The sequence below is a fragment of the Saccostrea cucullata genome, unplaced genomic scaffold (genome assembly GCF_032062105.1).
Source record: "Saccostrea cucullata isolate Sc308-1 unplaced genomic scaffold, CSIRO_AGI_Scuc_v1 ctg297, whole genome shotgun sequence".
Lineage (NCBI taxonomy): Eukaryota > Metazoa > Mollusca > Bivalvia > Ostreida > Ostreidae > Saccostrea > Saccostrea cuccullata.
Window position 1 is genome coordinate 463,186 of NW_026929962.1, and position 129,247 is coordinate 592,432.

Genomic DNA, 129,247 nt, shown 5'->3' on the forward strand with positions numbered 1-129,247 from the left:
TTACATGTATTTTCATTTAATATAGTTTCAATAATTTACCAATCATTGCAATATATATATTAGTACTAGAAGCCCGTTATACATAAATTATCCCATGTTTCGCACTATCGTTGATGTCCTGGCACACTATACTAACTAGATAGTGATTCCTTATATTAATATTTTCCATTTCATTGTGAAATAAAACTGTATATTTAGACTTTAAAAATGTAGACATAGTCCTCGCCCACTGACGTCAAACACAAAGGCAGACGCACGAGATTTACATGCATATTTTGCCCCCTTAGCGTCAGCCACAGAGACAGATGCGCACGAGATTTGCATGCATATTAGGCCTCCTTAGCTCCTAACATATCGACTTGCCTTATTTACATACAGGTAGAATTATCAAGAAATCAACTCCGCTAACTTTCAAAGAGTTATCACAGAGAAAAAAAGTTAGAAATGGAAATATAATCGCATAAGAATTTCATTAAATAGCGGAGTCATCTTGGATCCCCAGCTATATAAGTTTAATGAAATTCTTATACGATTATAACGAATTACAGATATAGCGAAGTAATTTCTTAGGTCTCTGTGACTTCGTTATAACTGAGTTTTGCTGTATATAGTTTCTTAATTGCATTTTTTGACTAAACAACAATAAAAATGCCACTATTCAAAGCAATCAAAGAGAAACAATGTAGAAATATATTCTCCGAAGGACACCAGATTTAACATTAGAATATTACATGATCATTGGCTCCAGAAGTAAAAGAGAATGTGAGGAAGACTAAAGGACACCTGAAAGCACATGGTAAGAGAGAGAGAGAAAGGGAGAGAGGGGGGAGCATTAGGAGAAGAAAGCAGATTGTTAAAGCAATATGAGCTGCATGTTTGACACTGGAAAAAATGTTGCAAATTTGTAATTAACTATTTCAGTGACGGAAAATTAGAACATTTATAGACTTCTGTTCTTCATATTTGCTATGAAAGAACTTTTTATACGCTTTGATTAAAGCAAAATTGAATTATCGTCGTCCTGTACAATAATGATTTCTTATATAATACTGTATATTCGGTTGTACAGAAATATTTCTTCTAAAACATTTTTAAACTTTATTATTTTTTTATTGATCATAAAGGCTCAGATTACATACAGATTAATCATAATAACATATTTTACCAGCAAAGTAAAATTCTCAAAAATGCAGCTCATATTGCTTTATATTTCAGTGACTGTCGCATTTGGCGTCTTTTGTTGAACGACTTCAAGCGACCTCCGGGACAATTAGGGATGAGTTGTAGTTGTAAGTATATATATTTTCAAACGAAATTGGCGATTATTGTTCATATTGAAATCATGATTTCTTGCAGCTGTAACCGACTTCTGTAACCGAGTAATAAGAGACGTTTTAATAAAGTGGCTAACCAGCATTTGACACTTATGCTCACTATAATGCCGTCGTGTACTCTCTTTTTTTTTTTAATTTTCGACATATCACGTAAGCAATTAAGCTGCATCTATATATAGATTAAAGCACAAAAAGTTACACTAGGAGCCCGTTCAATGAACGAAGAAAGGAAGACCTCATAAAATTAATATTAATATGGCAACATTTTTAGAGCTATGTCCAAGACACGTTATAGCTGCGATATTGACAGTCGACAGATTACTTTTTCATGGTTTTCTTCAATATTTTAAATTATTTATTTTTGTGCATATATTACAATACTTTCTGTATACAAAGATTTTTTAAATTTTTTTTTCAAGAGGACGGGACCAAGGTGTTGTATTACAGTCACAAGTAAAAGAAAATTATTATACATGTAGTTTTTTTTTTTAAAAAGGAGAGGAATCGAACCTGAGAATCGACCCCACCCTCTCCCTCACTTTTAGTTATCAATGAAGAGAATTTTCGATGAAGTGCAATTTAGAGGATTCAGATTTATTTATTCGAAAAATAATTCAGTTTTCTCCTCTTCACACCCCTTTATTTTATATGCGTTGCAATTTTAACCTGCGTTTCTAGCTCGTAGGTTCCTACTCTGTTGGATACCAATGCAGTTGATCTGCTTTATGCGTGGGATTGTACATGCCTTTTTCATACTTATATATGGGAGTAAATAGTGCCTCAAAGAGCGTTTCGTATATAAATACAACATTCAAAACTTAAAATTATTCTTAAAATTAATCATTATTTTTTTTTTTTTTTTTTTTTTTATGAAACTTGAAACTTTTACATATTACAAACATTCAAACTTTTTGGAAATATGTACAATCAAAATAAAAAGGACTAATTATGGTTGGAACATACAAAATTAGTGTAAAAGTTTAGAAAGAGAGAGAGAGATATAGAGAGAGAGGGGGGAGAGGCAGATTTAACATTACATATTATGCCCTAAAACATAATCAGTTTTCTTTAAGCTTACCATATGAAATAAAAAAAAAAAAGAAAAAAAGAAGAGAGAAAAAGAGAGAGAGAGAGAAAGAAAGAGAGTGCAGTGCAGTTTTGAGGGATTTTTCTAATAATTAATATTTAAAAAATTGAAAAAAGAACTGATGATAATAAATACAGAGAAGGTAAATTAATTAAAGTATAACAACCCATTTCTGCCAGAAAGTATTAAAATCTGTCAGTTTTTTATTCTCTATTATGGTGTGTTTTAAAGTTTTAAAATATGAATTAAATAAATTTAAAAGACCTTGGATAGATGGACAATTCTGACAATGAACTTTATAAATATAATGCTTCATTAATATCAACATAGTGTTGAAGTATTCTGAATTTTCATTTTTGTCATTTTCACCAAAAATAAATGATTTTGCATTGAGATTCAATTCAATGTCTTTGGCTTGACATAAAGTATGAATTTTTTTAAGAATTGCTGAACAACATTACATTCCCAGATTAAATGATAAATTGTTTCCTATTTCATCTTCACAAAAAGTACAATACTTAGTATCAGATTTACCTATTTTATACATGAGACTATTTGTAGTTAGAATATGATGATTAAGTCTGTATTGAAACCATTGTAATTTACAATTCCGTGTCACGAGGAATGGAAGATTATAAATTGTTTTCCATTGTATATCAGTTATTTCAAAATATCTAGCCCACTTATTTTTACCAGAAGGTTTGATAACTGGCTTATTTAAAATATCATACATAGGTTTTGATCTCTTTCCTGGTATTGATAAATATTTTGATATTAAAAGGAATCATTGGTCTTTGCATTATATATTTCTATAAAAATTGTATTTCTTTAAGTCTGCTAGTATTGTCTGTCTAATACCATTATATGTCACATAATTTATTTTAATTTTAAATTTATTTTGTAGATCCTCTAATGATAGAAAACTGTTATGTTCATCTAGGAGATCTAACACATGAGTAATACCATTTTCATTCCACAATTTATAAAAGACAGATTGTTTTCCAATTTTGAAATTTTTATTCAACCATAAAGGTTTTTAACATTTTCATTCCAGTCTGTAATTTCAGAATTATCTTGGATTTCACAAGTAAAAGCATTGAATGTAGTTTTTTTTCCAAAACTGATTGTGTAAACACTTATTAAAGTTTGATAAACATACTGATCTTGTATTTATTAGTTTGTTAGTATCAATTATATTTTCAAGCAAAATTTTCCATTTGGAGTTTTTCTCATTAATAATTCTCCTTATCCATGTTGATTTCAAAGCTTTTATATAACAGCCAATATCAATCATTTTTAAACCACCATGTTTATATTGCTGTGTAACAACATTTCTTTTAATTTTATCAACATTTGATTTCCATAGAAAATTGAAAAGTAACTTATATATGCTCAAGTTTTTCAGAAAATTAATTTGTGGGGTTGGTAAGGTATATAAATAAATGGTTAAGTTAAAATTACAAAAGTTAATCATTATTGGTATATTTTTTTTTCATCCATATCAGGCCTATCAGCAATAAGAGAAAGTTTTTTGGAGAAAAAATCTTTTGACCTGTTGAGCGTAATAACGTCAAAACGCAATATTTTTACGTGTGTCATTTATGTTGATATCTATTGTTAGGATTTTGTCACCATTCAATTGAAATTATTTTGGAATATACCAATAACTTTTTGAAGAGATGCACATTTCATAAAAAATCCTTTTATTTTCACTGTGTCTATTTTTAATACGGTATATATAAGCTATATATATGGTGCATCTGAGCTAAAAAAAAAATAATAATAATTTTAATACGAGATTAAGGTACTCCGATCCTGTCGCTATGAAGCATAACTCTTTCATTTATGATTCAATTCAAAAAGTATCAAAACAAAGCTTAGAAATTAAATCTTTTCATGCAACAATTTTCATTTTTACCTCTTAATGTCCTTTTACGTTCTTTGAAGTTCTCAGAAAGATCTTGTGAAAAGTGGAAATTTTTACCCTATAAACATATTTTAACATAACATATTTCCAGAATTTAAGTTGAGGGTTTTTTTTCCCCTTTTCTTTTCTTTTTTTTTTTTAAATCTAAATATAGATACCAATGTTTATTAACATGATATGAAATTAGACTTGATTTATGGTGTTTTGCAATGATAGAAAAATCTTTATACACTATGCATTGTAAAATGATGGAAGTAAATTGAAGAAACTAAAATGCCTTATATATATGGCACGCCAAATTCACAAAAATGAGCTAAGCATACTTTCACAGTCGACAAACTAGGTTTATCGGTTGTAAACTATACTTTACGGACTGTACTTGATGTTTGAACCTTTCTTTTTATTTATCAAAAAATATTACCATAATTTAGGTAGGCCTATATGGTTGTCAATGGAGAGAAAGGTTTAAATACTGTATACCCATCGAAGTGAAAGAATCAATTTCTGTACGATATAACAAACATTGACAAATGGAATTCATAACTTCCGCTTTCGCTTTCACATTTAAATTTCAAGTGTAAACATGCAATGTTAACTGTTGATCATGAAGTCAAATAATACAAAAGACTTTATCGCACATTGATCTAAAGACATGCTTTTAGATTTTTGGAGGTAAATATATTTAAACTATTTAGGCCTAGAGTAAATTGTTATAAATTGTTACTATATGCTTCCATTAGGAAACATTTGAATTCGCATAGACACAATATTTATGAGGAGCGCCAAAACATGTTACAACTAAATACTTACTTATTATGATTAGTGTAAAGGTGTCTGGTTAATGCATATATATAAATGTAAACATAAGTGATTAATTAGTTTTATTGAAGTTGACGAATCAGACACCACTGCCCTCTTTTTTTTTTTTTTGTTCAATGGTTTTGTCAAATTTTCTATACTTTCACATTAAATGATGTAAAGAATTTAAAATTGAAATGCTTGTAATACGTTGAAGGTGTGACCATTAGGGCGAACGCAGATACTTGTATTGTTTTAATTCAGATAATGTTTGTCAAATCGCATGTGACATTTGGTGCGTCTAGACTCTGACATCAAATGAAGTATGTAAGTTAAATTACCTTAAAGAAGCCTAAACAGTGCTGAAAGAAAATGAAGAATGTGTTTTTTACTATTTAGCTTCAATATACATGTATATCCATTAAATCATGGCAAGTTAACTTTTTGTTGAAGTTTTCCAGTTAATCTCGCAAGAACTTAGCTTTAACAAGCGATGCATTGTGGATCAAGTGTAACTGCTGAAAAAAATACTTAAGATCAAAGTGCACAGTCTGAATTGTCTTGCTTTAAGAGCTCACAGTGACTAGAGGTCCTTTGCACCGCTCGCTGCAATTCATGCCAATAGTCTAATCGGAAATCCACAGATATTGTTGTACCAGTAATCAGAGAACATTGATTGTCAACAACATATATAAAATGTTACCCATTCTGAAGATCAATTATTTTTTTTCATAAACGATGATCATTAACATAATTCTTATAAAATGCATTTCAGAGTTATCCGTTCCCAGTTTAAAATTTATTTCTTCATAATGAAAGAGCATGAAGAATCTACAAAGCCAATAGCACAAAGCAGAGATCATTGAGAACAAAAAAGTGTAAAAGAAGTAAAAAAAAACAAAGAAAACAACATATCATTTATCTAATTTATCAAAGTTAATGACATAATAAGAAATATTTGTTAATCTAATTGTCTGCTTTTATCATCCAATTATAATTGGTAAAATCTCATTGAAAGCAGTCACTGATTCCAACTGATGATCGAATATGAAAAATTAAACAATGTCCCATCACTACTATAGATACATGTACATCTTCAGAGAAGTTCGTATTCTTTGCTATTGAAGGCTTAATTCATTTATATGCATAGTGTAATGTGTGTATGGTGGCAAAATAGTATATACATAATATACAGTCAAATGTTGTTATCTCAAAATGGGACAAGGGCACCACAATGTGCAGTATCCCCTAGCAAAAAGCATAATACTGGTATCTATAATCACGACAGCATTTATATCAATCATAAATGCAAATGCAAACTTCCATTACACACAGGACATAACCCACAAACAAACATACAAACATGATTGCATTACTATATTGGAGTATATTCCCTCCAATTCCATTTATAATAAGTGGTTGGGACTTCTAAATTACTTTGAAACATCCATGGTATTCAAGATATTAGTGTTTGAAATCCTGAAGTACAACTGTATTTTTTCTTGAAAACTAATTCTATTTTAATGCATTTATTTTGCATCTTTTTTATTGTTGTGTTTCAGATCTTATGGTTATGGATTGTAGTTAAAGTTTACAGACAAACTATTTTTATCTGTGAGTCACAATGGTATCGAAAACATCTCTGTATAGACAGGAGTATCGTCCTGCTTCTCTTGTTAAAAATATACCGACATATTACGAGTCCCTCACATATCGTCACCACCGCCGTGAGCTGGAGTATGCGCACACTCCGATTTCTTGGGATGCAGATTTAGAGGATAAACCTGATTCACCACAGGAAGATGACTTACCCATAACAGAGCTGAAAATAGATGAGGAAAAAGAGGATAAAAATATTGATGAAAAACAGGAACTAAAAAACAAAGAGACAAATGATGAAGAAAAGAAATGTGAAGAAGAGGTGGACAAAAAGGAGAAGATTAATGTGAATACTTGTGAAGAAGAAGAAAAGGTAATGGTGAATAACAGTGAACAGAAAAAGCCTGTGAGTGCAGTAAAGAAATCAGATGTTTTGGTTGAAAAGCAAACCTCAGAGACCAGGGAACTGACAAAGCTAGCCAAAGAGAAATTAAAGAAATATAGCAGCACAGAGAATAAAAACACATGCAAAGTAAAGCCTTCACAAAGTAAAAGCAAAGTTACAGGTATGTAAAAAAAAAAAAAATAATTTAGAGTATATTATAATAGAAGAAAGCTGAATGCTGAGATATTTTCTCTCCTTGTTATTTTTAGTCCCTTTATACAAATGCAAACAATTTTGCCCCTTTCAAATCCATCCAGTCCTAATACTATTGAAAAAATTATAGCATGTTCTTTGAATTCACCCTGTTTTAAACTTACCAAATAGAGAGTTGGACAAAGTGGCAAAAATAATATAGGGGCAAAAATTTCCGTGTGTGAAATTTCTTTAGTTATAGAATCTGTAAACTAGCATTGTACAGTATTAATACAAAGAATCATTTTTACCTTTGGAATATCACATCCCATATCAGCATACATGAAACAAATAACAACCTTAATTTGGCTTTCGGACATCTGGTGAATATTGGTATCAGTATCTTTTCCTAATATGAGATGTGAGGTAGAGAGTATGTTTTAATATTACATTTTCCCAAACACTGTAAAATCATATATTTCTGTGGGGTCAAATTTTTGAGGATTAAGGGAAAAATACGAGCTTGAAGGAATTTGAATTTTAGGATCAAGACATATGTTGCTTAGTTATATAGGTACTGTGTAAGGAATTTTACATTTTGTGCTGGACGTAAATTTTTTGGTCTCATTATACTTCAAAAACAATGAAAAATATACCCCATGAAAATAAGTTTATTTCACAGTACTTTTTAGGAATAAATAAATGCTCTAAAAAACATTCAGACAAAGCATTTTTTAACACTTCTTATTACAAGTTAAACAGAAAGAAGAAAAAATATTACTATTGTGGAAATATATTATTGTTTAATTTTGATATTAAATGTTCTTCTTATTCAGAAGACATTCTGAGACCAAAGCATGTTGATGAGAAAATTTTTGAAAAGAGGCCAAAGCGACCTGACAGATGTGGACAAATACCTGCCCGTCCTAAAACAGCGTGCTCCTCGGCCCTGCCCCGGGAATCCGTGCCCCGCCTGTCCCTAGGGTCTCCCAGACCCACCTCTGCTGCCTCGGGGGACAAGCCTCCCTTTGTTCTCTATGGCAGTGGTGACACTGAACTAGAAACAGGACACAAAAGAACTTACAATGTCCACTGCTCTACTGATGTAAGTTAAAAAAAACAAACATTTTTATAGGGATCAAATATTATTCAAGGATTATTAAACTGATGTTGGATATGATATTTTTGTCATATTGTGATACTTTTATGTTGAAGATATTCAACATGTTCAATCAAAAGTTAAAAAATAAAAGATTCTAAAGAGGATGAGGCCACCAACACTTTTGGTTGGTATGGATTGGATGTTATGTTATATCCAAATGATTAAAGAGAGCAGACTGCATGTATAACAGAACTTGATCCAAATCTCAATAAATGAATGTTTCAGTTTTGAAGCAGACATTTGCCTCACCAAATTACATGCATACAAGGAAAAAAATTAAAAGAATGAATTTTTTTGTTCATGTCTAACTTAATTCAAGAGAGTTGTGGCAGAATATTTCTTCAGTATGTTTGGTATTTTCTATACATTCATCAAATTAACTGTCAGAAATTATAGATTGATTAATTGTGATAGCAATTTGATGTTTCCAGATCTACCCCACTGCAGTTAAAGCCAGACAGCAACATTATCTTAGAGCCAAAAAATTAGAGGACCTACGGAAAAAAATACTTCTTCAGAAAAAGAAACACAAGAACACATTCGCAAACAAAATCTCCAAGGAAACCACAGGTTGGTGTAGTGAATACCAGAACCAGTACCCTACTTACGATAACGAAGAGTACGCCAGGCGACTACGGGCGCTGGAATTCGCAAGAGCTCGCAAAGTCAAGTGTGATCTGTAGAACTTGAAACAAAGATCTCAAGTGATGCATTAGTTGTTGTTGTTTTTTTTTTTTGCATGATACAAAAGCATTGTATAAGTATATGATTATGACAAATAGTTTTATGTATACACATAAGATGAATTTTTGAATTCCTACTTAAATTTTAGCTCCAGATAGATAAGTTAATATAGTGATTTGATCATGTTACTTCTATTTCTCTAATCTACCTTTTTTTTTTTTTTTTTTATTCCATACAATACAATATCTATCTGATTTTCTTTTCGGTTGCACATATGGATGGAGAAAATAAATTTTGAAAAATACAGGATGAAACAAAACATTTTCTTTCATTTTCAACACTGAAATAATGTACTTTATTCATTGCATAAAATTGTTTTTGTTTTTTTTTCTCAAATAAAGAAATTTATATCTACAGTATCTTGAGAAATAACAATGTCAGCAATTGAATGGATTGACAATGTACATTTGTTTCTTTTGAAGAGCCAGAGATACAAAAAAAAAAACATTTTTAATATTGTTGAATTATTCAACAGAACACTTTGATATTAGCTGAAAATTGTTTTACCTGCAGGGATTGGGTCCTATATTTTTTAAATTTTAGTATTATATATATATAAAGTATTATAATGTTGTTATATTTTTAAATAAAGGGACATGCACTTTTAGTGAAGGACCAAGTTCTTATATCTTATGTTCATACCCGGTAAGTTCTACTGTTCTAGTGATATTGAGTACTTGTGCAAAATATGCAATCTTTATACACATGCACATGTATATAGGGTATCAAAATGTTTCTCCTTCGCTGTTTCCACAAAAAATTGCTTAACATAATATAGAATACTTGGTACAGTTTGTACTTTGTTTTTATTTACTTATTATAGTCCATGTTGTTGTTTTGGAAACCGACGGAGATCTAAAATGTAAGTTTATTTCAGACTCCTTATTTTTTTTTTAGAATTAAAAGTTAGATACTATTTTTGAAGTTACATAACAAGAGTTATATTTTGTTAGTCAATGTTAGTTATTGAATTATTGTTGTGTGATTTTTTAAGAAATAAAAACTGCTAGACTGTCCTTTTTATGCTCATCTCTAAGCACATCCTTTGCGTTATAACTGTTTATTGGTTTGAGAACTAGCTTTTTTGAACATGATACTATTCTATTAATACAAAAGCATTAATACATAAATAAAATGAATTCAAATACAAGTGAAAAGCAGAAACTTATGTGGAAGCATCATGGGGTACATGTAGTTTAAATTATAAATTGTTTAAATCATGACCCCCTGAGAATAGGATCAAACCACAATGGGGGATCCAAGTTTTAATTGAAATATGTACAAAAAATCTTCCCAAGAACCACTAGGCCAGAAAAATGTAAACTTTAGTGAAAGCATCCTAAGGTAGTGTGAATTCTAAATTTTTCAAAGCATGACTCCTGGGGGTAGGATGGGCCACAATAGGGAATCACCAATTTTTACATAGAAAATACTGTATACAGGGAAAATTTCGCTCTCGTTTTATTTTCACCCCTTTCGCCCTAATCACATGAGGGCGAATTTAAAACGGGGCGATTTCAAATAACACACTAATAAATCTTAAACAGAACAGTAACTGTGCGAATTTAAAACGGTGCAAAATTGTTTGGAAGTGCAAAAGGGTGAAAATAATACGGGGCGAAAATAACCCTGTATACAGTACCGGTATATAGGAACTTTAAAAATATTATTATACATGTATTGTATAATTCAGATTTTTTCATTCTATTATTTCATAATTGAATTGGAATATATACACGCAGCTATGAAGTTGAGATTTTCTCTACATTTTTTTCAATTGCTGATCAGTGGCATACTTTAAACAGTAACTTTTGTTGTAGTTTTCTCAATTTATACGCTGCAAAGCAACACATGCCTGTAAATTCCTTGCTGGTCCTTCAAAGAACAAACACAGATATGAGTTGTATGGTTTAATGACTGCAGTAACAACTTATTTCAATAAACAACTAACAAGGATAGTACATAGTGGCCCATTTATGCAATAATTATGAAAACAAACCTTATGTGTATATTATTAAGGTTACAAGGTGTATATTTCTTGAAAGCACTATATAAATACAGAAAAAGCATTCTGAAGATCATTGTCAATATCTCCAGTTCATCTGACATTAAAATGAACAGACACTATAGTCTGCACATTTTCCAATCCACATCAATATACATGTATTAATAAAGACAGCTTGATCAGTTTGGTTATCCACACTACACTAAGGTTTTTTACATGAGAGAACTGAAAATATAAATTCTATTGCATACAAAGTGTACCAAATTGAGGTTTGATAAAAACAAAATGTTTGTAAAACACTTATGCCCCCCTCCCCCAAATAATTTAAATTTTTCTAAGTCCAGTGGGCACAACTCTATCTAAAACGGCTCAATCGTACCCAAACAGAACTTGACCTAGATATTTTTAGGTTAAATCTATATACTGAATTTCATTTAATTATGTGCAAGCTCTGCAAAGAAAATGAACAGAAACTGCAAATAATTGGAAGTCCAAGGGGCATAACTCTGTCCAAAATACACATGTAGGCCGATTGTACCCAAAACAAAACTTGACCTAAATGTTCTTATGATAATTAAATCTGTATACCAAATTTCATTTCAATATGTGCAACTTCTGCAAAGAAAATGAACGGAAACAGACAGACCGACTGACAGACAGCAAGCAATATGCCCTCCCTTCTTTCAAGAGGGGCATAAAAATAGCAATTTAACAGTATTCTGTGAATTCCAGTGAGATAATTTTATATCTAAACAATTGACATTTGATCTGTATGATTTGGGGATTACTGAATCAAAAAAATGATCCATGTTAAAACACCTTTTTAAAGCAAAGCAACCATGAAGCCTCAGTTTAACACATTGTGGGTAAGCTGGTCCCAATCCCGGCAAATCTTAACATTCTTACTAATAATAGATTTGTTAAGTTTAATTACTGAAAGGTTGTCTATTTAATGTTTGAGGGAATGTATAGATAATCAACACATTTTACAAGGGACACCACCATTACTTGTGTTCAAATATTGATGGAATAAATTTCAATGAAACAAGTCTTGTTTAACTAACAAAGCATTTCTTTCTTGAAAAATGTACATGTATGTACATCATATGAAAAGAAATCAAACTAAGCTGTTATAGTATGTTTATGAAAAATAAATAAAATAAACCAATAAAACATCACAGGAATAAACCTGAAAAAATCTACAAAGAAAATAAAACGAATCAATACATACACAATATAACATAATGATCATACAATCTCAAAAGCATAAGAAGTTTTGCAGTAGTATAAAATAATATTTCATACATGCTGTCTTATGATGGTCATGGGTTATTTTTAAGTGGAAGAGATAGTACATCAACATCTGACACTAGAGGCTCATGGGTCACAACAGTCACCTGAGTGCCTTACTGTCTGGCAATGAATACATGCATGTAATAAGACCCCTCGAAGCCTTTGAGGGATACAAATATTCCTATAATTACATGCATGTATAAATACACAAATAAAAGTCTGGTTGTTCTGGATGGATATATAGTTTAACACTTCAATTCAGATGAATTGAATTGTAAACCACTGCTAGAAATTACAGTGCTTTTCAGTCATAATAATAATGATATTATATATGTTTATTTTCTATTTAATTTTTAAATTATTCTTTGAAAACTTTCTTTAATACATGATTCAAATAGACCAATCCATGTTAAGAAACAGTCAACTCAGAATTAGGATGAACTCTTATTGATTCACTTGTATTTGATGGCTTCATGAACTACAAGTCAGTAAGTGCATCTTATGAAATTTACATGTACATGTATTAAAATAAATATTTAACAAAATTGATAAAATGTTTTCCTGCTTTATTTTTGCACACTGTTTTCAGTTCATCTAACATTTAATAGTCAACAACCTTTTCAATGACTTTCTGATAGTTTAACACACTAACAACTGAAAATCTTACTATGAATTGCATAAACCACACACTATCTTTCAATGAAAAAATCTAGCTCAAGAGATTCCTATTAAATAAAGAACAAAAATGCATCTCGATCTTACATTTAATTCATCAACAGAAAATATTCTTAATGCTAATGCTTATCTTTGTGCTGAACCTAACTTTATATTTAAACATTATTATTGCCCCCCTATCCTGTAGGGTTCATGATAGGAATAAAACTGCAGTTTCAAAATGGGACACTGAACTTTAATTAAAGCCTTTCTCTTTATGATGGGAATGTTTTAACACATTGATAATGCTTTCGAAAAATAAATGACTTTTTTGGGGTCATTGTTATTGGCCAATCCTTCCCTTAGAACAAAATATGCATTACATGTGGACTAATGATTCCATATTTTTACTGTCAAAAAATAAAACCCCAAAACCTTTTCAATTTGTTAGGACAGTTAACTGTTTAATAGCTACCAAAGTGACCCATTTAAGATTGGAGGGATCTCTTGTCTTACCTAAAAGTTTAAAACTTCTTTGGAAATTTTCATTTTTCATTTAAACTCCACATTGGATGATATCTGGCCATTCTTTGAATCTCCTTGACCCCTTGATGCTTTGTGAAAAATTTGAATAAAATTGATCTATAGCAGTTAAGAGTATCCAAAGTTTATAACTATATCAAAGGGCAGGTATATTGACTGTTAGAATTTAAACCTTGATCAGAAAAACTCACTTGAGCATCTGGCTCAGCTCAGCATTTGACTTGGTTGCATATAAAATAGCATTCCTTACATCTAAGCATGATGCAGAAAGATGAATTCAAGATCAAACATATTACATGTATATTAATTCCTATTTAAGATTAAAGTGACATTACATCACACATTATAATAAATACACTGTTTTGCTTATAATGAAGCAGAGTTTATGCTACACTACACAAAATTCTACATACTAGTATTGTAATTGAAAGTAAATGTAACTCACTTCAGATTGAAATTAAATTTGTTACATTTTACAACACTGCCTGGCATCTTTTTGTTTTGGTGTTTGGTTTCTTTAGAAGCTTGATTTATACCTTAAACAAATCATTGACAAAAAATATGCATAATAAACATTGTGCGTTCATGAATTTCAGACATTATCTTTCAAAACTAAAGCTCCTAAACTTCTTTTTTCACAGATCACATCTTTTAAATATTTCTTTTCTCATATAAATCACATCTTTTAAATAACACAACTCATGAAAATGTCATGCCACACCAGTACAAGCCTGTACATTTAGACAAATATAGACTATAATCAGCGAATTGCGACAAAGGCAATGATATGACACTTGGATGGATACACAGCTATGAAGTCAGATCTCGTTAGATAAAGAAGGTGTACTCTCAGCACGCACAGTCTGGTCGCTTCCCGCTAGGTCCAAATGTCTCCTTTGGAATTCTCCTCAGAGAGGTGTCTCCGTATTGAATTCCAGACCCCATCCGCTCTGGATCAAGTTCTCCTTAAAACCAAAATAAAGGGAACTACATTGTGTTTATACATATGAATACATTTTTTTTAAATGAAAATGTTTCAAAATATAATTTATATCATTTTGGTCTTTTATATATGCAACTTTCAAAAAAAATCCCCCAAATTAAGCATGTTTAATGAATCATCTGCTATTGAAGAGTGTGAACAATGTGTTTACTATAACAGCCAGGGCTACAATTACATGTAATACATACAACATCATTATATTAGTTTTACCTGATTCTATTTTTGTTAAAATAGATCTGGCACATTTGAGGAAGGTTTCTTCTACATTTTCTCCAGTCAAAGCACTTGTTTCCAAAAACATCAGTTCTAAAATTTAGTTAAAATCATGGTTAAAATGAACTAAGGAAATGATATATCAAATCATGAAAAAACTGTTGAATAACTTAAAAAATTTGATGTTGAATGCATCTGAATGTTTCAGAATATAGCAGATTAAGCTTAAATTAATGGGCAAGAAGCAAGACAGTCAGCAAAACAAGTCCCATATAAAGCTACTCTAGAACACTGAATCCACAACTTCTTATTTACCACTGAATGAAATTTATTGAGACTTTCACAGAATCTTTGTTGTACAGCACCATTGTGCACCTCCTATTTTACTTTTTGATTGGACACATATTTTTGGGATTCCAAGAGCAAAATATGGACATAGCAATTTTTTCTATAATCTCTTATCCATAACTCCTCCTATACCACTGAATAAAATTCAATGATGCTTTCACAGATTCTTTATTACATAATGCCATTCTGCCCCCCTTATTTTACTTTTTGATCTTACACTTATTGCAGGTCTCCCAGTGCAAAACATGGACTTTGCAATTATAATCATATGGGAGGCAGGGAGTATAATCTAGTGAGCTCATTGCTCACAGTACCTCTAGTTAATTATTATAGTCTGAAAACTTTATTTTTCCAAGCTTTGACACAAACCATTTTCCTGTGCGAATCTGCTGGCCTCAAGAAAGGTGACTTCCCTCTCCTGTTCCAAGTCCTTCTTGTTTCCCACTAACACGATGACAATGTTTGGACTGGCCAGAGTCCTAGCATCGGTCAGCCAGTTTGTCAGGGCATTGTAAGTCTCTCGACTAAAAAAGACACAAAACCTTGAAAATGAGTCATCATAACAGCATTTTCCTTAGAACATTACTAAAATAGCTGAATACATGTATTCACATTGTTAAAAACAGGTCTGTCGTGCCAAATTTTCACTGGGCCTCTAGAAAATTAAATGAAATCAATCAATTTAAATAATTTGGGAGAAATTTTATCTGGATTTCCTTTTTCTTCCATCATCACATTAAATTTATACTAAATTATATGAAAAATTAACCCAATGAAAATATGGATTGAAGAACAGAAAGGAAACAAGAGCGGAGGCAGAAAGTAAACATCTGTTTAGCCATTACCTTGTGATGTCATACACTAACAGGGCACCAGCAGCTCCTCTGTAGTAACTTCTGGTCACAGAGCTACAGTAAAAGTGTATCAAGTGTCACTTCTTAAAAGCATTACATTTTTATTGAGGACAAGTCAATCTTTTCATAAGCATCAAATTATTTCAATCATGTACAATTTAATACTAGGTAAATTAAAAAAGAAACAAACTCATCCTTTAAATCAACAAACAAAATTGATTATACAAATGAATATAAATGTGTCATTTTAATCCCCAATCCCCATCCAACCCAAAAACATAAAAAATAATAATTAAGATAAAACAATGTGACATCATGTCATATTTTTTTTAAAAATTCATAAATTATACAAAGGAAAGGGAATTATGATCTGTGAGACTTCTTTTACTGAAATATATTGAAGAACTCATTCTGAGCAAACAAAAGAAGGTACATGTATATAAGAATTGAAAACAAAATAAATTTGAATATAATATATGTTACATGTACTATTGTACCCTTATAAATATCAATATATTTATAAGAAATAAAAGTTCAACAAGGTAAACAATTTTGGCATAGGTCTGACAATTTTATTGTTAACTGGCAGAGTCTGTGCTATGTTACACTTAGTTATTACTCATTGTTCAATACAGCAACATGGAAATAGGCAAAGTTTCAAGAGCAATATTATGCTATATAAAAGAGATGGCATCATAGAAGGATTATGTTCTGTGATGTAATAAATTTTGGATGATTTTTTCAGTGCTTGTTTTTATATCATTTTTATTGATAAAACCAAAATGTTGCAGAGAAAGTTATTTATATATTGATCAAATCTGTTCAAATATTTTCACTTTAATATTCTGACTTAAAGTGAAGGGTACATATATAACAAAATAGTTTTAATCTGGGATCTGGGCAACATCTTCAACATTTTCACCTCAGGTTCAAAAATCAAATGTTGACCTCAAACCCAATCAATATATTAACCCACTAAACTTCACAGATTTTTATAAATTTACTCATAATAGTAATATTATCCTGCATGCTACTAGGTGCAAGCAAATGAAACAAACTAATACTGTAATACATCGGTTATTTTCATTTAATTTTTCTTCATTACTGCATTAAAAAAATATATTGCAAGTCCTGCAAACTGATTGTTGAAAAAAAAAACATTATACAAAATCAAATTCGATATATCCAATTTTATATCATTTTGACATTAACGTTAACGTTAGTCTCACACTAATACATTTTCTTTCGGACTAAAAAAATTTGTGGCTAATTAGAGAAGAGAGACTAATGAATTTTTCTGGGGAAGATTTGATAACACACACACATTTACCAAGAGATATCTCAACAACTTTCACTGGAAAAGCCCTTGTTTATTTTTAGCTTTTACATAATTCTGAGTCAATTTGGAGCTTAATTTTAGGACTCGAAGATATGAAATTAAACATTTTAGCGATCATGATTTAGGATGACACATAAATTAAACATTTTAGCGATCATGATTTAGGATGACACATAAAGAAAGATGTCGAATGTTTGTATGATATAATAATGCATACAGAAGAACAAATGCGATCGGGAATATTATATGATCATAGTTCGAATCTTGATGGCGAGATTTTCAATGAATCTTGGTATAAAACATTTCATATAAATGTTTTGTTTATTTCAAAAAAGTATAAAAAGTACATTGCAATGTTAATTCTACTTAATTATTTATATAATTGACAGACTCATAAAATTTCCTGCGGACTAGTAAAAGTAAAGAAACACTAGTCCGGCCGGACCAAAGCCTAAAAAAGTTAGTGTCGAACCCTGTATATCCGTATAACGAATTCGTATAACCATTATAGCGAATTCGCAATATGCATGTTTTCTTTCAAGTATTACTTCCACCTATGTTTGTGAAGCAAATATATCAAAACAAATCTTCGACAACTAAGGTTTTCTTATGAATTGAGTTTTATATACAAATACTAAAAGGAAATAAATAAGTTCAATTTATCAATTTTTTTATTATCTTTGAAAGTTCGTTATAAAAGATGTAAATTTCATTATATTTAACCTCAACGGGACTCAAAATCAGTTCGCTATATCCGTAAATTCGTTATATCAGAGTTCGTTATAACCGTAAAATTTTACAAAAATTTGTTAAGAATTTTGCCGGGGTTCCAAAAAAATTCGCTATATCCGTGTTCGTACTAAACGAGTTTTACTGTATTTGAAAATAGTAATAAATATTTCACTTGACTACAGGAGGACAAATCACATGTATTCAATATATGCTACAAGTACAATAATCCAAATAAAAAAAAATGATTGGTTTAATTACATACTAGGTATGTACAACTTGAAAAAAAAAATCAGAAGTAAATTAATGACTTTACTTTGTGTTCAACACCTTTTAAAACAAAATTTCTTAAGTTGCATTTTTTTCTTAGTCCTCCAAAGTCAAGGGGTTAACTAAATAGAACAATATATTTGTACTACATTTCACTTACTCTGACCTGAAAGGAATAACAACAGAATAGAAAGTGCATAGCCACTTAAATTTACTTAAGAATATTCAATTTTATTTTTTAAATTATTCAAAAGTCTGAAATGTTATTTAAATATACTCTGATTTTCATAAAAAGCTAACCCCTTAACTATGTGGTGGATTAACAATGCTTCAAGGTTTGCATATCCATTTAAAACTAAACACAATATTTTTCGGCATAAAACTGATGTAAACAAATGTTTTTTTGGTTGTTCCCATCTTTAACTGTGATGATATTATACTGAGAATACATGTTTATGATGGTGAATGATATTTTGACTATTATATGAAGCCTTGCTGACATTAGTAAAAATCTTGTTGAAGTCTTTAAAAGGATACATTCTGTACACATCACTTAGTTGTGACATAATACAGAGCCATCCTGGTGAATAAATCTGTATTGGAATATGGTATTGCTTTGCCAAACAAGGATTTATTATGTCAAAAACTGTGTAATCAATCATAACTCATATTATAGGATCCTGTCATTGCTGTGACCATGTAACATGTATAACTTGATGCCATGATCTTTTATCCTTTCTTCATGATATTAAAAATCCATTACCTAAACGATTAGATTCAAAGACCTAGTATGAGTAATTGTATTACCAGATTCTATTATGTTACCTGTAGCTGTACTAAAGGCTGCTATGGCTGTATTCTCTACTTATCTATACTTTATGACCCTCAGGCCTGTAACCTATATTACCAGATGAGTTGACCCTGTAACCTGTATTACAAGATGAGTTGACCTTGTAGCCTGCATTACAAAATGAGTTGACCCTGTAATCTGTAATACAAGGTGAGTTGACCCTGTAACCTGTATTATCAGATGAGATGACCCTGTAACCTTCATACAAGATGAGCCCCTGTAACCTGCATATAATATGAGATGACCATGTAACCTGTATTGTTAGATTAGTTGACCCTGTAACCTGTATTACAAGATGAGTTGACCCTGTAACCTGTATTACAAGATGAGATGACCCTGTAACCTGTATTACAAGATGAGTTGACCATGTAACCTGCATTACATGATGAGCTGACCCTGTAGCCTGCACTACAAGAAAGTTGACCTTGTAACCTGTTTTGCTAGATGAGCTGACCCTGTAACCTGTATTGTTAGATGAGTTGATCCTGTAACCTGTATTACAAGATGAGATGACCCTGTAACCTGTATTGCTAGATGAGCTGACCCTGTAGCCTGCATTACAAGATAAGTTGACCCTGTAACCTGTATTACAAGATGAGTTGACCCTGTAGCTTGCATTACAAGATGAGTTGACCCTGTAATCTGTAATACAAGGTGAGTTGAACCTGTAACCTGTATTACAAGGTGAGTTGACTGTGTAACCTGTATTACAAGATGTGTTGACTGTGTAACCTGTATTGATAGATGAAATTACCCTGTAACCTGTATTACAAGATGAGTTGACTGTGTAACCTGTATTACAAGATGAGTTGACCCTGTAACCTGTATTGCTAGATGAGTTGATGCTGTAGCCTGCATTACAAGACAGGCTGACTGTGTAACCTGTATTGCCAGATGAGTTGACCCTGTAACCTGTATTACAAGGTGAGTTGACCCTGTAACCTGTATTGCTAGGTGAGTTGACTTTGTAACCTGTATTAAAAAATGAGTTGACTGTGTAACCTGTATTGATAGATGAGTTGACCCTGTAACCTGCATTACAAGACAAGTTGACTGTGTAACATGTATTGCCAGATGAGTTGACCTTGTAGTCTGCATTACAAGATGAGCTGACCTTGTAACCTGTTTTGCTAGATGAGCTGACCCTGTAACCTGTATTGCTAGATGACTTGACCCTGTAACCTGTATTTCAAAATGAGCTGACCCTGTAACCTGCATTTCAAAATGAGCTGACCCTGTAACCTGCATTACAAGATGAGCTGCCCCTGTAACCTGTAATACAAAATGAGCTGCCCCTGTAACCTGTCTTATAAGATGAGTTGACCCTGTTTGTGTAACCTGTATTGCTAGATAAGGTGACCCTGTAACCTGTATCACATGTTCTAGATGAATTGATCCTGTAACCTGTATTACAAGATGAATTTCCCTTGTAACATGTATTGCCAGATGAGTTGACCCTGTAACCTGTATTACAAAATGAAATGACTCTGTAACCTGTATTACAAAATAAGTTGACCCTGTAACCTGTATTACCGGAATCGTTCCTGTCCGGCTGTGTCCCAGATTTGAAGTTTTACAGATTTCCCTCCAACATTCACAACCTTGCTTCCAAACTCTACCCCAATTGTATGGTTTGAATCCTTTTTAACTGAAAAAAAAAACAAATTATAAATATTTTACTTTCTTAGTTGTGCATGTTAACCATTTTCAATGTATTCAAATTATAATAAATATAATATTAATAAATGAATAAATATTTACTAATTTTATAGATCTTCAGCAGAATAAATTAAACACAATTTACACCAGAACTTACATTTATTTTCAATGAACTGATGAAGTATGCAGGATTTTCCTGTTCCAGCACTACCAATGACTAAAAATGTGTGAAAAAAAACATTAAAGAAATTGTAAGAATGCTTTTAAATCTACATGGACATATATATATTGTTTAAAAATGTATTAATTCTCACTGCAAAGTGTACTTAATGATGAAATAAATGCCATAGACAGTATACAGTAATGGGAACTTTAAAAATTTAGACATACTATTACAATATCTCAAATTTTCAGGTCTTGAGTGTAAAAACTTGTGTGAAAATCTGTAAAAGAAATTGTATTAATGCTTTTAATGCTATCCTACATGGACTTAAATAAGTCATTGTTTAAAAATGTAAATTTAATAAAGTGAAGTAAAAAAACCATAGACTGTATACATTAATGGGAACTTTAAAAATTTAGACATACTATTACATACATGTCAATCAACAAATTTGATGTCACTGTTGTGATCCATTAGTGTGACAACTCTGCTCAGACCTGGTTAATTTGTTATTTCTCCCTTAACAGTCTATAATATTTATTTTATCCCCAAAAAATCTAAATTTAATAAATGAAGTAGTCAAACCTCTTCTGTTTTCATTACTGCTGCTTCATTTCATACTTTCAAAATACATGTCAATCAACAAATTTAATGTCACTGTTAGAATTAATTATTTATCAATCCTGTTTAAACCTGTAGATTATTTATATATACCCCACAGAAAATATGTAAAGTTATTTGGCTTCCATTTCATTTATTATTTGCATCTATAGAGAGACAACACACAGATTTTCTTTTAATTTATCTTCGCTTTGAAGATTCTTCATTTTGATCATTCATTACTTCATTATTGCTGAATTGTAGTATTACCTTATAGCGAGCGCAGCGAGCGTCGCTTTGCAAAGCGATCTCAATAGACTAACGTGTATGAACAGAGGAAATTTGGATTGAAATCTGTACATACGTTAGGCAAATTTCTCTGTGAAACATTCCCAGAATTCCTGCACTACCCAATGTCCTTTGCGCGAAAAATAAATAAATAATAACGTAAAGCATAAAAGGCTTTCAGTTTGCCGAAAACTTTCAAAGAAACAAAAAATAACTCTGCAATTTTTTTTTCGGCCAATATTGCACTAGGTCTAAAGTTTCTGTCTCCGTAAGCTCGACAAGCTCCATGACGTCGTGTGACGTCACAACTAGTCCAGATGTCTCGTGCGGCTTGACGTCTGAACAGGCTGATTAATATTTTTCAAGTGTTTTTAATGGTACAACTGCGTTCGCCCCAACGGTCACACCATAAAACATATTATGAGTAAATAATATACATCTACCTAAGTCTTCAAGTTCAACTTCATGAACAGCTGATCACTGCTGTATGTTTACACTATTCATTAGTCATAATACATTAGCTAATTTATTTTCAAATAAAAAGTCACATTTCTAAACATACGCTTTTTAATATACACTAGGGGATAACATGCAATTTGCATTCTTTAAGAAAAACTATACAATATATTGATCAGCTGTTTGGCTTGCAACTGAGGGAAGGGGACTAGTTTAGACTTCCGTGTACATTCAACATTTTTCTGTGTGCCTCATAAAATGAAATAACCTTTCAATGATACATCTATAAAAACCAACTTGTAATGTAAATGACTGTTAGCATACCGTAAGTCTCTGACATTCTGTCACATTAGCACTGTGTCTGTTGTACAAGTCACAAAGCAGAATCATGAAAATTTTAATGCGTTTCTCGCGAGACTTCTTGCTTCTTGTTCAAATTATAAAAGTTGAAACCAACACCGCGTCTTACAGGATTCCGAATTTTTATTCTTATTATGTCTGCCACTGGGCCAGGGTCAGTCAGAGAAAAAAAAAATCAACTAACCCGAAAAAATTGACCCCCCCAACTCCAGGAAATTTGTTTGTCCAAACTCGAAAATCCTATTTGGAGGTGGGGAGGGGTGATTGGTAAATTGTTTGGTTCAAACTTCTTTCAGTACCAATTTTTTATTTTACTCAAACATACTTTATATGTTTTTTATCCTTATTTGACTATACTTCAACAAAAATGGGGGGGGGGGCTTTCAATAAACATTTTCTTTAGTAAAAAGTTATGTCGGAAAAAAGGGGGCTGGGGCTCCTTATATCAAAACCTACGGAAGCCCGTTGTTGCCACAAAGGAAAAAATATTTTATCTGGGGCCGAATTAAAAATATCTTTGTTTCCCCCAACCCGACCCTAAATTCTCAAGTTGGGTCGGTAGGTAGGTAAACAATTTTATTTTCTGACAGCAGCTTTAAAAATACATTCTAAAATTTAATGGAAAATTACATTTATAAATAAGAAAAGTACAAAAGAAAGTGATTTGAGAACAAAATGCTAAGTATCATACATATGCCGTTTAAAGCAAAATTCATGATTAATTAATTCACAACTGTAATTTAGATGAACTTGTGAAATATCTCACGCCAGAGTACATTTAAACAAATCGAATAAAAAATGACAAGATTCTCAAATACGCAAAGACTGGACATCCGAGTATATTTTTTCAAACCTTCAATCACCCTCCAGTGCTCATAGAAAGTCAATGTACCTTTTAGAGGGCCATGAGATTTGCAGTGGTTCTAGAGCATTTTGCATTTTGCTAATTTTGGAGTTTACCAAAGACTTGAAAATGGCTTATTTTCAAAAAAGATCCCCACTGCTTAAGGTCAATATCTAGTAAATGAAAGGTGCCTACAGATTTATCAAATTTGAGAAATAAATTCCATTATTGATGCTTTACAACTTTAGCTTGGTCAAATAAGGTGTTTCGGGGCCTAATTTGTAGGTAAACAAGATTCAAAACTGTACTTTAAACTGTCAATTTCAATGAAAAATTAAGAAAACCAGTTATGAATATGGGAGTTATTTTCATATTCGGCAGAAAAAAATGTATCCAGATTGCCTACAGTCTCTCAGAAAACGGTAATTAGTTTGTTTGTGGACTCTTCTTTAAATCAATATCAAATTTGATATAGGTATCCGGTTTACTTTTCATATGATTTCAAAGATGTCATAAAAATACCCTTTTTTCTACATAATTCTGCTAAAGCCGTAAAGTCGGGAAAAAGAAAGTTGAAATTGATTATGACCCTCCCACTGCTTAATGGCAAAAAAATGCTTAGTACGTCTAAATTTGAAGCAATGGGGAAATGTTCAAAATGTCGTCCCAACAAATCTCGATGGGATTAACAGCAAAGAAACAACCAATCTTCAAGGGCCTAATTAAAGAAAAATACACTGGACGTCTCAGGAAGCCGAATTTTGATTTCAAAACTATTTGGAAAGTTTATTTAAACAATATTTAAATGAACCAAACCGAATCTACAAAAGATAAAAATGCTATATAAAACAATGTCATAGTCATGAAGTTTAACCCGTAAATAAAGGCATGAAAAAGTACAACTGAATTATATTTATCAGGATGAATATGCAGACATATTTACAACTCCTATGATTCAATAATGGCATATAGTAAACATAGGGTTTATTAGATCAAAACTCAAATTAAATAAAATGCAATGAAATTGAATGATGTGTTCACTAAGTGGGCATCTCATCTGCTCATGAGGCTGGCCTTTCCATGTATTACATATGCATGAAATTCAACAGACAGATTTGTTTGTTCGTTGTTTACCGTCCCTTTCGAAAATTTATTCACTCACATGGAGACGCCAAGACATCTCCGAAACACTCTTAATTAGTCATGGTAAATTTTATTATCAAATTGTTTCAAGAGTGAAGAATTCTTGTTAGCTAAAGGCATAAGATTGAAACATCGCCGTTGTTTTATGAAGAACTACTTCTCTGTATTCACATCTGGACGCTATTTTGTTTCCAATAAATGCTTGAAAATCACAGTAAAACAATGTCGGCCGTTCTGATAAAAACTGATTTTGATGAAATTGTATTTTATAAAACTTGGTTGACAATAAAAAAAAATTTTTGAATCATCTTATTTAAAAAATCTTTTCAGTAGGCGCGATTTAATTAGGTCGGTCGCTTTAGGGGGAAACAAAGATATTTTTTATTTTGGCCTGGCGGCTGCCATTTATATATCTGGCGGCCACCACTTAATATCTGGCTGCCGCCACATAAATTATTTTGCAAAAGGTGAGTGCTATTGTATCTTTATTGGGTTAAGAAGATGGATGTTTACACAGCCGCTGCTTTGTATTTTAATATGGGGTTTACTTACAAAGAAATTTTGTGTTCTCTGGCAGTAAATCATCGAATTGTTATTAGTTTAAGAACTCTAAAACGAGTGTTATGTCGACAAAATCTTTTTCGTCGCAAAAATTACACTGACATCATTGATGTCGCCATTTTTATTTACACACAACTTCGTGGGTCTGGTTGTATGCAATGAAATTACACCCCGGTGATAAGTGAAGACGAGATCACCCGTGGGTTTCCGACGATGGGGCTTCCCAAGATATCGCACATCTGAAACACAATCTGAAACACAATCGAATGTGTTCATTTCTTCTGTTCCCAACAACCATACAGTCCTGCTGAACACGTACTTTATGGCAATGTAACTATATCTAATGACGGGACCTCAGATCTCTTATTTCAAAAGGTTCAATATTTATTGAAATCCTGTCTTTTGAATGGCATCATGATTTTACAGGCATTACGAATTCTGTGGAAGATTACGCAGGGCGATGAGAAAACGTGAAAAAAAAGACCGTTATCCTATGTCAGAATGGAGTGTATTACATTAAAAGTTTTAATTTGATGTTTAAAATTTTTAACTTTATATTTATTCCATGAAACTAAAGTATAAGATTGATGTTGAAATCTCAGATTAAGCAATGGAGAGACAATATAAAATCACCTATCCCTCTAATCTTCAATAATACAGAAGTGAAAAAAGAATAAGACAGATTAAACGACCAGTACTGGTCCCCGCTGACAAAGTAGGTAACAACACCACTTTGTTTAAAAGACTCATTATTTCAATTGTAATTTTGATGAACTGGGATTTCAATATGCAAAATTGTTGAAAACCTTATATGATCAACTTCTTGGGCAATAGCCTGTATTGTTTAGAAAATACATTAAGCATGCGCTCGTGTACGTATCTGATCAATACGGATAATCATATTGCTTCATAAATAAGACGATATAAAAGAACCCATGTTTATCATAAAGTTTATTTGTTAATTTTCAATCAATGTTTTTCTGTAATAGGATATTCAAATATGAAAGAGATGCGTCTTATCAAAGTTCGGTGGAATGAAAGAGAATTGACAAATCGTCATTATATCTTTATGTCAATTTAAAGGTCACAGCAAGAAATTTCTTTTCATATAGTTGTTTAAAATTAATTGAATGCTTTATTCGAACAAGTTCAACACTAAACGGGTCAACTTACAATCGTGCAGATCAGGGCCGTAACTAGGGGTAAAAGATAGAGGAGGCGGGGGTTTGGGGCCGCCGATTGAGGCCCCCAAAGATCGGGGGTGCGGGGGGCGAAGCCCCCCGCAAAAAAATTGCTTCAAACGGCTCAATTTTGGACCATTTCCTTGATTTTGAGAATGCTTACCACTTTATTATATTACCTATTTATGTACTATTTTAACTTTGTCAAGTTTGTAGCTCGACGATATCTGCGAAACAGATGCCGATTGCTCAGACTGAACGTTAGTTGCCGTAGCCGAAGAATCAACGGGAGGACTTTGAGATTCTTTGTCTTTGTTGCGGTCATTTCTACTGAAAAACGTCGTCAGTGATGACTGTTTGAACGACATGTTTACTGCTAAGATATACACTTAACTGTTAAATGGAAAGAAGCAATTCCGTTATCCGTGATAATGGTTGTTTTTGTGACAATTGATTTTTAAGATTTTTTCAGCGACAATTACACGACTGCAAAATATGAATGATAAAGAGGAATCAATCAATAACCAACCAACTAACGTTAACTCACAATACTCATCTGATGCTTCAATTGAATTTTAACTTCTGAATGTAAATATAAACAATGATAAATACGAAACTGACTTTTCCCAAGAAAAAGATAAAATTATTTAAGTCAATAGGGGTATCTGGGAATATCGTACCCGTCGATTCATTCTGAATAGTTTTCACTGTACTAAATGCAGTTCTAAAATGATCGATCGCCGTAGTTCGAATTTCGCTATGGGACATGGGGACTGGTCCTTCGGATGAGACCGCATAAAGTTAAGTTAAAGTTAAGCCCCGTGTCACAGCTGTGGCACGATAAAGATCCCTCTTTGCTCAATGGCCCTGAACGCCGAGCATAGGTAATGGTGACACTCACTGGATAGCTGAAAAATTGCTCAGGTGGCTATAATCAAACAAATAAATGATCAATTTTGATCCAGCTGCTTGTGTTGTGTTTCTTATTTCCAAAAAAAAATCTAGAGGAGGCAATTGCCTCCGTTGCCTCAATGGTAGTTACGGCCCTGCAGATTAACGTCCATGCGAAACAGATCAAATTGCAGATTGTGGAGTTCAATCATAATATTCTTTTCGAATTTCGAAACATGCATTCGATTATTGGATTTTTGAACAGCTTTACTACTAGATGAATCCACATTGTATTCTTTCAGACTCCAAAAAAGACACACATGCTATTTCTGTATAAATAACAATAAATAATCATAAAAATACGCTAAACTCATCTGAGCTAAAACATTGTCAGAATATGCACAATACTTTTATTTACACGTTTAAATGGCACTTGTGTATGAAAACTATGATCACATTAGTCTATGGCTTTGGGGGCATCGTTAAATCCTTGCGAGAGTTCTCGTATGATAAACTTTACAGTTTTTCGATAGATATTGTCCATATTTGCTGAATAACGATCTCCTAGAGTCTCCTTCACCGCAATCAAAAACGGTTCCTCTATTCTCTGAAAAAAAAATGCAAAAAGTAAGCAATATTAAGTAGGTTTTACGTCTCCATTTTAAGTGTTCATTAATGAGACAGGTCTTTTTTTCAAGTTTTCAAGTGAATGACAATCTCTAAATTCAGATTAGATATACCTGTATATGAAAACCTAGACAATACATTTTTCAAAGAGATCAGGATTCAAATAGAAACAATTGTCACCGCCCATACATATTCTTTTTGAAAACAATTATATTGTTCTCATGAAAAGAATTAATCTTACAATTTTCACTAAATTCAGCTCTTAAGTCTACAAATAATCAAATAATTCAAGCCGTTTGATACTACAACACGTATTCAATCAAACGTACACTGAATATCATAAAGTTAAACTCTGGTAGCCGCCTATGAGATTTCCCCACTCCTCGCAACATCTCCATTACGTAGTCGGTGTCGCCCATTGAACAAATGGCCTCGTCAAAAGTATGCATCACTAAAGTCACGTGGTTCAGGAAAATTTTGTTCTGTAGTAGGTCGGAAGATTCTTTGTAGTCGCCAAACTTAAAGAATTTACGTAAGTCGTCATTCTCTTGAAACATTCTGAAATGGAATTGATATTCTAAAAGCATCAAAATTTAAAAAAATAACCCCGAATACGCGTACGATATTTTATAACGATCCCTGATGTAATTAAGACGGTGACAATTATTGTAACTGATAAATCATTTTATCTTAATTGCAACATTGGCTAATAAAGACAATACGAATGCTGCACTTTGAGCATGAATATTTGTAAAAGCCATATTTGACAACTGTGACTCCTATGACACCATCTTTCACCGAGCTGAAAAGGATAGTACAATAGCTATATTTTCAGACATCAACGACTCCAAATATTGTCATATTTTAAACGTAATTCAAACTAACCATGTAGCTAAACAGTACATTCTTCAGAATAGGTTATTAAATATCGTTCTTAAAATTAAATGCAGATTTGTAGCTCGCTGCTGTGAAAAAAAAATAGGATGGACGACCAGAGAGCTAATGTGCCATCAACTGAAAAAAAATGTATATTTGTTATGAACAAAAAGTGCTTTGTTTCTCAAAATATTACTAACCGTGTTTTTCTAACATATTCTTTATCTTCCTTCACAACAAATTAACTGCAAAATAACATTTTTTGGAAATGTTTTGTTATGGAAGCAGTAAAAGAATATGCTAGGGGCAATTTTGAGAAGGCAGCAAAAATAAACGGAGAAATAAATCGAGAAAAGCATCCTTTTTTATGCGCAATAAATATACCCTTTTAATGGGTAGCACTGTAGCTCTCCACCAATCTAGGTTGTCCATCCTATTTTTTTTTTGTCAGATTAGTAATCGTTTTATGTCATATTTAAGCGATTTTTTTTAAAAATAAGTTTAAGCTAAATGCACAATAAACTAACAAAATCATAGTATATTATTTGGAAGGGTTGGAAATTTAAGCAATCTGATTTTGAAAATGTTTTATTTCCTAGCATCATAAATGTGGACAGGAAGACAAATACCTAAATCCTTATCAGGTCTCTTTGTAAAGTGGGCATCATTCATTAAATTCTAACGAACGCCCAATGAAGTTCTAAACCTAAATAAACCGAGAAATGATTTATTTGTTACCGAAGAAACATGGTAACCCCTGTGGAGTGTAGATCTCTGGCAATGGCCTTCCAGGACTTGATGATCTGGTATTTGTCACGTGTTGTAAGGGAACACCTAGTATCCATGACAGAAACGCTCCTTATCCACTTCCGCTGCGGAGATCGCCGGACGCAGGGGTTTGTGGAGTTGGAAATCTTGTTCCGGATTTCTAGTGGCACTTTTTTCTCTATAGGTGTTGATGGTTGGCGTATCAAATAGACGTCAGGGTCAAACGGTGACGGACATTTGTCAGTTTTAATAGACAGTGTGCACCCCATGTCTGTCCTGTCTGAAAGAGAAATCCAAAAGCCAAAAGATTTTTTGAAATTCTCAAGTTCTTTTTAGAAGTCTTTAAAAAGTTATATATTCCAATATTATTAAATGTTTTAAAGATTTTCTTAGAAAGCAAGTCAATTGAAGGTATCGGGTAGCCAATATGTTTGAATTTCCTTGTTTTGTAAAACGAGCACGAGCTTATTGTTGGCTTCATTACATTTTCCTGACAGTCACAATAGAAAATTATTATACAAAAAGATTCATATATTGTATAATAAAATCAATTTTCTAGCTTAACAATGCAGGTGCAATACACCTACAAGCTTGTTACAATTTTATGTGGTTTCTATCACAGGGAAATATCATGGCATGCAAATATTTTTAAACAAAGTAACAGTGATTCTGCTTGCAGGGTTTTCAATATTTCATATTATTTCATCCCCCATGATATCACATAGTAAAAATTAGATAAATTAAAAAAAAAACATTTAAAAATAATTTTAAAAAATGCAGAGCAACGATCCTCATTCCAAAATTTTTTAATTCTTGCTGGATAAACATGCATTAAAAATCAGAATAACACGAAGCTCTTTTTCTATTAATGAAGTATGTAAAGTGATTTAAAAAATCTATTTAGTGACACTAGTAACATAAAACACATAAAAACACAAACAGGTACCACATACATGTATATTAAAAAAAGTCTTACTTTTTAGTTCTCCCTTCAGCCTTTTCTGTGGGTTCTTTCATGACTTTCTAACGTTGTTACCATAGAGACGAAGCAGCCCGTTTAATGTTATTTTCATAACTACGTGAGTAACAAGGTGAAAATTGTCATTCTACACTAATTTGTTGAATAAATGTCCTTTATAACCGAATACAAACATTCCTGTTAAGTCGAGATAATATATATATCTCATAATTTTTGTGGGAGGAAAAACATGCTGAAGCTTTATTTGATATTAGTCGTACATGTTTCTAAACCCCTTTGTTTGAGGAATATTCCTGTATAAAGGTTCATACAAATGATGAAAAATATTAAATAGAATTGAAATTAAAACGTCAGAAACTTGAGTGAATTTGTCATATGCTTACAAGAAATCGTAATTTCATGAAAAATATTACCATTGATTCTGTTAATAAAATACTGAATACAATAAATACTAGTATACTAGCAGATACTAGTATAAGCGTATTTTATATGAATTTTTGTTTATATATAATCATAAAAATACTAGTAGGTTAGGTTTAAGGGTAATCAAAGTACTCAGAAGTACAGAGAGCCGGGCTCATTTACAGAGTAGAATGGATTTCTTACATGAATCACGTTTATATTCTGATGAAAAAATTATTTTAAAACTATCAATATAAATGATAAGACACTGACAGTGAGTTTTTCAATCCTAATACCACGGTCCGATTTTGTCAGAATCAGAATTAATCTGGTACCGCAGCTGAACGTGAACAAACAGGCCAGTCTGGTTCCCTCTCCTGCTTTACCTCGTACGTGTAGAGAACTACGGTAACACTGATTATCAAAAATCCTTACGCTAATGAACTACGTTCTTTGACTTATGAAGTTTTCAAAGTCATTACTACTTATGTTTGTTTTATATAGATAAAATTTCGTTTTATTTTTGTTGCTTTATTTATTGTTTGTATTATCTCAAAAGCGGTTGAGAGTACGTAAGAACTATATTTTTGTACGTAACTTTAAAATGGCGACTATGGGGTCAACATCCTGCCTTGAACAGGATCACAGAAGCCGGCAGTTGCTCTTTGAGCAATAAGCCCGGCTAAAATTGTCTTGAAATTGTAAAAATGCAAATAAAAAGAGATTTGAAAATTTATAATATATGGTATTGGCTTCTTTGGCAAATCCAGTGAATTATCATGGGTTTTTCTCAAAGAGAAAGTATGGCACGCCAATTCACAAAAATGAGATAATCATAGTTTCACAATCGATAAACTAGGTTTATCGGTTGTAAACTATAGTTTACAAACCGTAAACTATAGTTAACAACGTTAATCTATATTTCACATCTGTAAAACATAGTTAACGCGATAATCTATGTTTCACAACCGTAAACTATATTTAACACCGAAAACAATCATTTGCGATTGCAAAACATAGATTATCTGATAAATACAGTTTCACGATTTGTAAACTATAGTTTATAAACCGTTAACTATAGTTAACGATCTGATAAATATAGTTTCACGATTTGTGATATATGATTAACAATTCTTAACTATAGTTTACGATTGTAAACTATAGTTTACAAACGTGAATCTATGTTTATCAACAAAATCTATTGTTAACGCTTATTACAGACAGATAAACTTAGATTAATTGTAAACTATAGTTAACAACCGTTAAATATAGTTTTACAGATGAAAACTATACTTAACGAATCGAATCGTTAACTATAGTTTACGGTTTGTAAACTATAGTTTACAGTCGATAAACCTAGTTTATCAAATGTGAAACTAGGTTTATCTCATTTTTGTGAATTTGTCGTGCCATAAGAAAGCATTCTGTGTCGTCGAGTGACACTCATCGTAAGCCCAGTGATTTTCAGTTACATGGAATATTCCGTCTTGAAAATTACAAAAACAAAGACCTAATGTAAGGTATAAAACATGTCGGCCCAGATACGACTCAGTAGTTTGCTTTCAAGGTTATTATAACGAGCATACAATTTACAAAATACTGACTTGTGTGACAACGATGTTGAAATGTCTGCAAGTTCAATTTGTCAGTAGAGCTACCTCGGTCAAAAAAATATATAATCGTGCGTAGAGCATACTCTTGAGAAGAGAGTGTATTTGGAGACATAAAAATGATATTCTGGACAGTGAAAGCGAAATATTATCAAATAAAATAGAAAAGTTGACGGTAGGAAAACTGGTCACCTCATTTGTCATACAATCTAGTTACTAGTTGTACTTTATCGTACATCATCATTAAAACACCCAAATATGAAAGAGACATAGCAGTCTTTTGTTTGTTTTTTTATTTCAAGTTACCTGGGATATATCGATTTGACATTTGAATGTAAATAGCTATCAACTGTAATTGTTAATTGGTATTTCGTGCATGTATTGCATTACACTATTGTATTTGTAAAATGCCATGGTAACCGATGACGGACCTTTCAATCTAACTTTTTCAAAATACTTTATAATGCCGATATACATGTACTACAGCATATTTTTCGAGAATGTAGAGGTATGCCCAAGTTTATAAAATGAGCACCAACAAAAGCGTTATACCCCACATGATCTTTTTCAAAGTACTCAAAAGAGTTTTATCTCATAAACTTTGAATTTTGAGACTCAGGAGTTCGACAACTTTCATGTATATTAACGAGCTTATGGTACTGTACTTTGAAAATGTATGATATGCATTTACCACATAAAGTGAACTATTGATACTTTGAAATATATTGGAATCGGTAGAATTAAAATGGATTTTAATTTTATAAGTATATTGACTGGCAATGACAATAAAGATAGTTCGATAGATACTAAGGTACTGTGGTATACCATCTAATTTGACGATAAAAGATTTACTTGTAGAATTGAAATGTTTTATCGATACCTCTTCAAACACGAGCTTTCTTTTGAAATCAGGAGGGAGACAAGGATATGTGGTGTCTGCCCTACTTTTCATACTAACAAAATTGAAAAGCCAGAGGATCCTTCATCAAGCTGAGAAGATAAAGAAATCAGAAGTATCCATAGACCCACTTAGACCAAATTGTACATGTATCTATGTATCATCTGTTCTGATGCGTGGTGATGAATGTTAGAGGATGAAAAAGGACATCAACAAATACTAATCTTCCATAATGGTTGTCTCAGAGGATAATCTGACCCTACCTGTAACCAACGTTTTTTTTAATGAAATTAACCACCAGAGGTACGTCGACTGGGTGATCAAATCCCAGCCCGCAACCACTCATCTCTCCGCCTTCACTACAACACCTTACATTCATAAGCAAATACACAGAGTCAGTGTTCCACTTTCCAATGTTCTCTCTTCTTCTATATCCAAATGGATGCCATATCTGCCTCTCTCTCCAGACGTCCAATGAATTGCATTCTCTCAGTGCCTGTAACACCGACAATCCGCAAAGCCCTCCATATAGATTGCCCTACAAAACCACGGCATCCAACTTCCACTGGAAGACAGCATAATATTGATCCAGAGCCGTTGTTGATAGTCTGCAACCAGATCCTGCTATTCATTCATTTTCCGCTCATGGGCTTATTCAATTAGACCAAATAACAATATCTGGTCTCTGATTAGTACATGTAGCTGCTATTTCCTATGCAAACTGCATACGACTGTTCAGATCTGCTTGCATTTCCCAGTCACTGGCGGTCCCCAACAGTCTACCTCCTTCCACTCCCCCAACACGACTCATCTGTTCACCAGCCTTCACAAAGTTTACAAACTTTAAGCCTTCCATGATCTTCCAAGGCTTCTTCCTTGCTTTTCACAGCACATCTGCAATAACAGATAGAACTCTGTCATGTCTCCATGTATATCTTCCATCTGTTCAGGTTACTGAACATGAAGACAGGATATGTTCCAGGTTGGCTGGTCTACCACAAAGATTGCAGTTTGGGTCGTCCCTCATGACCCATGTTGTCAGATTGGTCGGGGTTGTTTGCACGTCGTAAACCGACTTAAGCTGAAACTGTAGTCTCTGAGGCTCTGTTATCCACATCTCGTTCCAAAATAACTTCTTCTATTGAGCTCCTTCCCAGTTTAACCAGCTTCCTGCTTCTTCATACCAACTTCCTTCACCATTCTTGTGTGCTCTTCCATTTTGTGCATTTCCTTCTGCACAAGTTGCTCTTCTCCACTTCTGATGATGTACCCCATCTTGTCGATGGTATTATTCCTATTCCCTGCCTGCCTACTGCCACACTTCCCACAGCTTGTCTCAGACTCTGCCTTTTGTACTATCTTCTTTGCTGTCCACTTTCTGCCCGTCTTGATCTTGACTCTTAAATTGCCCCCGTACCTTGGAATCATTACTGTCACGTAACCTCAGAAACTGCCTGACATTGGTGACAATGAATTCCTCAACAATTGACGTCAGTGGTAATTGCAGCTTTGTTCCTGTGCTGTATAAACCAATGCTGCTAAAGCTTCTGGGAACCGTGAGCCATCTTCTAATATACCCGCTGATCCGTCGCTCCATCTATTCAACTGCTGTCATTGGCACATCATACACAAGTAGAGGCCAAAGAATTCGTGGAAGTATGCCATGATGGTATATCTGTCTTGTATTTTCCTGGTAAGGCGTTTTTGTCTATGGTGTTCATCCAGTTCTCCATTTGATTACTAGTGTCACTAATATTCTGTTTATCACCCAGTGAATCATCAAAGAACTTTCCCAGGCACCTGACTGGTTTTCTCTGAGACTGATGGAATAATCTCCAACCCTGAACTTTTCTCCTGTGACTTCCCCTTTTTCAATATGAGACTCCACGACTTTGATGGCTTGGTCTTCATACGGACCAAACTGATGATTTCCTTTATCTCCTTCAAGGTCCATTTTGCCTCTATGATGGTATTTGTGCTTGCTATCATACCGTCCATGAAAGCTTGGACAGGAGGCTGTCTCACGCCTGCCTGAAGCCAATCATTCTGAATGTCATTGTAACTCTGAGCAGCATTCGTATCCTGTCATTTTACAACTGAAACCCATCTTGAAAAGACAAAGATTGGAAAATTCCATGGCATTGCAGAGAGCATCTCTCTCTATTATCTCTCTCTCTCTCTCTCTCTCTCGTAAAGAATTGAATAAACTGAATACCTACTTGATCCTTGTTGCACCCGGAGACACATAAGGCAAGGACTAGGGATTTCAGTTCCTCTGTTCTTGTTTATCCTTTCCACTTCTCCCCAAGAGTAAGATTCATGTCTTTGAGTTCCTTTTCAAATGTTCGCTTCTGTCTTGTTTTTGGTCGGCCTTTTCTTCTTTTCCCATCTGGGGTCCATCTGAGTTCCATCGTTTGTTGGCTTTCTGAAGACATGGCTAATACATCTCTATCTGTATTTTCTTAGATATATCTTCATATCTGTTGATTCTGTGATCTAATACAGATTTTTGGGGGGTTATTTTGTTAACCAGAATATCCTCAAGGTCTTTTCGAGGTACCCATTATGAAAACTTGATAGTTTAATTTTATCTTAAAATATTGCTTCATCCTAAAAGAAAATGGAACACATTACAAACAAAATTAATTTTATATAACAAGAGAGGTGTAAATAGATTAGCTCTTAATTTGTTTTGCATATCATTTTTTCCTAAAGGTATTTCAAAATACATACAATGAAGCGCATTGAAGGAGATCCGCCGTAATGTTTTGGAACTACACTTCCCGCGACAAGCAACATGAGTTACATTGAAATTAAGAGTTTTAAAAGAGCTATGTATAGAGTTCCCGCTTATGTAAAACACGCATTGCCGAATTTGTCCATAATTATGATTTTATCATGTTTATTGTGTCGAACACGTGCTTAGTGTTTATGTAAACCGTCAATTTCATAAGAAATACCTGTTCTACAAGGTAGGAGTTTTCCTTTGTAAAGGTGTCTAAAATATCCAAACATCTTCAATGCGATCTCTCTCTCTCTCTCTCTCTCTCTCTCTCTGAATGTAAAAGAAGCAAGAGACATGGTGTTAATCATAGCGTTTTTTTGTCAGATACTTTGAGGTACAAAATTTTAAATGTGTATAATTTGCTCATGTGAGAGAAATCCTCATTTTTTGCGGGTCACAAAAAATATTTTGATTTTATCCGAAATACATTCAGGATACTGGTCGTTTTCAATATATATACGTACATGTAACAAATTGCCTGTGGATATCATTTTAAATCTTTTATAGTTAAATCCTGGTGAATTTCATACCTTTTCCCTTTTTTACAGAGTTGAAATGTACGCTTCCATAAATTCTGAACAGCTCTTTTTAAATGTAGACATTATCTGTTGATGTTTAATCGACCTAGAGACACCTGATTTCTTGCATAAGTGGCTACTAGTAATTAGCCTGTATGACTTATAAACTGCTGTCATAACGATTATCACTTCATTTATTCACACACAAAAAGGGACGATTTCTTTGAAATAAAGAAATAGAATACAGTCTTATTAACCTTTTAAATGGAATACGTTATTTTGAAAAAAAAACCCAGATGTTTTTACCTACATCATTAAGTGTATCTTGTTTATCCTTTCAATTAATTACTTCTCCCCAAGAGTAGAAAATAAAAAATTCTAGGTGAAAAAATGTCTTTGTAATAATCAATGTTGTGAGTACTGCTATTTTAGAAAATTCCTTTTCAAATGATGGCACATGAAAGGAAGAAAAACCCGTTAAATCTAGGTATCTAATTTTATTAGAAGTAGGGCAAACTATATATTTTCGGAAAGGTCTATGCAAGCCCTAATTTTCTGTTTTCATGTCAGCTAAAAAATCTTCAAAATTTCAATAGTAAAAATCCGATACAGGGTCAAAATCAGGTGATAAGAATAAATAATGAAATTTTATGTTCCATCGTTTGTTGGCTTTCTGAAGACATGGCTTTATTTTTAAATTTAAATACATCTTTAAAATACTGATATATTTTCTGTATATATGCTTCCTGGATATATCTTCATATCTGTTGATCATGATATGAATGATCTAATACAGATATACTTTTGGGGGGTTATTTTGTTAACCAGAATATCCTCAAGGTTTTAAAATTGCTTATTTAGTAAAATAGGTACTATATAAACCATTATGAAAACTTGATAACAGTTTAATTTTATTTCGTCTTTCTTAAAATATTGCAAAACACTGATCAGTTTTCCAAAATATAAAAGAAAATGGAACACATTACAAACAAAATTAATTTTATATAACAATTTTGATTTGACTATTTATTTTAGCTTGGTAAATAGATGACTGCTCTTAATTTGTTTTGCATATCATTTTTTCCTAAAGGTATTTCAAAATACATACCGTTGATTTGGAAGTTATTTTCAAGTGGTTAAATGTAAAAGAAGCAAGAGACACGGTGTTAATCATAACGTTTTTTGTCAGATACTTTGAGGTACAAAATTTTAAATGTGTATAATTTGCTCAGAAGATGTGATTTTTTGTTTTGTATTGTTTTTGTTTGGGTTTTTTTTTTTTTTTTGGTTAAATTTGGTGATTGAAATACATACTCACATTCATTTTTTGCGGGTCTAAAACAAAAATGCCCCCCCCCCACACACACCCCGTCCCGGCTTTTTTTGATTTTATATATATGAAATACATTTTCTTATTAATATAAAATTAAATTTTAGGATACTGTTCGTTTTCAATATATATACGTACATGTAACAAATTGCCTGTGGATATCATTATAAAACTTATATAGTAATAAAGAAATCCTGTTGTGAATTTCATACCTTTTCATGATTTTTTTTACGTAAAAGACATTAGTATTTTAAATAAATTGAAATGAATCCATGGTATAACGTTTCCAGAAATAAATTCTGAACAGCTCTTTTTAAATGTAGAAAATAACATTATCTGTTGATGTACAAAAATAAATCAAGTAATTTTTTGGCCATATTACAACAAAAGAGCCAAATTTAACATTACAATTATAGATTTCTTGCATGAAAAATTGTGGCTAATATAGCCTGTATGACTAATATAGAAAAAAAACTGCTGTTTTATAACGTAATGAAAATTTATCAATTCAAAAAGTTACTTGCTAAACTCAATTTTGGACCACATATTTTTTTTTCTAAAGAAATATAAATTGGAGTCTTATTCATTACTAAAATTTAAGAGTCTATGGTACAAAATAGTATGAAATAGACACATCCATATCTGGTACATATAAAACAAAATAAAAACGTAGTAATTTTTTTTTATGTTGACCTTTTTTTAAATGGCAATTACCAAAAATACGCACTAAAATTTTTTTTATTTTGAAAAAAAAACCTATATGCAAAAAATAATAAAAATCCATGACATGCGATGTGCCACCCATTGCCTGATTTTCAGTGGACTACCTCTTAAACCACAAAGTATCATGTTCACAAACAAAATTATAAATATTTATAGTTATAAGTAAAACAATAAATATATATTTTCTTTTATCACATTTGAAATTCGGGTTATTCATTTATTATACAGACAGTATTTCAAATCTCAGAGGAAATCCAGGCTGCAGAATCAAATTTGTACATTTATATCAGGGATCGTTAACTAGCATATATATAGATCCCTGTATATGTTATGTAGTAGGAAATAACCACCGTTTTCATAGATTTTTTTTTCCCAATAAGTCTAACATTATACGGTACAAAAGTGTGCATGAATTTAAAGGTACTTAGAAACTGTTCAAAACGTCGGGTTGATGCAATGCATGTGAATTTCTGATAGGAAAACTTTCTAATATAGTGTATGTTGCATAAAAATCAGTAAAATTGACCTCTTTCCTTTGAAACGAAAATACATAAACTTCTGCACATTTGGAACAATAACAATGTTATTCAAAATGTAAGCTTTCCTGTGATATCAAAGCTTAAAAATCGCCTCCCGGAAATTAAAAACGCTAACCTACAGTGCCCAAACATCAGGGTAAATTTTTAATACAAACTTTTCAGAATGACATAACACACACATTAGAAAGTTGCCATGACATTATATTTAATTTCTAGATAAATTATGAATAATAATGCAAAAAAATATTCAATAAATTGCGTTTTGCACAATTACATAGCTAACGGTCTATGAAATATACACCTGCTTTGTGGATGCATTGCATTTGAATTTCGCGAACTATTGAGGTATATCGAACAGTAATCAGGGTCAAATGTCAATTGATACAGTACATATTTTAGGATCAAAGGCCAAACATCAGGGACAAAGGTGCCATGATGAAGAAAAACACACTTTGTGGTCAATGTCTACTTTGCTCCATAATTTGGCAAACGGGATAAACCGTAAACACAATTCAGTGTGTATAATGGTCTACATACATGTAGTTTGTATGAAAAAGATACCCATCAATATTCAACGATAAATATATCATGTTGACATTTTTGTTCTGGTATATTGGTAAAACATAGCAAGGCGTGGAGTTGACTTTATTTCAATGATTAATATGCAGGTGATGTTGGTTAGTTGTATCGTAATCTCTTTCTCATTCAGTTTTGTCATTAGATTTTCGATAACAGTGTTGTAATCCATAAACGAATTCATTTTACAAAATAAAACCAGCTAAATACCATTAACTGCTAAAGCACAGTAGTTGGTAAAGTATCAATTTTGGCATCTTTTCCAGTAAATAAAACACATGTTATTGAATAGCCATAGCATACACGGAGATAGACTTTAGAGTATCCTACATGTATGTCGTTCTGGTATTTCATCCAATCTGATCCACCTGCTCAAGAGCCTCAACAAAAACAAAATGTTCAGTAGGACATAATATCACCTACTCCTATGTAAAAACCGGAGTGAGACATTATGTAACGTCTGCAGTATTATTAGTCCCCTACCGGTGAAATCGGAGGGGACTATAGGTTTCCTCTGAGATTGTCCGTCCGTCCGTCCGTCTGTCTGTCTAGCTGTCTGCCTGTCCGTCCGTTCGTCCGTCTGTCTGTCTGTCCCAGTTCTGTATGAACATCTGAAGCATAATCCTCATATGCAACGCATTTGTGTTCATCTTCACTCTGCAACTACAGTCTTGTAGGACACGTCACAACCGGTGGAGTAAATATAGTTAATAAAGAGGACCATAAGTCATTATTTTAAAAGGGTCAAAAATAATAAAAAAAAAAAATTCAACTGGTGTCATATATTTATAAAAAGTATCTGATGGATGTTAAAATTTAGAATTAAACCATTGAGGGGCAATATTAACACAATGTATCGTTTCTGTGTTCAATAATTCAAAAGGGAAAAAATAATTAGATAGATCAGTAGGTACAGATCCCAACAGACAGAGCGGGTAACAGCATCGTCTTTCTTAAAGGCTTATTATTTTAATTGTATTTTTGAAGACCAAAGTTTAATTTTGCATGTGCTTACCCAGCTTAATATCATATTTGACCACAGCTCCCTTTATAGGGAAGAAATTCTTCATAATCATATGTCATTTTTGAATATTTTTAATATTCCCAAGAATTAAACACAATCATTAATACCTATCAACTGCCTATTAGCATACCAATGTTTATTTCATAAACTTATTAAAAAGCCAAACATATGTCTTTTTTTTTTAGTGGACTCAAGTTAATCTTTTACCAGGCCCCTTTCTTTACTCCTCGCCAAAATATTGACAGCAGTAAAGGAGAACATTCAGGAGTACTGTACAATAACATGTTCGAGAAGGGGTGTAAAAAAAAAAAACCTCCAAAAAGCTGAAAGGAACTTAAAAAAATTTTAACACTCTCTTCGAAAAATTAAGGTCCAATCTTTTTTAATTACTATAGACTGTTGCTTTTTGATAAAAATAGAACTTGTTACTTACATTTACATTATTCATTTTAAAAATGTTTTGCTAAAAATCATTTTGATTATAGACACAAGGACCCCAAGGCTGATATCAAAAAGGATGCTTGAGTTTTTGATTGACAATATCTTTGTAGTTTTTGGAGACCCGGTATTCCAACAATCTGTCAGAATCACGTGGGTACCAATTGCTTGCTGTTCAAATTTTGTCCAAAATCTCATACGTGAAAAGAAAGAAAACTTGCTGCGGCCGTCAAATCTACATTTAGATATATCGACGATGTATTGTCAATTAACAATGGTTAACATTTACATTTTTATGTATTGACGTATTGTCAATGAACAATGGTTATTTATACATTTTATGTCGATACGATATATTCCAGTGAGCTTGATATAAAAGATACCACAGAATCTGACCTCTGTTTCAAAAATGAATATTTTACTAGAAAAAAATGTTATGGTAATCTAAAAACTAAGCCTTATGATAAGCATGATGACTTTATTTTTTCAATTTTCAACTTCCCTCACTTATGCAGCAATATGCTTTTATCACTTGTACATGTATCTGGGGTTAATATATATCAGTGTTTATGGAATACGCAAAATTTTGCTCAAGGCATGTACAATTTTTAGAACTAGGTAAACTATTGACAAACAAGTTGATGAAACAAGAATATCGTTTAATGTCATCACTTCTTAAGTGCTATGGCCGTTAAAATGGGCTTGTCATTAAATACAATTTTAACATAAAGTCAAATGCTAGCTGACATATATCATATTTATTATTAGACCATTATTACACATCGAATTATCGACAAATTTTTCCTTTATTTCCTAATCATGACAGGGGCATGTTGATTAATGGACTTTTAAGCTTGAATACTGTTCTTTTTCTCCATATATTCAAATCATGTACTAATAAATTTATACAAAACATTTGGTTCGGTCTTCAGCCCGACATTTCGATATATCGACGACTTAATATCAATTAACATTAGTTACTTCTATTTACTGTCGACTTGCTTTTTTCAGTAAGTTTGAAATAAACGATGATAAAGAGTCTGATACATCAGTTTCATACTTGGATGTGTTACTATAAAATATACTATTAAGTCAAAAGCTGACCGACGTTTTTATACTTATTGTCAGTCCACTATTAACATTGTGATTTATCTACGGATTTTTCGTTTATCCCCATTATGACTAGGAACACACGGCAGGTGTGACCGTCACTCCTCCATGAAACCTGATCCCACTTCTGCTGTGTTTGCTTTGCTCCTGCTTTTTATTGTTTAAAATGATTTTTTTTAGCCTAAATGATGTTCCATACCCTGTTATTTTTTTGGTTTAGGGAAATCCACATCTGATTACATTATCGAGCCACAAAATATTTGAAGTTTTTCATTTATATTATATCAGTTAGCGTTTCTTAAAGATTGTTACAGCATTTGCTGGACTTGGCAATCTTCGCGATCGCTTGTAAAAAATTCAATTTTTTATTGATTGTTTAAAAGTCAACTTGCAAAATTTATAATTTCTGATAATAACATTTATTCTTTAATATTGCGCTAAAATATCATTTTGAAGACACGTTTTCGAAACACAGTTCATGTATCAATTATTTACACACTGAATCGTCCAGGGATTTTTCCTTTTGTCCGATCATTACAATGAGCAGATTGCAGGTGTGACAGGACGACAGGGAATGCTTTCCCCTGCATGGCACCTGATCCACCTCTGATATTTTTTGAGGTCCGTGTTTGCTCTGCTCCCATTTTGTATATCTTTCAAACTTGATTTTCGGTTTAAAAAAAATATTTTGTTCAGAAATATACTAGAAGTCAACGTTATCGAGGAAGTTATATTTATAGAAACAAAGTACTTGACATGTACATACGGGGCATCTTTCCATGTTCCTTTTTGTTACATAGATATGGAGGAACAGAGTCCCAAACTGTGTGCTTTAGTATTTTTGGCACTTCAAGATCTCCACCGGCAAATGGTGGCGTCACGGTCTCTATAGGAATGAAAAATTCTTGAGAGGGACTTTAAACATCAAACAAACCTACCCATTAACTTCAATTCAATTAAAGAATATATTAACACAGTTTCTTAGATTTGGAGAAACATGATCATAAAAAACAACGCAATTTTTATCTAGAGAAGAAGACATACATGTGAAACTGATTTTAATCCCCATCACCATCACAGCTTACACAATATAAAGTAGGATGTATATAGTTATAGTGATGTCCGTCTGTTTGTCTGTCCTTGCGTCCATCTGTTAAGCTTTTGATCAAACCTCAATATAACTCCATGATCGGGCACATATTTGGACTTTCCAAAGGCAAAACATTGACACTCTCATTCTCTAATATTTTTTACATAATAGAATTGCACTCCTCGTAATTTATTAATTGGACACATTTGAGTTTTTCAAAGCAAATATACACGCCATTCTTTCTGAATTATCGGCGTTACCCATTTCTTAATTGCAACTCCTCCTATATCACTGAATGAAATTATATGATATTTCTGGAGAATCTTTATTACATATACATGTAGTCTTATTGTGCATATTCCTTTTTTAAAGACAGATATTTTTGGCTTTCCCATAGCAAAAATGCCCATTGCCATGATAATTATATAAGAACGAGTTTATCATTTTGTGAGCTCACTGTTAACTTTACCTCTAGTTCTTGTTTTTATTGAATTCTTTCTCTATGGTGGTACTTACCGGTAGGTAATTTTTTAATGATATTGATTCAACATTAGTGTTTATTAAAGTCAACGAACATGCTAAATATGATTACATAATATGTCTACTTTCTACCCCGACACATGGATGCACAGCTATTAATATCATTGCATAAATATTATCCGATTGTGAGGAAAGAGAAGAAAACACAACGATCTAATTAGGCTGGCTAACCTGAGCGGTGTGTTTTCCACATTATGTATTGGAGGCTCGGCTTGTACAGCGTTTGCAGAGAAAGAACGTTTAATTCCGAGACGCGCTAGATTCTTTGCTTATACAACTCTCTCTGTTATTATCAAAATTATGGATCTTTTGGCATATTGGAGCTTATTAATTTGCTACACATTCGTATCGAGTGAGGTAAGTAATTGGGTTTAATGAAGTCATTTTCAGCTAATTTTCTCATCACTTTGAAAATGTTAAACCCAATCAAATCTATTTTTAGCACAGGTAGTGTGAGTGTGTGATAGGCATGCCTTTCCATGTCTGCATGGAGAGAGAGAGAGAGAGAGAGAGAGAGAGAGAGAGAATGAGAGAGAGTACTGATTATAATATTAAATAAATTAAAAGTAATACTTTTTTATCCGTTAGAAATAACAACTCACGGAACATTTAATGGACTCCTTATGTAATAATTATTTGTTTCAGACACCATCGTTAATTGTCTCTTCGGTGCTGGTAAGTATTAATTATTTATCGTGGCGCCTTTCTATCTGAGTGGCATCCCTATATCGTTACAGTACACAAATCTCAATCATCAACATTCAAACAAAATCACACATCTCGGTATATATGCAATAAAGTATTATAATTCCAGTATGTCAGTTAGTTTTGTGTGACAAATTTATCTTCGTTGGTCTTTTATTGATTTTCTCCTTTAAATTAGAAGGAAATGACTCTTTTTCCGGCTGTTGAATTATATAAATAAGTCCAGATCAATCAGTACGGCCTGTAAATTCCAATCTCAGTTTACGAGAAGAGATTGATTGACAGTATTCCAGTTATATTTATATTTGACTCGCCAGACTCAGAGATTGCAGCATAATTTATTTAATTGGGAAAACAATTTTTGGAATACTTTCTGTAAAACAAAAAGAAATGTTACTAACAAAATATTGCATATATTAAAAATTATTTGTAATTTAAGTGATAAATGATTGATTGATTGTAAATTGTTTAACGTCCATCTCGAGAATTTTTCACTCATCTGGAGACCACCACTTGCCGGTGGAGAGCTACATTTTTTTCTATACTCGGCACTTAGGGCCATTGAGCAGGGATGGATATTTATCTTGCCAGCACCTCAGTACTGCGACACGGGACCTCGGTTTATACGGTCTCATCCGAAGGACCGGTCTCCACGTTCCACGGTGGGATTCGAACCCGTTTGAGTGATAAAAAAGAGAAAGCATTCAATGTGTTTGTACAAACATTTCTCAACAAACTGTAAATATACATTTTAGAACTGGGTGGTAATGAGGAACACGTTTCAAATGATAGGATTATCAACCCCGTTGGATTTTATTTTTGGACATACTAGTACAAGATGCAATCTCGTGTATTTAGGTCATACGTGAGTGGCTTTCATAACTAAAATTATCTACTTTACGCTACCACTCATAGGTAATTTGTTCCAGCAGACAATTGTTTATAAGAGCCGTGGAAATTAGCATTTTATTGATTTTATCAAGCTCGTCATTTTATAACAAATAGGTCTACCTTTCTGTTATTTTATATTCATAAATATATGTTTATACATATAGTAGTAACAATTTACGAACACCAGCCAATTCCACATCTTTGGCAAGTATTCGAAACTGTAAAAAAAATGCTATAAAGTAATTTATATTCATGTAAGAGAGGTAATTATTGTGATTTTTATATAAATATAAAACTGATCTGCTTGTTTTTATGCCCTTTTCACATAAACAATGAAAACAAGATGTTTTTGTAAAACACTGATGCCTCCGTATGGTAGCTTATATTAATTTCCAAGGTCAAGATCAAAATTGCTAGCATCCAAAGGCATCCGGAGGAAGATCTTGTAACAAGGAATACACACGTGAAATAAGAACGCTCTTGTATTCACTGTTCAAAAAAAAATGGCCAAGATTAATGTTTGGTTTTGTTCTTTTTTGTAAAAGTGGGTCAAACTCACAGGTCAAGGTCTAGAGGTCAAATTTTGTGGTACCCAAAGAAAGGTCTTGTCACAAGGAAAACACCTTTGGAATATGAAAGCCATATAGCACCACCAAATCAAAAGTACTCGGATCTCAGGGCCATTGAGCAGGGAGGGGTCTTCGTGCTAGCAGCTATTGCTACACGGGACCTCACTTTATAGGGTCTTATCCGAATCCCACAGTGGGACGTGGAGACCGGTCGTTCGAATGAGACCGTATAAACCGAGCCCCATGTCGAAGTAGGTGTGGGCACGAAAAAGATTCCCCATTGTTCAATACACCCTGAGTCACCGAGCAAAGGACAAACTTTGCAGCTCTACACCGGCAAGTGGTGGTGTCTCCGTAAGAGTGAAAAAGTCTAGAGAGGGGCTTTAAATAACAAACTATTTCAAAATAATAGATTTTACTCAAACCGTTCTTTCTAGAGTATGTTTCTATTTTATAGTCCATTCTATCTAAAAATATCCCAAGTAAGCAAGTGGCAAATAGGTAAATGAATGATGTAAACTGCCCCAAGTTATGTTATATCGTATAACATAACTTGAAATTAGCTTCATTCCTTAAATAAAATAAATTGTCTTCATCTATGGCCATGGTGCTAAGGCCATAAAAATTAAAACGCTTCTTATACTGCCCATTTATATCTTATCTCTCTAACATGTTCCAAAATCCTCGTCAAAACATTCAGTGATATTGACTCTGCTGCCTTTATTCCACATCTAATTCCCTCTTACTAAGTCACTATTCATCCTAGAAGCACTAAACCATTTTGCATTCTTGGAGAACTTCGTACTTTTTGCATGCTTGAAGCTCTAAAACCTGTTTTTGCATCCTTGAAGCACTAGGTCATTTGCATCCTTGAAGCACCAAATTTTTGCATGCTGGAAGCTCTAAATCCTGTTTTTGCATCCTTGAAGCACTAGGTCATTTGCATCCTTGAAGCACCAAATTTTTGCATGCTTGAAGCTCTAAATCCTGTTTTTGCATCCTTGAAGCACTAGGTCATTTGCATCCTTGAAGCACCAAATTTTTGCATGCTTGAAGCTCTAAATCCTGTTTTTGCATCCTTGAAGCACTAGGTCATTTGCATCCTTGAAGCACCAAATTTTTGCATGCTGGAAGCTCTAAATCCTGTTTTTGCATCCTTGAAGCACTAGGTCATTTGCATCCTTGAAGCACCAACCAAAATATTTTGCATCCTTGTAGCACTAGGCCGTTTTGCTTCCTTGAATCATTAAGATATTGTGTATCCTTGCACTAAGTCACTTTGCTTTTTTGAAGCATTAAGACAGTTTGATTCCTTAAAGAAGAATTAAGCCCTTTTTGCATCATTGAGGTACTAACTCATGTTGCATCCTTGTAACATACTAGAAAGTCAAATTAAATTAAGAAATCGATTGCTTTAGATAGTAGAACGTTTCCTTTAAATTAGAAGTTTTCAATAGTAAAGGCCGTTTGTAGTCATAGATTAAGTCAACGCCATATAGCAAGTACATGTAGATGGAATTGCACATATCTTTAAAACAAATTAAATAAAGTATAAATTTTAAGAAGACCAAAACTCTCAATCTTCTTTTCTAATCACGGACACTCATAATTTTATTTTGAATAGTATTAATAATCTGCAGTTAGAGATTCTCATTCTCTGCAGTTAGTGATCCTCTTTTTTCTTGGTCTTGCTTTAGCTGAACTTTTACTTTTTAGACTTCTCCATTTCTGATGGAAGAGAAGGGAACGAACGGGAATATAAATAAGACATATCGCGGTTACATTATAGACCTGCTAGAGGAGCTGAAGAAGAAAGTGGACTTTGATTATGATATCGAAATCTCGCCTGACGGGACCTTTGGAAGAGAGATAACTCCAGGAAACTGGAGTGGAACATTAAATGAAGTTATTCAAAAGGTACATGAAGTTATTCAAAGGGTAAATGAAGTTATTTAAATTGTATATGAGGTTATCTAAAAAGAAAATGTTTTCAGAAAAAAAAGAAACCTTACTGCTATTGTGTAAGTAAGATAAACAAAGGTACAGACTGTATTATTATTAAAGAAAATGGGCAGACAAGTATAACCACGTAGTTTGGGTCAAAATATATAATATGCTGTTGATCGGGAAAGAGGGAATGTTGGCAGGGAAAGTGAGTGGCGCCGTTGGCCGGAAGTAGTAAAGCCGTATTCCTAGGACTCTTCCCGACTGCACATATTAGAAATCCAAAGTAACGGGTAATCTGGTTTCCGAGTTTATTTGTAAATGCATGTAATTAAAATGATGAACAACAATTTTAACATTCAAGAAATACAAGCGGGGAACACAGACGGAAGTGGCCAGTAATGCGTCGGGCCTCCGAACTGACAAATACAATTTAGATACTGGTATATAAAAGAATTCTTTGGAACAATTAGCAAATTGAGTGACAAAATGACATGTGTTGAGTGAATTATACAATCTGTGAAAAGTTTTGATAAGATGAACATGAAAGAAAGATTAATGGAATAATTACATGTTTGTTTTTATAAGGCATTAGAGATTAATGACGGTTAACACTCTGTCTCTTTGTAGTTCTCAACAATTGTCCATATAGTGTCACTATGTAATTAAGTAAAAATTGGGTGTTTCATAGTCCAACAGTAAATAAAGATTTAAAAATAAAAAAATAAGTTCAATGAAAATGATAGATGAAAAATATTAAAGTTCAAAATAAAAGTCCAAAAGATGTGTTGTAAAATGGGTCAATTTTGCACGGTGATACAAGCATGTAGTCTTAAACCAAGGATTTTTGTCATTTTTTTTCAAAGGATAGTTTTGAAAACCAAAATATACTTTTTTGAGAATTTTCCAGTTGCAATTTACTAGTATTCTTATTTTTCATTAATTGGGACGTTTCAATAATAATACTTTTCTTTAAAATTTCACAAATTGCATATGATTTTATTTTATACTTTTGAAGCTCTATGCACTTTGCATGGCTTGTTCTCAATTTATGAATGCTAAATTTTGTTTCTTTTATAATTTTTTCATAGAGAGTGGATTTGGCCGCCGGTCCATTTACAATAACTTCGGAGCGGGCACAAGTTGTCGATTTTTCAACTCCTTTTCTGACTACACCTTTTGGTATAGTTCTAAGGCAACCACACAAAGCTGAAGAATCAATCGGCCATCGTCTGCTGAGGGTCTGGGATCCTTTAAAGCCTAGTGTATGGATGATGATTTTCATTTCGTTTGTTGTTACCAGCACACTTCTTTATGTGGTGTCTTATTTTAATCCTTATGAATGGCGGAGGATGTCACGTGATGGCGAGGCCTCACTACGAGAGGGAGAGTCTTTTACGTGTATGAACAGTTTCTGGTTTGTGATGAGTGCTTTAATGTGGCAAGGTACGTATTCCGTTAGCACTTGGTTGGTACCAGAGGGGTTTATGCAAAAACAATCATGAATGAGCGAGAGAAAAAAAAACAGAAAATGAGAATGAGAAAATAAGAACTACTGAATGTCAAGGCCTTGAATGTCTCCTGGAAATAATTTTTAATGTTTTTACTTCAAGTATATTTGTGGCTTTCTTGTTGAGAAAGTTCTGAAAGTTTGATTTTTACAACTCTTGGAGCTGTAGCTGTCTGCCTTGTCTGTTTGAATTTCCTCAACCATAGAGCATGTTCAGCAGCTAATAGTATGTACTTCATGACTGAAGTATATTTGATGCTAAAAGTATAATAGCAAACACATCGTTTTGTATACCGTATACAGGGTTATTTTCGCCCTTTCACACTTGCAAACAATTTTGTCCCGTTTTTAATTCGCCCCGTCATAGTTTTGTTTAAAAATTATACTGCATTCTTTTAATTCGCCCGTTTTAAATTCGCCTAAATGAGGGTAGGGCGAAAGGGGGCGAAAATTTCCCTGTGTACAGTATCAAAGTATGGTACAAAAAAGACTTTATCTTACAGGTTACACGAGAGCTCCTCGTTCCATCGGTGGCAGAGTCATCGTTATGTTTTGGTGGTTGTTTGTTGTTATATCTATCTCGTGTTATATTGCAAATCTATCAAATTTACTGAGAATCGAACCGAACGCAGAGCACAGCGAAAGGATGGTCAGAGTGAAGAACCTCAAAGATCTCGCAAACAGTGACATTCCGTACTTAATAACCAAAGGAGGAGCCATGGAAGAGTTCATTTTAAATTCAAATGCGAGGATAGCACAACATCTAAGATCAAAAGGATACAAAACAGTCCCATCCATTAAAGAAGGGTTAGAGAGAGTCAGTAAAGAGCCAACACAGGCCTTAGCTTTACTCGGAGAATCAATGATGATAAAATATTACCTGAGGACTTACTCCTGTAAGCTTTACATCGTTGAGGATACCTCTGTGTATAGACATTTTGCCTTTGCTTTTCCAAAAGACTCTTTAAATAAGCGACGAATTAATGTAGCAATATCGACTACTGATGAACTAGGCTACCTAAACGATATGAACGAAAATTGGTTTTCGACATCATGTCGGGGAATAGTGTTTGATGATAGTCGGCCTGAACTGTACGAGATTCCAAAATTTTACGTGCTAGATGTTGGTCATTTTTCCGGGGCTATGGTGGCGCTAGCCATTGGACTGGTGTTTGGTAGTTTAGTAACCATTATTGAATATCTTATTTACAAGTTTGCCGAGGAGGTAAGATACAATAAATTTGTCTCAACAATACAAAAAATATCTAGTTCTTAGCGTGATGCAAACATTTCAGAAGTTTTTGTTTGATGTTAAAGTTATTTTAAAAAAATTCAAATGACCTTAAGAAAGATGACGGCAGCCTACTAGTGTTTTACAATGATTATTGATGTGTCATGTCATCATTTCAGCCAGAAAAGGAGAAAACGAAGACTAAACAAGCTCAACAGAGAGATGACACGGGTTCTGAGTTCCAGCCATCCGACAGGTTATTGACCGGAAATAAATCTACAACAACAGTGTAAAAATTGATTGATCAAACCAAAAATAGATTTTCTAGATCTAATGACCTGCAATAAGCTTATGATTAGTTTTGCATTGCCTTATTATGAAGTCCCATTCCAGACATTTTTTTTTATTTCAAATAATGCCTTACAACATGTTTTATTATGTTATTTTTATTTATAAACTTCTTCAGATGAAACATTTAAATTTATCGTCAATTCCCTTGTCGGAAATTATTAAACATTTACATCCATTGAATGTTTTCTCCTTTATTTCTAAAGAAAACCATTGCCGAAAATCATTACAAGAACAACACTAGGCAATCACCTGTATACTGTATAGATTTCTTGATCAGTCGCTGTTCCATTAAAGAAACGTACTACGAGGTACATATGAATAATATAATAATTAGTCCTTTTGACTCTACTTTCAATGACTATTTAAACTGGTATAAATATATAAACAATAACATGACTTTCTTTGGTTGTTAATACGGAAATTAACGTCACAGTTTTTGCAGAAAAAATAAAAATAACCTGCTTATTTTTCTGCAACCGCTGAGACATTAATTTCCGTACCAACAGCCAAAGAAAGCATTTTATTGTTTAAAAATAATTACTGGGAGAATTCATTTTGAAGAAAATTACATACTCGTTATCTACTCATTATTATTTTGATGTTTTGAACCTTTTTAATTTTTTTTTCTATAATTATTTTATTACTTAACTCTCAAAACTGTCCTAATATATTTCATTTTGTATTTTTTAAAAGTGCTTTTGAATTTCCAATCTCCGTTATCTGATATCTTCTCCATAAGAGGTACTAGTACTTTACAGGGTGTACTTGTTTTTACACCATATACAACAATATCAGACACATCTTAAAGGAAACAAATGTCCCGTCTCATTTTTCTTTGTATTGTATATAAGTGCTCTTGAATTTCCAAACTGCAGGAAAACATGTTTTATCTTAAATAAATGACCGTAAATCAACATAAAGTGATTGATGTTTTCTTCTTTTCAATTCTGAAACCCTTGCTTTCAAATTGCTTGATTTATCACGTATCTCTTTGGTCAATGCTAAAGAAAGAGAATTGAAAAAAAAATGTTTTCAGTGACTTCCATCAGAATAAATCACGATTTTGTGTACAAACTTTATTACATACTAGCCAGAAATGGAAAATTAACAAGGATAAGGTGAGGTACACCTCTACTAATGAAACGGATGCAACCAATGAACTGTTTGTTACAATAAGGTGAGCTGTACCTTTTTCTTGTGTTTTATCTATAGTTGACTGTACATTTCTACAGTGAAATAATATCTATATCTCGCTGTGATTATATGAATCCACCTGCTTGCAAAAGTCATTTGTACTTTAGCTTTACGAAAAATAATACAGCAAAATTCTGAAAACTCGTGAATATCTTAAAGCAATATGAGCTGCATGTTTGACATCGGAAAATTTTATTGCAAATTTGTGATTAACTAATTTAATGACAGAAAAATAAATCATTTATAAACTTCTGTTATTATATTTACGATGGAAATTTTTTTATTAGCTTTGATTGAAGCAAAATTGAATTATTGTCGTCCTGTACAATAATGATTTCTTATATTATACTGTATATTCAGTTGTACATAAATATTTCTTCTAAAACAGTTTAAAACTTTATTTTGGGCTTATTGGTCAGAAGGGTTTAAATTTCATACAAATTAATCATAACAGCACATTTTACTAGGAAAAATAAAATTTTTGAAGATACAGCTCATATTGCTTTAAATTTCAATAATAAATATCAAATTACTTTCTTGCAAAAATAAGATGTTTTGAAAACGCAGCACAATATTGCAAGGGCATAACCAAGTTAAAAATCTTAGTTTAATGTATAATCCTTTTTAACACTATATGTAGTTTGTGAAAAGGGCTGCGAACCTATGTAGATTCCCTTTTTTTAATTGCTAAAATTTAATTTGTTGGACGGCAGGTTGAATATTTTGCTGGTCAACTACATTAAATATAGCTATATAATTAATTTATTTGCAAGATTTCATGAGGTTCGGAGCACTTTTCAAATATCTTAATGCTTCTTGAGTTTATGTAAAAACTTGACAAGATACATTGAGGATATGCCCTTGCAATAAATCGATTTATTAGGGCCCTTCCATTACTTTTTCAATGAATCTGCATACAAACACACGACAGTATCACTTGTCTGGAGAATGTACGGACAGTTTATAAATAAAATACTAAAATAGACATCGCATCCAAGTTAACGGCCTTTTATTTAATTGCAAATAATATTTAATTTGAGAACAAAAGACATTTTTCATTGTTTAAAATGTGACTTGATCAGCCTCTCACTGTGTACAAACTGCGTCATTTTTGCGAGATGCCGTCACATTGACAAGTGCATTGCGATCGATGCATCGTTTATATACTGTTGTCTGGGATTTAACAAACGACAAAACTGCATGTAATAGTAAGTTTGTATGTAGTATACAGCTATCCAGCTATTTGAAATAGCAATTAATTTCATTTTGTGGTATTTTGAAGACCTTATATTATGTGTGACGTCATAGTAAACATTTCCCGTACAAATTAGGCCCCGCCTACTTATTTTAACCTTAAGGTAGGATTCTTCTCACATTTCTTGTATTTAAAAATTTATGAAATTTTCATAGAATCAAGAGGACAATATCACTAAGTGATGGTATCAGTGAGATTAAATTTGACCGTTTAAAATTAGAGGCAAGGTCAGGTCAAGGTCATAACCTTTTTCCTGGACATTAAGAATAAAAAATTACTGTTTTCAATCACGCAATCCCTACTTGTAATTTAAAAGATTGAATGTTTTTTCTTTTTCATAAAAAGATACTACCATATAGGGGCTATAAGATGATATTACCAAATTGACATGGATAATTTAGATAAAATGGATATTTGCTAATCCGAATTTCCTCTACTTTTCTTAATTTTTTAGGATTTGTCAGTTATTTTCATATTCTTCCTATATTTAACTTTTTCTAATTTTCACATATACTAAAGTTGTCACATAAAGGTACAAATTGATACAAAAACTAAAAGTTTTGATCGTTTACTAAGAGAGAAATAACACTTTTTACGGATTTTTGGCTCAAATCTGTACTTAGATTTGAAGCATTTAAAAGCCAACATAGTTCTAGTATGTGTGAGAAATCTTATTTATTTGATATATTTTGAAACTTTAGTCCCTTATCATTAATTTAACTTACATTTAAAAATTTAGTCTAGTCTTTGATTGCGTAAAAATTAAAACTAAATTCAATGTTCTATAATAATTATGAGAGGCAGAAAAGAAGATATTTTCATACGCCACCATTCCGCCAAAAATATAGTCCCTGCTAGTTTTCAAACAAAGTTTACCATTTCTGTTTAAAGTTGTATTATTGTTATGAGGAAAGAAAAATATGGTCTTTTAAATCTCTTACATCCAGATTAAGATATATAAGACACATCAACAAATGTACTTTGAATATTCCATCTAGTCGGAAACCAGAGAAGAATCCTACCTTAACTGTGCTGCGAACTGTTCAATCTACAGTAATTACATGTACGTGTTGTACAAGAAGTAATATATATATATATTTACTTAAATTGAAATTGAAATTAATTTTTGAAATAATTTATCGCCCATCATGTAGAAATTAGCAAAATGTCAAACCACATGCATTTAAATTTACTTATGAAAGGTAATATGACATCCTCAATTACCAGTCATTATTCTATGAAATACTGGTAATATTTCACCTTGCAGCTATGGAGTTTTATCATTAACAGTAAAATAATGATATGAATATTAGCAGAGCTCGGGGCCCTGTAACGTTTGTATCAATATATAAACACATTTTTATCATTATTACCGACAGCACACTGTTCCAGGCACAGCTGATCCACATAGCACTTCATAAAACCAGCAACAAACATTCTGCTCTTCGTGTGTTCTAAGATTAGCCATCTTGATACCAGTTTCCCTTATCAAACAACCCCTGATTTATTCTCTGCAAGTTTTATAACCTGAAGGTTATTTTTATTTATCTGAGAACTAAATGGATAACTGAAACATGTTTTATTTGGTAAATATTCATTGCTTTTTCAATGAATTGTATTTGTATTTCTGAATACCTGACTTCAAAGAACGTGTACTTGATAGGAAAAAAAGTAGACAATGCTTTCATTCTCAGCTAAAAGTTATACAAATGTATATACATTTTCAAAGAAGGTAACAATATAAAGATATGAGTAGACATCATGTATATCGAATAAGAGTAGACATCATGTATATCGAAAAAAATAAGGTGTGATTACTATTGCACGCCAAATTCACAAAAATGAGATAAACCTAGTTTCACAATTGATAAACTAGGTTTATCGACTGTAACCTATAGTTTACAAACCGTAAACTATAGTTAACGATTCGTTAAGTACACTTTTCATCTGTAAAACTATATTTAACGGTCGTTAACTATAGTTTACGAATGCTAATCTAAGTTTATCTGTCTGAATAAAGCGTTAACAATAGATTTTGTTGATAAACATAGATTCACGTTTGTAAACTATAGTTTACAATCGTAAACTATAGTTAAGAGTTGTTAATCATAGTTTCACAAATCGTGAAACTATATTTATCAGATCGTTAACTATAGTTAACGGTTTGTAAACTATAGTTTACAAATCGTGAAACTGTATTTATCAGATAATCTATGTTTTGCGATTGCAAATGATTGTTTTCGATGTCAAGTATAGTTTACGGTTGTGAAACATAGATTATCGCGTTAACTATGGTTTACAGATGTAAAATATAGATTAACGTTGTTAACTATAGTTTACAGTCCGTAAACTATAGTTTACAACCGATAAACCTAGTTTATTGACTGTGAAACTATGTTTTGCTCATTTTTGTGGATTTGGCGTGTTATAGATTACAAATGTATACATGTTTTGCAAATGAAAGATAACATCACATAAATTAACGACAATTGTCCTTTTATATTTTTATGATGTTGAAAAAAAATCTGCTAATTATTGTGAACTTTTCGGAATTATATGATGAAATTTAAATTAAATACAGTCTGTCTGGAGAACTTTTCTCGATAGTGCAAATTAATAAGGAAAATTTATACCTGCTAGTTAACTTTTGAAATTCCCACATTTCTATTAAAAACTGTGTGGTCTTGATTTTCTGAATAAGTTAATGACAACTTGGATCTTTTTATGATATTTGGTTGATTGCACATATATTTTATTTTACACTAATTTCAAAAAAATATATGTACGTCATAATAAAGGTGATGGACTTAAGAGGCCGTGTCAGTAACCATTGAGATTTACATGGAAAGTCAAAAATTTTGAATTGGGCAAAAACCACCCTAAAATATTTGAACAACAACAAAAAACACATTTAAGACAAATTTTACAAATTTATTCATCATCATTGGTTTCCATGGCAACAAATGTGATTTGCATAGTAAATTCTCAATGAAACATTGTAAAATAATACAAATTTAGACATATTTAAATGCAGAGGGGGGAACAATTGGAAGGTCTAAATTTGTTTTCTTATACTGAAATAATGAAAGATGCATCAGAAGAAAATATCTTTATGTCTGTAAGTATTTTTAAAAATTTTGATATGGTTGCTATGGCAACCGAAAAATGACAAGGTTTTCATGATGGGAATATCCGTGGAAAATTAAGTTTTTCAAATGTTGAATACTTAAAAACGCAACAACCGTAGATATTGTATGTCATACAAATTTAAAGATATATCCCAATACTATGAAATAATAAAATAAAAATTGGTAGTCGGATGTCCCAATTTTTTTTTTCAGAAATCAAAATTTCCATTTTTTTCAAAACACTTTCAATCGATTTTTACAAGTTTTGGCAATTTTTTTTAAATATTACAACAGGTATTGAACAGTTAGATGCCATATCTATAGAAACATAGTACTTTAGAAAAATCTCCATAAAATGTACGACTTTTTTACAAAACAATAGGAAAAGAAATCTCCATAGCAACGGAATTTATACCCTAGCAACTGACTTGACTAGGATCGGCAAAACATGAAACATACACCCAGGAAATTAAAGCCTCTCAAGTGGAATATTTGGGTCATGGCATCCTGATCAACTGTCAACCCTGTTGTACTTACCCCATCATATAAGTAATAATAAGTACCATTGCTCTACAATGTCTAATAGTTATACAATATAGTCAGAATGTGGACCAAATACGCAAAAACTTGACCATATATGACATAACAAAAGCTGAAATTATATGTCAAAATGACGCAATGTTCAACCCAAAGGGACTCCAATGCTCTGTCTACTGGCTAATTTACATTGCTGTACCATGTTTATTATTCAAGTTATAAACCTAAAAACAACTAGAACTGTCCAAATGGGACAAAATACCCCCCGCTGGGTTTTTCAGAAGTGCTAAATCATGAATATTTTATGGATCTAAGAGAAGAGAGAAAAGCTAAAACATTTTAGTGCAAATGTAATTGCTCATTAATTTTTTTTTTAAAATGAAACGAAGGTGCAGCCTTAAAAATAGACTGAATGTATGGATCACACATGAATTATGAATTTTTTTTTGTCAGTGACCTTGAACTTGCATAAATGACCTTGGTTTAAAGTCATGACAAGTTCTCAGGTCAAAACAATGTTTGTGTTAAATGGGAACCTTCCAAGTTTATCCATAAGAAAGACATGGACCAGACATGAATTATAATTTTTTTACTGTCTGTGCCCTTGAACTTGGACAATTGACCTTGGGTCAAAGTCATGACACACCCTTATGTCATAAGTAATCTTTGTGTAAACAAGAAAGTATCCAAGTTTATCAATAAGAATGATATGGACCAGGCACAAATTATGAAGTTTTTCCTTTCAGTGACATTAAACTTACACAAAGAACTTTGGGTCAAGGTCATGACACATTCTTAATACAATAAGCGATTTTTGTGTAAAACAGGAACTTACCAAGTTTTTCCATAAGACAGATATGTACAAAACATGAATTATGAACTTGTTGCTTTTATAACCTTGAACTTGCATAGATAACCTTGCATCAAGGTAATGATACACCCTTAGGGTATAAGGAATCTTTGTGTGAAATAGGAACTAACCAGTTTATCCATAAGCAATATATGGACCATGCACATATTAAGAATTTTCCTTTCAGTGACCTTGAACTTAAATAACCTTTGCTGAAGGTCATAACACACCAGGTCATAAACCCTCTTTGTGTGAAGTAGTAGATTCAAGTTTATCCAAAATAAAGATATGTACCAAACATGAATTTTACAATTTTTTCTTTTAGTGACCTTGAACATGCACAGATGACCTTGGGTCAAGGTCATGACACACCCTTAGGTCATGAGGAATCTTTTTGTAAAATGGGAACTTACCAAGTTAATCCATAAGAAAGATATAGAACGGACACAAATAATGAAATTTTTCTTCCAGTGACCTTGAACTTCCCCAAATGACCTTGAGTCAAGGTCATGACACACTCTTAGGTCATGAGCCATTTTTGTATGGAGTAGTAGATTCTAATGTTCCTCCGTAAGAAAGATATGGACCGTACATGTTTGCACAGTTAGACAGACGGACGGACGGATAGACAGACAGACAGACAAGCTGATTCCTACATACACCCCCCCAAACTTCGTTTACAGGGGGTATAATGAGAAGTCGTGTCTGTTAAACACAAGACGACCTTATACTTATTCAAATGAAAATAAACCTTAACATCAGCAAGGCTTGTGAAAATGTAGTTTACAGCAACTTTATATTAAAGTTTATCTTATTTTACTATCAAAGACCAATCAACTGGTCAAATATCAATGCTCACTAAAAGTATCACAGATATGAACGTAAAACAAGAGTTTTCCATTGAAAATGTGTGTCTCAGGAATGACATATCAAATTCTGACAGACAGACTGATGGTCAGCTAGTCAGACTGACAGACAATGGAGAAGTGATCCCTAGGAGTCCCCTTGCTATGCAGGCGACACAACTAGGCACCATTACAGCATATCTTGTACCTGATTCTGAGACTGAATTTTTTCTGAAGTGTACAGTCAAATATTTTACAGAAATATTTTGCTAGAAATAATAATATATCGTATAAGTGGAAATTTTAGCGAGATGCAAATTTAGCGATTTCTACCAAAGTCTGGTATTTTATTTTTAGCCAGAAGTAATTTTAAAATGTTTACTAAAGAAGCTATTACAAATAATAAGACATTAATTTTTAGCAATATTCAATTTTAGCGATGTCAGCACCCTCTCTAATAATGCCAAAATTAAATCCTCGCTAAAAATTCTACTTATACAGTATGTTCTTCAAAGTACATTTATGCACAGTAAACAAGAAGTATGACACATTTAATTTGAGATACATGTATTATCTATTTTAACCAAATAGAGCTAGAGCAGTATAATCCAAGTGTTGTCCACAGACAGATGGACAAACAAACAGGGTGATTCCTATATCCCCCTTCCAAAAACTTTGATATCAAAATCTTAAACTTAGTAAGAAAATGTTTTTTAGTTCACTGCTTTAAGAGCCATATCAGAAATCTTATTCAAATTGTTCATGTTCCCTTCAGCTGTCAAGTCATTTTCTTCACAGTCAGTGTTAGACCTCTGCCTTTTCACCAATGGCATCAAGATACATAATCAAGGTCTTCCTTCTATGTAATGGACTATCTTCATGCTCTTGAGAATCCTGGCATTCAGATGACTTTCACAAGGTGTTTGGAAAAGTTGTCGTCTGAAGTTGATTCCACCTACAAAAGAAAGATACAAAATCAATCCAACTAACAACTTCATTTAAAACAAGTTGATTTTGACACAAATAATACTCATGCTGAGACAGTGTTTCACAGCCCTGAGCCAAAGTCACACCTTCAATGTCAAGGTCAAGGTAAAATTTGATGGAGTTTTCAGGTCTGTATTTCTATATGCCTCATGGAACAGCTTCATACTTGGCATACAATGCTCCTAATGATAAGGTGGTGTGCCATGACCCTAACTCAATGTCAAACTTCAATGCTAAGGTCACAGTAGACTTCAATGAAATTGTCTTATCTGAAATGCATTTCATACCTGCCTCAAAAGCACAGCTTACATGACACAAATGTGCCTCATGATATCAGTCTTTAACAACCTTTGACAGAAGACCAGGTGAGCAATATGGGCCCATTTTAGGCTTCTTGTCTGGGTTTAAAATATGAAGTTCATAGGTCAAATAGATTTAAGTTATTGAGTCACAATCCTTTCAAGTTTGAAGTTTCCAGGACATATAGCATTTGAGTTATCTCTTGACAAAGAAATGGATGAACAAAGTGATTACTGGTACTCTTTGAGGCTGGGCTCTTATGAACAAGCTGATGCTCAAAGTAGTTTTAAACAATTCAGTACATGTTAAAAATTCAGTACAAACCTCTATTTGTTCCATATGCTTTGAATCTGGTTGTACTTCATGGTTATTTGGTAGTTCACATAGCAACTCATCATCATCATGATTCTCCTCAAAGTATTTCATATCTGTTTACAAATTTACCTGATTCTTTATAATAAACAAGCTGATGCTAAAAGTAATTTAAAGCAAGATAAGTTTGTGAAACAGTATGCCCCCAGCGTCAACAAATATAGAAAAGCTAGTTTTAGCAAAAAGATCAAGGTCTAAAGGTTACTGACGTTGGTGTAATTTAAAAGAACTTAATTAGTGGATTATGTATACCAAATATGATCTCACAGTTCAAAAGTCATGGTAAAGGTTAAAGCTGACAAAAGATAGACAGAAAGGACAAACAAAAATATGTTCATGCTCTTTGGGCATAATTATTCAGTACATGTAAAAATTTCAATACAAACCTTTATTTGTTCCACATTAATTGGATCTGCTTGTACTTCATGGTTATTTGGTAGTTCACATTGCAACTGATTATCATCATGATTCTCCTGAAAATATTTTAGACCTGTTTACAAACTTACTTGAGCCTATAGCATATATAGTGACTGGGATATGATATAAGACATTAAACTGGACAAAGGGGATACTCCAATACTTGATATCGCGATTACTTAACTTAGTGGAACTCTTTCGCGATGGAGGTAGGGAACGTCTGTTGGCTGGGGACAAATGTGCTATTGAATACGATGCAAGATCGATCATTGTAGAATTTATGAGGACAGATAAGTAAAAAATCCTGGTGGAATACCGTCCTTAACAATCGCTGAACCAGCCTAATTAATTTTTGAGAGGAGCTAATCCTTCAATGTTACATTTTTTACTATATTTTTAACTAAACGGGCTCTTCTTATTAAATTTTCATTGAAAATCATGGCATTTTAAAGCTGATAAAATAATCTAAACTTTCCTTATTTGACAATCTACTATTCGGAATTCAATCCTTTGCAATACATTGTACTTTCGGCATAAAATTGTTCAAATCATTCGATTGTCACTACTGTAAACAATGCCATGTGCCCTGGTAATCTCGTGAGATTTGAGCTTTCTTGACTCCCCCGCAAAAGAGTGGTAGTAAGTTAGATAACTGCGAGGTAATCGCGATATTACGTATTTAGTCTCACATTTTCAGAATTATCGTATTCAGAAATTGTGCCCAACCTGATCAAGGGCTTAGGAGGAATAGCACCCCACCCACTCCTTACTTTTTTGGGAAGTCAAAATTTCCTGTAGTTAAAATTTATAAATCCTGGTTCCCCTCCCCTCCACTTTAAGGGTCAGGAGCAAATTTTGAAACCAGAGTTGAGTCTGTTATCCTTGTTTCCCTTCCCCTTTTCAAATCAATATTAGCAACCTCAAGTATTGTCATCTTGTTTTAGTGTAGCTGCAGAACTGTAGCTCTCCGAAAAAATATATATTGATAGACCTGAGATAATGAGGTATAGCGGGTATGGCTATGAATTTTATGAAATATTGTTTGAAATATTACTTATCAAAAGAACACTAATATGCAGACATACACGAGTGGAAATCTACCAATTTGACCTTATCAGTGATTGATGAATATGCTCTAAATAATAAAGTCTGAAATATCTGGCATTTTCCTTTTTTTTTTTTTTTAAATATTTTCTGTGCCAGGAAAACGTCAGAACCAGCGCCATTACGAAAACTGGAAATTTCGCCATTTCCAGTCAGAGTTGATTTCCCATACTTGGGAACCGCATTAAATGCCGTTGTCACAATTTATCAATGGCACAATGCTTTTAGTACTTGTAACCAGTGTAAGTAATTAAATGTTTCAGTTTCAATGTTTTAATTATTTCTATTATGTGTGTTTACGTTTGTGTTGTCATGTGTGAATGTCCACGTGTGAGTGTTTATTTGGTGACGTATTTGACCATTTCCGGTTTGACTAGTTTCTTTCTATTAATAACTTTTTACTAACTTTCCCGCGGATAACAATATTCACGCACACTCGGCGCTACACCCTTGAAGGGAATAGTCACCTTTAATATTAGTAGCTGATTTATATAGTGTGCCTGGTAAATATATTTATTACTTATCTATATCTTATTATATTTGCAATTTAAAAGTAATTCAGTAAGGATTTGTAAATGTTTATTAATTATAATGACTTTATTTCAGGTTTTTCTTATATTATTACCGTCAATAAATATACTAGTCAAACTACCATTGACTTGATTGTGTCTTGAAGTAATAATGAACCCAAGTATTACCGACATGGTCTATTGACAATACATTGACAACATTGGCAATATCAATGAAAAGAAAATAATCACTCATCATTTCGATATAGGACTTGTATATTTTTTTAATTTGTAAACGCACGAAATGAAAACAAATCTCGACAGTCAGAGAAAATGTTTCCATCGGATCATATATTTACAAACAAACCATAAAAACTATATTGGTAAGTACTAGAGGCATTGTACTAATTGATAAATTGTGAGTTTGACAAGTAATTGCAAGTATCGAAAATACACCCGAGAATGCCGCCTCTGCTTGGAATTCCCCGTTTTCGTAAAGGCGCCGGTTCTGACGTTTTCCTCGCACGTAAAATATAGAAATAGTTAAAAAGCCAGGAAAACGTCAGATATTTCGGACTATAAATAGTACTTTTCAGTCACCTACAAACTCTTGATGCTGTCATGTCCTCTGTAACCGCACAAAACCTGCTTTATACATCTTTACATGGTGTTTTTCTTCTCCGACTTCTGCTGCAACAGCAACTTTCCGTTCTTTATCAGCAGGAGAGTTCCACAAAAGGGAGATAATCGTTCACGCGTTTTCATATTTGTGGTACATTCTAAATCAAATTATTTGCTATAGAGTACCCAACTACCATTTTTTATTATTGGATGTATAACTTCAAAGCTCGTAGTTTCTATTGCATGTATGATTATGATAGAGTTTGGTTGCGTTTTCGTGTAAAATATTTATAAAAATCATGTTGATTTTACAGCATTTGGTAGAAACAAAGCAAAGTAGGCCCCAATTCTTCAAAATAAACATGGGAAAAATTAAATCTCCCATATATATTGAAATTAAGAAAAACATAGTTTGATTCTGTAATTAATTTTGACAGGGTTATCAATAATCAAATTTCACACTTTTCAAGCATTAAAATCACCGTTGCTATGGTAACAAGGAAGATGTGACCCAAATAACTCATGTTTGAAAGGACATTCATCTATACTTCCATGCATCCAAATATTAAAGCAAAATATTTTTTTTCACATTCCACTCACTTTATATACAATACTCAATGGTTACTGACACGGCCTCTTAAAATTACACCTCTATTCGGCACTCAGGGTCATTTACAATGAAATATATGGAGATAACTGTATCTAACGGTATTCAAGCCCAAAGGTCCAATTTTTAAAACTATATATAATCAGAAGCAGAGCAAATACAGTCCTCTAAAACGCCAGAAGTGGGATCAGGTGCCATTGACGAGTGAACATCCTCTGACGACCGGTCACACCCGCCTTGAGTTCCTTGTCATGATTTGAAAAAAGGAGAAAAAATCTGTCGACAATTCAGTGTGTAAATAATGGCCTATTAATTAGTATTAAAAAAACAGTCAGCATTTGACTTAATGGCATATTGTATTTACTGTCAATATCATTGCGTCGACCATAGAACTTATAAAATGATGACTTAAAACGAGACTGATGATATTCTTAATTCACCAATCTATTTGACAATAACTTACCTCGTTTTAGAAATTGTTCAAAGGTAGAACATGCTCTTGTGTATTGAATCTGCTGAGTGTTTTAAACCCCATATGCAGATGATGAGAAAATTGCTGCATAGGTAAGGGAAGTTGACTCTCTTTCAAGTCAAAAATCCAAATATAAAACAGATGTCTCAGACTCTGTGGTATATTTTATTTCAAGCTCACCGGGTTATATCGTGTCGACAAAAGAATTACTAGTAATTGATTGATTGTATGTTGTTTAAGGTCCCTCTCGAGAATTTTTCACTCATATGGAGACCTCACCACTTGTCGGTGGAGAGCTGTATATTTTGTCCTATACTCGGCACTCAGGGCAATTGAGCAGAGAGGGATCTTTTTCGTGCCAGCACCTACTGAGACACGGGTCCTCGGTTTATATGTCTCATCCGAAGGACCGGTCACCACGTCCCACAGTGAGATTCGAACCAGCGACGTAAGGATCAACTCCTTACTTGGCGACTCTGGAGCAGACGCTCTAACCACTGCGCCACGCGGACGACCACATAAGAATTGAAATAATCATTGTTAATGCATTCCCTGTTACGCTTTTCACATGCCTTAGGTATTTGTACTCATTAACAGAAAATATCAGCTTTCTCATCTTCAAAGATGACCCATAGACACTGATGAATAGCACTTCCTTGATATATCTGATATTGTATAATCATTCTTTGGTTGTTTTCATGCTTTCTGGGAATAAAAACATCTCACAATGGCTGAGATCCAGTAAATATATTGGTGATAGAAAAGCTTTAAATACTTTCTCTTCAAAATCTTATTTATTTCTCCAAGCTTATTTGCAGATGCGTTGTCAGTCAACGGAAAATTACTTTAGGGGCCAGTATTTGGACTTCCTTTCCAGGAAATCTGTTCAATTTTCCTTAGAGCAATTTGAACATAAAAAGTTGCTAGTCCTTCAATTTGGATATGTATACACGCTTTACTTGACTTCTTGAAATACATGAAAACTAATTTGACTTGGTTGGACCCCTTGCTTCTCTTTACCATAAAAGGGCATTTTTTTTCTCTTTTTTTCATTTTTTTAGTATTGATCTTTATTGATCTTATTTATTGGCAATGAAAATGCACCTATGTTTCAACTTTGAAAAAAATAAAATAAAATACTTCTGTATATTTATTTTGATATACAAATTATTGCATTATTTCTTGAATGACTCTCGTAGACAATACGTCGTCAATTGATTTGGAATTCAAATGTCGAGTTGAAGGTTACAACAAGTGTTTTCTTCTTTTCACGTTTATGATTCTGAACCAGCTTTACTTCATACGAATAAAAAATAGGTCTGCTTATAACGGGGCGCAATTGGTACCCATGGTATTTTCCCATAGATTGTTGAAAGACCTGGTCTCCAAAAGCCATATAGATATTGTCAATCAGAAACTCAAGCATCTTGAAATATCAACTTCAGAGTACTTGTTTGTTCAATCAGAATGTTTTTAACAAAGTAATATTGCAAACTTCCATCGATGAGGTCAATAGATTTAAGAGTTCTTTTATTAAACCAGAAGTCTCTGTCGAGACTGAAGCTCTACTGGTTTGTACTTATAACAAACGAAGAGAAAAGTAGTATTTGGGACTTAAAACTTTACAACAGCAATAAATAGAATAATGATGCTTGATTGAGCTCTTTTTGTGGCAAGATACTGCAATAAGACAACAGCAGTAGGTGTAGCTATTAATAAACTTTTAGAGTATTTTCAATTTTAGTAACCATGGCAACATCCTTCCTCGATATCAAAAATCAATACACAGAATTGTGTATCTTAGTGTAGTTTACTCGTGTGCCATGTTGTATTGAAATCAGACCAAAACTGTGGGAGGTGTAGCATTTTGAATGCATTTCAGAGATATTTCTATTTTTAGTAACCACGGCAACACCGTTCATCGAAATCAAAAATCGATGCACAGAATTATGTATCTTAGTGTAGTCTACTTGTGTGCTAAGTTATATTAAAATCAGACCAAAACTGTAGGAGGAGTAGCATTTTGAAAGTATTTCACAGAAATTTCTATTTTTAGTAACCACGGCAAAATAGTTCATTGAAATCAAAAATCGATGTACAGAATTATGTATCTTAATGTAGTCTACTTGTGTGCAAAGTTATATTTAAATCAGACCAAATCTGTAGGAGGTGTAGCATTTTGAAAGTATTTCACAGAAATTTCTAATTTTAGTAACCAAGGCAACACCGTTCATCGAAATCAAAAATCGATATACAGAATTATGTATCTTAGTGTAGTCTACTTGTGTGCTCAGTTATATTAAAATCAGACCAAAACTGTAGGAGAAGTAGCATTTTGAAAGAATTTCACAGAAATTTCTATTTTTAGCAACAACGGCAACATCGTTCATCAAAATCCAAAATCGATACACAGAATTATGTATCTACTTGTATGTAGTCTACTTGTGTTCTAAGTTATATTGAAATCAGACCAAAAATGTAGAAGGAATAGTATTTTGAAAGAATTTCACAGAAATTTCTATTTTTAGTAACCACGGCAACACCGTTGATCAAAATCAAAAACCGATTACAGAATTATATGTCTTAGTGTAGTCTACTTGTTTGCTAAGTTATACTGAAAACAATCCAAATCTGTAGGAGGAGTAGCATTTTTAAAGTATTTCACAGAAATTTCTATTTTTAGTAACCACGGCAACACCGTTCATCAAAATCAAAAATCGATACACAGAATTATGTATCTTAGTGTAGTCTACTTGTGTGCCAAGTTATTTTGAAATCAGACCAAAACTGTATGAGGAGTAGCATTTTGAAAAATTGTTTACAGACAGACAGACGGACGGACGCCGGACGCATTACTATCGCATAAGCTCTTCTGGTCTCTGACCAGTAGAGCTAAAAAGTAGCTGTCAATGTAAAAAAAAAATCCTGGACTGATGGGGCGTAGTTGTATATATAAATTTTAAAGTCGTAAGTTTTTATGTCGTTGGTTTTAGTAAAAAATTTGTGTTTCAATTTTTACAACAGCGAGGGATCTTGATCATGCCAACGCATGTCGTGACACAGGACATTTCTCATCCGAAATACTCGCAACTTCAAGTCTGAAGTGCAAAGAGCTTGGCGAATGAATAGTTCTATTCATTTTTTCTAACTTATGTCATTGGTGCCCGGGGTTCGAACCCACAACCTTCCGATCACAGTGCGAGCGCTCTACCAACTAAGCTACCGTGGCAGCGGCTCTTATTAATTAGTACATGACATGTCCATGTACTAGAGGCAGGACATATATCAGAACTCTGAATGATTTGATTTGTGAAATATAATTCTTAGTATTTTGTTATATTGGAAAACCTTGAGACTTGTTCAAGGTTTGTGCACTTTTTATGGACCACAGGGGGGGGGGGGACGTGATCTGAACAAGGGATTTACAGATAGATACTGTAGATCACTATATTTTCGCGACACCTTATTTTCGCGAGATAGTCGTTGACTCTTGATTAGCGAGACAAAATTTTCACGAATTGTGGTTATTGCTCTATATAATCTTAAGGAATACTATTATACGCGAGAATTAAATTTTCGCGAGCACACAGTCTCGCGTAATTACGCGAAAATAAAGTTCTCGCGAACAAAAAGTGATTTACAGTATAATAATTTTTTGACTTTTTGACTTTGACCATTGCCTGACATCTGTAATGGAGAATTATATATTTTCAACAAAAATAATATCTTAATACTATTATTTCGTTTACAATATACATGTATATAAAAAATACATAACTAATAGGATCAATATTACGTTTGAATCAGAGCAAACAACTAAACTTATTATTTCAAATTTGAAAATGTATTTTTTTTTTTACATATACCCCTGTTTGCTTCCAAACATAGTCAGCCATTTTAAAAAGTTAAACTCCATACCTGGAAAGTCCAATACACATTAGCCCTTTCACGATATATTAATATAGGGTCCTGATATTATACAGATTTGAAAATATTAACTTCAAATCTGTGTCCATAACCTTTAAGCAAAGTACAAACATAATGATTGTTTGTTACATAAACTTAAGAGAAAGTTGAAGTCATCTTCTCTGTAATACAATTTAGCAGTTTATTGACCTCTATCACAAGTCAGTAAAACATCCACATGTGAAACAGATGAGACAGACTATGGGTATCTTTTATTATTTCAAGATCACAGGGATAGTTATATCGGATTGACATTCGACTGAAAAATAAAAATAACTATATTAATATAAATTGATAAAACATCTTCGATATATCTGAATGTCGAATCTAAGGCCAAAACTAATGTTTTCATCATCTCATGTAGAAATTTTTGAAAAATAAATTCTGCTTCATAGGGATATAAAAACAGGTAAGCTGACAAACAAGCACAACTAGTGCACATAGGACAATTTTTTTTTTTTTGGAAAACTTAGCTTGGTCTCCAAAGACTTCAAAAATGCTGTCAATGATGCACTCCAGCATCTTTCAACTTCAGAGTATTTTTATTGAAGTAGTTTTGCTGATGAGCAATCACAAGTTATGTGAACATTTCCAAGTTTCTTTTTTATAATTTTAGAAGCAGTTGTGTGTGATATCAAAAATCTACAGTTTAATTTATCCTAATTGTTGAAAAATGTGTAGAAAAGTCTAAAGTTCAGGTGTTATAGATTTTTTTAAATGGTAATTTTAAGTTTCTAAAGGCACTTTAGAAATTCTAAAAATACACACATTTGATTTACTCCCTTCTAGAATAAGTTGTAGCACAATACCTTTGAAGGTTCTCCTTTACAGCAGTAAATATTTTTGTAAGGAGTAAATATAAGGGCTTAATTGGTAGAGTATTTGCCGGATCCAGCAATGTATCCTTGCTTGTAATGATTTTCATGAAAGTTGAAAATCCAGGACAGGTAGGGTAAATCAGGTAGATCAAACTCTCCTTGGTTGACAAGTATATAAAATGTTTTAAAAACTGAGATGTGATTTCGAAGAATTTCTTCCTTGGAAAGTGAACTGTGAATTTATGTTGGATTTCTAGTCGTATATTATAGTTAGAATTAAAACCAAGTTCTTCTTAAATACATAGTAAGCCTTACTAACAAAGTGCTGGGTCCAAAATACATGTTTATTGTTCGTGTAGTCTTTTAAACTCTTCAGTCACTTCCGGTTTGGTGATGATGAAAAGGTCCATGAAACATATACGGTTGGCATATATGATAAATACTAATTTATCCTTGACGTTCAATCTTTTAACCCAAGTTCAACGTATTTTTGAAGCTGGTACTTTAATTTGGCAGTGATTACGTTTGTCTTTCTGATTATGGAATGATACCCAACAAGAGAATATTAACAATTCGAAGATACGGCGCGAACAACAGTACTAGATTGTCTTTCATCTTTTTAAATCAACAAATAACAAACATAATTATTTTTTTTTAAAATCCTTTAATGGTTTTAGAAAACTTTGGTTCTAATTTTTTTTTCTAGTTTGAAAAAGAAGCAGTAAGTCTGTTCACAAATCAGTTTAATTAACAAACAAATAATCTTATTGCAGCCTTATAGTACTGTCAGTGTGTATTGTAAATATATGTCCATAGAATATGTCATGAAAACTTTTCTCGAATTGACATCAGTCATGCACTTAACAATTAAACTGGCCATATAGCAATCGCTCCGAAATGTCCGTTCACTTTTCATTACAAGCACTCAGTCTTATAAACTTATTGCACTAACTAATAAAAGTTAAATCAAAAACCTTTTTATCATTAAATTAAATGTAAGAGACAAGAAAATTGAGATTGTTTTCCAGTGACAGGTTAATGCTGGAGCCCCACATGTTGTGGCGTAAGAGCTGCAAAAGAAAGGCAACTTTTATTCACATGCTCATAATAGAGAACTTGAAATTTTGTTATCAAACTTATATGTCTAAACTTACTTAGGGGGTACAAGTTTTAGAAGTCTGTCGTCAGTTGATTTTCCGTGAAACGATTTTGTTGACAGTAAATACACTTCTCCTGTAATGTTTAATGATTTACCATGTAGTCTTGAACATTTATCAAATGTAAGACACTATAATAATGTTCTTATTCTTTCATTGCTTTATTAATACAAGACAAGCCTGAAGGTAGAAAGAAACTAGAGGTACTGTGAGCGATGAGCTCACTAAATGATACCCCCCGCCTCCCATATGGTTATAGCTGGTGAAAAAGTCCATGTTTTCCTGTGGCCGGGAAACTCAAAATATGTGTCGGATCAAAAAGTAAAATAGGAGGTGCACAATGGCAATATGTAACTAGTTCTAATTGTAACGGGGACCGTTACAGATGTTCCCCAAACGCTCCCCAACTCCCTTTTTGTGCAAATTTCCTTTAAAACTTTTTTTCAATATGCTTAGTATCGCAGGATTTCATAAAAGAATTTTAAAAGCTACAATGATATCAACTTTTTGTCATTTAACGCATTGTTCGCAAACGCACGTGCATGCACATGCAAGGTGATCATGATATGTTGTCTAAACCATTAACATATCTTTATTCCAGAAATCAATAAAAAGTCATAAAAATATAAATTTTACCGTTTTTCAAACATATTGTTCATTTTACGCATTGCGTGTGCGCATGTGCATGCAAGCACGTCCTTGCATTCAATTTTGATAGCAATATCATGTAGGAATCCATAATACCTATTCATATTCTAAACTTCATCCTGTTTTGTTGAGAAACAAGAAAGATATAGGCATGTAAAGTTCCAGCCAATCAGATTGCAGCACACGTGGATTTATGTGCTTTCATGATAATTCTTATATATCATGTTGCACGTGCGCTCTTGCCAGCACACGCGCATGTACGTGCTTTCATGAATATATTATATATCATGCTGTAGATCTTCGTATTGTGTGACTAAGTTCAAAATTTCAAAGGATTATGACGAAAATCAAGAAAGATATTGAGACTTTAGTTTCAGCCAATCAGAGCGAAGCGCACGTGCATGCGCGTGAGATCTTGCTATTTTGACCATGTCAACACGTCTATACTACTAATATACACTTATATTATGAGTATCAAAGCATATAATCAAAAAATAGAAAAGTTACGGCTGTATCTATTATTTTGGTCATTTCACGCGTTGCACGTGCGTGCTCTTGCAAGCACGTGCGCGCAAAATGACCTTCGTTCCGCAAATCTACATAACATGCCTTCTGACCCTAAAAAGGTTTCACCTAAGTCGGACATGTAGTTTACAAGATCATTCGTGGAAAAGATTTTCCCAGGAAGAAGAAAAATAATAATAATAATAATAAGAAACAGAGTAAAAACAATATGTTCCCCAACTTCGTTTGGGGAACATAATAAAGATTCTGTGAAAGTTTCATCAAATTTCATTCAGTGGTATTAGAGGAGTTGCGGATAAGAGATGGGTACCCCAAAGCGTAACAGACGGACGGACAGACGGACGGACGGACGGACGTACAGACGGACGGACGGAATTAACGATTACTATATACCCTCCCGCTTTTCAAGCGGGGGGTATAATAAGTATAAATACGCATAGTACTGTGTCTTACGTTCTGGAAAGTTTGTTCCTAGTGCATTTCACCTACATAATTAAATCAGTAACTCGTAACTATTTTTTCTACGAAACTTTTCTCTCCTAGCGGAAAATTCGTTTGAATATATTAACAAACCTTTATTATCCTGAGAAAATGAGACCAGATAGTCCTGACCCAGGGTTTCCCTGGCGTGACAGGGACAGAAGGACGGGTCACAGTAATACAGGTGGCTCTCCTCCCAGTCAGCCCCGCCCATCTTCTCTAATGTATACAGGAATGAGCTGATCAACAGATAAAAACAATTAAAGGATTTTATATCAATTAGGCAAAAAAATGTATATAAATGTATAATTTTTTAATACAGTGATAAAGAACTACATGCCTGTCGTCAACCATATGAAAACGAGAGGCTAATGGGCAACACCGCTAACCTGAGCACTTTGGCTAGTTTAGTATTTTATGAGTGGTATCAACCTGCCCCAAGGGGGAGGAGGCATGATTTGAACAAACTTGAATATACACTAACAGAGTGTGTTACCACATTTCTTTTACAAATCATGGCTTTAAAAGGTTTGAAAGATTTTCCCCTATAATCTTTATCTTCTATTATGACCCCCATCCTACCCCTTGGGGTCAAGATTTGAACGAACTTGAATCTACACAACCTAAGGGGGCTTCCATATAGATTTACCAATCATGGCTCTGCTGTTGACTTGATTAGAAGATTTAAAAAAAAAAAAAGAAGATTATTCATATATATTCCTATAGAAAAGTTGTTGGTTTGTTGTGACCCCATCCCATCCCCAGGGGTCGTGATTTGAATAACCTTAAATCCACACAACTTGTGGATGTTTCAACGTGAATTTCATTTTTCCTGGCCCAATGGGTTTGGAGAAAATGTTCCTCCATTGTGACCCCACCGTACACCTGGGGTCCTGTTTTGAAAAAACTTCAATCTACACTACTTGAGAATGCTTCCACTTAAATATGACCAATCAAGGCATTTTTGTTCTTGAGGAGGAGATTTTTGAATATTTTGCCCGTAAAACCTTGATCGTCCCTTTTTGGTCTGCCCTACCCCTCGGGAGTCATTCTTACTTTGCAAAAATATCAGCAAAAATATATCTGCCAGTAAGATTCTTAATGGAATTTCCTCTGTACACGTATCCTCCGATCACAGCAGCGGGTCCCTGTGGGTGATCATACACGTAGACTGGTCGACCCTCAGGCCCTTTTGTAAAACGTACTTTCATTACGGGATACTAGTAGATTTCATATAACTACAGACCTGGACTCCGTTTAATAAAAAACTTAAGACCAAAATTTAGTTTTGCTTATAACTTTCTCATTAACAATGAAAATATATTATATTTATTCTTTCACAGCAATGTTTCGAGTATGATTTAGCAGACATCGAATTAAAATTACCTGTAAATTACCTGTTACATTACAGAAATCTAAAACACATTTATCTCCCTCCTTGATATTCCATCCATAGTTATGGCCCTTCTGGATAAAATCGATTTCCTCCTGCTCGCCCTCTCCTAAGTCACCACAATAAATATCACCTTCAGAACTTCCTACAGTTAAATAAAACATCACAATAAATATCACCTCCAAAACTTCCTACAGTTAAATAAAACATCACAATAAATATCACCCTCAGAACTTCCTACAGTTAAATAAAACAACACAATAAATATCACCTTCAAAACTTCCTACAGTTAAATAAAACATCACAATAAATATCACCCTCAGAACTTCCTACAGTTAAATAAAACATCACAATAAATATCACCTTCAGAACTTCCTACAGTAAAATAAAACATCACAATAAATATCACCCTCAGAACTTCCTACAGTTAAATAAAACAACACAACAAATGTCACCTTCAAAACTTCCTACAGTTAAATAGAACAACACAATAAATATCACCTTCAAAACTTCCTACAGTTAAATAAAACATCACAATAAATATCACCCTCAGAACTTCACACAATAAATATCACCCTCAGAACTTCCTACAGCTAAATAAAACATCACAATAAATATTACCTTCAAAACTTCCTACAGTTAAATAAAACATCAGAATAAATATCACCTTCAAAACTTCCTACAGTTAAATAAAACATCAGAATAAATATCACCCTCAGAACTTCCTACAGTCAAATAAATCATCAGAATAAATAAATATTAAATATCACCCTCAGAACTTCCTACAGTTAAATAAAACATCACAATGAGCATCACCTCCAGAACTTCCTTCAGTTAAATAAAACAACACAATAAATATCACCTTCAAAACTTCCTACAGTTAAATAAAACATCACAATAAATATCACCCTCAGAACTTCACACAATAAATATCACCCTCAGAACTTCCTACAGTTAAATAAAACATCACAATAAATACTACCTTCAAAACTTCCTACAGTTAAATAAAACATCAGAATAAATATCACCTTCAAAACGTCCTACAATGAAATAACATCACAATAAATATCACCCTCAGAACTTCCTACAGTCAAATAAATCATCAGAATAAATAAATATTAAATATCACCCTCAGAACTTCCTACAGTTAAATAAAACATCACAATGAGCATCACCTCCAGAACTTCCTTCAGTTAAATAAAACATCACAATAAATCTCACCTTCCGAACTTCCTACAGTTAAATAAAACATCACAATAAATATCACCTTCAAAACTTCCTACAGTTAAATAAAACATCACAATAAATATCACCTTCAGAACTTCCTACAGTTAAATAAATCATCACAATAAATGTAAATAAAACATCACAATAAATATCACCTTCAAAACTTCCTACAGTTAAATAAAACATCACAATAAATATCATCTTCAAAACTTCCTACAGTTAAATAAAACATCAGAATAAATATCACCTTCAAAACTTCCTACAGTTAAATAAAACATCAGAATAAATATCACCTCTAGAACTTCCTACAGTTAAATAAAATATCAAAATAATTATCACCCTCAGAACTTCCTACTGTTAAATACTGTAAAACATCAGAATAAATATCACCTTCAGAACTTCCTACACTTAAATAAATAATCACAATGAGTATCTCCTCCAGAACTAGCTACAGATATAAATTAGATTCTTTTGTTGATACACCACCTCTTATTTTGAATTTGAACTTTGACCTCCGAATCATTTGGTTGCACATTTGCGTTCTCATTGTACTCTATTACAGACACACACAGGACAGTTACTAGATCTGCTGCAAACTCTTCACAATTTTATAAAATGAAATAAACAAATTACAGAACAAAAAATGACAAACAAAACTAATTGCAATTAAATAACTTAATGGAACTGCATTCAAATCTATTGCCTTCAACACCTTTAAACGGCTTAAAATCATAAAATTACATACCGGAATCAAGACTACATCTCCATGGGTTTCGAAAACCCCAGGCATATATCTCCGGAAGACCATTCACATTCGGGTTATCGGTAGGTATGACGTAGTATCGGATTTGATTGTTCACTATCTCACTGCTGTCGATGTCTATACGCAAAATTTTACCCAGCAAAGAGGTCCTGAAATTGAAATTCTACGTATAGATAACCTTTTTTAAAGTACCAAACTGTACATGTTTGAGTGATGTAAATGCAATAAAAATGCAAACACACTAGTCTTGTAGTTTGTCAAATTAATTATATTGACAAAATATTTTTTGTGCTGAAATATGGGGATAAAGAACAGTACCCAAGCTCTATTCTTACAACATATATTGGGAATATAACAGACATTGACCTCTAAAAATCAGCGGTGGGATCAGGTATCATTCGAGGAGTAAGCATCCCCTGTAGACAAGTCAAACCAGCTTTGCTCCTAGTCGTGATCGTAGACAATTCAGTGTGTAAATAATGGCTTAACAATCTGAGTTTGAAAATTCCAGCATTCGACTTAATGAAAGATTTATTTTGCTGCCAATGCTATTGTACTAACCATAGAATTTGCGAATCTTAATTTTTAAGAAGATTATTGAAATCCTTATTTCATCAATTTGTTTTCATTGTCACGTTTTAGAAATTTCCGTACGCTTCGAGCATACTGTTGCAAACCCAATCAACTTTGAGGCAAACTCAATATGCAGGTGTTGAGACTAATTGTTTGAAATATTTTTTTCTTAGTTCTTTAAAAAAGCGTTATTTGTCATCTGATTGTGCAGCCTGCGTCTCTAATTTCAAAGAACATACATAAATAAACTTTGTTAAATTCAAAAGTTCACGATCCAATATTATGAAGGTATCTTATTTAAAAAACAAATAAACAAAGAAATAAATAGAAACAATCAAAATGTGATAATGAAAAATGATCTATCAGAAAAAAAAACTATACTGTAGATTCCAAAATATACGCGAGGAATTAATTATCGCGTAATTTCGCGAGAAGCATCGCTCGCAAAATAAAATTTCTCGCTTTTATTTTTATGGTGCAAAAAATCAATGTAAAATCTCTTGATCAACCATACACTCGCGAATTATTGTTCTCCCCAGATAGCAAGACATAGTTGGGCCAACGTTGGTCCAATTTTTTTTCCAACGTTGGCCCACTGTTGGTAACCTTACGTTGGCCCACGGTAATTTTGCTCATCGGCCCAACGTTGGTCCAACATGTTGGCATATTGTTGGGCCAACGTAGGTATAATTGTATTCCAACTAACAGCCAACCTTAATAACTGGTTGGTTAGGTTGGCCCAACGTTGGCCCTTTGTTGAAATGTCAGATGGCATATTGTTGGGCCAACGTAGTTATTAGTGTATGCCAACTAACAGCCAACCTTAACAACTGTTTGGTTAGGTTGGCCCAACGTTGGCCCTATGTTGAAATGTCAGATGGCATATTGTTGGGCCAATGTAGTTTTTAGTGTATGCCAACTAACAACCAACCTTAACAACTGGTTGGTTAGGTTGGCCCAATATTGACCCTTTTTTTTTTTACAATGTCAGATGGCAAATAGTTATTACATAGAAACATTTGCAATTGGTTATGTGATTCTTTACATAAACCTATTTTATGACTGTTTAAAATAAATTAATACACAATTTAATCTGCATCCATAATGCATACATGGACATGTTCAATGAAAACATTACTAATGATTCACTGTGATAATATTTTATATATACATCAATTCAATCATAATTTACAAAATAAATTTTAAAATAGACAATAGAGGTAAATTATGAAAAATTATCAATTAAAAGTTCTTAATCAGGGCTCACTTCCTTTATTATAGTCCTTTTGTTGTATTCCCGCTCTTTTTCCGTCCCTTCGTCGCCTCCCGTTTTCTTCATCTTGATCTTTGTCATACGGACTCATACTTTATACACTTCTTTATTCATAGTCTTCGATTTCATTGTTATTTACATGTACCGCCACAACATCTGTTTTCCTTGCAGTCTCTGACTGAATTTCTTTGTTACAATCGGTCTGTAATAGACAGTTAAGAATTAGATAGATAGAAACAACTTAAAAGATATTATTTGATTTTAACTTACAGTGCTTGTGTGCAAAAACATTACAAGAATGAATTCCGAATCAATTTTAACAGTTAACCTGAATAAATAAGAATAAATAAACTTACATCACTTCTAAATGCAGCTGTATTGCAAGTGTATAATCCACAAATTTAAATTTCACTTCTTCTTGCTTGTCTGCATTATCACCACCTGTGAGCAATTGAATCTGACACCTCACTCCACAGTTTGGTCACGTGATAGCGAACGCCTAACTAATTATAAAGCTGTGTCATTTTGATTTATGTATATGTAGGCTTCATTCACATCCTGTTCCTGAGAACGTATTTAGTCTTCTCTAAATTCTCATGAATACAACGTTCATGAAAAAATTAATAATTTCAAGGGTTTTATTTCAAATAAATAATCATGCATGTGCACAATTCAAAAAAATATAATAAAACACTCTTTGGTGCTGTGATCACTTAAGACGTTAAAATTTAAAATGTTGAATATATCAGAAAATAAACAATTAAAAACAGTCATCCAATTAAAAGCATGGACATAGAATGTCAGCTCAGCAGCTAAAATTGACACCATCTTTAGTTGGCAGTATAATAAATGGGCCAGCTTGGCCCAATATAAATATCCCATCTTTAAAACACATAAACAAAAGAACACTCGTGCTAACATCGAGCCAACATACTACAAACTAAAATGTTCTACCAAATTGATAAGACATTTTTTGAGGGTGTATTACAAACATTGGGCCAACGTTAGGCCAACATACTACTACCAATTTGATAAGACACTTTATTAAGGATGTATTACAAACATTTGGCCAACGTAAGGCCAACTACTATCAACTTGATAAGGCGCATTCTTTATGGGTGTATAACAAACATCGGGCCAACGTTGGGCCAACATACTACCATACATGTTAACTCTCCCGATTTAGGCGGGAGTCTACCGCTTTTTCACTCCATCTCCCGCCTACCGATTTAATTCAGAAATCTACCGCTTTTCTACAAAACCTGTGTCTAAAGTATTTTTGGTTCGCTTGGGTATCCATTTTTGAAGCCACTCTCATAAAATCTCGCTAGATATCGCGTGATTTGACTCGGAATCATACAAACGCTTTTTTTGTACATAGATTTCAAGCACGGATTTGACAACGACAACAACATAAGACTACCAGTGATTACATTGGTTACGATAAATTCATCAACATCCCTGCCATGAGAAAGGAGATACGGCTTTTAAGAATTAAATGAAAACATTTGACATCGTCTTTAAAAGGACAGAAGCTCACAACTTTATCAATAAAGTCAATAGAAATCATTCGATTAACCAAGCCATGTGGCAATCTCTACTTTCGTTTTCGATCATCGCGGGAAATCTGATTTATACTACGAAATATAACATTATTTATCTTTTGTTAGTCACTGCTATCAATTTTGAATTTCTGTTTGTATGTTTTTTTTTCCTTATTACTTGTATGCCCTGATGGGCCCCAAATTGGTATTAATAAATCTTATCTTATCTTATCTTATCTTATCTTATCTATACGAACTTGTTTTAGATCTAGATTGAACAATGCCATCATTTGTTTTGTTTAAAAATTGAATGAACATTCAGAATTATTGCTTCTAGGCTATTTCAGCAAAGATCACTCTTTCAAAGGCTATATGTAAAGCAACCAATCCAAGCAAAATGATGAGCATGAAAAATATTTGAATTTGTACAATTTATGTCAAACTTAAGGTGTTTCTGTCTTCTTATTGCTGTTGATATTTAAGATTAATTAGTGTAGGTACATGATTTCATTTAAGGCTTATAATATACATGTATATTACATGAAAGATATCGATAATCAAAGTTTTAAACAACACGCGCGCAATGCTACCGCTTTTGAGGTCTGAATCTCCCTCTTTTTCATCACAATAGGTTAACATGTATGATACTACTACCAACTTTAAAAGACACTTTCTACAAGGGTGTATTACAAACATCGGGCCAACGTTGGGCCAACATACTACTACCAACTTTAAAAGACACTTTCTTTAAGGGTGCATTACAAATATCGGGCCAACGTTGGGCCAACATACTTTTACCAACTTTAAAAGACACTTTCTTTAAGGGTGTATTTCAAACATTGGGCCAACGTTGGGCCAACATACTACTACCAACTTTAAAAGCCACTTTCTTTAAGGGTGTATTACAAGCATCGGGCCAACGTTGGGCCAACATACTACTACCAACTTTAAAAGACACTTTCTTTAAGGGTGTATTACAAACATCGGGCCAACGTTGGGCCAACATACTACTACCAACTTTAAAAGACACTTCCTTTAAGGTTGTATTACAAACATCGGGCCAACGTTGGGCCAACATACTACTACCAACTTTAAAAGACACTTTCTTTAAGAGTGTATTACAAACAGTGGGCCAACGTTGGGCCAACATCAACATCCCTCCTTCCTTGGGAAGTAAAGTGAATGGAAGTTGCTAACGTTGGACCAACGTTGGGCCAACATAGGAATTCCGTCATGGTCGAGAAGGTTGGCATGGTGACATTGGTCCAACGTTGGCCCAACGTTGTTCCCCCAACGCCAACCATACAACCTTTTGCCAATGTTGGCCCAACATAGTCTTGCTATCTGGGTCGCGATTTGACGTTAAAGAGGTGTTTGCGATAATAAGTACTCGCGAAAATAAGGAATCAGCAGTAAACAATACAAAATAGTGAACAGGGCATTAAATAACATGGACCAATCGAAAATTCCAAAACTGGGACCAGGTGCCTAAGAGGAGTAAGCATCCTCTGTCCACCAGTCAAGCCCATCGTAAACACTGAGAGTCTTCTGTTGTATCAAAACAAAGGCCTTACAATTAGCCATATTTCGGCGATTTGTAATGTTTTAATTTAGACTCAGAATTGTAAAAATCTTTTTAACCCCAACTAATCTATTCTGGTCTTTTTAAAATATCCGCTCATGCTATAAATAAACACCATATGCGGGCTATACAGCGGAATAATGAAAGTTGTCAATGGAAAAGCTGGTTATCTCATAAATTTGTCATACTTTTAAGATGTAGCAGACTCGGTGGTATCTTTTGAGTTCAATGGAATATGTGGAGTTGACATATAAAATGGAATCAACTCTTATTTTATAAAACATCCTCCAATATATGTGAATGTCAAATTGAAAGCCACAAGTGTAAAAATGTAAAAACAAACAAAAAAATATAACAACAATGACAGTACATGGCATAATATAATAATATAAAATAACAATTTCTGAAAGGAAAAACAAAACTTACATATTCTGCGCACTTGAAGGAAGACCCCCATCTCCGACGGAAATGTAAAGATATCCATCTTTGCCAAATAATACCTACGACGAAAAACAGCTTTATTTGATATCATATAACAATACTGAAACGGTTTAAAAAGTGAACAGATGCTACATTTCTAAATACGTTTTCAGCAAGTTAAAACCCTTCTCCGCTACGTTGACACGTGTTCAACATTTAACCCGATATAATAAATCTTTATAAAAGGTATAATTAAATTATTTCAAATTTATATTTATAAATAGAATATACTTATTTAAGCAATATTTATACCTGACCTCCATTTCTTTTTTCGTTATGCTGACGTATAACCATTAATAATTTCTCCTTCGAAACGTCAATCCTCCCTGAAACTTCTTGAAGTTCCGTTATAAATGCGCACTGTTCTCCATTAAATTTACGTATTGAGTATGTATATAATTTACCATTTATTGAAAACTTAGGATGCAGTGCCATACTTAAAAGGCCACGCTCGTCAACGCTATTTTCGTCATATTCCACTAATGACGTCAAATTAAGGTACACTTTCTTGTTCCCGAAAGTTGACGAAAAAGAATAAACAAGTCCTTGTTGTTCCATCACAAAAAATCTTCCAGCACCCTCCTTCTCTTCTAGCACCAAGAGTGCTTTCTTAGTTGTTAAATAATGCTGTAAGCACACGCAGGGCCGTGTAGCATTAGGTCCCAATACTAATGAACTTGAGACAAAACTTGTAGTAGAGGTATAAAGCAAAGCAAGAAATAGGTTCCGGGTGATCATCGTATTTCAAAGACAGCAATCAATAGACTGTTTCAGCCGTCAAGAGCCAGAAATTAAGATACTAAAATTGAATATAACGATTATCCTTATCTCGGGTATAATTAGTCTGTATTAACAGATTAAAACATGTTGTTTATTCCCAGGGGTATTATCTGATTATTCTGAGCGGGTACCTACCCTATCTAACGACACGAGGAAGCCACTTATCCAGAATTCCATCTGTCACCAAAACGGTATCCGTGGATATTGTCGGATTTATTTTTCTGTTTTATTGATCTGTGATAAAACAGATATATAACTGAAGCTAATGAATATTATTCACCTACTGCAGAAGAATCGTTTTGCCGGAAGCACGTGTTCATAAGCACTACACTTCAAACTAGAAGTAGCGACACAGGTGTAACGGTCATGAGAAAATACACGTCTGACGCATACCTATGTTTATGTGTATATAAATGGTGATATAAGGAATACATAAAGATTTTAGAGGTTCATTCAGAAATAATTCCTGTGATTAGTAAAGCATATCGATATTATCAGATTTATATAATAAACATAATTTTTATTACCTTGTTCCAGTGCTTTAATAGTGAGCAAACGAAGCTTGAACTTTCTTCACGTTTAGTAATAAATTTTGATATTGACAAAAATAGACCGGAACATGCACTTGTATTCAGGTATATATTTCATCTTGGTGTGTACTTCAAAAATCATTACTCATCTGGGTGGATTTTTAATTAATCTAAGATAGAAATGTATTTATTTCATGAAATGTATCAAAGGACAGACAATTCATGCAAGAAGTGAAATACATCTACTAAGTAAATTGACATCTGAATTCCTGTACATTATGTCCATTAATGATTTGTTCTTTAACTCTTATCATATATTATGATGCGAGTGCAGAATTAATATCAATATAGTATAAATAAAAAAGTACCGAATTTCGATTTACTTTTGTATCTTTAAAATGTGTTTTTCATGAACATAGCGACAATTTTTTTTAAAATATAATACATAAAAAAATACAACACAAAAAAAAACCAAATAAAAAATAATAAAAAATACATTTTACCGACTCTTTCACTTTGGTTCTGACGGGATAATCATCATTCCCCTTCCTTTGTTAAAATAATCTGCCAATACGCAGAAATATTACATCCAAATGAAAGTAAAATCGTCTTAATTGAAAAGTATCGGTATAGTGTATCGGTATGAGTACTTTCCTGACATTATAGATTGCTTTCCTAGGTAAAGAATAATGAAACTAATTCCCAAAGTAATGAAACATACGAAACAACGAACAGTATTCAGGATCAAAAGTCCATAAAACAATAACAAAAAAATAGGAGCATAGCAAACACGGACCTCCAAAACATCAGAGGTGGGATCAGGTGCCATGGAGGAGTGAGCATCCCCTGCCGACCGGTCACACCCGCCGAGTGCTCCTCGTCATGATCGAGAAATAACGGGAAAATCCGTCGTCAATTTGGTATAAATAAATAATGGACTAACAATTGGCATCAAAACGTCAGTCAGCATTTGACTCAGTGATAAATGGTATTTGCTGAGAAGGTCATTGAATCGACCATAGAAATAACGGATGATGACTTTAACCGAAACTGCTTATATTCTTATTTCACCAACTTGTTTGTCAATAATTTACCTCGTTTTAGAAATTGTTCATGCATAGAGCATGCCCTTGTGTATCAAATCAACTGAGATACATAAACTCCGTATACATGCAGGTGATGAAGGTATATTGCTTCATAAGTAAGGGAAGTTGACAATAAAAACATTAAATTCATCACATATATCATAGAGCTTGGTTATCAGATTACCATTAACGTCTTTTTCAAGTAAAATATCCAAATACCGGTGTGATTTTATTCTTAAAATACACAAAAACAGATTTGCCAGACCATTCAAAGTATGACATGTATTAAACACGTGGTACTTTGGTACATCACTAACCAATACCACTGTTAGTAAGTAATAAGTAATTAAATCGTTTATCATATAGTGGCATGTGTTACAATACAATGAGAATTGAGAAACATTCAATACATTTATTATTCAAACATCTGGACCTATATGCTAAATACTTTTAACAAAAAAAATTTTAAAAATATGCACTATAATTGTGCCTGGATTTACTCTAAAATACAAGAAAACCCAGGAGCTTCCGGGGTCTTTGCCCCCTGGGCCCCCACCTATATGCTTTATACTTTTAACAAAAATAATTGAAAAGTATACACTATCATTGTGCCTGGTTTTACAACAAAAACGCCCCCACCAGGGTCGATATATCTGATAAGAATGGAAATTACAATTGTTTACTGACAATACGTCGTCGATATACATATGTATCTAAATGTCGAGTTGAAGACCACAGCAAGTACATTTGTATTTTCTTTTCACGCATGAGATTTTGCACAAATTCTGCTTCATATGAATACATGTACAAAAATAGGTCTGCTAATAACCGGGCGCAATTGGTACCCATGGGAATTCAATAAATTGTTGGAAGACTTGGTCACCAAAAACAACATAGACATAGCCAATCAGAAACGCAAGCATCTTTTTGATGTCGACTTCAGGGTACTTGTGTATACAATCAGAATTTTTTCAACAAAATAATTTTGCAAACGACCAGTGACGAGGTAAGTAAATTTACGAGTTCCATTTTTATTGAAAAAGCAGCTGTCAATGATATCAAAAGGCTTGAACTAAAATTTATAGTGGGGAATGGTAGTGTATAAAGTTGAAAAGTCGTTAAGTTATACTACATAATAATTGACGATAAAATGTATAATTTTGCATAATTGTACATGTACGCTCCCGGACCACATTATAGTAGTCCTTTATTTTGATAATGAACAATGTAATATATGTTTTATATTAATATTTATTTTATTCTTTGCACAAGAAAACCAGAAAATGTGGAGAGAGCAGAACCACCGCTAATTGTGATGTCTCCTACGACATAGTTAATTAAAACGGAAATGATGTCACCTTGCGTTAATTCCGTCGTCACCGAAGACGTTCTTCTTAGCCAGGATGGATGACTGTTGCTATCAAGAACCGTTATGGAAATCGGAGATCCATTTTTCAAAATTTTTGCATGCAGGGAATGGCTGCTGTTGCGATGGCCATTCGAGGAAAGTTCCAACGAAAAATAGTAAACTCCAGAAACCGGACAGAAAAACGTGCCCGATTTGTTATTATATGCGTTACCAGAATTAAATCGCACGGCGTCAAATAAGATGCTGGAACCTTGGACAGGGTTAACGAGATCCAATGACAATTCTGCGTTAAAGGCTATTGGCTGCTGGTTAGCATCTACAAGATAAATATATACCTCATTTATGTACTTTCCTTATAGGTGTTCTTTATCACATCATTGCTTCAGATATGCTAAAGGCTAAAGAAAAAGAAACATACCCTTTTCCAGAGTTTCCAACCGCTGTTGTAAAAAACTGAATTGTTCCTGAAGCGAGGCTATGCAATGTGAACAATCCTCGTTCTGTAGCAAAATTCCGGCTGATAAAGCTAATAATGTTGACAGTATTGTCAGATTCAAATTAATTTTCAATATCATAGCTTTTCGTACTTATCTATATCGAAGAAACTACATAAGGTGACAAATGTCAATTCCCACCGAGAGGAACATCAGACTTGTATGAAAACAGAGATTAGTACTACATTAAGTAATTATAAACACAACAATTAATATTAACAATCCTGAAATATAATTCATTATAGGAGCACGATGCCAGTATATCACATACTAGTCCAAATGTATGTTCATACATTTTATAAATGATCAATATTTTTTTTAACAATTAACTATTAAAATGACTTTTGTTCAAGATTTAATTCATATATGATACAAGAAAAATTGAACAGTGAAAGTAAGCTTTGATTCGAGAGTGCACCCTCTGTTACAACGCACTTTGAAAAATTACGCACTTCGAAAAAAAATTTCAAAGTGCGTATAAATGATCAATATTTTTTTTAACAATTAACTATTAAAATGACTAACGCACTTTGAAAAAAATTAAATTTTTTTCAAAGTGCGTTGATATCGACCATATTAACGCACTTTGAAAAAAAATGTGAAGATTAATCAACATTCTAACAAATAATCGGTACGATAAACAACAGATCCTGGTTGGATAACTTTTTTTATGATAAAGTCACTTCAGGACCTGAGATATTGACGTTTTAGGCCTAAATAATTGAGGTTTTGATAAAATAAAACGGAAAAGGGTCTTGAAAAAAAAGAGTGACGATTGTTTAAGATCATTACTTCGTTTCAGCCCCCCCCCCCACTTATTTTGGAAAGATATACATATCGTATAAGCATTGAAAATGCAGCTTGGGTTTATTGCTCCCCTCCCCCGTTTGTTACCGATACCTATGTATTGGAAAGATAAAGATTTGGACTGAGTGATCTTATACCCGTCTTCTCCTCTTTTCGGCGGGAGTAAATCAATTCACAAGTTTTTTGAAAGATAAATAACAAATAAAATCTTTCCATTACTAGAATATGATTTTTTTTTTTCAAAGTGCGTTAAGTGTCTCCATGGTAAAATATATTGATGTAGACTCTTAACGCACTTTGAAATTTTTTTTCAAAGTGCGTTGAGTTGGTCCCAATTGCAAATTTAACGCACTTTGAAAAAATTTTTCAAAGTGCGTTGATTTTGTCCTAATTTTAACGCACTTTGAAATTTTTTTTCAAAGTTTGTAATTTTTTCAAAGTGCGTTGCCACAACCCTCTCCGACACTTGACGAATTCGGGGTTTCAAATTCTCAATCTTCAATTTATTCATACATGGAAGATAGCCTCTAAGAAGATACACATAATCTCGAAGTTGGAAAGGGTAAATGGAAGCTACTTCTATACTGTGGCTCCCTTCAATAACAAATTCATTTAATAATAACTTTTAATGTAAATAAACTATTATCTCGACCAAGGCCAGCTCGTTGGTAAAATCATCTAACGGGTATTCCAGTTTCATGCCACACAAACATATTATACATGAAGCAATTACATTCAAGTCAATAATAGTGCATGCATGTTAAAAAAGAAATTATTTCATTGAATGTTCGACATAAAACACAATTTTTGCATAATGATAATATTACAGATGAAAATTTTACAATGTATTTCCAAACGCCATTGACAAAAATTATACAATGCACTTGCTTCCATTACAGTGTTTCTATCTACTAAATTAAATGAATTATTGAATATACTGTTTCAATAAAATTACATACAATAATTCAATTAAAATCTTAACAAATAAAACCCAATGTGTATATGATATAAAGTGTAATTTATGGCGGAAGAAAATAGAAATCAATACATTTTGAAAATAATGCTGAAGTAAGTTAAGCTATATGCACAGTATTTTCTTCATTGCATGAATTTCAGCTATTTTTTTCGTTAGCTTAAACACTGTCTTTTGACTGAATGTGGTGCTTCTTTACCCTTCTATACTCATCCTTCAAAATCGCTTTGAGAGATCGGTGGGATACAAATCATTCTCTTCATAAATAAGATTTAGTGGAGATGTTCTAGTAGACGAAACGTTTTCTGTAGTTTGCTGAGTGTCGAATAACAGGTGCGATGGGACGCTTTCCCTCCTTTTATACAATACATCCGATGTAAGAGAACCGGGGTACCAATAATGAGCAGAAAGAGGAAGCTTTTCTATGACCGGTTTCATGATTTTATCATCAGAAAGATTTCCCATGACCAGTTTTCTGTTCTGATCATCACAAAAATTTTCCATGACCGGTTTTATGTTATGATCATCAGAAAGATTTCCAATTACCGGTTTTGGACTATCAAAAAAATTTTCCATGACCGGTTTTAAGTTATGATCATCAGAAAGATTTCCAACGACCGGTTTTATGCCCTGGCCAAGCGTATTCGGACTCCAATAATGAGATATAAGGTCTTCTTTTTCTTTTGGAAAAAACATCCCATCAGTAAATGAATGCTCTTGGCGAGAAACCGATCGTTCTTGAGCTCCTGTCAGCGGACTTTGATGAGAATTGTTGGAAAAGCTGTTTGGATTCTCACTTATAGATGGATTTCCGACAGTGTAATTTTCTTGAATCATTTCATACAATTCGGAAAACTTTTGACTGTGTATAGGATATTGAGCATTAGGGTGTCTGTTATAGCCACCGACAATGGAAGATTGGCTTAGTTCACTGTGTGTTCGTTGAGATTTGACATCAAAAGGACGTCCGAAATGAAAAGAATTGAAATTGTTTGAAGCATCCTCCTCATAAATAGTGGAACTAACGTTCGAGACACAAAGCTTGTGACCGAATTCTTCCATATTCTGTATAGTCATATTACTATTGCATTTCGTCCCATCACTGTTAGGCAAGATCATATTTTCTGTGTCAAGAATTGAACCATTCTCACATCCAAAGCCATATCCAAAGCTATCCTTAGAGGTTGTATGCATGTTGGACATTGTTTGATTTCCATGCTCGTTTGTGTTTTTACTGCATGCCTCAAAGTAAGGGTACTCCTGACATCCACTGGTAAAGTTTCCGCAGTGATTGTCAACATTATTCGAAATTTGGTCTTGTGTGAAATCGTAGTATTCGGATAGATTCATACCGGTATTAATATCGTTATGTCTTTTTAATGGGACCGTCCTCTGTTCTACATGTATATAAGGTTCTCCATGTGTCTTTAATTGACTTTCAATAAATCCTTTATACCCCATACTGTAGAAACGACTACTACGTATATATTCTCTTAAGAAGTATTGGCGAAATCTCCAAGCTAGCAAATGCTGAAATTTTCTGAAGGCTCGAGCTTGGAGAGCCAGTTTACCGGGTGACAATGGAGGGTGTTTGTGCTCGTTTGCATCCATTTGTACTAATTTTGCACGCTTCTGCGTGTTGCTTTGCCTGGCACTGTTATATTCTAATTCAATCATACCATTCGTATCCTGAAGCTCATTATCGGTCGATGCTTCATCCTGCTTTGGACCTGACTTTTGTGTGTTACGAGTATGCTGTTGGGAGTCAACTGAAAATGCACTTACTTGGTTTACTGGACAAAGAATCCCATCTGAACGAATAATAAATGTTTGAATGCTTTTGCCGTTCTTGTCAAATAGGATTGTGTTTCTATTTAGGTGAGGAAACTGTTGATTGGCAACTGACTTTGTTACAGAGCTTGTGATAGGCTTCTCCTTTGATCTAATTTTTTTAAGAGGTGAACCTGGAGTATTGTTATCTTTTAAGAACCTGTCGTTTCCTTGTTGTAATGATAATCTGTCTGTTGTATTGCTTCTGTTGCACTCTTTATTATTTAAGAAACCCAACTGTGGATTGGCATTTTCCCCAAACATAGATTTATTTTCTTGAAAAGATTTTATCTGGGGCAAGCATGATTTAACAGGTGATCCAATGTCCTCAAAGGAATTGGATCTCTTTTGTTGCGTCTTTTCAAAGCTAGGCTTTGAGGTAGAAGACTTTTTATCTACAAGATAGGCGGCGTTTTCTTCAATGGAGTTAAATTCGTTTTCTGTAATAGATGAAACTTTATCAATTTTGTAGTCTGTCGTATCTAACAGCAAGGGATTCTGGAATCCAGATTGAGTCCATGCTTCAATGTTTATTGATGGACCACAGTTCTCTCTTTCTGTATCCAGGTCTCTCTGAAGCATCTTGCCCTTCTCTTTCTTTTCCATCTCGGTATTTTGTTCCATATCCAGTCTGCAATTCAGTTCTGCTTGGCTACAGTTAGTGTTGTCTTTCTGGCAATGGTATTGACTAAGGCTACAAGTTGAAGTTATATCCCTGATAGTCAGTTCGGATGATTTTGCCGTTTTACCATATCGCGCGGACTGTGTTCTCTCCTTTTCATGCGTACCACAGTCTACTGGAGAAGCGAACAAGCCTTTTTGGTACTCTGTCAGTATGCGATCTATGCTGTCATGGAGTATAGAACGCGTCAGTTTCTTGTCTTTTTCTTCCCCTGACTGAGCAGGAATATGGTGCTTGTACATCAGTCAGAATCCGCACACTCCTCTTTGAAGAATGTTTTCCTGCTTTTTCAAAGTAACATCTTCAAGAAAATGATTTTTTGTTGTTCATTTTACGCATCGTACTAGATGAACACAAAGATAATCAAACCTGACTGTTAGGGAAAACATCACTTAATTAAATCAGATTGACAATCACAATGAAAAAAATCTCTTTGACACTTTCATTTCTTTTTTTATACTTTATAAGTAATTATAACTATATTCCCTTGGTTTCATTATTGTGTCATGGAAGAAAAACAAATTAATTTTTATTTCTCTATAAGATTAATAAATGAAATGGTAATAGAATTAATACTTACACTTCAGAAACTGTATTTACTACTATCTGGACGCAATCAGCTGACAGCTGTCAAAGCGTTTTTACAACAAATCTTCCTTTTACGTGAACACGTGAGCTTCCGAGTACATGTGTTTTTTCCTGTCCGGAATCACACGTGCAAGAGACAACCTGACTTAAAATGTATGACGTCGTTCATAAACAAACAACTTGCATGCGATTTTTTTTATTCACAATGTTTTGAAGAAAATTTTAAAAAGCATACTAGTATTTAAAGAGCAATATTTAACATTCCATGGCATATCGTTAGTGGGTAAAATCTGTTATCCGAACATTATCTTGAAATCGTTGAATCCTTGCATTCTTTGAGCATAGTGTAATGTTACACTTAGTTTTTTTTTACTATAATAAACTCTTACACGTATGTTTCTATGCTCCCATAATTAAATATTCGGGGTATACCGGTAGTTTTTGTTTTGTCCGTCTGCCCCCCCCCCCCTTAGATTTCTCTAATAACCGTCGTCCTACCCTATCCTTAGGACCATGTTTGGAACAAGTATGTGGATGTGCATACCGTATTTATTTGACCTGACTAATTAGGCTCTATTGCTCTTGAAAATTTTCATTTTTATTCTGTCCAATTAAGCTCTCAGTATGTATACTTGAATCCCTCACCTCAGCATCGAAATCTTTCATTGAGATAGGTGTATCAAATTGTCCAAAAGGAAAATAACAATGTAATTAAAGCAATATTTAGCATTAAATAACAATGTAATAAAGCGATATTCAGTATTTTCTGCTTTCCTTCTCCATATTCTCATTTCCTTAACACCTGGATGATTTGTACCAAATTTGATTTTAACCGGGGGGAGAGAGCGATACGTTCACGGAGTCCTTCGGGCTCGGTTAATGCATGTATTGTACATCGCAGGTCGCTTAATCATCGTATTAACAGCAATAATTTTTTTTATTAAACAAATAAAGGAAAAACCAAGTTTACAGTTGGAAAAGCCAAGATAAAATAAAGTTGTAAAATGGCAAGATTAAAGTTGGAAAAGCCAAGATTCAAGTTTGAATTGCGAACTTTAAAGTTGGAAAAGCCATCTTTAATAAAGTTGGAATAAACAATAGCCAAGTCTTAATTTGGAAAAGCCAAGGTTAAAGTTGAAATTACCAACTTATAACAACATTACGTAGCACTTATATGCTTCCAAGCATTTGCTAGAAGCGGGCTTGAATTAAACATCACCAGTATTTCAAAATCTAAATGTGCACTGTAGAAAAAAATCACGATCAGGGCATCAGGCAAATAAACTGATCTTCAAAGTAGGGGTAACAGTTTATCTATAATATTTATATATACATTGTACTAGCCTTAAAAAGAGCAGAATGGGGAGGGGTAGTTTTACAATGAACCTTTTCATACTAAGATATGTTAAAACAGTTTGGGGAGAGGGAAGATTCCCTACCTCCTTCCTGATTCAATGTGAGTGAATGTTTTGTCCATACATCTAAGTGGAAGTGAGAGAAAGTGAACTGTATAAAACTATATTTGTATCGGTTTGGAATTTCTTGATCAATTTTTAGTCCTATGTAGAAACAAATCCTTAAGTTCACCCTGAAGGTCATGTCAGGTGAACATAACCTGGTATTTTTTCTACAATGGATCCCAACCAACCAGTGAGCTAGGAATAGGATCCATTTTTTGCATGATATTTTTAGTCGAATAATATTTGCACTAGATAAAATTGTTGTCTAAATGTACATAAACAGCACTATTAGAAGATAATCTATAAAAAACAAGAGGCCCATGGGCCACATCGCTCACCTGAGAAGCTTTGACCATTCTGTTCTTTACCAGATTTCCCCCTTACTATACATAATGCATCCCCACCCTACCCCACTGATCATAATTTAGACATTTTGAAATCTACACTACCCCATGATCCTTCCATAGGCACATATGTTTCAGCTTTTTTGGCCCTGTGGTTCTTGACCCAAGAAGATTTTCAAAGATTTTTCCTATATATTTCTATGTAAAACTTTGATTCCCTATAATGGCCCCACCCTTCCCCCGGGGGTCATGATTCCTACAATTTAGAATTTACACTAGCCCAGTATGCTTCCACATAAGCTTCACTTTTTCTGGCCCAGTGGTTCTTCAGAAGAAGATTTTCAAAGATTTTTCCTATATATTTCTATATAAAAATTTGATATCCCATTGTGGCCCCGCCCTTCCCCCGGGGGTCATTATTTGAACAATTTAGAATCTACACTATACCACGATGCTTCCACATAAGTTTCAGCTTTTCTGGCCCAGTGGTTCTTGAGAAGAAGATTTTCAAAGATTTTTCCTATATCTTTCTATGTAAAACTTTGATACTCCATTGTGGCCCCGCCCTTCCCCCGGGGGTCATGATTTGAACAATTTAGAATCTAAATTATACCAGGATGCTTCCACAGAAGTTTCAGCTTTTCAGGCCCAGTGGTTCTTGAGAAGAAGATTTTCAAAGATTTTTCCTATATATTTCTATATAAAACTTTGATACCCCATTGTGGCCCCTCCCTTCCCCCGGGGGTCATTATTTGAACAATTTAGAATCTTCATTATACCAGGATGCTTCCACATAAGTTTCAGCTTTTCTGGCCCAGTGGTTCTTGAGAAGAAGATTTTCAAAGATTTTTCCTATATATTTCTATATAAAAATTTGATATCCCATTGTGGCCCCGCCCTTCCCCCGGGGGTCATGATTTGAACAATTTAGAATCTACACTATACCAGGATGCTTCCACATAAGTTTCAGCTTTTCTGGCCCAGTGGTTCTTGAGAAGAAGATTTTCAAAGATTTTTCCTATATCTTTCTATGTAAAACTTTGATACTCCATTGTGGCCCCGCCCTTCCCCCGGGGGTCATGATTTGAACAATTTAGAATCTAAATTATACCAGGATGCTTCCACATAAGTTTCAGCTTTTCAGGCCCAGTGGTTCTTGAGAAGAAGATTTTCAAAGATTTTTCCTATATATTTCTATATAAAACTTTGATACCCCATTGTGGCCCCGCCCTTCCCCCGGGGGTCATTATTTGAACAATTTAGAATCTTCATTATACCAGGATGCTTCCACATAAGCTTCAGCTTTTCTGGCCCAGTGGTTCTTGAGAAGAAGATTTTCAAAGATTTTTCCTATATATTTCTATATAAAACTTTGATTCCCCATTGTGGCCCCACCCTTCCCCCGGGGGTCATGATGTGAACAATTTAGAATCTACACTATACCAGGATGCTTCCACATAAGTTTCAGCTTTTCTGGCCCAATGGTTCTTGAGAAGAAGATTTTCAAAGATTTTTCCTATATATTTCTATATAAAACTTTGATTCCCCATTGTGGCCCCGCCCTTATACCCGGGGGTCATGATTTGAACAATTTAAAATCTACACTACACCAGGATGCTTCCACATAAGTTTCAGCTTTACTGGCCTAGTGGTTCTTGAGAAGAAGATTTTTTAATGACCCAACCCTATTTTTGTCTTTTCTTGATTATCTCCCCTTGCAAGGGGATATGTCCCTTCATTTTAACAATTTAAATTCCCCTTCACCCAAGGATGCTTTGTACCAAGTTTGGTCAAAATTGACCCAGTGGTTCTTGAGAAGAAGTCGAAAATGTGAAAAGTTTACAGACGGACAGCTAGACAGACGGACGGACAGACGGACGGACGACGGACAAAATGTGATCAGAAAATCTCACTTGAGCCTTCGGCTCAGGTGAGCTAAAAAGGCATTGCTAAAGATGATATGACCATGTGCAGTCAAATTAATTTATTGCTATTTTATTTCTTTATGCCTTGTGGCACATCAGATAGTTCAGAACATGCACATAATAAGCAATAATACATGATTGATAATATAAATTTGGTCTATTATACACATATAAAGCTTCAAGAATTAACTTGCACGTAGGCATCAGAAACAAATTGAAAGTGAAAGGGGGGGGGGGCCCTAAACCAACAAAAAAGAGAAACTCCAGTTTTCAATGCCTATATTATGTATATATTTGCAAAAAAAAAGGGGGGGGGCTAAGCAAATTAATTAGTACTTACTAACTTGCACATAATGAACAATGTATTATTTTAAAAAATAATATTATGGCACTTCTGAAAATAAACAGTTAAATGAAAAGGCCTAGAGTTGCTAGTACACAAAATGTATTGCTACTTTAGCTAATACCATGATCAACAGCAAATAATTATTTGACTTTTAAGTGTATACTTAAACTTAAAATCAGGTTACCTTATACATTATATATATTCTAAATTAAAATCATTATTCTCTTCTTAAAATAAAAACAATACACATATAAGCTTAAATATGATGATGAAATCACAACAGCAGTATTTATTGTGTATATAAGAATAAATAAGTAAAATGTGCTTTTGTGATATTTCAAACATGAATATTTAAAAAAATATGAATATATATCTTTAAGTAAACTAGAAGTGCAAATAACCTCTTCTTCAAATATCACTCTGAAGATCTTGAACCTTAGTCCTAGAATTTCTCAAAGTTCTTAATCCCATCCACTTCAAAATAACAAAATCTGACAGTATCCAAATAATTAAAGTAGCCATATTATAATTCCCTCTATATTTTGTGGAAACCATTATAACCCCGGGTGTGGAGTTTGTGGGTGGGGAAGGCAGGATCTATAGCAGTAATAACCAGACTTCTCACTAGATCGGGCAGAAGCTTTCTGGAAATACAGCAATGAAATCACATTGAAACATTTTACAGTGCACAAGTATGTTTTTAAAATAATTTCAAACATGATGATTTTTATGATCATTTAATAGTAATTTTTTTGACAATCTATATCTGAAGTGTTGCAAAAAATCATTGCGAAGCTATTTAAAGTTAGAAATGCAAACAAATAAAACTTGTACTTTATATACAGGGTGTTTCATAAAATATGTTACATTTTGAAATCTAATTATTTTTCTTACCGATCATTTTTCTGTCAAAAATTTTATATCATTTTAAACATCGAATCCTGCATTTTTTCATGTGAAAAGGTCTAGGTAATCATGGTCTTGCAATGATTAATAGTGCTATAAATGCAGATACCATGGTTTGAATATTTCTCGAAATGGACTTGAATTGTCCACTCAGTGCTGAATTTTAAAGCTGTTTTTTTTTTTTCAAATCATGTCGCCAATATTCATTCTATTCATTTATAAGTTCAAGAAATAAATTTTCCAAGAATAGAACCTTTCTAGGATGCTTATCAGAAGGGTAGTAACAAGGTTAAATGACAGGGACGAACAGTATGCGATAAATGACACAGTATTCAAGAAAGACAAAAGACTTTAAGAAGCGGATATTTTATTGGTGAAGTTGAGACTTTTAGTGTAGGAAAATTCTGAAAAAAGTGTCTGATATTTTCAGAGATTTATTCTGGCAATATCAGCATTTTCAGCATATAATGAACTTTTAAATATGATTTGAAGTAATCAGTATACAAATTTTCAATTAATGCAAGGAAAGAGTTTGACCTCTGCATTCGACAATCTCAATTTTGGAGCTTCTTTCGGAGGGGTTCTTAAAGAACATGGTCTACAATCCTAGACCCCAGATATTGAATGAGCTTAAAAAGAACATGGACCTTCAAATGAGGAGTGTCTAAGCAATAATGTTACACGGTTTTATACAAATTTCAAGAAGCAACTTCATTTGTTGTTAAATTAATGGGGATCATTTGGAACATGTAATGTGAACTTTCGACGTAGTGAAATTCAACGTATTAAATATGGCGCAACTTTGAAATATGGCTAATTTTCATTAATGTTTAAGATTTTGTTCAGTGTTTAATATTTTAGTTGGTAATTGTACATTATGAATAGTATGGATATGTGCATAAATTTGATAATAAGACTTATCTGTGTCTTTTTCTTTTGTTTGTCAAATTGAAGATTCAAAATGTAACATATATTATGAAACACCCTGTACATGTACATGAACAAACAGAGAGCCAGTAGCGTAAAATACAACAATCTACATCTTTTGTAGATAAAGTTTAGGAAGAGAACTTTTTATGCTTTGATAGATAAGCCTATGCACAGCAGTATAAAGCAGTGTTTTGCTTACTTTGCACAGGCAGGGGCTCCATTGATTTCTATAAGGTGTACCATCATTTCATCATCCACGATGAAATCAAAACCAAACAGCTGAAAACTTTGGTACCCGAGGAAGTTTGTTGAAATTCTCTGAAATGAAAGCAGAGGTTACTTTATACAGTGACAATTATAATGCCTTACCTCTCTAACTTTAATGTTTGTTCCCAGGAATGGATAAACAGAACATCCTGTTCCACAATGTTCATGATTTAAACTCTTTTAGTGGCAAAACCACCCACCTACTCCACAGGCCATAATTTGAATGTATCCAATTCTAAATTTCTAGGAAAAACGTTATATTCTCATGTTAACCTTTTATCCCCTTCTGACCCCATCTTAATGAATTTTCAGTCATTAAGGATGCTATGTAATTCACCTTATGAAAGGGACAATCATGTGCCAATTTTTTTAAAATTAATTTTGCTACTATTCAAAATGAAGAAGTTTTTATGAAAAAACTAGAGGTACTGTGAGCAATGAGCTCACTAAATGATACCCCGCCTCCCATATGAATATAATGGCAGTGTCCATGTTTTGCTCTGGAAAATCCAAAATATATGTCGGATCAAAAGTAAAATAAAAGGTGCACAATGGCAATATGTAATAAAGATTCTGTGAAAGTTTCATTAAATTTCCTTCAGTGGTATGAGAGGAGTTGCGGATAAGAGATGGGTACCCCAAAGCGTAACAGACGGACGGACAGACATACCGATTACTATATACCCTCCCACTTTTCAAGCGGAGGGTATAAAAATATAGATACCTCTTTCACTATTTTGAACACAGTCTTTACAATTTCCTTAATCTGAGGCAAAATGGCGGTATCTAATGACACTCCAAACTTTGACCGCAGGTATCTGTAAGTGAAAGTAACAGAGACATGGAAATAACTATGATAACTTCATAGACATATCACAAAAGACAATTTATCAATATAATCAATTCTGTCTCCATATGCAGAACCTTAGCTCAATCTCTGGTGAAGAAAATTTAGACAAACCAGACATCCACAATTACAATTTAATAAAACCTTAAATTCATGGTACAATTTTTTTTTGTTGCTCACTTGGGTATTTATTTTTTGTTTTATAAAAATTATCCCCTCCCTCCCCAAAATCATTGGTATTGTTAATTAATCATATAGTTTACTCATAATCTTTATTTAACCTTTCCATATGGTTCCTACAGCATGACCCCAACATGGATGCCAGAATGCAAATTTTCTAAATTGAAATCCCAAGGCAACAAAGAGTTCTTTGGAATCATTGAAAGGAGTTTGAAGCAATGATTGTGATTAAAATGTATTGATAATTTATGGATATTATACTTTTAGCAGGGGAATACATGTATTACAAGAAACAATGCCTGGAGGGTATCAGCTCTCTTTAATTTATAATTTTTCAAACAAAGAATGTATCAAGAAAGTCTCTATAGAAACAATGCAGTTGTGAATAGAATTCCAAAATGACCTGTTAAAGGCAGGAAAGAACATTTCATTGCCCTCCTCATACATTCCGAAGTTTGCTGATAGATCTTTTTGTAGACAGTGATTGGTTAGATGGCTGGTGATGTCATCAAGATTTTCCCGTTGGTAACTCTCTGAAGCTGTGCGTAAGACTCCATCCTCAAACACGTACACATTGTAGCTAGCATCCAGCAAAACCCAACATCTGAAAATAAAACATCAAATATTTCTCAGTCTCATTACAAAAATAGGGACTATACCTATAAATGATTAAATTTATGATTAATGATACCTTATATCAAATTTACGATCCTCTTCCAGAAGTAATGGATTATCTATGTATCTCTGGATAACAAAAGCTTGTGTTTGTTGATCAACAAATTTAATCAGCTCAGATACATCTGGAGATATTTTTATCCCCTCTCCTAAAACAAAAAATCCCATTGATATAAAGATTAAAAGATTAAAAGAAAGCTCATTAAAAAATTATAACAGAATTGATGAAAGTTATTTGGAACCAGAAGTCTCTGTCGAGACTGAAGCTCTACTGGTTTGTACTTATAACAAATGAAGACAAAAGTAGCAGTTGGGACTTAAAACTTTACAACAGCAATAAATAAAATAATGATGCTTGATTGAAATTGTGGCAAGATACTGCAATAAGACTACAGCTGTATGAGTAGCTATTAATAAACTTTTAGAGTATTTACAGTTTTAGTAACCATGGCAACATCATTCCTCGAAATCAAAAATCGATAAAAAGAATTGTGTATCTTAGTGTAGTCTACTCGTGTGCCAAGTTATATTGAAATCAGACCAAAACTGCAGGAGGAGTAGCATTTTGAAAGCATTTCAGAGAAATTTCTATTTTTAGAAACAAAGGCAACACCGTTCATCGAAATCAAAAATCGATATACAGAATTATGTATCTTAGTGTAGTCTACTTGTGTGCTAAGTTATAATGAAATCAGACCAAAACTGTAGGAGGAGTAGCATATTGAGAGTATTTCACAGAAATTTCTATTTTTAGTAACCAAGACAATACTGTTCATTAAATTCAAAAACTGTTACATAGAATTATGTATCTTAGTGTCGTCTACTTGTGTGCCAAGTTATATTGAAATCAAATCAAAACTGTACGAGGAGTAGCATTTTAAAAGTATTTCACAAAAATTTCTATTTTTAGTTACCACGGCAACACCGTTCATCGAAATCAAAAATCGATATAAATTATGTATCTTAGTGTAGTCTACTTGTGTGCTAAGTTATATTGAAATCAAACCAAAACTGCAGGAGGAGTAGCATTTTGAAAGCATTTCACAGAAATTTCTATTTTTAGAAACAAAGGCAACACCGTTCATCGAAATCAAAAATCGATATACAGAATTATGTATCTTAGTGTAGTCTACTTGTGTGCTAAGTTATAATGAAATCAGACCAAAACTGTAGAAGGAGTAGCATATTGAATGTATTTCACAGAAATTTCTATTTTTAGTAACTACGGCAACACCGTTCATTGAAATCTAAAATAGATACATAGAATTATGTATCTTAGTGTAGTCTACTTGTGTGCCAAGTTATATTGAAATCAGACCAAAACTGTAGGAGGAGTAGCATTTTGAAAGCATTTCACAGAAATTTCTATTTTTAGTAACAAAGGCAACACCGTTTATCGAAATCAAAAATCAATAAACAGAATTATGTATCTTAGTGTAGTCTACTTGTGTGCCAAGTTATATTGAAATCAGACCAAAACTGTAGGAGGAGTAGCATTTTGAAAAATTGTTTACAGACAGACAGACAGACAGACGGACGGACGCCGGACGCATTACTATCGCATAAGCTCTTCTGGTCTCTGACCAGTAGAGCTAAAAAAGAGATGAATACAAATTTATACTGTCTTTTTTACCCCCACTCTCACCCCCACCCACCCACAAAACAGAAATAAAACTAGAACTGTCCAATAGGGACAAATACCCCCCGCTGGGTTTTTCAGAGTAGGTGCCAATTCAGAAATATTTTATGGATCTAGTAAGAGGTGTTCACTATTGTCTAATAAAGTGCCCCGCCACAGCATGATACCCCCATCAAATAGTTCGATAATCATAAATTGGTAGGGTGCAAGAAAATCAAGTAACCTTGATTAACAGATTAATTGACACAGATTTCAATGATCTAATTTCCATTTCTTATCATATATTGTACATACATCTCTAAGAGACTTACAGTGTAGGGATTAATTAAAACAAATAATACATCATATAATTCTAAACTGGCTGTGTTAGAGCTTAACAAATATCCATCTGCAGCTTTCAATTGTTTATTGCATATTTTATGAAATAATGGAAATGCTACAGTCTAATGAAAAAAATCAAAAATTAATTATTCTTTAGACTATAAAATTCTAAGTGAGACATGACTGCAATTTGTTGCAGATATATAAAAATTGAAATGTAATTTTTTTTTAAATGAACACATGTATATATTTTAATTATATTATTTAATACTAATTCAGTTTCAATCATACACTAAAACATCAATTTGTTTTAATTACATTACACCAATTGAAAGATCTTTATCTGAACTACAGCCATCAAGAACTCTTAATTAACACAAGCAACTATGAGGCCATTTCTTTTTGCCCAACTCCCTAAAGATAAATTAAGATAACACTGCATCATGCTTTTTAAAGATTAACTCCCAACAATGAACTATATATTTCTCACTAATTTGACATGCACATTTCTGCTATCAAAAATTCTCCTTGACCAGTGCTTGATAATTAGGCCCATGGGACAAACTGAATTCCTTTCAAATCATTAACATTTGTTACAGAATTTGCTGTAAAGTATATGATAAAAAATAAGTTTTTACTTAATTTAGCATTTTTTAATAAGGATACAACTATCTTTTTACATTTTTTAGGATTATGAAATTTAAAATTTTAAAGACTTATTTTTTTTAAAAAAATCACTTAAATTAAAGGTCACAGTGACCTTGAAATAGGTCGTGACACACCGTCTACCCAAGATGCATAAATTGTCCAAGTTTGATGATTGTAAGTCTAATAGTTTTCTAGTTATGAGCCAAACAAAATCACAAAATAAAAAAGAAAAAAACGCCTGTAAAATGCAGAAAAATCATCCAATCATGATGAAAATCCCAAGTGCACACCTTCATATGGTGAATAATAAGTGTATAAATTTTCAGACAAATCCATCCAACAGTTTCTGAGAAACGGTCCAGACAAAATCTTGTGACAGACGGACAGACAGACGGACATGGTGATTCCAATATACCCCCCTAAACTTCGTTTGCGGGGGTATAAAAAAATATTGAAAATAAAAATGGCAAAAGCACAATTCTCTCATTTTCACATGGACATAAAACCTCCAATCATTTTGATTTTACATTGTATAGATTTTATTGATCCTTGCCTTTTGAGCCTGAGGAAGATTTGGCTATCCAGACAACTGGTTTTTTACTTTCTCTAGACAGAACTAGTGACCGTTCCTTTAATTCTTTTCTCTCGTCTGGTTTGGACACTCGCCTGCGTACGGGATGAGCAGTGGGTGGAGCAGACTCCATGTTTTTTGCAATATCTTTAGGACAAACTATGAAAGACTCTGGCAGCCATTTTGGTATGGGTTTTGCCGATGTGGTGTAAAACTGCTTGAAGACTCTGGAAAGGCAATGTAGTATCATAATCCATGCTTACAAGTCAAGTGACAAATTTTCAAGCTATTTATATAACTGAAATTTTCTATATTTTGACTGCCAAATTTATATAACGGACCTATATAATTTTCATTGCCATGTTTATTTACCCAAAACATCACGCACAACACTACAAGTTTTTCAAACTGCGTTTATTCCCAGTAAACAGGGTGTTTTCTGATTAATGTCATTTATTCCTTTTATGTATAGGAATTGATTTATTGATAAATTTTAAGGCATAATAATAATATAATTTAAATATAAAGAAAACAAAGACTGAAATTGGCGATTTCTTGAAAATATGGCCGATCGGGGCATGTGCTGATTTTGCATAAAACAAAATTACTACTAAGATAAGGAGTATAATACGTGCTAAAAACAAATCTTGAATGATTTTTTGACAAATAATTAAAGGATTTTATCTCATATATGCGATAGTTTTAGAGATATAATTAATTAAAGTTGACTTACGAAATCCCGCGACTTATGAGATATCACTGGACTTGCTGTAGTTGCCTATCCCGTAAGTATATAGGTCCGTGATCAAGATTATACATCATGTCACTGGATCTACTTTATCATGTTTACTATACATCATTTCACCTGATTACTCTATAATGTCTACATCAGTCACTTAACTATTTTATCACATCTACTATACATCATACAGTAAAACTCGGTTATAACGAAGTCACTGGGACCTCTGAAATTACTTTGCTATATCCGTAATTTGTTATATCCATATAAGGAATTAATTAAATTTATATAGCTTGGGATCCAAGATAACTTCGCTATATCCATAAATTCGCAATATCCTTGTTCGCACTAACCGAGTTTTACTGTATCACTAGACTAATTTAATTTATCATGCATAGTTTACATCTTGTCACTGAACTCCTTCATTGTGACCCTATCTAAGTCTTACCTTACTAAGGCAGTTTTTCTGCAAATGACATCTGATCCCCTGTAATAATTCACCAACTGTGTAAGTCCTGGTTCATGACCTAACATAAAAATCACAACATTAAGCAGAAGAACCATCAGAGAGAGAAGTCAAAAAATAATATCTCTGTATTTTGATCTATATTAACTATCAATAATGTGCAAGACATTATGGTGTACATTATGAACACGCCCTTCCTCAGATCAGTGTTTCCCCATTTATTTCAAAGTAATAAGGGCTAGAGAAAAGTTGTAACAGGTTAAGTGTTGAGGTTTATGAACAAAACATTTGTAGTTATTTTTATCAATTAAAGCAGCTGATTTGGCCTATAGCTGGTTGATTCAGATCATCTTTTCTAAGACAACAATCTGAGAATTCAAGGGTGATAAAGCAAGAGAGCGGGAATGTGATGATGAACAAGTAGGAAACAGAGCAAGAAAGTGAAAATGTATAGAAGGCTACTTTAAATCTTGCCTCCTTTCAACTCCAAGTTGTACTGGTCCAACTAGTTGTACTCTTTCTTTGCCAGAGTTATCTCCCTTTTATTGCATTTACATTCTCACACCCTATGCCTCAAACTTTGTACCCTTGCTCTTAGAATGAGGAAGAGAGGGAAGAACCCTATCAGTTCATCATCATACATAGTCTTGTACATCTCTTTTTAACCTGACTCATTATGATTTATGAAGTGTGAATTGTGAGCATAAATTGTTATTACATGTCATACAACATACTTATGAATATATGCTGCTGTAAATGATTTAAATCCTGTAAACTATTATTTGTGTCATCTTTTATTTGCAATTCATTAGTTTTAAATCAATCTGAGACAATTTTCATAACTGAGGAACAAATTCTCTACTGTGTAATACAAGACAATATAAATGGTTCACAGCAATTAAATTTGTTAATTAAAAAAGGTCACAAATCTTGTGGAGATTTTTTTCATATAAATAAAAGTTGTTTTACTGTATTGACTGAACATTTTAAATAACAGTCTTTCAAGAAATAAGCTTAATAAAATATTTTGTATTAAGTATCACAATAAGAATTTAAATAATAACTAAAAAATCCAAACATACCAAGTCTTCCAAACTGGAGTTTATTTCTTTCACCAAACATAAGATGGAAGCTGGCTACATTGGAGGGCAGTTTTCTCCAGTCTTCGTCATTATCCACCAGGTATTTAGACACAGCCTTGTACACGGAACTATGGATGTCTCGCCTGACAAAGCCATACATTTCTCTCTCTGAAATTATATTTAGCAAAAACATTTTTAGGACCATTTCTCCAATTTACAAGTACAAAATCTAACCACATAGCCCACTGCAAGCAAATGGACTCAACATCAGACTCCTGATCTACGTAAATGATCATTGATTCAATTTGTAAGATTTATTAATTCTTATACATTTATCATTTTCAATAGACTGCTTTTACAAGAACCATGTTTCACATCCAAGAATATGAAAATCTACATTAATTATTGTCTTTAATTTCAAGGTTTTTGTTGATTTATTTAATAATTAGAATAGCTGCTTTCAAATTTATATTGCTATTCAAAATGTTTCATCATTGTCCATGTATATGCTCTGAAATGAAAATGATATAGTTTAGATGAGAATGATCAACTCTTAGAATCTTTTTTTAGAAGAGAGTTTATTTAGTAAACCTTTGCAGAAAGTGCTACAGAAAATTTTCAAGCTATTTAGACTGGTTTTAAATGATGCATCCATAAGCCTTTACTTTCAAAACTTAATGCAAGAAATCCATTTCACTTCAGCATCAAGTATTAATATATTTAATCTTATAATATATTTGATTTTAGCTGTTAAAATATAGATCATACATTTTCTCACACATTACTTTACCTACAGATTATAGGCTGGGATATTTATGACCATGGCACCTGTGAAAACCATCTACAAAATAAGAGTTGATTCCCTTGAAAACCATTTCTGAATAACCCTGAATATCCATTAAATAAGATTTTTTCTACATTTAAAGAAACATGTAAATAACAATTTTTAAAAACCTTTCGATAAAAGACAAGGCCATGTTCAATTTCTTAAGACACATCATTCCAATGTTTACATCTCACATGGTGACTGACAATTAGAACTCTTTCGCAAAAAAGGTACATATAGTCAATATGATTTAATTCCTTGTCTATCAAACGTTTGATACAGCGAAAATTACACATTAAATTGTAAAATAAAAATTAACATTGACAATTTTTTTTATTGCCGTGTGAAAATGCACAGAATTTAACTGCATTTGCTTTATTTTATCGGTGACTGGGGTAAGTATGGATGATAGAATCGTAGTACGCAAGAAGAGAGGCCGACCAAACAGAGGAGGAGGGCGCTTTAATCGTGGTTCATCAAAAAGTTCACGAGGAAGAGGCAGTCGAAGAGATGACGACCGACAATATGGAGACAGAGGGAGAGTAGATAATGATGACAGATATCGGTATACACTTTAGCAGACTTCCCTTTTTGTGATTATCAAATAAAGTCATAGAAGTAAAAATCTCAAACCTGTTATATCAAATGTTGACGGTGGGACCGTTAGGGCGAGTGCAGATACTTATTCATTTTAATTTAGATTGGGTTTATCAAACTGTACATGACATTTAGTGCGTCTAAACTCTGACATCCAATTATGTCTCTTTGCCCAGGCGTTGTCATTAGAGCTCGCAGTTCAGGCCATACTTTGTGTCCCTGGCTGTGCTTGTTAAAAATACACAGTATTTGCATGAAATTGCATCACTGCCAACAGCATTTTGACCACCTTTGGATTCAATAAATAAGAAATTTCTTTAGTTGTATGCTGTTTAAAGTTAATATTTGACGGTGCAAACTATTTTTATGGCATGGAGATTGCATTAAATCGTTGTTTGTAATTTCTTTGACTCTAAGTTGTTTTATATTGTGACTTGTGCACCGCAAAGGATTATTGGGAGTTTGGATGTGGCTCATATTTCTTGGAAAAAGTGGGAATTTCCTCTGCTCGTACACGTTAGTTGGAGCTCGCTACAAGCGGCGCTCCGCCTCGCTACCTTTTACAACTTTATTTCACAGAGCTAACTCCCGAGACGCGAGAAATCAGTAAAACAATTATTCTCCTACTTGTTAATCGTCATTAATGTGATGCTTTCGCCGTTTAAACGACCCTATCACCGACAAATGAAGCATCACTTGAATTAGGTCGCCTCCTCGCCATTCGACTTCTTTGCGCATGACGTCGGCACACAAATACACAAAATTCCAATCGGTTTGAATGTAACACGTGCTCAAAACACGTGTTTTAATACCTATTCAGTTTTAATTTTGATTGGGCTTGTCAAACCACATTTGCTATGTATAGACTCTGATGTCACATGACAGACTTGTATGTCAATTGCAACTTCATGCATATGGGTCTTTCAAACAACCTCTGACAGAAAGACTTGAGATGATGTAATTGGTTGTATGTATATTGCTTTACCAAATCCAAGTCTGAACAGCAAATTTTCATTAAAAACATCTAATCTACTCTTTATCTGCTATTTATTCATTAAAATCAAAGCAGGTTCATTTTTTCTAACAATGAATTGTATGAGACTGCTGTTCTGCTAATTTTTATGGAACACTGAGAAGAAATTTTTATTGTGCAATGTAAATATAAAAAACCCCACCGTTTTCTTAAATAAAATGAAAATCCATCTTTGCAACCAGCTTTCTAAACATTTTTGAGAAACAATTTTAGTTTAATCCAGTAATTTTTCTGAAAATAAAACCATAATACATTGATGTGTTATAGGAAGAATTTGGCACAACCAAGTCCTAGTTTTGAGAAAGAGGTCCGTGTACCCATGCAGAGACTTCTGATGACAACAGAAAACCAAGATATGGTGGAGGACATGCTTAGAGATTTACGTGGGGAAGAAATTGACACATACAGGTACAAAAATTAATATGATGCATTTCTGAAGGCTATGCGTATAAAAGCAAACATAAATTTATAATTAAATGCTATATATTTGGATTAATTTTTTAATCTAATTTATGATTACTAAAGATTGATTAAATCAAGCTTTTATTAATGTATCATCCTTTTGATATACATGGTGTCTGATTCAATTAGTGATGAGGAATATGATGAGTTGGATGACCGCTATGAAGACCAGTACTGGTTGACAGACAATACACTGGTTGTGGAGGAAGCTGTCAACTATGCTGGTCCAAAATCTACAGGACAAAAAAAATATACAGTGGAGAACGTCAATAGATATGCTGTCAATAAATTAGTCAGGTAATGTATGTCTAATGCTTATATTCAAATCTCCAGCTTTGTTCAGAATTGATCACTTATTTTTTCAACAATATAATATTTCTTTAACATTATACAAATTACAGTTTAAAAAGATGATTATTTCCGGTAACTTTTAGATTTTTTCTGAAGGAATTTTATTTCAAGAATGATTGCTTTAACCAAGTTTAAAAGATATGTTTCCAGTGTAAATGAAAAGCATCATACAGTGAATATAAATATACACTGTATGTATTACATTATGTAAACAAACATTGTAGTTGTTTCTGAAAATAATCATTGACAATATCAACAGGTATGGCTTTGAAAAGCAGAGATGTATTGAGGCACTGCAGCTTCTGGACGGAGATATTGGATCATCACTGGAATATCTCTACAATAAATGTTTCGACTTGCCCTCCCATGTAGCTATGAGTAATGATGTTGGGGAGGATAGTGATGGTAATGGAGAGACTGAAGATAAAGTCATTAAGAGTAAGGAGGAAAAGCTGGAAGAGGGAGGAGTTACCTGGGAGGAAATAGAGGAACAGAGGAAGGAGGAAATTCTAGCTCTGGAATCTATCTATATTGATGAATTTGAAGTTAGAATCCCAAACAGACTATGGATGTTCCGTCTTGAATTGAAAAATTTGGTTGATATGGTGATGGAATCTGGTGGAAATTCAAAATTTAGTAAAGAAGCAGAAACAGAAAGGGATTCAAATATATGTAAATTTTATCAGAAAGGGTCATGTCGGTTTGGTGAAAAATGCAAATACAAACACTCTTTGGAAGTGACAAGCACAAATCGTGAAGCTACTGAAAAGGATGACAAAGCGAACTTCGAACTTGAACTTCGCTTTTTGGAAGATAATATTTACCCATATGAACCTCCTATTATTGGGTTTTCTTCTTTAGTGCCAGGTTTTCCTTATCATTTATGTTTGAATATAACAGAGGGGCTGTTAAATGAAGCCAAAGAGCTAGCCTCCAATCAGTCCCCTGCATCGTTCTCTCTAATAGCCTTGTTGGAAGATGACCTAATGATTGCTCAGTGGATAGAAAAACCTCCTCTACCCTTCAGTCTTCCAGAATCAGAACCTTCCATCATCCCTAGTTTAAGACATGACATGAAACTTGGAAGCCCAAAGTCATCTGAAAATTACCATGCTGCAGAAAATTTGGAAGATGAGTACTCAGGAAATTATGATGATGAAGATGCAAAGGATTTGAGAGTTACAGAAGGAGGAAACAGTAAACAAAACAAGGGAGACATAGAGGAAGTGGAAGACAGACCTGTGGCAATGAAGAGGACAATTTCCAGAGAGTCAGAAAACAATCAAATATCAGAAGGAGAGCTTCTCAAGCAAAACAGAAGACTTAAAGATGAATTCAAAAGAAAACAGGTACATTATTTGATATGTATACAAAATATTTTTGTACTTCATGCCAATTTATAATACAGAATTTTTAAAACTTTATTTATATCTACTTTTGATTTTTTTTAATCTTTGAAAAATGGTTGAGGAAGGGGATTACACTAACTTCATGTACTAATATAGGACATGTATTTACCTTTAACAGGTTGGGCACAGTTCCTTTTTCGGGGAAGTATTACTGTAAAAGGGAACTATTACTCTTTTCAGTAATAAAAAACGTTACTGAATTCGGGAATTTTCACTCATTTAGCCTCTATTCTTGTGTTTGTTTTGAATAAAAGATAAAGTGCAAGAATATTTTCACTTCCTCTAAATATTTATTGTCTATTAAATGTATGTGTGCTCAGAACTACAACATTTATTGCTGCAAAAAGCTGAAAAAGAGTGATGAAATATTTCTTTGATATTTTTTTGTGTGTGTGTTAAAATTGTGATAAAGTACGTATAGCACTTGCTAACTCGTTCGTAATATGAGATTATTAGATTTTATAATTTTACACACTATTTCTGCAAATGAAATCGTAGTAATAATTTTAAATATCACTGCTTCTTTTAATTGAAAATAATTATTTGAAATATTAAATTTCAAACGACATTCTTTTAAAATTGTCCTGGAATGAATGCCCTTATTAGATTCCAGGTACTTTTGGTACCATTATCAACATGGGAAAATTATTAAATCTCATTTTACCGTTTTGCAGCAATGGAGTAATTTTTCAGTCAGCAAGGTTTGTTTGATAAATGATAAAAACATCACACTAAATTTTTTATGCACTTTTTTTTAATAAAATAGAGGCATTATTTAAAAAATGACAAAAATTTTGAGTAATGTTTTTATTCCATGTGATAGTAATAGTTCCCCTAAAGTTAGTAATACTTACTGATAAAAGGAACTGTGCCCAATGTGTTTAATGATTACTTGACTACCAAAGGGTCAAATACTGGGGGTGCTTTCTCAAAAAAGCGCTTGCCAGCATGGAACAAACAAGAAGACATTTTGGAAGCTCTGAAGAAGCACCAGGTTCTGGTAATCAGTGGAATGACAGGGTAATCCATTACTAGTCTGTGTTTAGTATTAATATTCAAACTTTTTGGAGATAATTTATATTCCTGAAATTTGCTGCTATTAGTTTGTAACAAAGTTATCTGTACAAAAGCTTTCCCCTTGTTATTCCTTGTGCAGTTTATATGAGAAAAAGTACTGAAAATTGATCAAGTTATATGCATAAATATAATTTTTTTATGATTGTCATTTCAGGTGTGGAAAGACAACACAGGTGCCCCAGTTTATCCTGGACTCCTACTTAAGGAATGAGAAGGGTCTGAAGATGTGTAACATTCTGTGTACACAGCCTCGGAGGATTTCTGCCATGGCTGTAGCTGAGCGAGTGGCGGAGGAAAGGGTGGACAAGCTGGGGAGAATTGTGGGATATCAGATCAGACTGGAGAAAGTGCAGGTGATTGTCTCAGGATTTTCTGTGTTTTCAACAATGATGAATGAAATAGGATGAGTATTACAGAATCTGAATAATTAATTTTATTTATAAGACAGTGTTAGAAGCAAAATTGATTGGAAAATATGCATTAGAAACCCATGTTTTCAATTGTTAAGATAATGTACTAATTTAATCTCTTTTTTGTTCTGTAATTTAGTCTTCATTGACAAGACTGCTGTTTTGTACAACTGGAATTGTTCTGAGAAGATTAGAGGGGGATCCAGATCTTAATGGGGTGTCACATGTCATTATTGATGAAGTCCATGAGAGATCAGAGGAAAGGTTTGTCATTTTTAAACTCAGTACAAATTAAAGTTGTATTGTATTAGAAGGTAACAAAAGCACACCTCATGCAGCAGCGACACATTTGTTGTGTATGTTGAGTCCTGATAAGTCTGTGGTATTTACAGTGACTTCCTGATGATGTACTTGCGAGACATGCTCCCTAAGAGACCAGATCTGAAGGTTATCCTGATGAGTGCCACATTGAATGCTGAGCTGTTCTCAGAATACTTCAATGGCTGTCCTGTCATTGATATTCCTGGTAAGTTTTTCAGTTTGTGTACCGGTATATACATAATATCTAAGGGAAAATTATCATCAAGCATGGGAAAGCCATACTTATAATATACTAGTACATGCTTATTATATAATACAGAAGATTTTTCATGCATGTTCAGAGTTAAGAAAATAAAGAATGACATTTTATGGAAAGATGTCAAATAACTGAAATAAGGGACCTTTTTGAATGTACATGTAGTACAGTACATGTAAAAATGTACTGTATTATAATTAATATTCTGAGATTTGATATCCTGAATTCCAGGAAAAGCCTTTCCTGTCCAGTCCTTCTTCCTAGAGGATGCTACAGAGCTAACAGGATTTGTGATGGAAGAAAGGTCGCCATACGCCCGCCCCCTGAAGCAGATGAATGCAGTCAGACAGGGACAGTCCTGGCAGACGTATGAGGAAGATCTTAACACAGATCCAGGGAAACCCCCAGGGGAGAGGGTGAAGGATGAAAACCTCACAGTCAAACAGCTGATGTACCGATACTCAGGTAATGATCTATAAATATCTCAGCAGCGACTCAGCTGATGTACCGGTACTCAGGTAATGATCTACCAATATTTCTGCCGATTTTATATGAGAAATTTGTTGACTTTAACATTTTTCTTCCATGTTGTTATAATTGTTTTTTCTCAGTGCCTATATATCCATGACATTATTTCAAATATTGGACAGCCAGTCTTTAAGATGTTGAGTTTTATCATTCATTTGTCTTGTAAAAAAGGAAAATAAAATTATATTAAAGAGAAATAATAATGACCAGATTAATATTCTTACTAAAAACAATGCAAGAGTCTATACTTAATCAGTAAAGGAGGTGGACAATGTCTTGCTAACTAACTTGACATTTTGTTGAAGAGTATAAAAAGTTGACCTGTAAAGCTCTGTCCATGATGGACTTGGACAAGATTAACTACGACCTGATTGTGGATCTGCTGGAGTGGATTGTGGATGGAGACCATCAGGTCAGAATAAATATCTTGTCATTTTGTGTCAGAAAATGAAGACAACATCTGTAATCGATCTATACAGTACTGAACATGGAATGATTAAAAGGTTTGTTTTTCTGACTTTTCAGTATTCAAAAGGAGCTGTTTTGGTGTTTCTGCCAGGGTTTGCTGAGATACAACAGCTGTATGAGGCACTGACATCTCATCGGGTGTTTGGTGTCAGGAGTGGGGGCAGGTTAGTAACCAAAAACTCTAAAAAATAATAATAGAACAGGAACTTTGTTACTAAATCACTGTTGCAGTACAAAAAATTGAATGATTATCTGTTGATTTTCATGTATCTTTTCTATTTTTCTGAACCTTGTTTTATTTAGGTTCAAAATCATTCCTCTGCATTCTACACTGTCCAGTGAGGACCAGCATGCAGTTTTTCTGTGAGTATATCAGTTTCATTTGCTGAAAAGGTCTTTAGTAGAAAGCTACTCTGATGGAGTATTCTCAGATTGTTCCATGTATGCTTTTTTATAATTCAAAATTTCAGGAAACCTCCAGAAGGTGTTACAAAGATTGTCATAGCAACCAACATAGCAGAGACGTCCATCACAATAGATGACATCACCTTTGTCATTGATGCTGGAAAAATGAAAGAGAAAAGGTATCAATTTGTTTAATTAATTGTTTTATATTTTACATTTAAAAATACCTGTACAATAGCTTTGAAGAATTCTAAATAACATATAACCAACGATAAAGGATTTAAACAGTTAATAACAGAGACTTCTGATTGTTTTACATGCAAGATCCTTTTTAAGGACCAAAATTTATAATTTTAAAAGCTGTAATTTATCATTCAATTTCCAGGTATGACTTCAGCAAAGGAATGGAGAGTCTGGACACTGTGTGGGTGTCCCGGGCTAATGCTCTCCAGAGGAGGGGGAGGGCTGGGAGGGTCACGTCGGGGGTCTGCTTCCATCTCTTCACCAGTCATCGCTTTGACTACCACCTCCAGGATCAGCCAATCCCTGGTCAGTTTCCTTATATTGAAATTAGAGCAATGATAATGCCAGTTGTTTTTGTATATTTTGCTTTTACAAGTACATGTATTCAGACATTATGCTTTTGGAAACAATATGATTTGTTAAAATAAAATTATTTATTGTGGCAGAAATTCAAAGAGCACCTTTGGAGCAAATCTGTTTAAGGATCAAAATGTTGGATATCTTTAAGACAGTAAATGTTCAGGTACAGTTTTATAGTGTTCTAATTATATCAACATGTGTATACTACTTTAAAAGATGAACAGAAAATTAAGTGAAAGGTACTCACCAGATCAGAATTTTGGTGCTATTTTAGGAAGTATTGGAGCAACTGCCAGAACCACCCTCTGAAGAATCCATCATGGCAGCTCTCAAACGTTTACAAGATCTAGGTGCTCTGGATGAAGACAATGTAAGAGCTGTTTACATAAGTACTGAGTAGATGCATGTATATTGACAAGTATCATTTACATGTATGAGTTTTTAATTGAAATAATTCTCTAATTAAAATGACTATTAAATATTTTTATAGGAGTTAACCCCCTTGGGTTATCATTTGGGATCATTACCTGTAGATGTCAGGTGAGATTCTAACATTTTGGTATAAGAACAGAAAATAATGTTGAAGCATGTTTTAAAAGTAATTTAAAGCTGATGAATATTTTTTTTTTTACAGAATTGGGAAGTTGATGCTGTTTGGAGCAATATTCAGATGCCTTGACCCAGCATTAACCATTGCTGCAACTCTTAGTTACAAGTCCCCATTTGTATGTGTAGTTTATTAATACTTACAAACATTTAACTTTAAATGAGAATTAACAAACTTGATATTAGTTTTATGTACTTTACTTCATTCAGTCAGTTCTTTTCTCAGGTGTCTCCGTTTGACAAGAGGGATGAGGCAGACAAGAAGAAATTAGAATTTGCTGTGGGGAATTCTGATCACCTTACAATGCTCAATGCATACAAGGTACCTATATATTTGAAGTTGAATGGAGGAATATTGAGGGCAGTTTATGCATTGTTGTATGTATCAGTATCGTGCAAGTAGATTAAGGCTATGTATTGAGGTCTAAATTTTATACATTATTTATCAAAAATTAGATAGGATATACCCTTGTGCCGACATTGTTTTGTTAATGTGTTTATTACCTTGAATGGAAAAGATCAATGACGTCATATGATATGATGTCATAATCTGTAGTTGCTTTGTCATGCTGTGGGTACTAAGTATGTATAAGAAAATAAGCTTGAACCTTCTCTGTGTAAAAATTACACAACATATGCATTTTCAAAAGCTCATTTGCACAGAAACGCCCATACCTAGCCATAACTCACTAGCGCAGTTCTGTTCATTGTGAGGAAGTGTTCCAGTTATTAAAACCCTTCTCTTAAGCTTAATTTGCAGACTTGCTACATTTTAACATGACAAGAAATGAATGCCCAGGTCTCTTGTAATCACTGTTAACTTTGTACAGGGATGGATCGAGTCCAGATTGAAGTCCCATAATGAGGGCTACAGATTCTGTCATGAAAATTTCCTGTCATATAAGTCCCTCCAGGTAAGGATTTCATTATCAAAATGTTACCTAATGTACAATCTACTTAAAATTATGATAAAGCTGAAATTTTGAAAATTAAGTACAGGTCTCTGTAAGAATCAGACAAAAGGTGAATCATGAGGGTTCTCAGAATTCGATGATTTTACACACATAGGTTTCTCTTACCCTATGAACCACGTATGTAAAATGAAAATTATTTTGGGTCCTGGTTACTATGGAAACATAGCCAAAGAAATTTTCCCTAGCAACCAGTCAATTTTCCATGTTTATGGACAAATATATCACTAAAATTAGAGGCTTGAAATTGAATGTGAATATTACCAGAGGGGTTCTTAAATAATGTTATCATAAAGATAAACATTTCAAGTGATAAAACCATGTAATACATACAATTTTTATTTCAAGATATTTCTTTTACGGGCAATGGAAGATATGCATGTTTTGCATTTTTTGCTGATTCAGCATTTTTGTTAATTTGGGCAATTTTCAAGGCCATATATCTCAAACTTCTTGCACAATACAAGAGTATGGTATATTTTACATAAAGGCAGAGGAATATCCTTTTTGGAATTTATATTCAAAAACGTGTGTTTTTTAATATTTACAATTGGTTGCCTAGCAACAAAAATGGATGTTTTGATTAAGAGAAAGAGACAAATTGTCAAATATGCGAGTTATTTATGGAATTAAATCTTATCGGTGGATACCAAAATCAATTTTTAAAGTAAAAATATATTTCTGAGACTTCTTCATGAATCCAGGAATATTTTGCATATACTAATCGCCATAGCAACAGAAAATTCCCCATAGCAACAAAGAAAATAAATCCACTTTTGACATGCACTCATTCACAGATTTGATTATTTTCGTCTAGAAATGATGATTTGGTAAATATTAAAAAATAGTGTTGAACTTTAACAATATTAATTTTTGATCTTATTTAATGCATAGCAATATTACTGAGCTTATAACGTTAATAAAATTATACACTACAAAGAGCTAAAGTTATTTTCTAAAGTCTCTGTACATAAGCATTTTAAGACCAATTCTCCGTAATTATCAAAATTGGTTGGCAACGCATACTTACAGATTTGAATTTTTTCTGTCATAATTTTAAACAAATGTGTGATTGAATGTGAAATGTAGAAGTATTTTTGAATTATAACCTCGGTTTACCGTTGCCATGGGAACGGGATACAGACTTTCTCATTTCTGTAAATCATGAAAATCTGCTCTTTTCATGAAGATGTCCAGAAATGAAAGGAGATAATTAAATTTGTGTATAATTTTTTTAAACCAGTGCTAGAGATCCAAACAACAATGTTTACGGTTCAATTTTCATTCACACTTGTTAGTGGTCATGCTAGGTACTCGAAAATATCAAAATATGGTAAATTTTGCTGTTTTTAAATGCTTAGGACAAAAAATACAATCATTTACAAATTAAGCATAGGAAAAGGAAGGTCAACATTTTATTACATTAAACATTTTAAATAAAAATTCGGTGGGCAAATGATATGCATAAAAGAATTTTAAAGGTGAATATTAATTTTTTCTGCATTTTGAAGCATTTTTGCTTCCCAATTACTTCCCTTGGATTACTCTCTAAATGATTTTTTAATAAATAATTATTACACGCTGGGAGCAAGCCCCTGTGCTTTTTTCTTTCCATTTTTTGGCTTTCATGCATTTAACCGAGATTCCCTTGCTTTGAAAATTGTGACACCTGAGGGGGCCTCTGCCCTGACTCTCCCCCGACCCCGGTACATTTCGCAATAAAAATATTACATTACATGTAAAAACACGTTGATGAGAGACAATGTAGGCATATGTCAGGTCAGACAGTGACAGACACAATCTCTATGTAACACTGTATATATACTCAGAGTAGCTTGTTTAGACGGGTTAGATGTTCAAACCACAGGGGCCGGTAACATACTGTTTTTGATTTTACGTAATCACTATATATATACAAAAAAGGAATACATATAGTGATTACGTAAAATCAAATACAGTATGTTACAGGCCCCTGTGGTTCAAACTAGCATGATTTACGATTTTTACCAGTTTTCTTCATGAGCAATCTTTTTTATGAATTTAAAAAATGAATCTTGGTGAAAAGGGACTTGCTCCCGGTGTTTAAAAAATATTTATTGAAATATCATTGTTTGTATAATTGGTATATGATATTTTTATTTATTTTTTTTTTACAATAAAAGCACACCTTCAGCTAGCACCAAATTTTATTTCAATGCAATAATACATTTCCTTTATTTCCCTTAACTGTAACTGTAAAGTTGGGGGGGGGGGTGTCTTCTAATAAACATTTCCTACAGTAATGTTACGTTCGAAAAAACTGGGGGGGGGGGCAGCCCCCACCCCTTGGGCCCCCTGTTGCTACATCCCTTTGTTTGAAACAATTGTCCAAATTGGGTATAATAAAACTACAATACATCAATAGGGAATCAATGCCCTAAGCAGGACAAATACAGAAAAAGTGCCTGCAATTGTCCAAAGTCAATACTTGCCATATAAATGTAGGACAAAAAAAAAATATAGCCTAATATTTTGTACTGTAAATTTCTATCCCTAGCGTTCATAGCATTATTGATCACTTTGCATAAGATGATATATTTTTACCAAGCAATGGATTTCGAAAATCAACATACATCTTTCGAAGTCTGCAGTCGTCCGCGTGGCGCAGTGGTTAAAGCGTCTGCTCGAGAGTCGCAAAGGAGTCAATCCTGACGTCCAGGGTTCGAATCCCACTGTGGGACATGGAGACTGGTCCTTCGGATGAGACCGTATAAACCAAGGTCCCGTGTCGCAGTAGGTGCTGGCATGAAAAAAGATCCCTCCCTGCTCAATGACCCTCAGTGCCAAGTATATGACAAAATTTGCAGCTCTCCACCGTCTCCATGTGAGTGAAAAATTCTCGAGAGAGAGACGTTTAACAATATACACAATCAATCAATCGAAGTGTACAAATTCTCTTTAATTTTGTGTGGTATTTTTTTTTTTAACTTGAAAAACATTAAACTGTTTTTAGCTCACCTGAGCCGAAGGCTCAAGTGAGCTTTTCTGATCACATTTTGTCCGGCGTCCGTCTGTCTGTCCGTAAACTTTTCACATTTTCGACTTCTTCTCAAGAACTGCTGGGCCAGTTTCAACCAAACTTGCCATAAAGCATCCTTGGGTGAAGGGGATTCAAGTTTGTTCAAATGAAGGGCCACGTCCTCATTCAAGGGGAGACAATTGGGAATTAATGAAAATTTAGTGGTATGTTTTAAAAATCTTCTTCTCAAGAACCACTGTGCCAGAAAAGATGAAACTTATGGTCAAACATCCTCAGGTAGTGTAGATTCAAATTTGTTCAAATCATGTCCCCCGGGGGTAGGGCGGGGCCACAATGGGCGACCAAAGTTTTATATAGAAATATATAGGAAAATTCTTTAAAAATCTTCTTCTCAAGAATAGCAAAGCCATAATTGCTCATATTTATATGGATGCATCCTCAGGTAGTGTAGATTCAAGTTTGTTCAAATCATGACCCCCATGGGTAGGGCGGGGCCAAACTTTTGGATTTAAACTTTTCAATAGTATTGTTAACCAATGTCTACTTTTTCCTTGCCACAATGCTCGGGTGAGCGATGTGGCCCATGGGCCTCTTGTTGTAACTTACAATAATATATAGTGTTACTTGAAAGGAGGGATGTTTTGATGTATTCAATAGGTATACCCTTATACATCAATACACTAAAAATTGTACTACAAAACATAATCATATCTGCACCCTGCACTATGTACCCTTTTCAGAATACATATATCATCATGATAATATATTGTGAATTAGGTGAATTTCCTCTTGAACTGGTCAGGGAAAAGAAAATCCTTAAATATTGTTTTTTTTTTCTTTTTAAGTAGTGACTAGTGATAATTGTATTCTTCAAGCATGTCTCCTAAAAAGGACAGAGGAAAATAATGATGACTGCATTGTAAATATTAAAAGTGAATTTCATTGGCTAGGCTTTGCAAAATTGTACATGTTAGATAGAAACTGTAACACAGTGTACATATATGTACTATACTCCCGAAGACCAAGTGCCCTAAGTTACTTACCGGTAGTCATGTTATTGCACAGAATAAAAAAGAATTATGTAATCTAGGAAAATTTGTGCAACTAGCGAGTGCATCAAGAATAGTGTCTTTCACTTGTTTACACTGTAAGAAATGTGTTTAGAATTCAAACACTTTTCTAAACACTTTTTTGTCACCTTCTTTTTTATATGTTTAATTCCTAAACATGTTTAGTTTCTAAACACGTATGAGAAAGTGTTTAGAATCTAAGCACATACGTGTTTAGATTCTAAACACTTTCTCATACATGTTTAGAAATGTTACATGTTTAGGAATTAAACATATAAAAAAGAAGGTGACAAAAAAGTGCTTAGAAAAGTGTTTGAATTTTAAACACATATCTTAATTATGTGCTTAGAAACTAAACATATCTAGATTTAACATATTAAAACAAGTGTAACTGCAAAAAAAAATCTATAAACACTTGTAAATTTTGGCACAAAGAGCATATTACTTAATACATAAAATATTATCATGATTATTTAAATTTTCAAAATATTAGCCGATATAAATTATTCATCTTAAGGCCTCTGATTGTTTAGATATGTAGATACTTTACAATTGTGTGATGTTCTTTTTACACAAATTTAATTTTTTGATCTCTATAAGTTCAATCAGCATGACATACATTATATCTATAACGCAGGGATGAGCAACAAAAATAAAAAAAAAAGCTAGCAATTTTATATCAAAACTTTAATCTTTTTAATAATGCTTTGTTAAAGATATATCAATTAAAATTATAAAATATTTATTTCAAATAATACATTTTGTATATGATTAATTACAGTTTCAGTCGGTTGCAGAGTGTTCCATATATCAGTCATCAAAATGTCAAACTTGCATGATTAACTTTCAGCAGTCCTAAAGCACTATATAGCACTACATAATATAATATCCCATCAGTAACTGCCGAAAAGTAATCCAATTCAAATGCACAAGGATAATCACAAAATGATAATTTTAGGTACATGTAGTCAAATCCTTCGAACATTGTCGAATTAGGTGTAATCCAATACACTTGTTAAAATACGTTAGTGTTGATCATGGAACAACAATTTGAAGATGACGCCATGTAGGTACTTTGATACATGCATGCTTTGAGTTCAATCCGGACTACTCACATAACCTGTAGGAAAGAAAGTCAGATTTAAGTGAAAGTACCGTATGCTGCCAATTGAAGATGGCATCATTTTTTCAAGTTGCATTGAAACTATACTTATATTAAAATAGTTATTTCAAATGAAGTTCAATATAAACTCCTCTCCTACAAGTCTATAAACGACCTCAAGGCACTGTTTACATTCATCATCGTTGTTTAATAATGCAAATCGTGATAAAAAGAAAACATACCTTTAATATATTGCAGTACAAGATGCCTTTCAAATGATTTTTCAATAATTCTTCATGGTTATCAGTTGGGATGTCAGTATCTCTCCTTGATACGTCCCTTAAGCCTTTTGTGATTTACTTTGTTTCGATGGCCGCTCAAATTAACATTCAAATATACGAATATTTTGTGTCATTTCCGGGAAGATAACTCTGTATTTTACTACAGAACGTGTTTAATTTCTAAACACATTTAGAAATAAAACATGTTTAGACGTAAGTGTTTAGTTGTTAAACATATTTCTATACATGTTTAGATCTAAACACGTCATGGAAGTGTTTAAATCCTAAACACAATTTTTACAGTGTATACATTATAGAAAATATAATATGTGCTGTACATGTTGCATGTTAAGCTCATCATTATATTTGTTATTAAAAATGTATAATTGTGAGATATATGTCTCTTTAACTTCAATAAACTGAACTAAACTGAGATAAAATAAATAGAATTCCTAATGCCATCAATGTACCTTAATTTTCAAAGAATACATTCATTTCCAAATGTTTAAATTTATTTTTAAAAAATGGGGTTTTTTTATATTTGCAAAATCTGATTTCTACTTCGTGCACTATTTAGAATTTCTGACTTCAGCCTAAATTTGCATGTTTCATTAGCTATCTATTTACTTTACTGAAAGTGGGCTAGTGCTCCTATCTTGAGAGAAAAAAACAGGGTGGGGTTGGGTTGGGGTGGGGGGCAGAAGAAGGCAGGGGGTCCAAGGCTGCACTGAAGTCCCCATTGGGTTTAGGGCATGGGACGAGTGGGGGTCCACAAATGAAAGATGTTTTTCCTTGATTTTAGGATGGTGGACATATAAATTTTATATACATTAGTGTACATGTACAAAATCTTCAAACGGGAGGGTGGATGACCGGCACACCGGCACTGGATCCGCATTTGTGACATGTATACATCCCTAGGACCTTGCAACACCACAACACCAACAACATAAGAAAATTTGATCATTTTCTTCTTTTCCGTGTAACCACGGAAACAAAGTACCAGTGGTTTAAAGTAATATCTTGCTGCTTTTGGAATTTGCTTTCTTGGGTACTATTTACATGTTCTCATAAATAGGCACTGTCAGAAGGGTACATAAACAGTTCGATTTTGTGACACCTGATTGCACACTCAAAACTCGTGGCCAACATGTAGTACTCCTTGCGTGGTCTTAGATTTTTTGCGTTTATTCCTTGTTTTTATGTGCATTTTCTGTTTGTAAATGATGTATCGACCTATATTTTTCATGATACTTTTGTCCTGTTTTGGAAAAAGTACGTTAACTTTGATAATTTCATCGCGACCGAGTAGCACGGCTATGTAACTTTGTAAGATGTACGTCTACACTTGTCGGATCTCTACAGCAAAATACATTGAAATGATAAGCGATCTGCTCCTTATATATGGGTTGTAGGGAGAGCGTTGAAGAACAGGAAATATTGCGGACTTTGGCTTTTTACGATTAGTGTTCAGCTTTAATCAAGAAACTTGTTATTTGACTCACCTTAAATAGTACTTATCTGGAAGAACTTAAGTTACATTGGATACATGTATCACTTAAGAAATAAGACGTACCCCCTCCCTTTTAGGGGTAGGTCGGGACCACAAATATATTTAATCTTTCCAAGGCTGAACTGATTTTTGCTTTGATCCCTGCTACGGTGCTCAGGTGAGGGATGTGGTCCCTGGGCCTTTTGTTTCAAATTTTAACTGATACACATTTTTTTCTGCTTAATTCCCTAGCACTGCTCTTTTTGGAAGAATAAAGTTTGAAAATTTTGAAATGTGAAAATCTATATTAATTATGACCAAAACAATGTGTTTATATTGATCATCTGCGTGAGTTATATAGAAATGTGATTTTTTTTTAAATATAGGATAAAATAAAAACATGCATATTTATACAGTTGAAGGCTTGCTTTGGTTTCGTCCCTGGAAAATGTTTCAAGGCTCTTTTCTCTAATATTTTGTTGTACATTTATTTCAACCCCTTTACATGTAACTGTGAGATTGAGATTGAAAGAAAACTCGTCTAACTTTTAAGGCCTGGAACCTTGCCACTTGTTTGTTTATAGGTATAAATGTTAACTATAACACTCTAAACATGTTAAAAAATGCCATATGGCGCTTAATAACTTTTCATGATTGCTACATGCTCATTGTTGTTGCCATGTGTAAACGTTAAAAACATTCTGAGATTATTGCATAAGCAATGCTCGTCCGAAAAATCTGACGTTTTCCTGGCTTTTTTACGATTTTGATACTTTACATGCCAGGAAAACGTCAGATTTTTTGGACCAAAGCAATGCATGCCCCTACCGGTTTCTCCCTTTTCTCTAGAATGTCATTTTATAATATGCAAAAGTTATGACCATGCTAAAAGTGTTTGATGTTAAAAATTTTGAGGTTATGCATGCCTTTAATCTAAAAAAAAAAAAAAAAAAACACAAAAAGACGGAAATTTAACTCATTTTTTTAAACATCTTCTTTTGGCTTCATCATCATTCATGTTCACCATGTTGACCTTTGGAATTTAGCACAGCATGAACCCGATCTTAAACCATTATGAAAAAAATTAAAACGCCCTAAATCTATCAAAAATCAGTGAAGCGTAACGACATTCAAACTTGATCTTTGACTTACCAAGATACACTCACATGCCGAAATTCAGCTTAATATCTGCAAGCGTTTAGAAAATAAGTGTGGAAACCCAAGTAGAACAGACTTACAGACAGACATAGGGACAGCTAGACCGACGCACAGACTCAGAGGAAACCTATAGCCCCCTCCAGTTTCACGGGTTGGGGACTAATAAAGTACAAAAAATGTACTGATGCTCTTAAATCACTGTGGTCTGTCAAACACCGAATAATCTTTACAAACATATATGAGTGCATGTCAAAAGTAGATTTATTTTCTTTGTTGCTAAGGGAAATTTTCTGTTACTATGGCGATAATTATATGCAAAATATTCCTGGATTCATGAAGAAGTCTCAGAAATATATTTTTACTTTAAAAATTGATTTTGGTATCCACCGATAAGATTTAATTCCATAAATAACTCACATATTTGACAATTTGTCTCTTTCTCTTAATCAAAACATCCATTTTTGTTGCTAGGCAACCAATTGTAAATATTAAAAAACACACGTTTTTGAATTTAAATTCCAAAAAGGATATTCCTCTGCCTTTATGTAAAATATACCATACTCTTGTATTGTGCAAGAAGTTTGAGATATATGGCCTTGAAAATTGCCCAAATTAACAAAAATGCTGAATCAGCAAAAAATGCAAAACATGCATATCTTCCATTGCCCGTAAAGAAATATCTTAAAATAAAAATTGTATGTATTACATGGTTTTATCACTTGAAATATTTATCTTTATGATAACATTATTTAAGAACCCCTCTGGTAATATTCACATTCAATCTCAAGCCTCTAAGTTTAGTGATATATTTGTCCATAAACATGGAAAATTGACCGGTTGCTAGGGAAAATTTCTTTGGCCATGTTTCCATAGTAACCAGGACCCAAAATAATTTTCATTTTACATACGTGGTTCATAGGGTAAGAGAAACCTATGTGTGTAAAATCATCGAATTCTGAGAACCCTCATGATTCACTTTTATACACATATTGTCTGATTCTTACAGAGACCCGTACTTAAATCTCCAATTTTTTTTTATTTTTTACCAGATGTTGGCCAGTATGAAGCAGCAATTTGTGGAGCTGTTGTCAGACATTGGGTTTGTGAAAGAGGGAATTGTGGTCCGAGATGTGGAAAGAGCAGCCAGGGGAGGATCTGATGGGGTGGTGGATGTCACAGGGATAGAGGTGAGCAGGAAAAATATCCTCAGTAATTTACAGTCTGGTAACAATATGTGTGGTGCAATTCATAAGGTTACATGTGAATTGTATATATTTTGTATATATCTTGTATATATTTGCATTTTTTCAATTGCAGGCCAATATTAATTCAGCAAACTGGAAGCTGGTTTCTGCCATCTTGGTTGGAGCATTGTATCCAAATGTTGTGCAGGTGATGAAACCATCCAACAAATTTAGCCAAGGAAGCACAGGTAAAACTGCAATGGAAGAGGCATTTTGTCCAAAACTTTATAATTATGCCCCCCTTCAAAGAAGGGAGGGCATATTGCTTAGCTGCGGTCTGTTGGTCGGTTGGTATGTCCATCCACCATCAGTTTCTGTTCATTTTCTTCGTAGAGGTTGCACATATTGAAATGAAATTTGATGTACAGATTTATCATAAAAATATCTATGTCAAGTTCTGTTTGGGTATGATGGGACTATTTTGGACAGAATTATGCACCTTGGACGAAGAAAAATTCCAATTTTGCAGTTTCCATTCATTTTCTTTGCGGAAGTTGTACATATTGAATTGAAATTTGGTGTAGAGATTTATCAATAAATATCTGGCTCAAGTTCTGTTCTAGGGATGATCAAGCCATTTTTGACAAAGTTATGTCCCTTGGACTTAGAAAAATTGCAATTATTTAGGGGGAGGGCATAAGTGTTTTAAAAACATCTCATATTTTTTTTTACAATGCATATTCCTAGCATGCTTGGACTTTGACATGTAATCTAAGCCTAATTCATTTTTTTTAAATTGTAAGGTGCACTTTACAAGGCTCCAAAACCAGATGAACTGAAGTTTAGAACTAAATCTGATGGTTTTGTAAGTTTATTTCTTATCAGTCAGTTTTCTGTCAGTTCCATTGAGTTCAAGACAATGAGGTTTGACTGTTTATAAAATATGTAAATAATAAAATTGCTGTTTTTTTCAGGTCCACATCCATCCTTCTTCTGTGAACTTTCAAGTGAACCATTATGAGAGTCCCTATCTTGTTTACCATGAAAAAGTGAAGACCACAAAGGTAAACAATAATAACCTTGATATAGGGAATATCTTGTACTGATATATACAGGAAGTTTTTTTCTTCAGTCTATTTTACCCCCAGAAGTACTTTGGACCTGAGGGTGAATTTTGAGCAGGGTAAATTCAAAGATGAAAAACTTATCTCTTTAATTTAATACATTCGTGTCTTGGCGAAGTTAAAATGGGAGTAACATGTTTGAAAGTTGGACAGAAAGAACAGAGTAAAAATAACACTGTATACAGTATAGCCTTTGATATTGATATTTTTGGCTCATTGATCAGGTATACATCCGAGACTGTACCATGGTCAGTATGTACCCCCTGCTGCTGTTTGGGGGAGGAAGCATCTCGGTGGATTTGGAGAAAGGAAACTTTGTCCTTTCTATAGATGATGGCTGGATAAGATTTCTCGCAGATTCTCCAAAGGTAAAATTAGAAGCATTCTGTCACAGCCTGTTACCATCTACGTTTCTCCTTACTTCCAAAAATTTCTTAATTAATACAAATCATTGGTGAAATTTCTATTTATCGGAGCTTTTAAACATTATATATTTATGTGGGTTTCTTTTGTATGTAAATAAATGTATGCAATCTATTTGTCTACAGAATTGGGGTATTTTTGTCTGTTATGTTGTATAAATGCATGGGTCTCCAGGAGGTTTGCTGGGTTATATAGTGTCAAAGCACTCTCTAGTTACGGCTATTAGCCTCATCCATATCAAAATAATATTTGGCTCCAAAATGTGTGGTTTATAAGTTTTGCTTTGTGTAAACATTTTCTGCCAATCCTTACAGGTGGCTGAGTTGGTGCGAGAGTTAAGACTAGAACTGGATCAACTCCTAACTGATAAAATACAGAACCCACATATGGACTTGTGTAACTGTCCCAAGGGAAGCAAAATCATCGACACCATAGTGAAACTTATAAGTACCCAGTAGTGCTCTACAGAAGTTCATCTAATGCTGAAGCATTGTTTATAACTGTAGATACAGGAAGGCATGACAATAATTCACATCATTTATACACACATGTACTGTACATGCAATTTATTAGGTAATGGTGCTATGAGTACAACGTACCTCTTTCAGAAGACAGTATTTCAGATGTGAACATAGTCTAGCTACAGAACTGTAGCATTATGGTTTTATATTTCAGTCTTTGACCATAATGCTACAGATCCAGTAATGCAAAAAAGGTTCAATCAAAGGCGCAAGATTTTCTGCATAGCATAGTATATATATAATGGGATAATTTCTCAACTTTCCAACAAGCTACCTTAAAGCCCTTAATTCTAGACCGTTCTTTAACCAATGCTTATATTTTATCTGCCTTCCAATCTTTCACACTTCTCTCTAGCGACCAAAAAATTCTCGTTTTGAAACATTCTGTCGCATGGCAGAAAATTCAGAACAAGTGAGTTACTGGTCTGTGGGACGACTATAAATTTTTTTGGTTTGGAGATGGATAAAATACATACATTTTAGTTGTTTAAAATTTCTGTCTGGAATATGGGGGTATAAGACGTTGATCGACCAATGATGGAAACTGGCAAAATTATCCCCAACAGTATGCAGAAAATCTTGTGCCACAAATTGCACAATTTTTGCATTAAGGGATATGTAGCATTATGGTTAAAGACTACTACATAAAATCTAGGGATGTCAAAATATTTATTTCCCTTAGTCGAACATTCGATTGCATTATTCGATCGATAGCGTATTTATAAATCAAAAACCCCTTTCGTAGATTTACATAAAAAGTAACAAGAAATGCCTAGTATACAGTGTATTATTTATACACCGATATTCAAATGAAATACTAGTTTTATCAGCAATTAATTCTCCAAAATGTATAAATTCTCGTAAATCACATTCAAAAGTTGGTCTGTACATTCTTTCATTCTAGTATGCTTAGAGAATTGTCAGCACAGTGTTTTTAAAGCTTATTAAACTGTTAAAAATAAATTGGAAAAGGGGAGGGGCTACCACACACTATCCACATGTCATGTGATATTGTTAAATACTGTTTGTTTGATAATTGATTAGCCCGGCTAATAAGTTGTCCTTAATATGAAAGATTACGATTTGACAAGATTTAATATGTTTTGATAATTATAGAAGTTTCAAAACTTGAAGGAATGGTGTGTACCTATAGCATTCTTATAGGTAATAAATAGGTTTATAGTTGGTATAAGTCCATTTAATAATTTTCAAAGTCCTGTATAGCGCTGCATAAATTGATTTACTAAAATAATAACAAGAGGCCCAGGGGCCACAGCGCTCACCTGTGCACATCTGGCTTGAATTTACCCCCCCCCCCCCCCCCCCAGGCGTTCATTATTTGAACAAACTAGAATCTACACTACCTGAGGATGATTCCATATAAATATCACTAATCATAGCTTTGAAGTACTTGAAAAGAACATTTTAAAAGGTTTCCCTATATATCCCTATATAAAACTTGGGTCGGCCATTTTGGCCCCACCCTTGCCCGGGGGGGCATGATTTGAACAAACTTGAATCTACACTACCTGAGGATGATTCCACATGAGTTTCATCTTTCCTGGCCCAGTGGTTCTGGAGAAGAAGATTTTTAAAGATTTTTCCTATATATTCCTATGTAAAACTTGGGTCAGCCTTTTTGGCCCCACCCTTGCCCCGGGGGTCATGATTTGAACAAACTTGAATCTACACTACCTGAGGATGATTCCACATGAGTTTCATCTTTCCTGGCCCAGTGGTTCTGGAGAAGAAGATTTTTAAAGATTTTTCTTATATATTCCTATGTAAAACTTGGGTCGGCCATTTTGGCCCCACCCTTGCCCCGGGGGGCATGATTTGAACAAACTTGAATCTACACTACCTGAGGATGATTCCACATGAGTTTCATCTTTCCTGGCCCAGTGGTTCTGGAGAAGAAGATTTTTAAAGATTTTTCCTATATATTCCTATGTAAAACTTGGGTCGGCCATTTTGGCCCCACCCTTGCCCCGGGGGGGCATGATTTGAACAAACTTGAATTTGCACTACCTGAGGCTGATTCCACATGAGTTTCATCTTTCCTGGCCCAGCGGTTCTGGAGAAGAAGATTTTTAAAGATTTTTCCTATATATTCCTATGTAAAACTTGGGTCAGCCTTTTTGGCCCCACCCTTGCCCCGGGGGTCATGATTTGAACAAACTTGAATCTACACTACCTGAGGCTGATTCCACATGAGTTTCATCTTTCCTGGCCCAGTGGTTCTGGAGAAGAAGATTTTTAAAGATTTTTCCTATATATTCCTATGTAAAACTTGGGTCGGCCATTTTGGCCCCACCCTTGCCCCGGGGGGCATGATTTGAACAAACTTGAATCTACACTACCTGAGGATGATTCCACATGAGTTTCATCTTTCCTGGCCCAGTGGTTCTGGAGAAGAAGATTTTTAAAGATTTTTCCTATATATTCCTATGTAAAACTTGGGTCGGCCATTTTGGCCCCACCCTTGCCCCGGGGGGCATGATTTGAACAAACTTGAATCTACACTACCTGAGGCTGATTCCACATGAGTTTCATCTTTCCTGGCCCAGTGGTTCTGGAGAAGAAGATTTTTAAAGATTTTTCCTATACCCACCCTTGCCCCGGGGGGCATGATTTGAACAAACTTGAATCTAAACTACCTGAGGCTGATTCCACATGAGTTTCATCTTTCCTGGCCCAGTGGTTCTGGAGAAGAAGATTTTTAAAGATTTTTCCTATATATTCCTATGTAAAACTTAGGTCGGCCATTTTGGCCCCACCCTTGCCCCGGGAGGCATGATTTGAACAAACTTGAATCTACACTACCTGAGGATGCTTTCACATGAGTTTCATCTTTCCTGACCCAGCGGTTCTGGAGAAGAAGATTTTTTAAAAATGCCATTAATTTTTAACAAATTCATGATTATCTCCCCTTGGAAAAGGGCGTGGCCCTTCATTTGAACAAACTTGAATCCCCTTCACCAAAGGATACTTTGTGCCAAGTTTGGTTGAAATTGGCCCAGTGGTTCTTGAGAAGAAGATGAAAATGTGAAAAGTTTACGACGACAACAACGACAACAACGACAACGACAACGACAGACAACGGACAAATTTTGATCAGAAAAGCTCACTTGAGCCTTCGGCTCAGGTGAGCTAAAATGGTCAGAATCAATTACCGCAATATGTAATTACTGTACAGTGGTGGATTTAAGGGGGCGCACCCGGCATGCGTCCCCCTAAAATTATCAAAGCGTAAATCACATGCAGTTTTGTCTAGACAATGTAAATATGTCTACTTGTTAGACCTCTTTTTTACCCCAAAAAATCTCTAGAATCCAGGAGCTTCTGGGGACTTCGCCTTCTGGGCCTCCACCAGGGGTTTGCGCTGGACCCACTGGGGGCCTAAAGGCAGCCCCCAAACCCCCTGCCTATTTTTGGCGCCCCCTGTAACTTCAATTCCTGGATCTGCGCCTGCTGTACTTTCAATATTTACAATGTGGAAATTTATTCTTATACTGTGACTGTGTTTAAGCTCATTCTTCTGAGAGCCGCAGCAGATACTATAATGGTTTGAGGAATGACGCTTTATCAATTTTGAATTGAAAATTTCTTTATCACCTCCTTTTCCTGTATTTATTTATTATTCGAATGTCGTTTCATTATTCGATCGTCGGTCAATTCAACTGACTAGTCGACTATTCGTTGACATCTGTAATAAAATCATAATATTACAGTTCTACAGCTCAACACAGTCAACATGTATTTGAGATAAAAGTCCTGTCTCTACATGCTGCTGTTTTTATATGTACTTTTATAAGGTGCCAAATTTCTATCGTAAACACAATGTGTAAATGGAACTGTACATGAGAATATTAGAAATGCTTATGATGATGAACTTTGAATGTTATGCCAGACTTTACCTAACAGTATAAA

The 129,247-nt window shown here is 33.5% G+C and overlaps 8 protein-coding genes and 1 long non-coding RNA gene across 15 annotated transcripts; 3 read left to right on the forward strand and 6 right to left on the reverse strand.

Annotated features, from left to right (window-relative positions):
- Nucleotides 1–4,953: 4,953 nt before the first annotated feature.
- On the forward strand, nucleotides 4,954–10,238 carry LOC134282568 (uncharacterized). Its single transcript, XM_062764971.1, has 4 exons — nucleotides 4,954–5,020; nucleotides 6,709–7,311; nucleotides 8,159–8,427; nucleotides 8,916–10,238. The coding sequence occupies exons 2-4, from the start codon at nucleotides 6,771–6,773 to the stop codon at nucleotides 9,165–9,167; spliced, it is 1,062 nt and encodes a 353-aa protein (XP_062620955.1). The 5' UTR covers nucleotides 4,954–5,020; nucleotides 6,709–6,770; the 3' UTR covers nucleotides 9,168–10,238.
- A 3,702-nt stretch (nucleotides 10,239–13,940) lies between these two features.
- LOC134282529 (ras-related protein Rab-4B-like) lies at nucleotides 13,941–21,751 on the reverse strand. The gene is made up of 7 exons (XM_062764932.1): nucleotides 21,737–21,751; nucleotides 21,146–21,248; nucleotides 20,863–20,977; nucleotides 16,133–16,195; nucleotides 15,657–15,811; nucleotides 14,937–15,032; nucleotides 13,941–14,688 (listed from the first exon to the last, which is right to left on the reverse strand). Exons 1-7 carry the CDS (start codon nucleotides 21,749–21,751, stop codon nucleotides 14,573–14,575), a joined length of 663 nt encoding a protein of 220 aa, XP_062620916.1. The 3' UTR covers nucleotides 13,941–14,572.
- Nucleotides 21,752–27,763: 6,012 nt separating this feature from the next.
- LOC134282569 (neuroglobin-like) lies at nucleotides 27,764–30,843 on the reverse strand. The gene is made up of 4 exons (XM_062764972.1): nucleotides 30,723–30,843; nucleotides 29,717–30,026; nucleotides 28,432–28,660; nucleotides 27,764–28,082 (listed from the first exon to the last, which is right to left on the reverse strand). Exons 2-4 carry the CDS (start codon nucleotides 30,013–30,015, stop codon nucleotides 27,933–27,935), a joined length of 678 nt encoding a protein of 225 aa, XP_062620956.1. The 5' UTR covers nucleotides 30,016–30,026; nucleotides 30,723–30,843; the 3' UTR covers nucleotides 27,764–27,932.
- A 13,602-nt stretch (nucleotides 30,844–44,445) lies between these two features.
- On the forward strand, nucleotides 44,446–51,685 carry LOC134282570 (glutamate receptor 3-like). Its single transcript, XM_062764973.1, has 6 exons — nucleotides 44,446–44,665; nucleotides 44,954–44,983; nucleotides 48,190–48,390; nucleotides 49,509–49,863; nucleotides 50,431–51,152; nucleotides 51,338–51,685. Exons 1-6 carry the CDS (start codon nucleotides 44,609–44,611, stop codon nucleotides 51,449–51,451), a joined length of 1,479 nt encoding a protein of 492 aa, XP_062620957.1. The 5' UTR covers nucleotides 44,446–44,608; the 3' UTR covers nucleotides 51,452–51,685.
- An 8,198-nt stretch (nucleotides 51,686–59,883) lies between these two features.
- On the reverse strand, nucleotides 59,884–63,714 carry LOC134282523 (uncharacterized). 3 transcript variants are annotated; one of them, XR_009995310.1, is made up of 4 exons: nucleotides 63,612–63,714; nucleotides 61,364–61,450; nucleotides 60,930–61,016; nucleotides 59,884–60,273 (listed from the first exon to the last, which is right to left on the reverse strand). It is a non-coding gene; the product is annotated as an uncharacterized LOC134282523 (long non-coding RNA). The 3 variants fall into 3 exon arrangements; XR_009995312.1 differs by having other exon boundaries at nucleotides 63,608–63,705; XR_009995311.1 differs by having other exon boundaries at nucleotides 63,597–63,698.
- A 6,531-nt stretch (nucleotides 63,715–70,245) lies between these two features.
- LOC134282524 (HHIP-like protein 1) lies at nucleotides 70,246–82,315 on the reverse strand. Of its 4 annotated transcripts, none has more exons than XM_062764926.1 (9): nucleotides 82,052–82,315; nucleotides 81,389–81,935; nucleotides 81,083–81,156; nucleotides 75,667–75,833; nucleotides 73,711–73,839; nucleotides 73,358–73,505; nucleotides 72,395–72,540; nucleotides 70,646–70,724; nucleotides 70,246–70,561 (listed from the first exon to the last, which is right to left on the reverse strand). In XM_062764926.1, the coding sequence occupies exons 2-9, from the start codon at nucleotides 81,872–81,874 to the stop codon at nucleotides 70,453–70,455; spliced, it is 1,338 nt and encodes a 445-aa protein (XP_062620910.1). In that variant the 5' UTR covers nucleotides 81,875–81,935; nucleotides 82,052–82,315; the 3' UTR covers nucleotides 70,246–70,452. The 4 variants fall into 4 exon arrangements, with proteins under 4 accessions (XP_062620910.1, XP_062620909.1, XP_062620912.1 ...); XM_062764928.1 differs by having other exon boundaries at nucleotides 70,248–70,561; nucleotides 81,389–81,812; nucleotides 82,052–82,313; XM_062764925.1 differs by having other exon boundaries at nucleotides 70,247–70,561; nucleotides 81,389–82,315.
- Nucleotides 82,316–84,583: 2,268 nt separating this feature from the next.
- On the reverse strand, nucleotides 84,584–85,572 carry LOC134282573 (complement C1q-like protein 4). The gene is made up of 2 exons (XM_062764976.1): nucleotides 85,319–85,572; nucleotides 84,584–85,216 (listed from the first exon to the last, which is right to left on the reverse strand). The coding sequence occupies exons 1-2, from the start codon at nucleotides 85,473–85,475 to the stop codon at nucleotides 84,783–84,785; spliced, it is 591 nt and encodes a 196-aa protein (XP_062620960.1). The 5' UTR covers nucleotides 85,476–85,572; the 3' UTR covers nucleotides 84,584–84,782.
- Nucleotides 85,573–94,047: 8,475 nt separating this feature from the next.
- On the reverse strand, nucleotides 94,048–104,644 carry LOC134282572 (tubulin--tyrosine ligase-like). 2 transcript variants are annotated; one of them, XM_062764974.1, is made up of 10 exons: nucleotides 104,575–104,644; nucleotides 104,415–104,461; nucleotides 103,621–103,788; nucleotides 102,521–102,599; nucleotides 101,316–101,560; nucleotides 98,171–98,303; nucleotides 97,883–98,083; nucleotides 97,177–97,270; nucleotides 96,385–96,503; nucleotides 94,048–94,993 (listed from the first exon to the last, which is right to left on the reverse strand). In XM_062764974.1, exons 3-10 carry the CDS (start codon nucleotides 103,778–103,780, stop codon nucleotides 94,885–94,887), a joined length of 1,140 nt encoding a protein of 379 aa, XP_062620958.1. In that variant the 5' UTR covers nucleotides 103,781–103,788; nucleotides 104,415–104,461; nucleotides 104,575–104,644; the 3' UTR covers nucleotides 94,048–94,884. The 2 variants fall into 2 exon arrangements, with proteins under 2 accessions (XP_062620958.1, XP_062620959.1); XM_062764975.1 differs by having other exon boundaries at nucleotides 104,411–104,461.
- Nucleotides 104,645–104,778: 134 nt separating this feature from the next.
- LOC134282574 (putative ATP-dependent RNA helicase DHX57) lies at nucleotides 104,779–126,591 on the forward strand. Its single transcript, XM_062764977.1, has 26 exons — nucleotides 104,779–105,011; nucleotides 106,344–106,484; nucleotides 106,668–106,835; nucleotides 107,149–108,252; nucleotides 109,214–109,318; nucleotides 109,530–109,728; nucleotides 109,925–110,049; nucleotides 110,178–110,311; nucleotides 110,594–110,827; nucleotides 111,196–111,302; nucleotides 111,416–111,522; nucleotides 111,662–111,721; nucleotides 111,829–111,942; nucleotides 112,149–112,312; nucleotides 112,453–112,529; nucleotides 112,641–112,736; nucleotides 112,857–112,906; nucleotides 113,001–113,091; nucleotides 113,199–113,294; nucleotides 113,803–113,886; nucleotides 123,115–123,252; nucleotides 123,383–123,497; nucleotides 124,053–124,114; nucleotides 124,224–124,313; nucleotides 124,598–124,741; nucleotides 125,111–126,591. The coding sequence occupies exons 1-26, from the start codon at nucleotides 104,848–104,850 to the stop codon at nucleotides 125,252–125,254; spliced, it is 4,113 nt and encodes a 1,370-aa protein (XP_062620961.1). The 5' UTR covers nucleotides 104,779–104,847; the 3' UTR covers nucleotides 125,255–126,591.
- Nucleotides 126,592–129,247: the final 2,656 nt, after the last annotated feature.

Excerpts from the sequence above, each read along its gene's own strand:
- LOC134282568 (XM_062764971.1), top strand. The coding sequence starts at position 6,771 with ATGGTATCGAAAACATCTCTGTATAGACAGGAGTATCGTCCTGCTTCT. Across the intron at positions 7,312-8,158 it reads AAGTAAAAGCAAAGTTACAG|AAGACATTCTGAGACCAAAG; the intron begins GTATGTAAAAAA and ends CTTCTTATTCAG. Across the intron at positions 8,428-8,915 it reads ATGTCCACTGCTCTACTGAT|ATCTACCCCACTGCAGTTAA; the intron begins GTAAGTTAAAAA and ends TGATGTTTCCAG.
- LOC134282529 (XM_062764932.1), bottom strand. Across the intron at positions 20,978-21,145 it reads TCAGTTCATTGAAAATAAAT|TTAAAAAGGATTCAAACCAT; the intron begins GTAAGTTCTGGT and ends TTTTTTTTTCAG. Across the intron at positions 16,196-20,862 it reads GCCGGACAGGAACGATTCCG|CTCTGTGACCAGAAGTTACT; the intron begins GTAATACAGGTT and ends CTTTTACTGTAG.
- LOC134282569 (XM_062764972.1), bottom strand. The coding sequence starts at position 30,015 with ATGGGGTGCACACTGTCTATTAAAACTGACAAATGTCCGTCACCGTTT. Across the intron at positions 28,661-29,716 it reads GGGGTTACCATGTTTCTTCG|AATGTTTCAAGAGAATGACG; the intron begins GTAACAAATAAA and ends ATTCCATTTCAG. Across the intron at positions 28,083-28,431 it reads TTAACTTTATGATATTCAGT|AGAATAGAGGAACCGTTTTT; the intron begins GTACGTTTGATT and ends TTTTTTTTTCAG.
- LOC134282570 (XM_062764973.1), top strand. The coding sequence starts at position 44,609 with ATGGATCTTTTGGCATATTGGAGCTTATTAATTTGCTACACATTCGTA. Across the intron at positions 44,984-48,189 it reads TAATTGTCTCTTCGGTGCTG|ACTTCTCCATTTCTGATGGA; the intron begins GTAAGTATTAAT and ends TTTACTTTTTAG. Across the intron at positions 51,153-51,337 it reads TTTACAAGTTTGCCGAGGAG|CCAGAAAAGGAGAAAACGAA; the intron begins GTAAGATACAAT and ends TCATCATTTCAG.
- LOC134282524 (XM_062764926.1), bottom strand. The coding sequence starts at position 81,874 with ATGATCACCCGGAACCTATTTCTTGCTTTGCTTTATACCTCTACTACA. Across the intron at positions 81,157-81,388 it reads AAAAAAGAAATGGAGGTCAG|GTATTATTTGGCAAAGATGG; the intron begins GTATAAATATTG and ends TTTTCGTCGTAG. Across the intron at positions 75,834-81,082 it reads CCTTCAAGTGCGCAGAATAT|GACCTCTTTGCTGGGTAAAA; the intron begins GTAAGTTTTGTT and ends TTTCAATTTCAG.
- LOC134282573 (XM_062764976.1), bottom strand. The coding sequence starts at position 85,475 with ATGATATTGAAAATTAATTTGAATCTGACAATACTGTCAACATTATTA. Across the intron at positions 85,217-85,318 it reads GTTGGAAACTCTGGAAAAGG|ATGCTAACCAGCAGCCAATA; the intron begins GTATGTTTCTTT and ends TTTATCTTGTAG.
- LOC134282572 (XM_062764974.1), bottom strand. The coding sequence starts at position 103,780 with ATGTATGGCTTTGTCAGGCGAGACATCCATAGTTCCGTGTACAAGGCT. Across the intron at positions 98,084-98,170 it reads GATCGTAAATTTGATATAAG|ATGTTGGGTTTTGCTGGATG; the intron begins GTATCATTAATC and ends TTTTATTTTCAG. Across the intron at positions 97,271-97,882 it reads TTCTTTCCTGCCTTTAACAG|ATACCTGCGGTCAAAGTTTG; the intron begins GTCATTTTGGAA and ends TTTCACTTACAG.
- LOC134282574 (XM_062764977.1), top strand. The coding sequence starts at position 104,848 with ATGGATGATAGAATCGTAGTACGCAAGAAGAGAGGCCGACCAAACAGA. Across the intron at positions 105,012-106,343 it reads GATAATGATGACAGATATCG|GAAGAATTTGGCACAACCAA; the intron begins GTATACACTTTA and ends GATGTGTTATAG. Across the intron at positions 111,722-111,828 it reads GACCAGCATGCAGTTTTTCT|GAAACCTCCAGAAGGTGTTA; the intron begins GTGAGTATATCA and ends TCAAAATTTCAG.